Here is a 144,179-nt window from a genome sequence, read left to right as displayed (position 1 = left end):
AGTCCTACACGTGAATTGGCAGTGTGGGTCCTCCCAGGTGTTCCCTCTACACCCTCCACGGCCCCTGCAGGCAGACCACACAACAGGGGACTACCCTGCACCCCTGGTCATGTCCCGCAGGCAGCCCATCCACCATGGGCATGCCCCCCCAGCCAAGCCACATGTCACCTTGCACTAGTGATCACCAACACATTACCCCCTTGCACCCCCAGCAGTGCAGGGCACCTGCCAGCAGGCCCCCACTCATGTCCCCCAGCACCCCCACCCCCCAAACATTGCAGGGCACCTGCCAGCAGGCCCCCACTCATGTCCCCTTTCATCCCAACCCCCCATGCAGTGCAGGGCACCTGCCAGCAGGCCCCCACTCATGTCCCCCAGCGCCCCCACACCCCAGCAGTGCAGGGCACCTGCCAGCAGGCCCACACTCATGTCCCCTTGCACACCCACCCCCCAGCAGTGTGGGGCACCTGCCAGCAGGCCCACACTCATGTCCCACTCATGTCCCCTTGCACCCCCACCCCCCAGCAATGCGGGGCACCTGCCAGCAGACCCCCACTCATGTCCCACTCATGTCCCCTTGCACACCCACCCCCCAGCAGTGTGGGGCACCTGCCAGCAGGCCCCCACTCATGTCCCCTTGCACACCCACCCCCCAGCAGTGTGGGGCACCTGCCAGCAGGCCCCCACTCATGTCCCATTATACACCCACCCCCAGCAGTGTGGGGCACCTGCCAGCAGGCCCCCACTCATGTCCCCTTGCACCCCCACCCCCCCCAAGCAGTGCAGGGCACCTGCCAGCAGGCCCCCACTCATGTCCCCCAGCACCCCCACCCCGCAGCAGTGCAGGGCACCTGCCAGCAGGCCCCCACTCATGTCCCACTCATGTCCCCTTGCACCCCCACCCCCCAGCAGTACAGGGCACCTGCCAGCAGGCTCCCACTCATGTCCCCTTGCACACCCACCCCCAAGCAGTGCAGGGCACCTGCCAGCAGGCCCGACACATGTCCCCCAGCCAACACGTCATCACAATCTAGATCCCTGGCCCTTATGGCCAGCCTCCACATGCCAAAGACCCACCCAAGTATTGCATCCACCCATAGAAATGCCAATTACATGATATAACCCCAATGGCAAGTATGTAAATGAACACATGTCCGTCCCACACACACAATGGGTGCAAGTGAATGTCAAAACCCATATCATGACATGCATGAAACCAATGAGATGATACCACAAATGGAAGTATAAAAAATATATATTAAAGATAACATGAACGTTAATCAAATTAAACACACAACAATGAGAATAACAAAAGAAATGGTCCATGTCCGATAAATTATGAAAATCAAGAAAACATAAGCAAATGAAATCCAAAAAGAAATGTTGTCCAAAGTCACAGTTCAAAAAATCAAATCCAAGGGAAAATAAAAACCATTTCTCCATGGTGAACACAAAATAAATATTTAAAAAGATGAATCCAATGTAAAACTATGTACAATTGAAGAATCCAGGGTCCATGAGCCCAACTTAAGAAATGAAACCTACCAAAAACTACTACCTAATAAAAAAAACTATATACAAAAATGTGGTCCATTGTCCAAGCGGTCCAAAATAAAGAAAAAACCAAAGGAAACCTAACACTAACTAACTAACTATTTACAAGGGCAGCGGGCAAGTCCAACGGCTCACATGTTGATGTCGAACTCCTGCTCGATGTCCCAGAGGCGGTCCTCTTCCATGGCCCCGAGGGTTCGCACTCAAGGCCCTGCGCATGGTGTTCTCTGCCCTGACCATCGTGAGCCGTGCCTCTTCCGCCCGCTGCCGCTCGGTATCTATCGCATGGCCCAACCGCTGCCACATGGAAGACACTTCCCATCCAGGGTCCTCCTGCCATCTGGCCGATGCCTGCTCCTCTGATGTTGATGGCCCCGAGCCATCATCGCTCCCACCTACAGCCTGCTCCTGCTGCTGCTGCTGCTGTCCATGTGCCCTGTCCGAAGGTGCCTGCACATCCTCCATCTGCTGGTCTCCGGTTGTGGTGCCCACCCCTGCTGTACCGCCAACTCCCGACTGTGGCAGGGATGGGATCACCACCAAGCTGGCTGTGTTGATCAGGCCAGGTCCACAGGGGGCCCTGGTGGAATCTGGGCCGGAAGACGATGTGGAGAACAACTGGCGCATAGCCTCCACAGAGGAGGAGAGGTCCGCCAGAGTGCGCGTCACATGTAGGAACCCACCGACCAGGGCCCCTCCCAGCAGTGCCACGTCACGACGCTGCTCTTCGTGATGGCGTGCGTTCTCTGCCCAGGAAGAACCCACGTCATCACGAATGACACGCGTGCGCAACGTGACACCCACCAGGACGGATCCCATACAGTCGCGGGACCCCTCGCCCGCAGGTAGTGGAGAGGCAGGTGTTATGGCACTCTCCCCTACCTGCGGACGGGCTTGGGACGGGGCCTCCCTGCTGGTGCATGATGGTGCAGTCACAGGGTCAAGGACAGCGACATGCACAGGCCCCTCCGCGGTGACCTGTGCTGCCTCCTGACCCTGGCCCTGGACTGCACCACTTGCACCAGTGGTACTACCCCCACCAGGCCCCATGTGCGGCTCAGTAGCGGGCTCCTCCTCCTCTGTGGAGACCACCAACCTGGATGTCTCCACACCGTCTTCCGCCATTGGAAGCCCATGTGGGGGCTCACCCGGCCCTTCCGCCACAGCCGTTGTGGCAGACGCAGCACCAGCCCCCTTGCTCCCGGATGATGGTAATTCCTGGGAGGGTCGCTGGGCCTTGCGTCGCCGCCCAGTGGAGGCATCCCTGCCGCTTGGCTCCACAGCGCCGTCTCCGCCCTCTTCTTCACTTGACGCTGCGTAGAGGGAGACATAGAACACAAGCAACAGGGTACAGTACAAAATACCCTAGACAGGAAGCAATAACACATGAGTGGCACTGTCAAATGTCACTTCCATCCTGTCATTCCACAACACATGGGTGAATGCACACAACACACATGCAGAAACAGTCCTGGCGCCTGCAATCAACATCAACATCCATGTAGAAGGGCCCCTTTAAACCAAGATGTTGCCTTCAAAGTCACATGCATCCATGGCGTTCCAAAGTCACACACAGACCTCTCAGGCACACACACACATGTGCACCATACATGTACATGACATCAGCACCCATTCCTCACCCCCCTCCATGTCCAGGAACAGAGACAGCCATGCTTTCATGTGTGCATTCCACATAGAGCTCCCCATGTTGCATTAAAACACATGCACCAACCATGTGGTTTACACATAACTGGTCTCACATGCATGACCATGATGTCCCTGCACACACACATCCATACATGGCCTATGTCACACATACAGGCAAGCATCAGACTACCAGAACACTGTAACATGCCCTGTCTCACACAGCAATGCTTGGCCACTTACCGTTCAACTCCAGACAGGTCTGCCTCCGGAGGATCTGGGTGTGGAGCGCTGGGCCTATGCATTCCAGGACCCTCATCTGGATGTTATTCATGCGTGTCCGGCCCCCCTCTGCGAGGCGCCGGGCCTTGTGGAGGGTCCTGGACCTGAAGTCCTCCCAGCGCTTCTTGACATGCTTGATGTCGCGGGTTGCCACCCCCTCCACGTTGATGGCAACCACTATGTCGTCCCAGATCCTCTCCTGTCCTTCCTTGTTGGCGTGTGAGGTTCCAAAGAGGGCATCATCATGCCCCAGGACATGCTCCACCAGGACACCAACTTCAGTGGCAGTGAAGCTGGTGGCCCTCTGCCTCTCTGGCTGGGGGTTGCCAGTGGTGCCAGATAGAGATGTGCCCGACATGGCAACCCCAGAGGCAGGAGTGTGTGGGCAACTGGGTCCTGGGGCTGGGCTGTGGAGCGATGGAATCCCAGTCGGGAGTCTTCTGTTCCAGCAGGGGTGGACACAGCAACTGGACCCCTGCAGATGGCTGACGTGCAGGCACCAAATAGCAGGGCACGTGGGCAGCAGGCAGACAGGCAGCAGCAGATGGCTGGTGGGAGCGTGCTCGGGGCTCTGGGGGGCAGGAAAATGGCCTTCTGGGCAGGAGCGTGGTCTTCCGTGTGTATATGCGTGGCCAGCTTGATACGGAGTGATTTGGCACGTGAATATCTTGCACGTCAGCGTGTAATTCGAGGAAAGGCCCTTAGCACGTAAGCGCGTCAGCACACGTACGCGATATCATTGGACCAAAGGCCCTTAGCGCGTAAGCGCATCTGTGACGTATTGTGCACGGGCGTTGCCCTTTAGCGTGTAAAACTTGCCGCGCACCCCTGAAATTCACGTACTCCCTCGACCAGGACCCTTTTGCGTGTGAAACTTCACGCGAACCCCGTAATACACGTACCCTGCTGAAATAGGGGGTGAAACTTCACGCGAACCCCAGGAATACACGTACCCTGCTGAAATCATGGGTGAAACTGCACGCGAACCCCAGGAATACACGTACCCTGCTGAAATCTTGGGTGAAACTGCACACAGGAATACACGTACCCTGCTCACCCAAGGCCAATCGCGTGTGAAACTTCACGCGAACCCCTGAAATACACGTACCCTGCTTTCCCAAGGCCTATTGCGTTTGAAACTTCATGCGAACCCCTGAAATACACGTACCCTGCTCGCCCAAGGCCTATCGCGTGTGAAACTTCCCACGCACCCCCGAAATACACACACACGATATTTTTCACACAGCGGGTGTCAGTGTTTGTCGCGTACCCCTTTGCACGTCATTTGTCCTAGAAGGCCACAGTATTGGGACATTCATCATGGCTGTATATACGTCCTTTTTGTAAGCGCACATTTTGGCGCACATTTCTTTCATGCACAGGGACGCTACCGCCTGCCTTTGTGTGGCGGACGTGTTTAGGCCTGTGCGCGTCTTTGCCTGTGCGCTGGTTTGCCCTATTCGATTCCATGAATACGTGTTGTAGGCGAGCGTGTGGGCATTCCGCGCACTTGCCTCCTGTACTTCCCCGTGACGCCCTCATTTTCACGCGTTGCTCCCCATTCCGCGTGTCACGCCCCGTGTTACGCCTACTTTTGTTGTGTGCGCCGCGCTATGTGCGCTTTCGCTGTGCGCTTAATGCACGCGGCTTGAAGACGTGTGCGCCAGCGTGCGCCACGCAATATTTTGGCGCACATCCTGGAATTTCCTCACGCACGGACTTCCATGAATCGCTGTGCGCGGGTTTCGCTGCAATTTTCACACTGGCACTGCGATTCACACGCTTTCGCACGCTTGTGCCGAAAATTTCAGCGCACATTATTTCCATGAATCGAGCTGTTAATCTATGTCTGTTATAGAAACTCTGACAACAATTGCCTCTGTTTACACTTGTTCAAAACTTTACACCAGAATTACAAGGATACCATTTAGGGCATTTGGTTTTTCTTTTCACAAGACCTGGAGATGTAAAGGAGAAGGTATTTTATGTGTTCATGACACAATGAATCATTCTAAATAAAAGAAAAGAAATTGATGCTAACAAGATGCAAATTAACTGAAGTTGTGAATAATACAGGCACTGGATTGCCCAGCATAGTGTCCTCACACAAGATCATCTGTGCAAACGCAAATATAGGCGAGAAAGTGGCATAGCACTGGTGCACAAAGGCTCCTTTGAAGTCTCAACATCCCCCCATTGACACCATCCCAAACTGCAAATGTTTCGCCCCAACCTGCTCTGTCTCACCCACAGCTACACTACGCTTATTTTAATCTCACTACTAATTATACTTAGCGATTTCAACTTCTGGCTCGAGATGATGCTATTACAAAGTCACTTGGAGCAAGCCTTGCTGTGTTACACCTCTAACAGATAGTCAAGGGTCATATCCACATAGCTGAACACAATTTGGATGGCATTTTGTGTAATGGAAACATAGGGCCTCATTATAAACGTGCCAGTCCAGACTGGCACATTACGGGTTTGCCTGCCTGAGCCACTGTGCCCGACAGGTCTGACCCTCTGAGGCAAAGCAGTCATGGTAGGAAAAGCCGTCACGAAAGCACCGGCACCGTTAATAATGGTGCCAGTGTTTCTGTGGTCCCCATTCCCATAGAGTCCCACAGGAATGGGGACTTAGAATTTGCCAGCGCCCGACTTCCCGGACCGCCAGGGTTGTAATCCCCCAGTGTTACCTGGAAGTCAGGTGCCAGTAAATAGTTATGGTCTGGCAGCAACCTGCTGGTAGCACCAGCACTGTTACCGCCAAACCTGTAATGAGGACCATAATCACTGTCTGCTCCCTAGTGTACCTCCCCCTGCGGAGATCACCTATCTATCCCTTCACAATAGTCACAGAGACACGATGGCCAGGCTGTGAAAAAAAAAAGCATATCAACTCCCTATTTGAAAGATTAGAAGCATCCAGATCTAATCTGCCCGCAGATGAAACAACAACCACATTGGATGCAAAACTCCACCACATTCACAACTGGATTACTTCCAAATTGGAATGCATTGCCCCCAAAAACCCTTTCAAAAACTCTCCTAATAAGAAACTAGCAAAATGGTACACCCCAAGACTAAATCACTTAAAAAAGGAAAACTGGAAACCAGAGAAAATCTGGGGAAAGAACAATCTTGACAATTTCCTTACAATCAACAGATATGCCTTTACAAGGCTGAAGTACTTAAAGCCAAGAAAGCACAACGCTCAAAACACATTTATTTGGCACATCAAAGCAAAGGGAACATGTACAAGATCATCAGAGAATTCAAAAACCTGACAGCCTGTAACACAATCCCTACTCCTACGTAGAGCTGTGTGACTGAATTGCTGCATATTTCAACCAAAATATCCAAGACATCCAGGATCACCATGACAATAAAGGACGCTCCCACCTACATGCCACTGATATCCCATCAACACCTCCCACTACCTCTTCTCTATTGTCTTTCTACCGTCCCTCTGCAGAGGGCCAACAAGCTACCATTGACTCATGCAACATATCTGTATCTTCTGAGGATCCATGTCCACCAAAAGCTTTACAAATCAATCATGACACCTCCAGACATAGCACCCATCTTCCAATCCCTCCGCAATGACTCCATCAGCACAGGAAGAATCCCAGCTCAGTTCAAATCTGCAGACAACAGACCTTTTCCCAAAAAAGCCCTGAGCAGACCTGTATGACCCAGACAGCTGCTCAAGCACGCCGTTCAGCGGGAAACGTTTGGAGAAATGTATATATCATCAACTTTGGGACTTTATCCAAACAAACCAATATCTGAATGAGGCACAGCATGGTTTTAGATCTTCTAGGAGTACCGAATCAGTTCTGTGTTCCATCTGGTATACACTTTAAAGCAATGCAGTTGAAAATTCAGAGAGTGCACTCATCCTGCTAGTCACCTCAGCCATTTTTGACAGCATCAGTCATGAGATCCCCCTGAAAAGACTGGAAGATATTGGAATCAGCTCCTTCCTCACGGGTAGAATGAAAACCACATTCTTGGAACCTGCAATTTCCACCTTCGCCCACTTACCTGAAGAGTACCCCAAGGATCCACACTCACACCTCTGATTTTCAACATATACATGACACCCCTACTTGACAACATCAATACATTTGGTATCTACTGCTACAACTATGCAGATGAAACACAAATAATCTACACATTTTTGAACCTCCTATCACCAAATGCCCCGACCTTAAAGCATGAATGACAGTAAAAAGACTTTAAGTAAACCCTAGCGAACCAGAGCTTATGCTCTGTAATCCTACAGGCGCTAACTCCACCACATTCTCTTGTCCTGATGAGATAGGACCTTCCCAATCCCGTCAACCACGGTAAGAAATCTTGGAATGAAAATGTGCAACACCCTCACTCTTGATCCACAGTTCAAAGCCATTGTAACAAGCTGTTTCTCTCAGCTGCACATACTATGCCATAGTTTACCTTACTTAGCATTCACCCACAGGGCCATCAGCATCATTTCTCTACTACTATCCAAACTAGACCATGCAAACAGCCTCTACCTCAGACTCTCAGATTACCTAATGAGGAAACTTTAAAAAGGCCAAAATGCAGCGGTGAGAATACTTCTCAGAATGAACCGATATGCAATTGCACTAGGAGAAATGGTCCAGTCGCTAGTTACGTTTTTGTTAGATCATTCGGAAACTTCAAGGAGCAAACATTACTATTGTATACCCTTGCTACCTTCCTTCCTTGAAGCACTTTGAAGCATTTCTCTTGTGTATAAGCGCTGTCCAATTAAACAATTACAATTACAATGGACTTATCACACCAGCATTACGTACTGGCTACTCGCTGCACAATGCTGCACTAGTGCTAATGGGAACATACCATTACTACACTGATTTAGCTGCACCAGCCAAAATTATTGACTTTTTTTTTACCACCTTTTCATTGCATATATATGTGAGGGGATGGGTACAGTAACTAACAAATGTTGGGGAGATTAAGGGGGGCTGTGGGTGTCTCCCCCACATTGTAATGCAGAGAAGGCACAGTAAAACTTGCATAGCAATCACATAGATCCGTGCAAATCCTTAACTTCAACAAGAAATGGCAAGGAAGATCCTCTTTTTGTAGTCCTAGCTGCACAACTGTGGAACACCCTCCCCAAACCTCCTGACTTTCAGGAAACAGCTCAAGACTTGGCTATTTAACCAACCACTCTGAAAGAAATGAAAAAGAATATCAACTGAACAAAAACTGTGAACCCAAAACGTTTGTGCTAATTTAAGACACACATTTTTTAAAACTCTCTGCACTACAATTTGTGGCAAACCAAGCTTACTCAGAGACCCTCTCCTGTGTGGCATTGGTCCGCACCTTTTATCTCAGTGAAATCTACCACCAAGACCAAGTAATTGAGCACACCCTCTCCTCCACTTCCAGTCCACTCTTCCCTCAACTAACTTGTCACTATTAAAATTGTGCATCCTTACACCTCCCACACTACTACAGGCGACCTCTTAGGTCTAGTGTATTTAACAGATTCAGACCCTATGCATCTTCTATCAACAACCATACCGTCAATGTTTTCACTCCATAATCTGGGAAATGCCCACATGGCTAACCTGACCATTCAGTACTAACCACAAACAACAGACTAGGGTACCAATAGCAATAACCCTTTTGCTGGGGGGGGGCATTACCTGACTCAGCAATGTCCCCCGGCACAGGGATTACTGCTTAAGTGCCTTTTACTAGAACAGTATTTCTACTTTATTTTCAAATTTACAGGGCAAAGTGGATGAAAGTAGAAATTATTAGGCAAAGTAATTTACACAGGAAGAAATGTGAGAATATGGGCCTCATTACAACTATTGTGGAATGCGTTTAATGGCGCCGGTAATGGTGCCAGTGCCGTTAAACGCATTCTGCAATATTACAAGGTTCCAGAGCGGGTCCCGCGAGGGGACCAGGCAGCTAACAACGGGCAGTTCGTAATCGGCCCGTTGTTATCTCCCGCACCCATTCCCATTGAGCCCTATGGGTGCTCAAATGGGGAAGGTCCGGGTCCGGGTTCCCTGAAGGAGGAATTACCGGGCCCTCCAAACTCGGAATGGCCCGGTAATTCCAGATTCAGGGAACCCGGACCCGGACACGGTTTTGGAGGCAGCCCTGCCCTTGCTAAGGGCAGGGCTGCCTCCAAAGTCATAATGAGGCCCTATGTGTGCTTCTTTGACAGAGAAAAACAAAATTAAATATTTCAGTGACATTTTTCATGTGAATCACAATAAAGCAATAGAACCCGAGGAGGGGGTCAATACCGGTCTGGTAATAGCCCAGTGGACATTACCAGACCAGTAATGTCCCCCCTCCAATGGTTCTATTGCTATTAGTACCCCGGCACAGCGTTGAAACCATTTCTCAACTCGAGAAAAAAAATGCAAACAAAATGGCCACAAGGGATCTGGGAGAATGGACTACATGTAGTCCATAGTGGCCATTAAGCAAACAAAAGGGCCACCATGAAAGGGGAAAAGAGACTACACATAGTCCCTTCTCCCTTTCCATGGTGGTCAGGTGCGTTCTGAACAAAGAACTTCAGGTGAGTCTTTCCTGACCAGGTAATGACCCGGGGATGGCCAATCAGATTGTTTGTAACAATTTGATTGTCCCTCACCGGGTACTAAATACAAATAAGCAATGTCTGCTTTACTGATTCTGACTCACTCATATTTCCAGTTGTTAATGGAAGACGTACTGAATACCTTTCTCCATCCTGATGAAAACACGAAAAAACAGCAGCAACAATAATCCCTCTGTGTGTACCACCACTTTGGCAATTGCTCATTTTAGAATGTCAATAATAATGAGACATCTTCCATGACGTTTTATGAATGCAGCAAACGTATGGTTTACAGCTTTCACCTTCATGCTGTTTTACAATCAGAGGGTGCCTTTATTTCTCTGGCATGATAATTGAGAAGCATCCAATCAAGTGATTTTTATCAATATGGTTATTGACTGCTGTGCCCCAGTGTCCAGATACCTCAATCAGCTGATCTGTGCCTCTATATCTGGTTTCCACCTGTTTAATGGTAACGGGCCCCTTGGAATCATCAGATCATGTTAAAGATAGAAAATCTCTTCCCTCCTGCCATGTGCTCATAAGCTACTGACCAATCCATGTCCGCACTCAGAGAGGTGTACCTGTTGCTTTCAGACGTAGGCACGGTTTTTAGCATTCTAAGGCGATGCATTCAATTGGTTTGCAGATGGCACCTCCATTAGACCAATGCGTCGGCAGGGGCTGGGGGGTGGCTTATTCAGCTCCATCTGTGCTTACTTATTTGGTAATTGTATTCCCTAATTCTAGCATAAAATTGGATGTTTTTCTACTCAGAGCTTGATGATTGGTTAAGAAATGGGGGGGGGGGGGAATTGAACTCCTGACCATTTAAATGTATCATGCTGTGGTCCCTTAAGTCATCAATTTTGAAAAGCAGATTTGGCACACAAAGGTTTGATTTCTGTTTGCAGTCTCCCATTCTCTCGAGTCTCGCTGTAACCACCCATTCACATACTTACAGAGTCACATCTCACTATAGCTAGACGCCAAAGTTCTTGGCTGCCCAACAGTTTCAGTTTGGTTTTGGAATGTGAACCATTATCAGTATAAACCAGCTGCTTAAAACCCACATATTGAGCCATACAAGTAACCAGTCACACCTAACAAGGGATTTAAAAGAAGTGCAAAGACCTGTCAATAAACTCATGCTTAGTAATTATTGGCACTAGAATACCTTATCACTTCCTCAAACGTGCACTATAGAGTTCACACGTGTTCATGGCAAAAACAAGCACCACCTCCCACCTTTTTCCGAACCACATCCAATACTCCAGTACCCTTACTCTGTCCCTTACATTCCTCACCCTTTCCCTGTTTACCCTTCACTAAAACAGAATCAGGTCTTGCATCACAAATGTAGGTCAAATATGTATCTGAGACAAGTCTCTGTGCCAAGAGACCACTGCTGTGGTAGCTGGTGCAGTATAATTGCCAATTTGTTGTTATTACCTAATGGAACTAAAGCAGTGCTGCACATCTCTCAATCCATTTTCTTCTCTTAGACACCCATGTCTCCATGGAAAATAATGCACTTTTAATAGATATTACAGTGTTACTGCAAGTTATTCTCTCAACGTGTGTTTCATTAGATGTCCCTCAGCAGTTTTGTCGATACCAAAACATTTCAAAAGGTCAACACTGATGGGGAAAGGTCTTTTTTGTGTCAAAAAGAGCAATAATTGCACTAATCTCCTCACACTGGCATCCAGCAATAGCCAGAATAGTATTTCTCATCAATAAATACCTTCATGGAATGGACCACATGCATCCCCAGCACAAATGTATACACTCCGGAAGGTCCTCACCCGGTAAATGAAATGGCCGAGTAGGCAAATGCCTACCTTTCAGTGGCACCATCGCTCTGGGTTGCTCCGACATTGAAATACACTGTGCCACCAGCAACAGTCATAACGAATATGAACTTCTGAGGCGGCATTCTTGGCAGCTTAAGCAAGTCAATAGGATGTGGCTATCACCTGGTAATAAACCCAAGCTGGTTTGGAAATCCTTATGAAGTTGTGTTATGTTTTCAAAACATTTATTTAAGATTAAAATCAATGGGGGTTAACAAACCCTTTATAAATGGGCTTCCTTTTGGATACTATCATTTTTCTGGCAAATGCCTCTATATTTATTTGAACAATAGAACAAGATTGGTGTTGCAAATTTGTCTTCAAATTGAGTTTCAAAAACCAAATCTGCAACTCTTGAAAATGCCTCTCTCGGTTTTAGCCTCCAAGTAAGTTAGTGTTCTTATCCACTCTGAGGTGTCTGTTCCCTCATGCAACCATGGCTGTGTTATTGTGATCTTGCACGCTCTATTAAATGTCACCATTAAATATGTTCATTGCTCTCAGTAGAATAAAAAAGGACTGCACTTCCTTGAAACAACTGTGTCTAGGAGGGGCAAAGCTGAGAAGTCCTAAAGGGGGCTGCTCGTTTTAGGAGCTTCACGATGTTACAAATGCCCCAATCAGGATGCAGCAGGTGCCGCAGGAAGAGGCTCTGGGGCAACAGGCACTGGAAGCGGAACAATGTCTCTTCGCATGAAGGGACATTTGTAATAGCAAAGTGTTCTCAGCAATGCAATGGCAGATGGATTGATCCCAGAATCATCCAAAGCAACTCTGTAGAAGTGTGGTCCACCTACTCCTCTGAGTGCCACAGCAGAACTGTTATAGAGGAACAGACCTTCAATTTACTGTAGAACAGTAGTGAATAAGGGGATAGGGAGACCCAGTAAGATGGTGGATGGAGACATTCAATTTGAATGTAGGATGACTTCATGGTGAACACACAGTGATGAAGTGACAAGGCACAGGTGAATGGCATCACAAAGCATAGAAGACGAGGTGTGATGTTCTATCATCATATTGTAATTGCAGTGGGAAGACCACATGCACACATTAAAAGATACAGGAGATTGCATGTGATTTGGCCAACTCTCTCTGACAAGTATATAAGGAAGAACAACCATTTGTCATTGAATACCTGCAAAGGAGGACAGCTGAGTCACATTGCATGTGTTATAGTGGCAGATATGTCCAACCTTAGTAAGACGAGAGAAACCATATGGCCTCTATTTATGCATAAGATAGGGAATCTGGTGATCTGGATGCTAAGATGTCAACATTGGAAGGCAAGCTTAAAGTCGTAGGCTTGAGGGCTTCCTCAAATGCACCTCCAAAGGCCAGAACATTTCGAGGAGAATTTTGGGTAGGTAAAATATGTCAAATGCACATTTCCCAGCACGATATTTATGTTTTAGCTCCTCTTGGGACTTAGTAAACATAAGTAAACACAAACAAACAAACGTTATGGTATGTAGCTTGGTCCTGGAATTGGCTATTTTAAGGAGGTTTCGGATCTAGAAAACATGGTGTGCATGTTATCTGAGCCATCTGGGCTATTTATTAATGTTTTTATTGTTTATTGGATAAATAAACAAATTCAACCATAACAATACATATCATCAACATGAACACATTTAAAAATCCATACAAAGGACAAGTCAAAAATGCACAGCTTCCTGTTACCAATCTCAAATCTAAATGGAGTCAAGATAAATAAGATACACACAGATACAATGCATACGTTTAGACTAATAAACTGTCCTACTTTCCACCAAAACCGTTTCTATTTCCATAGAAACAATAGTGCAAATCGCCAAGTTTAAGATCCATTTTAACATTGCTTATTATTTCATACCATCTAGGCAAAAATTCCTCATCTCCCAAGTGCAAACCATTTACAAAATGTGAAACTGCAATAGTGATTGAAGTAGGCTGTTCACTGAGACATTTAGTCCAAAATGTTTCACAGGTTATTGGGTCACCTTCTAACACCAGTTTTTTTAAAGTGCAATAATCGAAGGTGAATCAATGAAGGACAGATCACAAGAAGGTGCTCCAAAGTCTATAAAACGTCATTGTTACAAAATGTACACTTCACCTCCTCCTCTTTAATCATTTTGCATTTTAGCATAATCTCCCCTGTTAGGCATGGACATTATTGGGGGGTCGCTGTTGTGACCCCTGAGGTCTGTCTTGCTACCCCTGTGGTCTCCCTTGCTACCCCTAACATTTTTTTTTATAAAAAACAAGATTTTTCTTTTTTTTTAATGGCTGCGGCTAGTGCCTTGTGGTTTCTGGAGTAGCTGGTTTTCTTGTAAAAGCTTCTTAAAAAAACAGGGGGTTCCACAAGCGTAACACTTTGAGCAGTGACCCTAAATAAGAAAGAATAGGAATAGCAAATAATTTGTCTTTCTGGAATTCTGTACAATAATTGCTAGACTCATTAAAGGTTTATTTAAGGCACACTTCAGGGGTGAGTCACTGATGTAGTCTGTTCTTAAACCCCTCAACTCAGTCGTTCATCCTTCTGAGGTCAATAAATGAGTACCAACACAGGTTGGGTGATATTGTAGGTATATTTGTTCTGTATAAAGCGATTAAGCATAAGTGCTATATACTAACACTAACACATCATTATTGTTTGTCCTTGGACGTCTGTCTTGTAAGCTTATCTCTGGTGGTGATGTCAGAGAGAGAGAGAGAGTGTTCGGGCCTGTGTGCGTGGAGGATGACGTGCAGGAGTTCCGAGGAGTGGCGGTTATTTGCTGCTGGTTGAAGTGATGGATGGCCGATTCCCTACCAGTGCTTTTGTGACATATATGTGGTACTGAGAGACAATAAACACGTATGAACTTACCTGCTGTACTTGTTCCTTGTGTACCATTACACTTCTCTTTAGAGTCTGCTTGCATTCACATTAATTTTAAAATAAGGGCCTATACACGCTGACATTAATGATACTTATGGTGATCCATTCTTGTATCAAATGTATATAACATTATAGTGATATCGTAACCATATTTTTCATGGTGTAGTTAGGAACAATGCTATGTGATGCCACTTCCTGTTTTGTCAAGGGGTGAAAGGTCATGTTCCATTTCTTCCTGTGTTGTCACTTTGGGATGGGGTCAAATGACATTACTTCCTGTGATGTCATCAGAGGTCAAGGGTTGTGTGAAGTCACTTCCGCTACCCCAGGCATTTTGGTGAAATGACGTCCCTGCTGTTAGGTACAGATTCCATCTAAATCTAACAAAGTCGTGCCTAACATTAGGACAGGGGAAGATCTTAAAGATGACGCTTCACTCAGGGGCTTGTGTTCTAGTACCAAGTGTCTCAAGCTCACATATCCATGAAATGTATTTATCATATTGCACCAATCGCTATCTAAGAACCTTTTTCTGACCATAGCAGGATCACTTATCAAGTAATTCTTAGTCAAATTACAATTTTATAAAAAAGTTTCCAGTTAATAATTTTCCATACTGTTCTCCAAAAGTTCTGAAACATTCTGCATGTTTAGGTAGATGGACAATTGATTTATATCTGGGCACATTTTGACATATTAAACAGGATCAGGTGTTCTTACACTGCAAAATGTTCAGGTTGGGCCAACAAAAACCATGGAACATTCTAGTTACAATGTGCAGGAATTATGGATAAAAGGTTTGTGTTTTGGCACAATCTGACCCATTGTGGAAGACTATGTGCATTAAGAAAATTGATTAACATGAATAATTTGCTGTTTGGTCCAACATTAACAATGACAATGTGAAGTTATAGTTAGGATATAGATAATATGTAATGTGCAAAGTTAGTAGCTACATGATTTATGCTTTGCCTCAATTTGGCACAACAAGCAACCTTATAAGTTCTAAGAAAAGTGCTTAATGTAAATAATGTGCAGGTTGGGCCAACCCAAACTATGGAAAACCGAAGTGCCATTGTTCTGCTTCTAGTTATTTTTAGGATGTAGGAAACATGTAATGTCAGGGGTCAGAATTAAGATTCGAAATGCAGGAGCTAAAAGCAGCTCCAGGGTATCCAGCATTATCCAGTGACCAGGAGCTTCTACTGTGGAACAGCAAGTTCAGTACGTGGCGTTCCCCAAATCTAACATCCACCTAAGATGCAAACATGTCATGTTTGTCCATCATGCTTTAAATGTCATATAGAGTGTCCTAATGTGTATTTGTTGCTTTTCCTAAACACAAAGAGTTAAATTCACATAGACATATTTGCTCTGCATCATTTGACCTGTGGAGCCAAAAGTAGTTCTTGGGACATTTTGATGTCAAGCTAGCCAGGCCTTTCTATTCTAGATAGCTCCCAGGTCCCCTCAATGTTGAACCTTGTAAACTGCAAAGTTTCTATGTAAATGATTTATGTTTCATTGCACAGCGTAGATCTTCTCTCTGTTTTGTGACCACCTCTGTTTCAGCCCTTCTGGTCTGGAAAATGCAGGGGAACAAATGGAAGGCTTAAAGCTTAATGCCCCACCATAACAACCAACATTTAACACGCAGCATCATTTAAAATGAGGCTGACTGTCTGTGCTCTAAAAAACGTTCTTAACCTGAAAAATGTTGAGGGTGGGCCATCAAAAACCAATGAGCTTTCCAGTTAAGTTTGGGACGGAGGACACATGTAATGTGCACACTGTCTCTGTAAAGGATTTATGTTTTGCCTTAGTTTGGCACATTAACCAACATTAATGCTCTCAGTTTGCAGGCTGGGGTGCCAAAAGCCATGGAACTTTCCAGTTATGTTTAGGAAGTGGGAAATCTGTAATATGCAGTTATTCTCTGTAAATGATTTATATTTTCGCTAAATGTAGTACAGTAAGCAATTTTAAGTTCTATAAGAGTTCATAACGTGATTCCTTTGAATGTTGTGCCTCCAGAAATCATGGAGCATGCCAGTTTTGTTTATGAAGTAGAAAACAATGTATGTGCTGAGTTGCCCGGTACAGGAATTATGTTTTGGCACTATTTGAAGCAGTAAAAAACATTAAGTGCTCTAGAAAAAGTGCTGAACGCGAATAATTTGCAGAATGAGCAACCATAAACGTAGGAACTTTCTAGTTATGTTTATGAAGTAAGAAATATGTCATGTGCAACGATTTTAGATACATTATTTATGTTCAGATGAAATTCGATACATTAACTAACATTATGTACTCTAGGAAAAGTGCATAATGCGAATAACTTTCAGGCTGTGCCACCAAAAATCAAGGAACTTTCCATTTGTATTTGGGAAGTAAGAAACATTTAAGGTGCAGAATTCCAGGGTTTGTGATTCATGCATTGACCCAATTTGGGACGTTACTCAAAAATCAGTACTCTAAGAAACGTGATTAATGTGAATAACTTTCAGGTTGGGCGACCAAAAACCAAGGGTCTTTCCATGTATATCTGTGATTTAAGAAACATGTAATTTGCAGAGTCTCAGGGTTTATGATTCATGTATTGACTGAATTTGGCACATTAAACAAAAATCAGTGCTCTAAAAAAAGTGTTAAATGTGAATAATTTGGAGGTTGGGCATCTCCCTTCCTGGGCAAGCTCTTGGAGAAAGTGGCCATCTCCCAGCTTAATCTCCACACTGAATCTGTTGGTTGTCTTCATGACCATCATTCTAGATTCAGAGATGCCAGATGCACAGAAACTGCTCTCCTGAACATCCATGAAGACCTGCTCTCCAACCTTGACTCTAACACCCCCTGTGTCCTCATCTTGCTTGATCCCTCTTCTGTCTTTGACACTGTCAGCCATGCCATCCTGCTAAAGTGTCTCTGTGATAACCTAGGTATCAACGGTCAGGCCCTGGCATTGCTGACTTCCTTCCTCTCTGACCGACCCTCCAAGGTCCAACTTGGGTCCTTCCTCTCTGCTATCTTTTTCTCTACCTGTGGTGTCCCCAAGGGGTCTAACCTCTCTCCCTGGCTGTTCAACCAATACCTGGCACTCCGTGCCCACCGCATTGCCACTCTCGGCCCCAACTTTCAGTGCTATGCCGATGACACTAAGCTTCCCCCTCCCTCATCTCAGACTGTCTGTCTGCTATCCAGGAGTAGTGTGCCGCCAATGACCTCTGCCATAATGTCAGTAAGACTGAGATTCTTCTCATTGGCACACCCACTCCCACCTTTCCTGTAGCTCTCTGGCCGGCCTGCTTGGCCCTCTTCCTGCGCCCATATGCAAATCTAAAAACCTGGGGGTCATCTTCGAATCCACTCTCTCTTTCTCCCCTGACATCTCTAAGAAGTCACACTACCAGCTGCACCTCCTCAGAGGTATTCTTCCTTTCCTCTCCTTCCCCCAGAAGCACACTTTCTCCAGAGCTCTGGTTCTCTCCAGGCTGGACTACTGCAACAGCCTCTTTCTAAATCTGCGTGTTTCTACTCCACGCCCTCTGCAACTCATCCGGAACAGGACTCCAAGAGTTGTCCTTGGCCTCAAGCCCAGGGATCGTATCTCTCCAGAAATTAAATCTCTGCACTGGCTCCCTGTGGCTGCGAGGATTAAGTTCAAACCCTCTGCATCGTCCACAAGGCCCTCTGGGGTTTGGGGCCTGAAGACCTTCAACTCTCTCTTCCTAAATATCTTCCCTCTCAAGCTCTTCGCTCATCCGCCTCCAACTCCCTCGGGGTCAGTCGCTTCTCCAAGCAAGGAGTTGGTGGTAGATCTCACTCTTCGGTTGGGGCCTCCCTCTGGAAAAGCCTCCCCGCCCCCTGAAACTTGAGGAGAACCATCTTCGGTTCCGGAAGCATCTAAAAACGTTCCTCTTTGCTTCTGCTTTCTGCCCCCATCCCCTGCTGAAGTCCTGGCTGACAATGAGACTGCACGGATTACCTGGCCACCCATCTGAACTTGGGCCCTAGCCCTGCCAGCTGCACGCTTGCGCTGCCTCCCTGGCAACCCCTTCACCTGGGCACTGTTTTCTGTATCCCTACAGTCCCCAAACCAGCACTTATGTCTGCACTCACCCTGCACTTGCCACCAGCTAGCTGTTCTTTATTTATTTTATGTGATTATTTAATATCCCATGTACTGCACTTTCCCCTCGCCCCCACACTTTTCTTTTCCCCCTTCCCTTACACTTGCGCGATCTGAATGACACCTCGCCTAGTAAGATCGTTGTCTGTCTTCCCTCTGTTCCCCCTCCCTTGCCTTGTCACGCCTTGAAACACTTGTGTATAGGCGCATTATAAATATCATATCATATCATATCATAACTGAAACCATAGAACTTTCCATTTATGTTTAGCAAGTTAAAATCCTTGCATGAGCAGAGTTTCTGGGTAAATGATTTATGTTTTGGAATAATTAGCACATTAAGCAACATTTTGAATAATTTGCAGACAGTGCTGCCAAAATCCATGACATTTTCCAGTTATGTTTAGGAAATAGAGAACATGTATTGGCAGGCTTTCTAGGTAAGTGATGTGTTTTTGGAACAATTATTAAAAAAAGTGTTCACATTAGATATTGTATGATTTGCCGTTCAAAAGAAAAGATCTCTTTAGGAGATGTGGTGTGGGATGCCGACTGGAGACATATGCATCCTAAGCTGCAATGACATAGGAGGTGTGCACACTGAACTCGGAACAAGGAGTTAAAGTCCTAGAAAGAAAATATTGCCCTGTGATGCAGTCCCCTGTCAGAGTCTGGATGATGGAATTGGTGACCCTGTGTCCTGGTGGAACCCACCTATCTGTGACGTGGCTATTGGAACAGGTAAACAGCCGATCGCTCAACCTCTTCAACCAATCATCAGCCTTGAGTCATCACTCCCTCCCTAGATACTGACAGTCCCTGGCCCACCCAGGATAGTTTACCTAAAAGGGCAAAAAATGTGTATGTCAAAATGTTGCACTCAGGGACTATCTGTCAAACATAATAGAATCCCACACCCCGGGTATTCATTGCTGATATAATACAAAAGGTCAACATTTTCACTTGACTGCTGCATGGTAGAATCATATGCTAAGGCTTCACCTTTCCCAGAAACACCTACTGCTACTTAAGGAAGATGACGTTTGGAAAGATTATTGAAGAGACAAAGTTACCCTTAGATCTGAGACGCCTGCAAAGTACAGGAGAGAGCATGGGAGCAGTTTCCAAGAAGTGACATGCAACATTGTTTGTATACAGGTCAGCCACTGTTTTACTTTACAAAGGTGGCATGCCATGGCCTCAGAAAACCAGTGACCTCATCACGCCGGCATCTGAAGATGTCACCTGTTGCCAATATCGCTGGCGATTAGAAGGCATTCTTCGTGCAACCGTTTCGCTTACGAGTCCCTGCACACCAAGCGTGTGAAGCACAGTGCAGACTACAGCAAGTTCACTTATCAGATTTGGAACAGTAACCACAAAGAGTTGGAAGAAACAGAGGAAAGAGGCATAGCTTGATGGAGAGTCGAGGAGGAAAGTGATAGAGAGGAGGAAAAGGAAGTGAAGGAGAAGGAGAGGAGCAAAGGGAGATGTAGCAGGGAAGTATTAGAGAAACATGATGAAGTGGAGGAGCAGTTGTGAGAAGTAAGCAGTGACAACACCAGTAGAGTGGGAAGGAAAGAGCATGATAGACCTCAGAATGAGTGGTCAGGAAGAGGAGGTGGAAAGAACATAAATAGAGGAGATGAGTGCAAGAGGCAAAAGAGCAAGTGGATGAGCAGCCAGGAAGTGAAAGAGGGGAACTGCAAACCACTAACCATCAGGAGAGATTAGGAGAATGAGAGAGAAGAGTGGGGGAAGAAGCTAGTGCATTGCCACATTTCAGGAAAGCGAGTAAGGTAAGGGGGCCTGCTCAAGACCCAAGGATCTGTGGTGGCCACTAGCTTGCTGGGGAAGTAGAACCCAAGGAGGTGTTTGGCACCTTACAAAAGACGTACACTCAATAACCCTAGGAACACCATGATTCTGCAAACGATTTGAAGAGACTAGTGCCCGGACCACATGTAGTCTACCCAAGACACAAGAGGTGAAGATTGACATCCTGAGAACATCTGTCAAAGACAAGGACGCATGTACCATGACCATGAAGGTACTTGAACACCCAAAGAAATTAAATGGCTCTTTGTTTCCTAGCAGGAAGGTGGAGCCTAAAGAAGAGATGAAAAGACAAAGGACACTAAACCTATAGATATCCCCAAACCCTTACTTTACCATTGTTTCCTAAATAACCTTGAATCTTACAATTTGGTTTTGTTCGTATGTCAACCCGTTGGCCTGTGAGAGTCCCGGGAGACTAGAATGATGATAAACCAAGAACAAAATAAGGAGCAGCATCAGGATATTAACACTGATGGGACATGCCTTGTTGGCAAGTATTTCTTTGGGAGTCCTAGACCACTGGGGCCGCTGCAGCTAAACAGATGAAAAGCCGATACACAGCAGTACAGGAATCGATATCAGTACAAGAAGTAATGCAGGATAGAAAGGGTCATGTACTTCGTTGGAGGTAGATTGTGTAGAGAGCATTAGGTGCATTTCTGAACATGGAGATTGACAGCTGGAAGCTGAAAACAACCACCTGGCAAGAAGAAATGAGTATGCCCTGGCCTTATGCAAACTCCGGGAAGGTACACTGATGGGGGCTGGCAGTAGACAATGTAGAATAGGAAGAATGGCCAACCATAGAACAAGTAAGTGGGGTCAAGTCTGGTGACATGAACTCCACAGTGCTATGATCTACCTGGGATGAGTTATGGGTGAGAAGTAATAAGAGTTTCAATATGCAGATAAACCTAGCCACATGAGGGTCTTTTATGCAATCAGCAAACTTACTCCGTGCGCCAGGGTGGAGGCAATGCTCCCCAGACTGAAGGTTCAACGGATGCGCTGTACTTCTCATTCAATTTTTCTTTTGATTGGTTTCGTGTTATGTTTAGGCTTCGATTCAGCATGAATATATAGGTTAAAAGAGGGCTGTAAGATCCACATAGCAAGGTTGATACATTCTGGATTAACACAGATATGCATGTACATATTCATATGCATCTAATCAATCACTTTGTTTGGTAATACATTGTCCTTCACCTCAGTTCATTTTACTGATTAATCAACCCTTTACGGCTCCCTTCTAACCTCTTAAAATCTTACCTTTTCTGATCGATTTTAAGAGACATCGAAACAAGGTTAAGGCATTCTAAGTTCTGTTTTACTAAATACAAAGTAACTTGTTGAATAATTAGTATGTAACATGAAATTCACCATCTTGCGTGACCTGCAGCGGAATTCACCATCTGCGTGACCTGCAACATGAATTCACCATCCTGCGTGACCTGCAACATGAATTCACCATCCTGCGTGACCTGCAACATGAATTCACCATCCTGCGTAACCTGCAACATGAATTCACCATCCTGCATGGCCTGCAACATGAATTCACCACCCTGGGTGTCCTGCAACATGAATTCACCATCCTGCATGACCTGCAACATGAATTCATCATCCGGTGTGACCTGCAACATGAATTCACCGTCTTGCGTGACCTGCAACCTTGAATTCACCCTCCTGCATGACCTGCAGCATGGATTCATCATCCTGCATGACCTGCAACATGAATTCATCATCCGGTGTGACCTGCAACATGAATTCACCATCTTGCGTGACCTGCAACCTTGAATTCACCCTACTGCATGACCTGCAGCATGGATTCACCATCCTGCATGACCTGCAACATGAATTCATCATCCGGTGTGACCTGCAACATGAATTCACCATCTTGCGTGACCTGCAACCTTGAATTCACCCTACTGCATGACCTGCAGCATGGATTCACCATCCTGCGTAGCCTGCACATGAATTCACCCTCCTGCATGACCTGCAACATGAATTCAACCTCCTGCGTGACCTGCAACATGGATTCACCATCCTGCATGACCTGCAACATGAATTCCCCATCCTGCGTGACCTGCAACATGAAATCACCATCCTGCGTGGCCTGGAATATGAATTCACCATCCTGCGTGATTTTCCACATGAATGTATCACCCTGCATGACCGGCAAAATGGATTCACCATCCTGCATGACCTGCAACATGGATTCACAATCCTGCGCGGCCTGCAACATGAATTCACCATCATGCATGACCTACAGCATGGATTCACCATCCTGTGTGACCTGCAACATGAATTCACCATCCTGCATGGCCTTCAGCAAGAATTCACCATCATGCGTGACCTACAGCAAGAATTCACCATCCTGAGTGACTTGAAGCATGGATTCTCCATCCTGCGTGGCCTATAACATGAATTCACTATCCTGCGTGACCTGAAGCATGGATTCACTATCCTGCATGACCTGCCACATTAATTCATCATGCTGCGTGACCTGCAACATGAATTCACCATCATGCGTGACCTACAGCATGGATTCACCATCCTGCGTGGCTTGCAATATTAATTCACCCTCCTGCGTGACCTGCAACATGAATTCACCATCCTGTGTGACCTGCAACATGAATTCACCATCCTGCATGGCCTTCAGCAAGAATTCACCATCCTGAGTGACTTGAAGCATGGATTCTCCATCCTGCGTGACCTATAACATGAATTCACTATCCTGCGTGACCTGAAGCATGGATTCACTATCCTGCGTGGCCTGCAACATGAATTCACCATCCTGCGTGACCTGCAACATGAATTCACCATCCTGCTTGGCCCGGAACATAAAGGGTCTAAACAATGGGGATAATAGGAAGAACTGCTTGCCTTGCTATGAACATGCCACTCCTGATGCAGTGACCCTGCAATATAAACATATGCAAAGCAAACTACAGTGTAAATATTTAGGATGAGAATACCATATCTGCTTCTCATCAGCGAGAATCCTGAGTACACTGATCAGCCAGAAATGCAAAGCGAAGATACAAAACGAGACTTTGAACAGTTAGGGATGGTATATGGTCCTATAAGAAAATCTAGACGAGAATGACCTTCTACATTAAGGAATATGTAGCGAACATTAACTCGAACCTGCTAGTGCCTGGCATTCTGAACATTGTGTCTTCCTGCATCACAACACGTGATTGTGAGAGGAGCCTTTAATCTCATACTTGCCCTTATCCTAGAAAGAGGTGCTTGTTCGAGGACATGCGACAAGAGGAATTAAGCAAAATAATGTCAGATATGGAGGTGGTTGATATTTGGAGGCTAATCAATTGAACAGAACATGACTATCCATGAGGTGATTCAATATATGGTTGGTAACAGGCATTTTACGCATCATGCCCCTGTGAAAACGAGCATGAATGCAAGTGCAGTAGACATTCATGGAAACTGAATAGCTTTCATCTTTAAGATGGGCCCTTTGTTCAAACAATGAAGAAAGACATCACACAGTAAGATGATAAAAACAGAAGTTCGGTTGCAAAATGTGTTATTGTATTACAAGCAATTAAAGCCTGCATCAATGCAAAATGAATGTCCTGCTACGAGAAGAAAAAAAACATATTGCAGTGACAGTAGAAGCTGGAACAATATGCTGCGGCAAATCAAAGGGTGCATTAATTTAAAGATCAAGAGTAAGGTTCAAAGATGTTAAAGTGAGGTCAGGATGGACTACACTGTGATGCAGAATGTGAGTTTAAGACAAAAGTACTCTTAGCGAGGAAGGAAATGTTGATGCAGCTTGCCTACAGCACTAATCAAAAAATGAATGCTGCATATGTTACAATCTGTAAGCAGTAATGTTTCTATAATAGTCCTGAAAGACTGAGTTAAATGTGGTAGTCATACACTTTTACGAGGAGTTCTACAAATGAAGAGAATGGAGCAATGGTGATATACGTTCCAGTTCTTAAGCTTTACTGACGTACCATAGCTTGACACCAGGTGGTCATCACTAATGGAAGAGGAATTCCCACCAGTGCAAATAATGCAGTGACACAGTGTATGAGACCTGGGAAATCACCAGGGAGCTCTAAACTCTTCACCTTGGAGAGAAGGTGACCTGCCCCTGAATGGTGGAATGCAAATGACCCAATATTCGGCCGCAGGACCTGCTTACGTGAATGCGTGCATGCAACAGGTTCTCAAAGTGCTGGCAGTGGAGGGGCACCCACTTCTGGATCAGCCAATGCAGGCACAGTAGATACTTCAGAGAGACGAGGCCTTCGAACAGGAGCAATCTAGCTGTAACCACTGGATCAGGGTAATGGAGCACTGAAATTGATTCGTTCTCACCTTCTGGAGAGGCTGAGCATTGGCATCTTAATCGGCGGAGTAGCAAAGGACACTGGTGAAGAGATTTTGTCCATTCTCAAACAGCATGCAAGGAAATGCAGGTAGAGAGTTCCAGTAGTAGCTACGTGACTAAGGGGGTCTGCTTTTGTTCCCCTTGGGGGCAATCTTGTAAGGGCCCATACAATTGCAAAGAACTGTTACTCAATTGTTGCCCTTCTAAGCTATATACCAACAAACATTTTTCGGATTAAGATAATGGGGTGTACATGCACTTTTCAACATACAGTACTGAACCTATTCCTGCTTCAGAAGCATCAGTTTGTACAATGAAGATCTGACTGTAACCCGGAGCTTTCAGAACAGATGCCTTATGTAAGGCCTCCTTCAAGCCATTCAATGATAGGATATGATATGATATGATAGGTTATTTATAACGCGCTTAATACCCGGCCCTATTACATGAATCTGTCCAATGCACATTTTTGTGCATGTAGTGTAAGTGATAGGAATTGTAGGACGGGCTCCTATAGTTCAGTAGTCAGCCATGACGTTTATATAGTAGCCAGTGAGGTCTCAGAAGGCTCTCACTTGAGTCTAATTAGTTGTTGGGGTTTTCCAGTCATGGATGTTTTGGCTAAACTTCTGGAAAAGCTGGCCATCTCCCAGCTTAACCTTCATTCTGATTCCGTTGGTTCTCTCCATGATCACCAATCTGACTTCAGAGCTGCCAGAAGCACGCTGCTCTCCTGAACATCCGTGAAGACCTGCTCTCCAACTTCTCTGATCGACCCTCTCAGGTACAACTCGGGTCCTTCCTATCTTCTATCTCCTTCTCTAGCTGTAGTCTTCCCCGGGAGTCTAACCTTTCGCCCTGGCTTTTCAACCAAAACCTGGCAACTCTCACCTAATGAATTTCCATGTTCTGCTCTAATTGCCAGTGCTATGCTGATGACACCCAACTCATTTTCAGGCTTCCTTCAACCACCTCCTTGCCTTGACTCATCTCTGATTGCCTAATCACCATTCAAAATTGGTGTGACGCAAACAATCTTTGTCTAAATGCCAACAAGACTGAGATCCTCTGCATTGGTACACCTTCACCATCCTTTCCCCTCACCCTCTGGCCAGCCTCCCTTGGCCCTCCTCCTACCCCTACCAGTGCGGCCAAGAACCTTGGAGTCATCTTTGATTCCACACTTTCTTTGTCTGCATACATCTCTGCCATCTCTAAAAAGTCAAACTTCTTACTGCACCTCCTCAGAGGCACTCTGCCTTTCCTCTCCTTCCCTCAGAAACTCGCTGTCTCCCAAGCATTGGTTGTTTCTAGGTTGGACTACTGTAACAGCCTTTTTCTAAATCTACCTGCCTCCACTCTCTGCCCTTTACAACTAATCCAGAACAGGACTGCAAGACTTGTTCTTGGCCTCAAGCCCTGGGATCGTATCTCTCCAGCTCTGAAAATCCCTTCACTGGCTCCCAGTGGATGCAAGGATTACATTTAAAACCCTCTGCATTGTCCACAAGGCTTTCTGGGGCATGGGTCCAAAATACCTTCAACTATCCCTCTGTAAATACCTCCCCTCTCTAGCCCTCCGGTCCTCTACTTCTAACTCCCTCAAGGTCAGTCGTTTTTCAAAGAAACGAGCTGGGCGTAGATCTCTGTCTTCGGCTGGTTCTTCCCTTTGGAACAGCCTCCCTGCCACCTTGAAACTTGAGGAGAATCATCTTCAGTTATGGGAGCACCTCAAGACTTTCCTCTTTACTTCTGCCTTTGCCCCTCTTCTCCCCTGCTTACATGTTCTCTCTCTCTTGGAAAACCGTGCACCTGGCCACCCTTGGTCCTTCGGGCCCAGGTACCTGCTCCCCTGCCACTCCCCTACACTGCTTCTGGGCCACCCCCTGCACTGGGGTCTGTATATGTACCCATACAGTGCCCTACCCACTTTTCTTCCACACTTATCTGATATACTGTATCTGCTTAACCTAGCACTTGCCACTTGATGGTTGCACTACCACTGTTTTATCACCTTTATTTATTTATTTATTTGTACTTTTTATTTATTCTGTTCTCTTCTCTGTTCTGCTCTTTCCACCTCTCCCCTTCTATGCACTTTCCCCCTTTTTCCCTCTCCGATGCACTTGTGCGTTCTCAATGTCACTGGGCCTGTAAGATCGTTGTTTTTTTTGTTCTTCTCTGTTCCCCTCCTTTTGCTTGGTCGCACACTGAAACACTTGTATATGAGCGCGATATAAATAAAATATCATATCATATCATGGACAACTTGAACCTTACTGGGAAGAGGCTGGACCTTGCCCCCATCAACCTTAAGACCCAGGTGTTACAGTGTACTCCGATCCATCTGGAACTTTAAAGCCTTGATAGTTAGATCAGTTGGGCCTCTGTCAAAGCCTGCAACTACTGATGGAGGGGGCTCATATGCTCCTTCCAGGAGTTACTGTAGACAGCTATGACATTCAGGCATGCAGCACAGACATTCCCATGATCACTTAGGGAAACATGCACCAGCCTCTGAAAATGCATGTGCATTATTTAGTCAAAAATACATGTCCCAGAACTGGTACAGCCATACTGGGGTGGAGAATGCAATTTTCCCCTTGGCAAAGTCTATTATGTTGATTTACCAGAAGCCTGATTTGTGGTCAAAGTTACTTACAAATTTGGGAACACCTAGTCTGTCTACCAGCTCATCAGCTGTTGGCAGAGGGTATGCATAAGTGTTTGCGACTGTACTGAGATCACTTTAGTCCACAATGAACCTCAATTCTTGAGTTCCTGTTTTAGGTATCAGCACAACAGGACAAGAATGCTCTATTATACCTAGGTCCAGCACCTTGGCAACCTCTGGCCTGGTGGTGTCTTTGACTTTGTCAGACATCATGTAGCTCCACTTTTTGACAAGTACACAATTCTCCAGTGTTTATATAATGTTGGAAAACTGATGTTTGACCTGGCTCCAGTGGTAACATGGAGGATAATTGTCTGAGCAAAGCCCTACAATCTTCCTGCTGCTGAGGAGTCAATTGTGGAGAGGCATTCACTCCTTCCACTGAGCCATCTTTGGGCTTGCTGTGGAAAAGGTCTCAGATAGGGTCACTGTTTCTCTCCTCCTGGTCTGATGCCTAAAGCAAGCCATCCATTTCGTTTCTACAGAAGAACGGGCTTTAATCTGTTTATGTTGAAACCTCTGGCAGCCACCATGGAAATCAATAAATCATTCAGCTAGTTGACTTTTTCCATTTTGTGAACAACTTTGTAGGGGCGAGTCATTTGTCATCCAAAGCCCCATGCTTGGCAATAGCCCCATGCCTTACCACATTCAAGGCTTATCAAGGTGAACAGGGTTCTAACATTCCTTAACTAAGGCTAAGAGGAATCTCACAAACTGGGCAAAGAGCAACTCAAAGGCAATGAAACCAACTCCCTCCTGAGGTTCTGTAAGCAAAACAAGGGATTGCAAGAACAGATCCCACTTCTTCTTTAGGGACTCTTCCTTTTTACTCTTCAAACTTTTTTGGAATCACTCAACTAAATCACTGGTCTGAGGATGTTATGCCAAGGACAATGTGTAAGACGTACCACATTCCTGTCACATAGCTTGCAGCAACATGACATGAGGTTGGTTCCTCTGTCAGAGACAACCTTCATGAGAAATCCTACCATGGTAAAAAATGCCTAGAAGAGCCCTGGACGCTGCTCTGGCAGTGAGAGTTTTCATTGGTACCACCTCAGGAGACATGCTGGCATAGTACATCATAGACAGAATACATTTTCTGCATAAAGAGGGTTTATGGGGCCAACTTTGTCAATACCCACATACCCCAAATAAAGGAGTAGGCTATGGGGTTCTTGGAAGTGGCCACCCACCATGCCTGAAGTTAGGCAGGTGTGACAAGATTAACAGTAGACCTCCATCTTGACCTCCACCGTAGGCCATTAGAAGTGAAGAGTCAATCTCTCCTTTCTTTTCATCACTCGAACATGCCCAGCTAGAGGGAACTTGTATGCTAACTTGAATATTAAGGGCCTATGGGACTTGGACACCACCAACCTACTGTGGGCACTGGGTTCTGGCTCAACAGACTCACTATAAAGATCACATCTTCTCAGAAGGTTTTCTGTTTCCCAGATGCAAACCCTTCAGACTGTAAAACAGACTGTTTTCTCAGGCCTTTTACATCAGGACACATTTGATGGCCCTGAATGGCCTCTTGCCTCCAGGCAAGCCCCTGTAGCTTTAAGGGAGTAACGAACCCAACAGGCTCATGCTCCTATTGAAAAATGATCATTGACACAGTTAATTCAAGTGTTAGTCACCTTTAATTAAATACAGTTTGGTCAAATTGATGAGTTGAAACTGATTTATGAAAGAAAAAAAAAACTGTTGAATTCACAAGGGTTCCTGTCAAATGATACAATGATGTTTTTTTCTGATTACATCAAATTAATATGATTTTGCGATTGTTACTAAGGTGACATCCTTAATATCACAAACAAAGAAACTATCAAATTAATACTCAAACTTATGCATACAATATGCCAGTCCTGCCTCCTAAAAGTTAAAGAGAGAATGCTACAAACGTAAATAATCCCAAGCATTTAGTATGCAGCTTGGTGTGGTTTCCAATGTCAAGTGTTCCTGTCACTACGGGGTCTTAAGGTGACATCCTTAATATCACAAACAAAGAAACTATCAAATTAATACTCAAACTTATGCATACAATATGCAGTACTGCCTCCTAGAAATTAAAGATAGAATGTAACAAACGTAGCTAATCCCAAGCATCTAATAGGTAGCTTGGTGTGGTTTCCAAGGTGAAGTGGTCCTGCCAGTACAGAGTCTTAAGGATCCAGCTGTAGTGGCAAACATACAGGAAATTCAATTTCCTTATTTCGCCTGGTGTCTTTAGGTTTTCCCCCTAGTATTATTTGACACCTTAACGTATTGATTCTTCTTAGGTATGGGGACTGCCTTGTTAGGTTTTCCTTGTTGCACTTGTAATCTAGTGACCACAACAGCAGCACTGGGGGGAATTGGACCCACCATGCCAAGTGTTTCTAGCTAATTCCTCAACAGGACATTTGTATGGACTATTTCCTGGACAGTCCATGCAATATATTCAGATAATTCACCAACCTTTACAGTTACTTGGGCAATAGGAAACATTCTAGGAGGACCACCAGATGGTCTGTTGATCTGGTGATCATTGGGTACACATTCTTCAGGCTCGATCAAAGTTCTGCCCGCTACTGTCCCTCTATCCCCAGAGTTTCTTACTGTAGGCCCCATTTGACTGCAGCTCATACGGGAAAGTGAGGATTTTGATATGGCTCCCCTTTGGTGCTCCCTTAGGGCTAGGGTGCTCTTATCTCAGGTTAGAAGACCCACAATGTCCACAGTTAATTGGAGTCCCTGCTTGTTTGCAGGCACCCAACAATCCTTTGTATGACCCCTATTGATCTTACTGCCTTCTATTTCTTGGGCCTGTTTGGAAGGAAGTTTATGAGAGGTATGCTTGCCCCCCTCAAACTTCTGAGGAGACCCTTTTTTAGACATTCTGTGAGGAACACCCAGATGCCAGCGACAATTGCCAGCTTCAATGGGTTGATTTCCTTCAAGTCAAAAGGTGGTAATATGGTTCTGAGAAACAAGCATTCATGCTGTTCTCATGCATCACCAAATGTCTCAATTCACCAAATGTGTACTCATTGTAACCTCCTATACAACCTTTAAGGGAAACAGTCACAATATAATGTGTCTTGGGCTCCCTACATTTCTCAAGGTATTGAGAAGAAGTTTTACAAAATGTAGCAATCCATCTGTTTTTCGTCCATTCATTATTCTCTTGCTCAGTTTGATCCAGTTTCAATAGTGCTTCTAAAGTTCTTTGTGGTAATTTACCCAGACGGAGTCGGTGCAGAGTCACTGGAGTGAGTAGAAGCGTGGACTCTTTTTTCCTTGGACCTGTGTTTGCTCACCCTGACCACTGGGAGTATCTTTTCTCTGTCTACTGGAAGAAGGCAGTGCCAGGACTCTTAAGCCGCCTAGACCCGCGGAGCGGAGTCGGTGCAGAGTTACTAGAGTGAGTAGAAGCGTGGACCCTTTTTTCCTTGGACCTGTGTTTGCTCACCCTGACCACTGGGAGTATCTCTTCTCTGTCTACTGGAAGGAGGCGGTTCCAGGACTCTTAATCCACCTAGACCCGCGGAGCGGAGCGGAGTCGGTGCAGAGTCACTGGAGTCCCTGGAAGTCCACAGAAGTCAGATGAGCCCTACTAACACCTGCCCCAACAGTCAAGAGGGTAACGTTCTTAATACACCCTTCAGGTAAACCTGTGCCTTCTGGCATTTCTATTAAACTCATTACAGTCAAAAGGCAAAGCCGCGTGGGGACTGCAGAGAAACCTTTGACCCACGTGGCTGTATATCACATTGACTTAAACAGAGTGCTGGATAACGCGGCACAACATCTAACGTGCCGAGGTTTGGGATAGGCATAAAGATATTCGACCTCTCCTAGCATTCCAGGAGCCCATTTTGCCACTCAGAACTATGTCAAATATACCTCCATACTAACTTAAGTGACCGCGAGGGGACTGCGGGAAAATTTCCTTTGACCCTCGCGGACTTGACTAACATCAATCCATCTCTAAACTGAATTCCTTGGAACTTTCGGCATCACCTCATACAAAAGATTACCTCATGAGGCTCACTGCCATATGAGACCACTATTGCAAACACTTGCATCTTTCCACGTATACGTGGACATAAGTAAGCTTGACTCCCCCACCTGATTCTGGGTGTCTCGCCTCGGCAGTCCGAGCCTTCTGCCTTTTCGTTGTCCTCTGGATGCTGTGCCCACGGGGGCGGAGGGTGTCTGCTGGCGCTGTGTGCCTTCTCGGGCTGTTGGAGCCCTCCTGCATGTGAGAAGGATCGGGCGTTTGATCCGGCGGCTCTGTCTACGGGTGCCCCCGTGTTGGACAGGAGGTGCTTGCCAGGGCTCACGCCTTCCCGGGCCGTCTGGGCATTCCTGCTGGTGAGGAGAATCGGGAGTCCACGGTGGCTTCCCAGCCCTGACTAAGCCCCGCCCTCGAGCCGACGATAGAGCCCGTAATGCCAGACAGGCAGGGAACTCTGGCTAACAGCCCCCCTAGTGACCAACAAGGGGCATTGCGGATGCAAACAAGGCAGCAATCTGGAAAACTGAACACAACACAACTTTCAAAACACACCCACCAACACATTCCAACTTGCCCAAACGACAACCTCTCCTACATTGAAAAAACAACAGTCAGCAAAACTACTACAATAATTAAGCCTATAGAAAGCTTTCAATAAACCTGCACCTCAGATAGCATGCTTAAATTAGCAACTATCGACAACACCTCCTCTGTGGTGTGCAGCACTTTTCAGATAAAGCCTACACAGCTATCGATGTCAAATACACAAATAGAAACACTTCAAGTCTTTGCCCACCCCTCAGGCATGTATAATCTTGAAATCCAACAGACCTGGACAAATGACTTGGAGAAGATGGACGATCTTGCTACAGATTTAAACGGTGGTCCACTACATCAGAATATTAGTTTTGTGGGCTTTGAAAATTCCATCCCTTCCAATCTGCAAAATGCCATTTCTCACCAACCAAAAATAGCTCTAACCTCGAGCCACCAAACTGATTCACAATTTACCACAGTTTTTTCGCAAGCTCAGGAATACCAAAAAGACAGAGCAAAGCTGGCCAAAGCTAGATGGAAATCCCTCCACAAAGCAACGACTACAGCGACTATCATTGGACCTAACTGAAATCGAAGCGCTAATGGAGCTTCAAGAAAACAAAAGGAAGACAACAAAAACACCTGGGACCAACTACAAACTTCACAAAATGAAAGCTGCGGACCACACATTAGTGCCAAAACACACCAAACAACAAGCAGGCCGCTGCCAGACTTGAACGCAAGTCCAGGGCATTCACTCCGGCCCAACTGTAAGGAAAAGTCTTTCCCATGTGATCCCTATCAAAACTACCCCATGCCTCACCCACCTCTCCAGCAAGAGTATATTCCTACGACGATGGTGGACCTCCAAAACATGTTGGTAACAGTCTGCATTCAAGCACTGATTCCATATATGAAACTGCAAGAAGCACAGGCTGATACAGCACGGGACCAAGCCTCAATTTTAGCTACAATCTACTCGAAGCAAAAAATCCAGGAAGTGCTAATGATTAAAATAGAAGGCCGGATTCAAGCGGAGGCTGAAACCAGTGCATCCTTGCAACAAAGGCTAGCTGATATAGCACAAAAGGAGAGGATAGAAAAAGCACACATCACTGATGCACTGATACAACTAATGCATACTAACATAGCCAACTCTGCACACAATCAAGAGACTCAGGGAGACACGATATATACTTAAAAAACATGGCAGCACAGATGGACTATTTGGATCCAGGTCCGCATGAGACAGCGACCAGAACCCCCTGAGATACAAACAATAGAGGAAACATCGTAGACTGCTTAATCGACTAAACCACTGTCCCTCAAGTTGCAACAAGAGACCTGGATAACCGTCCACAAGCAATCTCTCAGACTCTCCCAAAAACCAAGGACTCCTATAGTATATTCGACCCAACACGTCCACATATCAACCCCAATCCTGTCCACCAGAAAACAAAGAGACAATATAAACAACAACAAAAAGGCTCTAGAGCATTCCTACGCAATCTTAATTTACCAGTGAATCACGCTGCTAAAGCATCAAGAATTATGCCACAACAGTTTACGATCCAAAGTAATCCAGATCCTAATCTCATAGAAAGACCCTTACAGCAACAGAAAGTGCCGCCACAACCAATAAGCATCACTCAGGAAGTACAATCAACCGATATAGAGAAGGCTGATACAGAACTCTTATTAAACTTATCCACATACTCAAGTAATCAAAATGGAGTCAGTGACCAAGAAGAGATTCAGTTAAATGAATCTGCTCAAATTACCATTGATCATTACGAACGGACCCATTCAGACCAACAATCCATGATAGATCGTGTCGATGAAGAGAACCTGGATGCGTCCCATCAAATCCCTACTATCGATCTAGATGGTTCTGCCATCTCACAAACCTCGTTAGATACTTCAATCCACAATGAATCAGTCTCCGTAGCCTTGAAACTACCTCATTTCATTGACCCGCAGGAGAAATCCTCAAGGAACAGACTCCAACTTAAAAGAATTGACACCCAATATGACAACTTAATCCTTAATAGGACAAATCCTCTACACCTACTTCATGCCATGCCAGCGCTGAGAACAGTGACAACTAAAGATATACATTTAATTGAATTTATTGACCCCAAAAAACTTGACATGATTGCGATTGAATGTGCCATTATAAAGACTCTACGCTTGACTGAAGCTCACACCGAAGATCTCCGAAAGTTGGGATTTTATCTCAACGTCACAGACACGAAAGTTGACTCAAAGTTTGAAGAAGAGAAACATGAAATGATTAACACAACAATATACTCACCTCTAAGCTCAAGTGAAAGCCAATATTCAGAAAACCGTTTTGCCTTTAAAAAGTGATCAACAAAATCTGTAACAGAGTCCACCCATTATGATAGATACCAGTCGGCAAAGGACAGGCAACCAATATGTATAGACATGAGTTACCCACCACATCCACCAACTCGAGTGTCAAAGAAGCCACTTAGCAACGATCGCATCAACACCACCATTCCTTGATAATTTGCTCATGGAACACTCGAGGCAACCTTCATCTCTACCAATCGACGAGACCTGAATTAAAACATTCCGAGATTATATGCCTCCAAGAGACATGGTTACACCAAAAACCAGTATGCGATGGATGCACTGCACATGAACCCGGCGATCTGCCGGCAGAAAGGACGCCCCTCCGGCGGTCTCTTAACATTTATCAAAATGGGCACTCACTTCAATGTATTAGAAGCACAAAACATCAACCCCTGGATCCAAAGACTCATTGTACAGCAAGATCGGATTCCTGGGAAGAACTCCAGACAAGATCTCCTGACAACCGGCCACACTCAATACAAGAGTCTTTTCAATCTATATTGGAATCCCAATAAAATAACTGACTATCTCTTCTTAGACTCCCTTTTTACAGCAATGGACGAAGACACTGTGAAATATCCTGGTATCACATTTATCACATGCAGTGACCTGAACATACATCTCTTTTCCTCCAATGGTGACGAGCTCGCAGAACATCTGCTCGAATACCATGCCCAGCGATGGTCTAAAGAAATGACATACAGAAACATGAAGCGGCTTGACGCCCTTAATGAATCCTCCAACTCCCTGATACCAACATGGTCACGTGGAACTAGTACTGGGATCATCGGCTATATAAATCGATCAGAGAATGCTAAACATCCCCTACGCCGGATGGAAAATATTGCCACAAAGGATAGCGACCACTATATCTTGATTAGATCGTGGTCCAACAGCAGAGAACCACCACTGCGTCTACACCTTCCAGAGTTGGAAGCAAATTCTAGGGCAACAAGATTGAAACTAACACAACCCGAAAGAAAGTCCCTTCCGGATATATTCAAGAACACAACGATGACAGACGAGCGCAAACTAAACTATGAATGGATATTGCAACATTTCCACCAAGGTCCAGCGTCCATACACACTCAGAGAAGTGAAGACCACCACGCATACAGCCGCATGATCGTCCTATGGAAAAAAGCCTTAAGAACTCAGATCAAGCAATTAATGAAACAACCTAATACAGCTAAGTATAATAAGATCAAACAGATTAAACAAAGACACAAGAACTGGCTGAAAAATGTGAAGATGACCCTTGAACAGAATGACTCAGAGACCATGTTAAAAGCTATGGGTACGAGGAATTCACAAGACCTCTGGAAACTGCTGAATGACACAGCAAATAAGCCTGACACTATGATTTCCGAGGTTTCCGAGACAAGCTGGATAAATCATTACCACCACCTGTATCAAAAACGTTCACCAGTCGGCAACGGCAAACCAACAAGCCCACAAGCTAACTGGACGTTTGAATGGGACCCTGCGGATATAAATGATGCAATACGCCATCTAAATGTATCTCGGGCCCCTGGACCAGATGGTCTATCAAATGCCATTATAATAAATAACCCTGACACATGGGCAGCCTTCTGTAGCCACTTATTTGTCTTGGTAAATCGTACAAAACACATCCCTGCCTCATGGCAAAGAGCGATAATAATCCCTATCTACAAGCAAGGGCCAAATGAAAATCCATCTAATTACAGGCCCATTGCGCTATAGGATCCTTTGGGTAAAGTCTTTGCAAACATCCTTCTCCTTCAACTTAACAAATGGGCCACCACAGCAAACAGACTTGCCACCCGTCAAACCGGCTTTGTAAAAAACGTTGGGACCAACATCAACTTACTCATCCTAAACCTGCTTAACATGAAACCATAAGATCCAGCACTCCTACATATGCGGCCTGCATTGACCTGCATCTCGCCTTTGATAAAATCAACAGAAACATCCTATGGGAGAAATTGTCAAAATGGGGCTGCCTAAAAAACATACTTGAACCAATAAGGTTGCTATATTCAAATACACAAGTGCAGATACGACTAAGCAAGAGTAGCCTTGTAACGGAACTGATAAAAACATGGCATGGGCTCAAACAAGACTGCCCATTGGCTGCAGCCCTGTACAACTTGTTTACCTCAGATTTTGAAGCGACAATAGCTACTCCACAAATGAATCCATCAAAATTAAACTCGACAGCAATCCCGATGATACTCTGTGCTGATGATATTGCAATCTTTTCTAAAACACCAAGAGGCCTACAGACAGCCCTGAATAATATTCAAGAATACATGGACAAAAATCAGCTGGAAATAAACACCAAAAAGACTAAGATCATGACATTATCTAGACTATTAGGCCCCACTCAGAAAATACCATCATTCTTTCTACATAAGGAAAACATTGAGCAAGTACAAACAATCAAATACTTAGGGGTCTGGCTCAATAAATCTACTGTCGAACAACCATGGATTGACCATCTGAAAGGCAAAGCACACTCTCTAGCGTGCCAGGGTCTAGTACTTAATAAACATTTGGGAAATATTCCATGAAACCAATCGTAACTTTTTACAAACAAAATGTTGCAGCCATCCTGACATACGGCGGAGAGTCAATGATAAATTTACAAACAACTGTATGGGAACAACTTGAGCGAATCTTTTGGACAAAGTTCCTAGCCATTCCAAAATCCATTCCATCATCACAAATTCAATTCGAACGTAGCCTGCAATCACTGCTATCAATCATCCGTAGGAAACAACTTGACCTTCTCAGAAAAATAAAGTAATAACGAGAAGATTCCAGCCCTGAACATTCTTCGCCTAATTACTGGAAACATCAATGCAATGGCACTGAATAAATGGAAAGAATTCCTCAATTATGAAAGGATAAGAAACGATATATCAATCAAAACTCTACTTTGTAGACCACAAAGGGCCAAAATCCAAATTGCAAGACTCGACTGGATATCAATGATAAGAGTAAAAGGTGAATACAATCTTCCGTTGAACTGCACTAGCGAAGTCAGAGCCCTAAATGTGATGCCTCATTACCTTAATCTGTTTCCTGATCGCCTCATCCGGGACACTTTTATGCGGCTTCGCCTCAATGCTCTCCCAACAAACCAAACTCTTGCGATACGAGCCCAAAAAACTCTTCGAGATGAGACATGCAGGCACTGCAGGGAAGAAGATACTATTGAAAGTCTCCATCATCTAATAATGCAATGTCCGGCCCTAGCAGATGAAAGTATGGCAGTTGGCAGGCTCTACATGAAATCCAACAAACCTTTGGACCCTGAGGAACGATATGCACTTATATTATCTGGGAATAATAACTCAATGACGACTGTGGGTATCCGCTTCTGGCAAGCAATCCAGACACAATTAACGTCTGGACATGGACAATTATCTTTCCATGGATAATTAATGTAAAAATGTTAAAATGTTACTGTACGAAATTATGTAATGAGATTAAGACAAATGTAAGGTTTAAAGATATAAACCATATGCATTTTTAAATAAAAAAATAAAAAATGTACCCATGAAGCATTAGGCCTGTTCAGACTCAGACAGGCCAGCAATATAAAAAGCTCTCTTAAAGGACTTCAAAACCAACAAGACACCATGCCCTTTCTTGTATTTACTCATCAAGCCCTTCGATATTTTGAGGGATTGCTATGACTTCTTCCCTTCTTCCCTTCACCTGTTATCTTGAGAAGGGCTCTCTTGGCCTCGTTATCTACAAACTCTAACTCCTTGCATTTCAGTTCTAGGTCCAGCTCTCTGGCTCTGTCAGCTCATGCCTTTTACTGTTGCATTCTGTCTATTCCCTTCTCTTTGGCCTCTTTGAGCTTCAGGTGCTCCAATTACTATTTTGTTCTCTCATTTTCCGTGTAATTCTCCTGCTGGGTCATTTGGCCGTGTTAGTAATCCAATTCTGTTTAATGCAGGGACTGCTCCATGGCAGGGTTTGGGAACAGAGATTTGGGAGCAAAGGAAGAACTAGATTTAGAGGATTTCTCTACTAGTATAGGTAACCTCTACAAGCCAGCCTTTGTGCCAGATGAACTAAGTTCATTTTCTAATCATAATTCATCTTTCAATGTCTCACCTTTGTATTTCTTCAGGGTATCAACAGTGAATACACAATTTTGTATAGTTATAATTTCAAGATAGGTATTCACTACTTTAGGCATGACTTACAAAAATATTTTTAACATTGGAAAGTCCCATTGAAAACATTTTTGTAAATCAGACCCTTTTTGTTCACTGATTCCTACAACCAGCATCCACACCACTGAGCATCACTCATTAGGGAGTTTTTCCGTAACCACTGTGATCAGCTCTTTAGGTATGTCTTCATAACTAATAGGTTCAGTTGATTTTCTGAAGCTCACCAACCTCTTTTAGGGGCAGTGTAGCAGAGAATCCCCGTCTTAGCTATCAGGTGACAGAGGTGGGTAGAGTGGTTCTCAGGTACGGTATGCAATTTTCACGAATATCAGAATGATGGAATTTCCACACACAACAAGTGAATCTTTATTCATCTCCTCCAGCTGATCCCTACATGCTTATATACTGAAGCTTACCTTTTCCCCAGAACCTATCCTTTTGAAAGTTGGGCCGTTCTGTCTCCTCAGTGTTCCATACCCCGATTCTTCAGCCATCTTCCCTTCCCACATGACTTGACTTCGTCTCTTGCACCTCCACCATCCCCTATACTTCTCTTCTTAGCAAACCACCTCCCAACCCCCACCACATTCCACTCCTGCTTCTCAATGGCAGGTTTCACCACCCTATACTCATCTTCTTAGCTCATGCACTGCAGCCCACCCGACAGATCCAAGCAACCACTGCCCTACCTCCAACTTCCCTACAGTCTCCTTTCACTGCATGGGGTTCCAGACATCTGCTCCTCAGCCGGAGGTTCACCCATGACACTGTCAAATCAGGGGATGAGTAGCATTTCGCTGAGCACCACTGTTGGCACTCCTACATTCATTGGTCTATGATTGACCAGCCCAGATTTGATTCATGAAGACTCAGTCCACATGGATAAATCCCTATATATTTATTTAAAAAAAAAACATCTTTATACAGGAAAAAGCAGGAGATGAATCACTGCATTTACAGGTAAGTAAACCACTTAAACTAAAAGTTGCCACAAGGTAACAGGTGAGTAGGACAGTTTCTAGAGAAGTTCAGTAAAGAGTTTTCCTTGATGGGAAAATGCAGTAACAGGTAAGCAACTCAATTTTCCTACATAGGGTAGGATGTTAAGAAGAGACCAAAAGGAATCCTTGTATGTATTTGAGCAGCCTTTAGCTGTAAACAATTACAGTTTGTATGGTTTTTTTCAAATGAGAAGTTTCTGGAGCTCTGGTGGATACCTATAGTGATGAGGAGGGGGGGACAATGATGAAAAATCAAATAGAGAAATGACTCGCCAGTGCACCGGAGAGGCAGGAGAACAATATCCTTGGTCTCAAAAGTAGTTACGCGGCAGAAGATTGGAATTTTCCAGTGGTGGCTGGTGTGCACATTGTTTTACGACTACCAGGGATCACTTCCAGTGATGTCAGGCTTGTGCAGGAGGGACCCCAAGGTCTTTGGGAGGAGTGATTATTGATGATTAAGTGGTTCAAATGTTGAGGGTCGAACCAGAGGGCTGAAAGGTAGAGACGCTGCAGTTTACAATAGTTTGTAAAGCAGGCTCCCCTCATCCTCTTTGGGCTCAGATTCAGCTGCTGAGGCTGGGGCCCGCTCGAGAAGACCCCAAATGAAGACGAATGTACAGAAGAATGACCTAGAGGTGAGTTTGACTATGCAGTTGCAGGCCATGGAGCAGCTATGGCCTCTGGTGGAGCTTCCCCAAAAAGTGCAATATAACCAGAGAGGGTATCCAGTGATTGCATCGAATACAAACCATTGAATGCCAAAAGATCGAAAAGAAAATGCATCGGAAAAAAGGCATTGAATGCATTTTTTTCATTGGTAAAGGTTTTATTTTAATTATAATGGGTTTAAAGGGGTAACAAAAACGGGGTTTGGCGGGATCCCCCATTAAAAGAAATGCATTCAATGCTTTTTTTTCATTGCTTTTCTTTAGATGCTAAGGCATTCGATGATTTGGCATTCGATGGTATCACTATAAACCAACCACAGTGCCTGCCTAATGGACAATAAATAGGATCAAAGTACTGTGAAAAGACTCACAAACAGAGGGCAGAAAAATCTGACATGGGGGCAGAGAAACAGCCAGCTAAAATTACAATGTTTTCAATTTATTATGAAAAACCGATAGACAGGAAATACTACGAATGTCAAAATGAAGGTCATTCCAAAGTGTGGCCGCTTGAACTTTAAAAGAACAGCCCATAAACGCTTTGCATTTGTAGCATGACACAGAAAGTATAAAAAAGTATATTTTGAACAAATGGCTCTGCCACCTTACCAGATTCTTCAAATAAATGTATGCAGGACCATGCAGAGCTTCTTGAGTTATGATCAATGCTTTAAACTTCACCCGGGCCAACACATGTTGTCAGTGAAGTTTTCTTAGGTCCTAAGAAATAAGAACACATCAAGGAGCATTCATAATAATCCAGGCGGCCATCTTTTGCTAAACATGAAGCATGATAACCACCTCCTTATTTGCCTCAAGAAGAGCATATTGCAGTAGTCCAACATGGTGCTAATTATGGCATGAGCAAAAGTCGCACAGTTAGCCATATTAGCTAAGGGACACATTTCACAAAACAGCAGGACCTAATGATAGCTTAGAATTTTGGTACCATGGAAAGGGATGTGCAAAAGGCAACACCCGCAGACTTGACCCTGTCTGATATATCAATCTCAGAAGGAGATAAAGGAATCCTGGCATATGTAGATACAACTTGGGACTTTACAAAGGCTGAAGCAAGTAAAAGAATCTCAACCTTAAAGAGATTTAGTACAAGCCAAACATTCCTCATGTAAACCTCAGTCAACTCAAATATATTTTAGATGCACATGATGTTATAAGCAGGGGTCCTAGGAAGGCTCATCAAATTCTGGGTGTTAATCGCATAGGTATGGAATGACACATTTTCCTGGAGTAGAAATTCATGGAGTGGATTCATGTGGATGTTAAAGAGTGTGGAAGGCATGCACGAACTCTGTGGAACACTGCAATCCTGTAGCTTCACACAGAATTTGCACCGTCTAAATTTATTATAGAGAATCAGCCAGAACCCAGTCTGATCACATCATCAAGTTTATTGAACAATAGTCTTGAATGCAGCCGGAAGGTCAAACAGCATCAAGGCCGCCTCCACAGCATGAATTAGGCCCCAACATATTCCAAGAGACTGCTGATCACCAAAGAGATTACATTTATCAAGACATTCTTGCCATTCCTGAAAGGCAACTTTATTCAGGATTTGAGTAGAACTGGAATGTTAGAAATCAGTATGTAATTAGAGCAGAGCAACGTATCAAGCAACTACATTTTAAGGAAACCCAGAGTAAATTGCTTCTCAAAAGATGTATTAACTATGGATGCAATAAGAGGTGCTAAAACAGTTGCATCGGCTTTGCCACCACTAAATGACAGATATCGCCAGGGCCATTTCTCGTTTTGAGGGAATTGATGGCTTGAATAATGTCACTGGAAGTGACTGGATGGTAGTAAGACTCTAAGCCTACATGTCAACATGGAGAGCACCCAGTAAGAGGCAATGAGGAATTAGCACCAACATCAGGGCTAGTATGACATGTATTGAGGGCACCACCAATGTTAGCAATCTTTTCAGACAACAATGTCTGTCGTTTTTTAAACCATGGGACGAAAGCCTCCAGGCTTAGTGTCTATAAGAAGTTTGAGCCAACTAAGTAAGAGTACTGAATAAAGTTCTAGTAGAGTTTTCATCACAAGTGATCTGAGAATGATACTAGTCTTTTTCTTCTCATGATAATAGTGGATGTATACTCTTTGCAAATAGATATTAGAAATGGGTGTTAGAAAGAGGAGGATCCTTCCAACGTCTCCATAACGCTGCGAGGACTTGGTTTAGGCTGACTACTGCCCTGAGTCCTGGGATACGGACATCCAGTGCCCAAAGGATGGCCACCTCGTTCCACATCCACAAAGAGGGACAAGGGATAGTCAGTCATGTGACCCCTTCCGTTCTTTGAGGCCAACAAAGACAACTGCCATTTTGTGAAATGGAGAAGGGGGTCAAAAAGGGTTTAGCCAGGTAAAGGGTTTTCTAGAAGGGGAGAAACTTTACACAGGTGAAAGTCCACCACCAGCTTATCATATGACAATAGAGAGGGGGCACCCTCTATGGAATACTATGGGACACCTTTGGGGTAGCCCTACCTTGGGAGTCACAAGGGCACTTACGGCAGAGCACACAAAAAAGAGCCACACTCTCACGCTTTGGATTAAGCCTGGCTGCAAGGAAACGTAAAGTTCAAATGCTAGAAAAGCAAGTAAAAACGTGTAAAGGCTAGCCCGATCAGGAGAAAAAGTGGGCTTTTTACCTAACAATCGGCATAGGTAAACAAACGAAAAACAAAGGCAGTACTAAGAGTAGCAAGAGTCTGAATATAAAGATTTATCATGAGAGAAGAAAGTGATGAGTCACAGGGTTAGGGAATAATATGCCAAGGAAAAAGTGGCATAAAAGTGAAAATGATCAGAAAGGAAAGAAGACAATGCAGAGCCAGAAATACTACAGCAATAAAGATGGTTGAGATGAATACCATGGTTGGCGTTGTGTCAGAGACCTCTGATGGAGTGAGTAAGACAATGCCACCACCATAATTCACCAACCTACTGACATCCATGACAGCCAGGAGGGCAGATTCAGTGTCAAAACCAGCGAGATGATGAAGTATTCCGGCCTGCTCAGTATGGCCCTGAATTTGGGAGCTGAGGATTCCGTTATGAATCTTTGCAGGAGCAGTGAGAAAGGAAATATGAAGGTAGTTATAGAGAACAAGAGTGTCCAAATAGGCTTAAGCACTGTGATAGTAACAGAGTGAAGAGTTTGAGGAAAAATGGCCTCAGAAAAAGAAGAGTTCTGAATTGGTAGGAGTGTCTAAAAAACAGTGGAAAAATGGGTTTGAAGTATTCTCAACGGATAGAGATCCAAAAGGGAACCAGCTTTCAAATTAGCAAGACAGACAGATGAATCTTCCAAAGAAAGAGGAGCAAGCAAATCAACAAATGTTAATGAAGGGGCCAGGAATCAAGGTTAGAAAGGAAACCATCGAGTCTTGTGCAGTGTTCCTTTAGGAATAGTGGCCCAAAGGGTCTACACCGTGTCACTAAAGAAATCAGAGAGTTGTTTTAAAAGTCAATAGGTGAAGAGGAGGCAGGAGAAGACGCAGCAGGTTGGGAATTCTTGAATAGTACTGCATTATTCTACGGTGTCATACCTCCTCCGAACGCCTCCGAACGTTTGAGTATTCACCAAGCTCCCTGAACCACAATCATCTTGGACATTTTGACAATCCAGAGTCTGCTTCGATCAGTTTTCTGTGGCAAAATCTGTTGTATGATCTAGAACAGGGTGACATGCACAGTATTTGAACTATGTAGACTGACAGAGCACATGGCTGATTCTTATCTTGATAGGGATGGTGAAAGGGCATGGTGACTGGGGTACTCGGCTATCCAAGGGAGTTGTCAGTTACGGAAAATGATGTATTTTCAATCTCTGACTAACAAGTCTGCCATTAGTGAAGAACACGTGACTTGCAGTACAAATTAAAGTGGGGGTCTTTTTTTAAATATGATAAGATGATATTCTTCAGAAACGGGATGATTTTTAAGAAATAATGCCTTCAGAAATATGCAATAAAATCAAAACAGCAGGATGATCAGCACTGCACTTATCAAGGAATGTGCCCTCAATAACTATGTCTATTCTCAACAGGACCAGCGAAGGGGGGGGATTCCCACATTGGTGTGGTCTTTTGATGGTCTCTGTCAGTGTCATGCGCAACAAATGCTGTGCACAATCAATTTGCTGTGCAACGTGCTTCTTTTCAAACAACCCCCCACAAGTTCATCCCTTTATGGTAATATCCAACTGAAATGCTGTTCATGCATCATTTATCTATAGTTTCTTGCAGAGATGGTCTCAACTAAATACATACTGATGCATCTGGATGATTTCATGGTTCAGATGAAATGTTAATAAAATGTCATCCTCTTAGGAGGTACATTATGCAATTTGCTAATTGCTTATTCTGTATGTATTGATGAAGGACAAGGTGTTTCAGTTTATTCGAAGAAACAACATGTTTGTAAATTAATGTTTTCAATTCTATATTCTATTTGCAAAGACATATGTTTATTTTTAAATCACAATGCTGCATTAAATATGAGTAGTCGTGGTTAAGAAAAGAGCATCGTTTTTGCTGGGAAATAATACAAATCAAAATGAAAAAGAATGTATTTCGATTTATTTTTGCCATGCGCTGGAATAAAGGACAAGGGATAAAAACAGGAAATTGTACATCCTATTCTGTATGAAGGAAAAGCAATTTAGAAAATACTAATATACTAATCAGAGTTTAATATTTTATATTTTTTTTAACAGCTAAAGAAAAAAATAACACTTCACAAAAAAGAGTTCCCTCCACTTACGTGTGCGCATGGAACAGACAGGTGCAGGAGAAACCTCTACCATCACCAACATGCAAAGGTGGTGGAGGTTCCCATTTGTCCATCGGAGAAAGCATGGAATGTGGCGGTTGGTTGGTTTGCCTTCGATCAACATGTAACCCAAACCATCAAGTTGTGCGCTTCGATCTGCGTCTTGTATGCTTTGCGGCAGGGATGGAGAAAGCACCTTCTCTCCAACGTTGATGAGGACCCCAGGCAGTATTGGTTTGGACAGACTAGAAATGCGCATGCTTTTGATCACCGTTCTTATTTATTTTACATTTCAACTTTCCAAACAGAGGTGGGCATTTAAAAAAACGAATTTGCAGCAGCATGTCGTTTAAGGTCTTTCACTGCAAATTGGTTTGTTGACTTCCACACTGGAGTGGAGTTGATGGCATCCACCTCCCACAGGATGTCAGCGAGCCAATGTAGATTCATGTGGCAGAGACACTCCAATGCTACAGTTTGTAGACAGGGTCTGGCTTGCAGTCCCTTGCTCCTGCAGCAGTGCGGTAACTGTGGGTGCAGAGGTGTGAGGGCACTTCACCTTCTCTTTGCCAACACATTTTTATGACTTGACTTCGTGGAGTTTGATAGATTTGCCTATATCTTTTACTGTGTTTACCTAGAGAATAATGTGCATATTTTGATGATTGCAGCATTTGCCCTACTATAATTTCAAAGTAATGATCTGCCAAGCAGATGTTGTGGAGATGGGCGTTGTTTATCTGGTCCGATATCACTCGTGAGTATCTGATCAGCTGAGGCCTTACCCACCACAATCTAAAAAGCGAGCATCCAGAAGAGTGGTTCCATTTGGTGGGACTGAATACGTAAGGAAAGGATGGTGGAGTCACCCGCAAACTGATTGGAGGGGAAACATACTTCAGGTTTGGAGGTCTAGTGGAGGCTGTACCTCCAGCGTTCTGCTGGAGGTTCATTCTCCACCTTCTTACGAAACTCTGTAGATTTTCCTTGCAGTATTACTGCTTATGGGAACTCCTTTCAACATCCCCATAGAGTCAGATAGACTCCAGAAACAGGGATGTACACCACTCATGATCCTGTGGTATTGCCACGTGATCGAGTTGCAAACACTGTGACCAAGTTTGACAGTAATTCCACAGATTTACTGCTGGATTACCACCAAACTCGTGATGAGTCTCATTGTGCCTCAACACCCAGAAACTGCTTTATTTAAAACTGCTATCTCCCACCGTGACAATGTGTCAGTATTGTTGAGAGTTATACAGTCTGAATATCTGATAGCAAGACTTTGAAACTATACTTTATATGAATCTCACTTATTGTAGGGTTGGTCCTTTTCCTTCTAATTGTTCAAATTGTTCAAATGCTATATAAACATAATAAATACAAATACAAATTCACTGCAGTTTGTATCTATTAAAAGCTCAATAAACATGTTCAATATTTAACACTTCCTTTGAACAATTGCACATGGTATTGGTCAATGCATCAAATGAAATAGAATTGAATGCCATACCAGAGAAAAATAAAACATCGAAAAAAAAAGCATTGAATGCTTTTTTTTTAAGGTAAAGGGTTTAGTTTAATTAAAATGGGTTTTAAAGGTTAAAAAATGGGGGTTTGGGGAGACCCCCCCACATTAAAAAAAAACATGAAAACAATGCATTTGATGCTTTTTTTCTATGCTTTTTTTTCTCTGGTATGGCATTCGATGCTATTGCATTCGATGCAATGGCTATACACCATTGTACATCTTTATTGTAATGAAACACTCACAGTGCAATATTGACATCTGTAGTTCCACTAATTAATATGCTCTATTCACTTGTTCAACTTTGTAAAACAAATTGTAAGAATATATCACCTGAAAACATAAAACCTTTTTGAGACTTACAATCCGGATGCCGTTGTGGCTTGTGCATCAAGCCAGACCTTCCAAGATTCCAAACGTCTAAAGATTAATTAAAGTCCAATCCTTTTTTTCTTCAAACATACCCACTCTCCATAGGAGGTTAAACCCAACAGGTCTTCATAGGAAGCAATCACACAGAGGTTAAATCACACCTTTGCGTCCACCTAAATCACAAATCACAGACATATATTGCTCAATGATTTAGACGAAGCTGTTGATTTGGATGCCTCAAAATCCTATTTGGTTCTGTTTGCTGTACAGCTTTTGAGAGTATGTGCCTATAAACCTAAACTAGGACATTTGGGAATTAGGTGTAAGGTATATATGTGTATTCCTGGATACCCCCAATGTAGGTTTAACATACATGGGTGAGAACATAGGGTAGTCTGAAAATGAATTCAGACACTGCATGAATTCGTTTTCCGTTAATCAAAGGCAATTGGTTGTGTTTCCGTCACATTGAGCTGAAGGTGATATTGCATGTAATGTTCCTCTCTTGCAGGAGTTGTTTCATAATTGTGTACATCATTGGGCATCCGTAATGGCGCCTGATAATACATCAAAATGTGATCTCATGAACAGGGAGTGGATGCTAATAGGTGAATTATAGGAGCAAGTCGGCATTTTGGAACCCTGGCTGTTATACTTCCTCCTTATTTTAATGTGGCTCTGTCCATAGAAAGGGTGACAATTGGTTTGTTGTGCAGTCGAGCTGCTCTGCCACTGAGCCATCCCCGGTCATTGTGGAAAAGGATCAGGCATTCAATGCATGAATGCTTGGATTTCACGGAACGCCTATGAATCTTACCACACACATGCCGTGACGCCGGGTGAACTAGTTTTATTTAATTATTTTTTTAACTCTTTATTGATCTTTTTGCAAGGAAAATTATACAGCAATATAAATCAGGTCAGGTTAAATTGTCAGTTCTCATATAAAATATTATCTTCTTAAACTCTTGAATATTAATGTTGGCCACATGCAACAACAGAGTAATTAGGATGTACTTTAGGATGTTAACAGACAAATTATAAACTGCCCACCATCAACATCTACATATCCCTTACGAGTTGCCCACCTAAGGGTTAGAGAGACCAAATCATTGCGGGTAATTTTGTAAGTACCAGAGATCAGGGAAAAATGTGGAAAGACTGGCTTTACAGATAAACACTGGTCTTTACACCATTTTTAGGATCCAGGGTTTTTTCGTTTTACTTTAGGGTGAAGTGGGTGCACAGAACAGACTGAGCGTGTCTGTCATGCATCCCCATTCTAATGTAAACTATCAAAGGTTTAACGCCAGCATACATATTCATGGGTTCTAGGTCATTTGGTCGAAAATAAATGGTCAACAGGACAAATGGTCGACACCAATAGGTCGACAGGTCAAATGGTCGAATTTTGTTTTGTTTGTTTTTTCACATTTTTATTTTTTGGGGGGGGTCCTCCCCCCAGCCCCCTTTTTTTTTGGCTAAAAACCCCTTTTTTTCCCTAAACAAAAACCTAAAAAATATATATAGAAATAAAAAAAATGAGACCATTTGACCTGTCGACCAAATTGTGTCGACCATTTGTCTGTCGACCATTTGTATGTCGACCATTTGACTGGACACCATATTCATGCTGACATTAAAGCAAGGAATTCCTAGGGAATGCACCTGCTTTTAACATCCGGTAAAAGCAGACACATTTCATAGGAATCCATTGGGGAAGTCATTTGCAGTGCTTTAATTACATAGTGCAAAACTAAGACATTAAGGTGATTTCTCCTCAGCTACACCTTTTTTACCACTATGTGTTAGAAATTAGCTAAATTCCACGGATGGAACGGAACCCTTCGGGGGCACTTTAAATCAGTAACACATCATACTCAGGATGGGATGCAGAATAACTCTTACACCAAATAATAAGTCTGACTCAGGAAACTGTCAAAAAGATCATTGCAACTGTTTTATTTTCAATTGTCTAAAACAGGGAGTTACAACGGACATCAGCAGACGTTGCACAGCATTATCTCTCTCGAGACAACTCAATGTATTTCATAAAAAACAACATTTATATAGCAAAAATTCATCATACGTGAAGTCATACTACGTGGCAAACTAAGAAAACCTATGGGGGATGTGATTGTCTTAAGTGGAACATTTAAGTATACTTTCTTTAAGGGATCGGGTTGTGATTGGAACTCCACAGTCGGGTGGACAACTTATGCCCAACCCTAGTTCAAGTCATATTCATCAGTTACTAGATACACAGTACACCATTGGCTATTAAGTATAAGGCCCTTTGTTATATGGCCCTCTACTATTGGTTGGCACGCTTGTACCCTTCTGGAACATTCAGCTCACTAGCAACACAAAAGCTGGTACCCCAGGTGCCATTGGGTAGACTTGACCGTGTCTCCCCACCCAATTAGCCCAACACCTCTCATGCCGTCTGCCACTCAGACTGTCTTTTAAGTTGTCCTTGCAAAGTATCATTGCTCCTGAGAATAAAAGGAAGTATACGCTCACTCTTATCACTGTTCAGGTCTGTACACCTAACTCCTATTTCCATCTTGGACTCACGTGAAAGGAAACCATATTTGAGCCTGTTTTGCAGCATTTAATTGTCTTGAATTAATAAACTTGGCACTCATGGTGTTCTTTCCTGCAGAGGCATTCAGCTGCTCCTCTGCACCCCCCCTCTGGATGATGCATCGACCATTACTTCTTCAGTCTTCACATCTTGGTATCCTCTCTTGAAGAAGTTCTTCTTTGGAGTCCAGATCTTTACTACTTCCTTCAGGGATCCTGCTGATTTCAAGTTATATAGCTGCAATGTCTATTCATATCACAACAGATCCACTGTCCCACATACTTTTATGGTTCCTTAGATACAGGAACTTCGTTCCCTCAGGTGCTACAATGCTAGCCTCTATATATTTTCTGATCTCTTCATCTGTCAATTCCTTGGGTCCAATCCTTGTCTCGACATCGATCATGATCTTCCTTCCTACTGCTTTGTTTGCTGTCTTGCACTGTGGGATAAATATCCTGATCACACAGAAGCCAAACATTCTCATTACCAATACTGCTCCCAGGAACTTGAACATATTTGCCATCCATTGTGAAACCCATGAGAAGATAGCTGCAAACAAACTGTCATCTGCAATATCTTCAGTCTCATCTTCCATTTTGTTATGAAGATTCGTCAGCAAAGTTATGGCCTCTGTCAAGGTCCCATTCTCGTCATTATGAGAAGGTATGACCGTGCAACATGATTCTCCAATTTAGGTGCAAACTCCTCCATTCATTGCTGTGATCATATCAAGGGCATATCTGTTCTGGAGGGTCATCAATCTAATGGCCCTCAGTTATTCCCTGATAGTATTTAATCCCTTTATGGTAGTGTTGGTCGTCTGCAGGAGCTCCCAGCGAGTGATCTGTAATCACTTTGCATTCGCCATCGTCTGGATCACAGGCATAAAGATAGTTGTGAATATCGCTGAATTCTGTCTGAACAACCTGTGCTCATATGGAATAGCAGAAGAACGATGGTCTGGAGGGTTGCCCCGAGCAATGCCAGTGGTTAAGATTCAGTCTAAACCTTCCAGCCATCACCTCTTTGTTTTTGCTTTGTCACCCCGAGTGGGACGGGTATGCCCAGACGTGGGTCCCGTGCCTGCTGGGCCTAGAGACCCAAGCTACTCCTCACTGATGAGCCCCAACAAGGGCGAAACATGTTTGGGGATGCTTGTGGTCTTGTGCAGAAGGGATGTGACCTAGCAGTTCGGGCTGGACTGCCCCTTTTGGGGTGGGGCCAAGTCTGATTTGCATATGGTCTTTCCCCTTCTGTAATGGCTTGGCAGGCGAAGAACGATGGTCTGGAGGGTTGCCCCGAGCAATGCCAGTGGTTAAGATTCAGTCTAAACCTTCCAGCCATCACCTCTTTGTTTTTGCTCATATGGAATAGCACCAGAGGCTTCTATCAATTTAGTAGAGAAATATTTCTCTCTTCTTGTTTGGTTGAGGAATTTGAGAGATCTTCTCCTCCAAAAATGGACATCTGCTTTTGGAAACTCTCCAATGTTCAGATCACTCTTCGGAATAACTAATGCTGGAACATGAAAAAGCACTATAGAACACATTCCTCCCCAGTCTTTGGGCAGCTTCACGTAGGCTCTGGACCCACAAGTCCAATAGTGGTCGATCAGAACTACAGAACTACTGTACCATCCTTCATGCCTGGTACATCAAAAATTCAGCCACACTGGTGATTTTCTCAAACATTCATTGTGCCATTATTTCTGAAACACAAGAATGCACTTGCTGGAGGTATTATCTGCAATGGTCCTCCTTGATAGTCGACCCATGTCAACAACTTTGCAATCTTCGACCAGTGATACTTGCATTCGTTCTCTGTAGTATCTGTAACTGGTTCATAATATCCAGTCAATGCTGCTGTTTTACACACAATCAGGCCTTCAGCCCATCCTTCTGGAGTCAGCACTGTTCCTTTGATTTGCAATTGACCTAGCATCTCCATATGTCTTCTTTATTCTTGCCATGACAATAAAACATCCTGTTTTCTTCCATCCCAATTCCTGCTACACTCATTCCAGGCTGTTCTTAACTGATCACTAAAGTCCTTCTTTCTGGCTTCCCTCTTGTCTTCAAATCGTGCACATAGTTATCATCTCTTTGAGACGTCTCTTTAGTTATCCATAGCAAGGATGCTGTTCTGCCTTGGAACTGTCCTCCTGTCTGACAGATTGCGAGATGCATCAGGCAATGAGCTCTTTGCACTGGTACTTCTGTAGCCATGAATATCTTAGGGGTTCCCATGGCATATGGTAACAGGGAACACACATAGCAGCTCTCCTTAGATGTCCTTTCTCCTACTCTTCTCATGTGCTGGTACCACATGTTGTTACCCAAATGTACTTAACTATCTAGATATGTGTGTATCCCATCATTGCCATCCTCTGCACTTTTTGCGTTTGCAGCCCATGGAAACAACTCTGAAGCAGCTCTATGCTGGGGTGACAACACATGGGGCTTTCGCTCATTAGTAATGGGCAAATCTACAAGAGTTCCTGGATTGGGGAGAATCAAAGGGACTTCTGCCTTTTTTGGATCAAAAGTATAAAAAAGGTGAATCATGAGAAGAAAAAAAAAGACACAAAGCATAACTGTGCTTATCTATATCACAAACCAACATAATAATCCCCACCACTTATGCCACTCTAGAATTTCTTGAGCTTGCTCATTCTCTGAAATCATGTTAACTTCAACATTTCTCATCTTTGCTGCAATTTAAGGAAGGAAACACACCTTACTCTGGTAACTGTAATAGATTTGATAGCTGCATTAGTTCCTCTACTATTGCTATGAGCAGCCGTCTGATTACAGGGCCATTCTTAGGAACCTGTGAAAAAGTGTGGATGTCCACATCTCTTCTAACAAGGGCCAGATAAGCTTGAAAAATAAACACAAAAATAGTAAGCACAATACGATACACATCACTTTCTGGGAGAACCATAAAGTCAGCCAAACAATTATTCAGTAAGAAACTAATTGGGGTACTGTTTACATTTCCAATTCTTAACCAAATGTCATTTCGGCATAATCGTGATATATCAGCATTTCTCTAAAGTTCATTTGCAAAGATCCCTGTGGCTCATGCAAAAGAGTTGCACGCCTGCTATAATATCTATAAGGAGTGTCCAAGGGGAGCCACAGTCCAAATGCAAAATTGCATTCATCAATCAGTTTACAGCCTTATTGTCCTTCTTCTTTGTCATCGATCGAGTCTGCACACACTGAAATTGTTCTTCTTGTCCTGCTTCTGGTTCGATGGCTGGGGGTACTGCTGCCTCGCCAGTGTATAACTTGACATCGTTCTGGTGAATCCACGCTCATCTGCCTTGAGCTGTTACCGTTGAGGAAGTAATGTTCTATATAACGAATGAGCATGCCACTTCCTAGTGAAGTTTTTAATCAACACGGTATTACCAGCAGAGTCTTGGTACTGATAGAAGTTCAGAAGATCCAGTTGATGAATGGTTTTCATCTGTGTTCTGAGATCGACACCCCTGCTTTTTCAGTTGATCTGAAATGAGAGAGATACTAGCGGTCATACATGTCAAATAATCAGGTAACTCATTTCCTAACAGTTTTGCTGTACTCTGGGCATCACTTTTAACCCCAAGATGGAGGAGTTAAAGGTGTTCTCATTCATCTTCCTGTCACTAGTTTGTGGAGTGTGAGGTGATGGTCCGAACCAGGCTGATTTCGTAGGGCATATAATGCTAAGGGCAGGCAATATAGCCATTCCTTTTTCAGTGTCAGCTTGAGCTTTCCAATCCATTCTTTAAGGAGGCCATCAAGTCTCTCACAGAACATGTTCAATTGCGGGGGATAAGCAGAAGAAAACTTGTGCTTAATACTCAGCAATATTTCTATCTGTTCAAACACTTCATTGGCAAAATGTGGCCCATTATCGGATCTTAGCACTTCACACACTCCTCATCTTGGAAGGACTTCATGTACTAAAAACTTTGCTGCATGTGGGTGTGTGTACATGGACCTGCTTCAACCCATCTAGAGAAGGGACACACCACCATTATCAGATACCTGTATCCACTACGCACTTGCAGCATATCTTGCAGGCCAAGGAATTACTCCTCTAATCATTCGCAGTGTATGCCCAGCGGTAAACTTTTGACATACGATGCAGTTTACTGCATAATATGCAACGTGTTCCAACAAATTTGGAACAAACCATTCTTCTGCAATTGTTGCAGCAAGACTTTGCCTAGTTATATGTGCACGGTAGTGCAGCTGTTCAAGCGCTACCCTTAACAAGGCTACTGGCATCACCGGTTTCCAGTGCTCTCCTGTTGCCATAATGCTTCAGTGGGGGATAAAAAACTCCCCCTTTGCTTTCACAATTCCTGCTCTTCCTGTGGTGCAATTACTTGAATCTTTAATAATTGCATTCTCAGTAAATTATTAAATCCTTCTTTCACCACCACAATCGTGACTACTTTCTCTTTAATGTGTGGAGTATCAAAACTTGGAATATATGCTGAATACGCAACCATTTTGGCATCTGCGAATTCATTCCTGCAAGAAATAAAGTCAGTTTGCTTGGCATGCACTGTGCATTTACCTATCGCTATGGCTACTGGGAGTTGTAGTGCATTAATAAGCCTGTCCAATAAGGAAGTGTGCTGCACTGGAGTGCTTTCCACTCTGAGGTAACCCCTCCTTTTCCAACATGCTAGCCCTGTGTGTACGATTGATGTCACATAGCAGAGTCACTGTACACCGTCACTTCATGATTTTCAAGCGCATATTCTGCTGTTTAAGTTGAAAAGTGAGTCGGTAGTCTTGCACTTGCTACAACTTCGAACATTTGCTCTGTGCCTCACTACAGTTGTGCCAGGATGCATTTTTCCACTCGTTTGATAAACCTTTGAAGAACCATCAATAATGAGAATTTCCCCACCTGACAATGCATTTTCCTTTACGCGCGGTATATCATCATAAAACTGCATAATTCGCACAGTCATGCACATGCTCGCCCTCTGCCATTGGCTCAGCTACAAAGGTGGCATGGGTCACTATTTTACATCTGAAAATTGTAATTGCTGGGTATGAACTTATGACTTTGTAAACAGAAGCTCTCTGGGATGTCAATGTACCTTTGGGTTTCTCTAACATGGCAAACAAAGCATCTTCCCCAAAAAGCGTCATAGAGCAGCTCATTACAACAATGCTTGTAGACTTCTCAATTGGGAACGTGGCAGCTGCCAATGACTGTTCGCAAGGAAAGTGTCCCTTCATAACTGGGTCCAGAATCCCACTATAATACGCTAGCGGTGTATACCCTAATGTGGTCCTCTGTGTAAGCACCACAGTCATAACTGTCCCATTTGTGTGCAAAAATAACAAAAACTCCTCAGCAGAATTGGGAATTCCTAAAACAGGAGCTGCTTTCTTCAACTCTTCAAAACCTCCCTTCCATTTCCTCAGCCCATTCTATTTTCTCCTTGTTTGCCTGTGCTTTCTTTAAAGCCTGCAAAAAATTACATAGTCCCAAGAACTGTTGTATCTGCTTTACCATGTGCCGTTTTGCAGTTTTCATAAGCCCCTCAGCTCTTTCAGATGTCACCTTCTTTCCCTCATGTGAAATGAACTGCCGTATGTATAATACCGCTTCTTGGCAGTACTGCTATTTATCTTTGTCTACCTTGTACCCCTTGTCTGCTAGGATAGTTATCAACTGAAACGAGTCCTGCCTGCCCTCATCGTCTGTGGTGCTACAAATTAAAATTTCAATCTTGTACTGTATCACAGCACTCTTCAAATAAATATTGCCTAAATCCATCTGAAGGACTCTGTTAAAGATTGATGGAGACTCACAGTAACTTTGGGGCAGCCTAGTGTTTTTTAGACGAGTTTGATGAAACGCAAATGTAGTCAAGTCTTGTGTGTCCTTGTGCAATGGGATTGAGAAAAACACATTTTTCAAATCTATCACTGTGAAATATCGAGCTTCTACTGGGTTACTACATAGTATCCTAGCCGAGTTAGGAACTAAAGAAAACTCTGCATCTACAATCTGGTTAATTGGTATCATGTTCTGTATGAATCTCCATGACCCTCCCTTCGATTTTTTCACAGGGTACACTGCAGTGTTGCACAATGATTCTTATGGAACCAGAATACCTTATTCCATCAGTGCTGAAATAGTTTTAAAAATACCCTCATCCGCCTCTCGAGACATTGGTTACTGTCTTGCTTGAGGTAAAATTTCTCGTGGTTTCAGCTTTATTTTAACTTCCCATAGCCCCTTCAATAGGCCTACGTCATAAGGGCCTGTAGTCCAAAAGGCGCTTGGCACTTTCTCCAAGTCTTCGTCAAAAAATGCTGGGCGCTGCCACATTATTGCCATTAGCTGTGGGATTTCCCTTTTCTCTATTCTAATCCAATATGTGATGCTCATAAAAAACACTACTTCATCATCTGTTGGGTCATCTCTAAACATGTCAACATCAATGACATCAGTCAACCTACACTCTTCTTCAATATCTATAACTGTTCTCCATGGTTTAACATCGTCGTCCGTTCCTCAAGCATTGCCAATTCCCCTCGTACTATAGCTGCATCTAATTCTATTGGGATGGTCTATCCCCCCTCTTTGTCCATGGGTATCTGTGGGCTAAACAAAAATTATTCAGGTATTCTCATAGTTCTTACTACTAAGCCAAGTGGCCATATCAACAGAATGCTCACCCCATAAAGAAAAACCTCTGGCTCTATTGGAATACCTCACAGAGCCTTTTGCCCTGTGAATGCCAACATAAATTTGCGGACATTCATGTAATGTATTCCAGGAGTGGAACACACTATATTTTCGTCAGTAAAAGAAATCGTCATGTTGAGTTTTGTCATCAGATCTCTTTCCAAAATGTTAACTGGCATCTGTCGGGAATAAAACAATGGAACGGACATGTCACAATCTCCTATAGAGACTAGTAATTCATCAGTAAAAGGAACTTGACTCATAGCTCCAGAGAACCCTGGAGCATTCATGGCATTTCTCAACATTAGATATTTTCCCTCTCGTACACATGAACGAGTAGCCCCATTGTCTACTAAAAATGAAAAAGATTTGCCTCCTATAGTCACATCGACCCTAGGTTCCTCTTGGGGGTCTGGGTTCAGTGATAGTACTGAACACATCAAGTAGCCCTGTGAGCTGTCCTATTATGAATACATGTCATGTACCCGTGAAAGGGTTTCCTCCCACCACAGTGACACCCCCTATTCTAGGTGTCAATAATTGTCCTGTGTTTACATTCTGCTGTATTTGCATAGGGGCCTGCTGCAACTGCCTTTGTGGTGGATTCATTGGTGCTTGCTGTGGTTGCTGTGCCTGTTGCATTTGCGGCATCTGTGTCTGATACATTGTCTGAACTTGGGCAAACCCTTCCCTAGCTTGTGAGCTATATTCTGGAGGATAAGCTGAGATGAGCTCCTCTTGAGAATTGACCATTCTGTACATACCCTTGGCTCCCACATGTGCATGCAATGTGCCCTGTCATCCCACAAGTCCAACATACAGGAGGAGCACTTCTAACTAGTCCCCCCTGGTGGAACCCTCCTTGCGCATTCTGATTCTCATTCTGTATGCTTTGAAACCCACCTTGGTTGCTTTGGAATCCACCCCTTCCTCTGTATCCCATGCTTCTACCTCGCGGTACAAGCCCATTACCTCCTTGGTCCATCGGGCACTGACGATTCGCCTGCGATGTACCCACTGCTTGCTGTACTCTTAGTCCTTCTCTGCTTGTCAATACCGCCCTTCTATGGCATATTTTGACAATTTCTTCTGAACTAATTTAGCTTCCTCAAGTTTTCTAGCCTCTTCCCTCTTCTTGTATTTCTCCTGCAACAGCCGACAGTTATGCACTATTGTCAACTGTATTTCTGCCCATGGCTCTGCTTCCATTTCCACTTGCTTTTTCATTTTCCTCTGCACCTGCTCTGGCAACCCTTGACAAAGAATGTGGTAAAATAATGGCACCATTTTTCACACGGTTCCCTTGCTTCAAGATGCCAGCGCTCTTCATCTTCTTTCATTTTACGTGTCATGATTGCACCCATGTCTGACGTGTCAGGATACTGTATCCTGAGAGCCCTCCAGATATCTGCTCGTAAATTATTAAGCAGCACTCCATCATGCACTGTGTTCTGTGCTGTCACACTCGAATAGCCTGCCCTCTTCCATATGTCATCAGCTCTTTCCCCAAGAATGGTTACTAAGAGACCCTTAATGTCCCTTATGAATAGCGTGTTTCCTCCTGTCATTTTTTACAATTTGTAAATCTATTTTCCCGTACCCAATGTCAAACTCGGGAGCTTGCATCTTAAATTATCCTTATCCATCTGCAAGCATGGAATATACTGTGTTCTTGCTACCCCTTTTTCCAATAAGGGAAACTGCAAAAACCCAGACCCGAAATAGGCTCCCAACATCTGTCTATCCATAGTAGGGACAATGGTTCCTGACCACCTCTGCCCTGGCAATGATCTTAACCTGCTCACATATGGCCATGATTCCCCCTTCTCACTATACAATTGTCATTTGGGAGGCTCTGGATATGCTATTGCATCTGGCATTCTATCCTTTGGTTGCTCTAGATCAGACCATCTTAATTCCGTGTCTGTCTGCAGGCTTTCCTCGGGGTCACATGAACCTCCTCCCTCCTCCCCATCGAAGGATTCTCTTTCTTCATCTGACATATCTAGTCAACAACTAGTGTGACTGCCGTCCCCTTCACTCTTATCTAAGGTCAGTCTGCTTAAGAATAATGCTTGATTCTCGAGGCTGAATGGATTTTCTTCTTTGCTTGGTGGTTGGAAGACCAGGGTTTGATCTCCCTTCCCTAGCCTTCCTGATTTAGCACCTTCCCTTCATTCTTGATAGGCTTTATCGATCCTGTCGCTGATGTTTCCTGTATCAAAGTTCTCTTCTAAGGCTATTCTAGATGGCCCTGATGTTGCTCCCTGTAATGGGAGGAACTCCTCTATACCACCCCATTGTATTGCTGGACTTGGTTCCATCAGCTCCCTTTGAATGAGGTAAATATCATGCGCCCACTGTATTCTCTTTCGTTCTAGTTCTTCATCAAATTCTCTTTGCTTCCTCGCTTCCCATTTAACTCTATCTTCTTCCTGTCTTATCTCCTCTCTCCTGCTCTCCTTTCTTCCTCTTCTCTTCGTCTTTGTATGTTTTATCCTCTAATCTCTGTGCTTCCTCCTCTTCTCTTTTCCTTTCTTGTCCATCCTGTTCTTCTATTGCTCTCTGCCTGTTGTCATGCTTCCTTTGCTCCTCTGCCCTTTATTCTTTCTTTTGTTGCTCCTCCTGATACATCTGTTCTCACCGCTGGCTGCTCCTTCTTTTATGCTCATCTTCCTTTAATCTCCTTTCTCATTCACTGTCTTTTCTATCCTGTTCATCCTGATCTTCCTTTTGCCTTACTTCCTCAATGCTTTTGCCATTTAGCTTGAGCAATAGCTGTCCTCCCATCCATTCATTCTGTGTAAGAGTTACCTCGTCAGCTTTATCCTTCTGTCCTTTCCATCTCTTAATTTCTCGTTCTATCTCTGTTGATATTCTATCGCTCACTTTTCTCTCCTCTGTCCTGCAAGATCTTAAAGATCTACTCTTTTCTCTTACTCTCTTCTGGACTGTCATCACGGTAAGAAGCAGGTGGTTCATATATCTGATTGATATACCCCATAGCCGCTCTCAGTTCCTTTGAAGGATACAATCCCATTTCTTCTGTACTTTCGCTGTTTACTTCTGGCTAGGTAAGGGGAGCTGAGGGCTCAACACCTTCCTCCTTACAGTGATTAAGCATACACTCCTCAGGTGGCAAATGTTCTCTCTCTTCCTGGTACATCTTCCAGAGCTCTAAAATAGCAAACGTTTTCTCTAATTTCTTTCCCGTGTATGCAGCGTGCAAGTATGTAGTCATGTGTTGTAATACTGCTTTTGACAGTGACCCCCTTTGTGGCCATGGCATGAACATTTTATCTGCCATGCCTTTCACCCATTCCACACTATACTGTTTGAGCTTGGGCATGTGCTTTGGCAATGTCTTACACAAATGCATCAGAGGAGTAATGCCTCCCATTGTGACAAGTCTCAATTGACTGTCAATACTTACCAGTGTTTCCAAAATACCTTTATAAAAACAACAAATATGTGTGTGCTCCAACAATTGCTGCTCAAAACCTTTCTCTCTTCAATTTTCTATGTCTACCGCTGGATTGGTACCAACCACTTTCCTAGATAGATATTATAACTTTTGAACCTCCTCTCAGTTCTCATACAACTGTGTGTGTCGCTCCTCAACACCTTAATTCAACACAAAGACATAAACAGACAGACAAGTTGACTCTTTAAATAAAAGCCTCAGTGATCACTCTTACTCTCTGCCCCTATTAATACCCTGCTTTACAGAGTTTAGATTATCACCTTTCAGACTTGTGCTGCGCGTAGCCTAATTTTCTCCGATTGGAGTGTGAGACAACCTCTTCTTAAACCCCTTGGGTTAGGACTCTCCAGCCTTCTTAGTTCTTTATCTCTCTTTTAACAGCAAAAAAATCTACTGTTACTCCCGTTACTTTTTGTTACTTATCGTTACTTCTTGTTACTTTTTAAATTACCACAACCCCATCACCTTAGTTTGCCATTCTCCTTAGTCTACTCACTGTTCACTCGTTCGGCTCAAACTCCTCTGTGTCGTATGCTTCTCCAATGGGCCACTTTCACCTTCCGTCCGCAAGGCGCCTGTGGAAACCAGTTAGGGATTTCATCAAAGAGGGACCCTGCTCACCATCTCGATTTTACTTGCAAGTTTTCAATTTGACCACTCTCCACAGGAAACCCTGAAATTTGCCTGATAGATGGGGGAGAATGTCCAATTGTCCGAAGGTCTAGAGTCAACAAGTCGATGCGTTTTACGTACAACCATCTGACAATGTTACCACATGAACCCTTAGGGTGTCCTTTAAATTAGTAACACGTCATACTCAGGATGGGATGCAGAATAACTCTTGCACCAAATAATAAGACGACTCAGGAAGTTGGCAAAAAATCTCTCCACACTGTTTTATTTTCAATTGTCTAAAACAGGGAGCTACAAGTGACATCAAAAGATGTCACACAGCATTATCTCTCTACAGAACTCAATGTATTTAATAAAAAACAACATTTACATAGCAAAAATTTGTCTTAAATGATGTCATACTACGTGTCAAACTATGAAAACCTACTGGGGTTGTGATTGGTTTAAGGGGAACATCTCAGTATACTTTCTTTAAGGGATCGGGTTGTGATTGGATCTCTACAGTCAGGTGGACAATTTATGCCCACCCCTAGTGAAAATCATCTTCATTAGTTACTAGATACACGGTACACCATTGGCTATCAAACTATAAGGCCCTTCGTTATATGGCCCTCTACTATTGGTTGGCACGGTTGTCCCCTTCTGCAACATTCGGCTCACTAGCAGCACATAAGCTGGTACCCCAGATGCCAGTGGGTGGACTTTACTGTGTCTCCCCTCACAATTAGCACAACATCTCTCATCGCTCATGCAGTCTCCCATTCAGATTGTCTTTTAACTTGTCCTTGTAAAGTATCTTTGCACCTGAGAATAAAAGGGAGTATAGGCACATTCTTATCACTGTTCAGGTCTGTACATCCAACTCCTATTTTAATCCTGGACTCACGTGACTGGAGACCGTATTTCGGCCTCTTTTGCAGCATTTAATTCTCTTGAATGAATAAACTTGGCACTCATGGTTTTCTTTCTTGCACCTTAACAAAGGGTGATTCAACTTCTCACGTTCACTGTTCTTCAAGGATAGATAACCGGTTCTTGGCTGCTCCATCCTTTGACACCAGGCCAGACAGCTATTTCAGGCCTTTCCTCGATCTTCAGCTGCTTTCTTACTGCGACACAGCTTCCCGATCCATCTTTCTTCACGTGTCTAAGCTTACTAAATATGTGACACCGATGTCCAGATTCTGTATAATGGCGGTACCGCCTGCAGTCTATTCATTACGTATAGTCAGCCTTTATGATGACTTAATCCACTTTTGTTGCTGCATCTGCACATTTTTAAAACAACTTGCATTTTCTGCAGTGCTCTTCACACGTGCAATCTTCATTCTGCATTTGAAAGTTTACTCGATTCTTTACTTCAGCATCAGATTCTATATGGTCTATGCATCTTCTTCTTGGACCATTCTTCTAAGTGCGTCACACTAATTTCTTGTGACATCACCAAGCCTCCTTTGCTCTCATCTTCATATTCCTTCGGAGCTCTCCACCAAGATATTGTCATCTCTGCGGGTTACATCATATAGGGTCTTCTCAATGGATACCTTTTCTCGAAGACTCTCAGTGGAATTGGCATAATCACTGGTGTCGTGCATGTCGCGATTTCTGGTTTCCAACATAGAGGAAGAATGAGGGTGGGACTTCCTACAGAGGCATTCTCTCGATCTTGTAGACCACGACATCCTCTGCCTCACCTGCACAGCCAACTTCTCCCAAGAAGCTACCACTTGGATCACCTCCTTCTTCCAAGGTAGGACCATGCAGGTCTTTTCTGACCTAGCCACGGCGTCACCCACCATCATGCTATGTGGTGTGCCCCAAGGCTCCTGCCTCTCCCCTACCTTATACAACATCTTCACCCGCCCCCTCTTCCTTATCCTTGACGCCATGGGCATCTCCTACACTAACTACGCTGACGACACTCAGATCCTTCTCACACTAACAGGCGACTATGACACTGACTGCGCTACTCTCAATAACATATACAACACAATCCAAATGTGGATGGCTATTAACGGCCTTTGTCTTAACCCTGACAAAACTGAGCTCCTTCTCGTAGGATCCCCTGACACCCTCAAGAAACTTGACTCCCAGTTCAGCCACTTTACCATTGACTCAATCAGAATCCCTGTACTTGACACGGTAAAAACACTAGGCGTCTACCTAGACTCTAACCTATCTATAACCAGACAAGTGAACGCAATCGCCTCCTCTGCTTCCTACCATGCAAAACTCCTCAATGTAATCAGGCCTTTTCTATCCAAAGACACCTGCACCAATATAGCCAGAGCCATAACTGGCTCCCGGCTAGACCATTGTAACGTTCTCTTCCTAGGGACCTCCAACAAAAACCTCGAGAAGTTGCAAGTAATTCAGAACAGCGCCCTGCGTGCTGCACAAGACATTACCAAGAGAGAACACATCTCCACTGCTTCCACAAGACCCACCAGGACACCCTATGCCAACTTGCTCTCAGTACCCAGGGTAAAAAGAGCTAGAGCAGGAGGCGCCAGCTTCCCTTACCTCGCTGCTCTACACTGGAACACCCTTCCCACCTCACTGCGAGCTGAACCTTCACTGACTGCTTTCCGCAAAGCCATGAAAACGACCTTGTTCACCTAACCAACTTCACATGCTCATACTTTAATGACTAACATGTATGATGTACCATGGTGTTTGATGTACCTTGCTTGATGATTCTCCCTATTGCTTAACTCAGGGACCGGCCTCACTGTAACCCAAGGCACAGCATGTACCTGTACCTGTAACTAAGTTCCCTTACAAGTAACAGCGCCACAATGCCCCTGGGCTGCCTGCGCGCTATATAAATGTAATAAATAAATAATAAATAAATAAACTCAGCTGCTCCTCTACAGGACGTTTTGCAGGGAATGTCAAAAGTAAGTGACCACTATGACATTTGTCGTGTGAGCATGCACACAGGAACCTTCGGAATGGGGAGGACCATTGGCACAGTAATTTGACATGGATTGTGATAGATTCCAACAGAAAACAAATCACAATGTTGAATAAATGAATCCATTCCACAGCGATTCAGGCAGCGATACAATGTGTCATCAAAAACCGTTTCTGTGGTTAGTTTTGATGCAAGAAAATGCAAAAAGAAATTGCACACCCTATATTATGAATAAATTGTTAGTCTAAGTTAGAGAAATCAAAGCTCCAATGGCTTGTTCAGTCGTTAAATGCTCTTTAGGGGCGCGGGGGAGAAAACCAACAACCTCGGTATCAAAGGTCAGTAATATCATGAAAAAACATAGAATTCCTATTAATAATAGGAACTCCCGTCCCCTGCACACCCCTTGATATTGGAAAAAAGATTCAACCAAAATTTAAATAAATGTCACAATTTTGACTAGTTCATGTTTTTAGAACAACTAAATTCGTAAGTCATTTTGTTTTGTAATTCTTAATTAGAAAGCAAATTTCAATATACACAATGTTGTACAAAGATTATTTATCCAGATGATATTTTTAGTACTTATTTTAAACCAAAATCAGAGTTCAATTCACTCAAGGTTACATGAAATACAAAATATTCTTGATATGGAGCTCTACGCGTTTCGAGAGTGTGCCTCGCAAGTTCAGGAGCAATAACTATTTCATTAAACACGGTGTTTCCTAATAATGTTGATAATTCAATAATACTCTAAATTTAAGTTTCAACAAATAATTTCTCTTCCAAACACAAAACAAGTGTTTTTCTTTTCTTTAGGACTTCAAATGTCCATTTCGATGTGGAATGATGGAAACGTCATCTTATGAGACAGTTTTCATATGTTCTGAAAATAATAATAATGATATGTGTATTAGATAATGGTTAGATCAAATCGTCACTATGGTGTTAGAAGGGTAAGTATCCTTGTTCCTAACTGTGTATTGTTGTCAAGGCCTGTGTGTTTACAGATTCTGTAATACACTGTGTGTCGTCGTGTTTATCCACCGTAATGCCTAGTCAGCTTACATTCTACATAAAGTATAATAATATGTGTCAGGCTATAATAATAGGCTTTTCCAATTCTACAAGTTAAGATTCAAAAGTCAGTGTGTTACCTGTGTGTTGCTGCAGTATCGGAAAATAACAATGTTAACAGTCCCAGCACAGAAGTCGATTCCCGTTAGTTCTTGAAAAATCTACACAAATAATAACGAGTGTAAGTGTTTTGAATGATCAACTTAGTATCAGTTATTATTAGATACTGGTCCATCCACCTTCTTACCTATGTCAGTGATTTCCTCACCTTAAAAGATATGACAGTGATTTCCTCGCCTCAAAGGATATGTCCTACAGCCTTCTCGCGGGTAACAAACACGGTTCACTCACTACCTTTGGTTATTTAAAGTCATTTGACGTGAGATTTAATGTCATGTGACATATGATCTCCGTCACGTGATGTCCTAGACTTCTGGGGGTTGTATTGCCCACGGACCTACAAAGACTTAAATAGTTAATCTCTCACTTTTTCCCACACTTTGTCCCACACTAAAGCTTGCGTGGTTTAATTAACGCGGGTGGTATAAAACATCTAATTGTTGGGAATAATAATGTTTAACGAGTGGATATGTCTACAAGCACTTGCGGACATGAGTTCTATATCTGATAGTGTATATAGTGGTATTCTATCTGATGGTGTGGAATTCTGGGAATTGTGGTCTTTCATACTGAATGGTGTCATATTAATTGTTCATACTGTTTTGTTGCAGCGATGTGCATAATATATGTAGATTATTAAGCTCCAGCTTTCAATTTCATTTTCCTTATTAGTTTAAATAAGTTCACTTCTTCATTAAACAAATTTGTTTGATTTGTTGGTACAAAGGATAAACCTAAACTGAGCAGGTCCAGTTGTTGTTTATTGAAAACTTTGGTCGAAATATTATTGATCAGGTTGGGGTTTTCTTTTTGCTCCTTATCTTTCTTCCTTCCTCTTCACGCTCGCCATCTTCTAAAAAATTAGGAGCGTCTAGTTGGATTTCTTCAATCTGGGGTGTTGGAGTTGTTCCTGTCGGGGTAACTCCTGATTTTGATGGTAATGATTGTGTGATATTGGTTCTCTTCCCTCACTTGATACGTCACTTGATGGATATGTGCTTTTACTTCCTCTTCTTGGTGTTTTGTGTGGAGGTGTTCTTTGTTTTGAATTTTGAAATAGCTGATTCTGCTGATGGTAATATTCTTGTCACGTGTATACTATGTCTCTTGAATAATCCAATGTATCTCTGCGGTATTTTCATATCTTCCTCTGTTCTTTGTCTTTCTTATATGAATCCAATTTCTCATTCGTAAAGGCCAAAACATTCTTCAATTCATATTGTTGTATAAGTAATAATCAAGGTGAAATGATGTGGAATAGTGGAAAGACAGTCTGGAGCTTAATAATCTACATATATCATGCACATCGCTGCAACGAAACAGTATGAACAATTAATATGTGTCGAGACACCATTCAGTATAAAAGACCACAATTCCCAGAATTCCACACCATCAGATGGAATACCTCTATATACACTATCAGACATAGAACTCATGTCTGCAAGTGCTTGTAGACATATGCACTTGTTGAACATTTTTATTCCCAACAGTTAGATGTTTTATACCACCCACGTTAATTAAACCACGCAAGCTTTAGTGTGGGACAAAGTGTGGGACAAAGTGAGAGATTAAATGTCTTTTAACTATTTAAGTCTTTGTAGGTCCGTGGGCACTACAACCCCCAGAAGTCTAGGACATCACGTGACGGAGATCATATGTCACATGACATTAAATCTCACGTCAAATGACTTTAAATAACCAAAGGTAGTGAGTGAACCGTGTTACCTGCGAGAAGGCTGTAGGACATATCCTTTGAGGCGAGGAAATCACTGACATATCTTTTGAGGTGAGGAAATCACTGACATAGGTAAGAAGGTGGATGGACCAGTAACTAAAAATGACTGATACTTAGTTGATCATGGAAAACACTTACCCTCGTTATTATTCGTGTAGATCGACTTCTGTGCTGGGACTGTTAATATCGTTATTTTCCGATACTGCAGCAAAACACAGGTAACACACAAACTTTTGAATCTAAACTTGTAGAATTGTAAAAGTGTATTATTATAGCCTGACACATATTATTATACTTTATGTAGAATGTACGCTGACTAGGCATTACGGTGGATAAACACGATGACACACAGTGTATTACAGAATCTGGAAAACACACAGGCCTTGACAACAATACACAGGTAGGAACAAGGATACTTACCCTTCTAACACCATAGTGACGATTTGATCTAACCATTATCTAATACACATATATTATTATTATTTTCAGAACATATGAAAACTGTCTCATAAGATGACGTTTTCATCATTCCACATCGAAATGGACATTTGAAGTACTAAATAAAAGAAAAACACAGTTGTTTTGTGTTTGGAAGAGAAATTATTTGTTGAAACTTATATTTAGAGTATTATTGAATTATCAACATTATTAGGAAACACTGTGTTTAATGAAATAGTTATTGCTCCTGAACTTCTAAAAACATAAACTAGTGAAAATTGTGACATTTATTTAAATTTTGGTTGAATCTTTTTTCCAATATCAAGAGGTGTGCAGGGGACGGGAGTTCCTATTATTAATAGGAATTCTATGTTTTTTTCATGATATTACTGACCTTTGATACCAAGGTTGTTGGTTTTCTCCCCCGCACCCCTAAAGAGCACTTAACGACTGAACAAGCCATTGGAGCTTTGAATTTCTGTAACTTAGACTAACAATGTATTCATAATATAGGGTGTGCAATTTCTTTTTGCATTTTCTTGCATCAAAACTAACCACAGAAACGGTTTTTGATGACACATTGTATCGCTGCCTGAATCGCTGTGGAATGGATTCATTTATTCAACATTGTGATTTGTTTTCTGTTGGAATCTGTCACAATCCATGTCAAATTACTGTGCCAATGGTCCTCCCCATTCCGAAGGTTCCTGTGTGCATGCTCACACGACAAATGTCATAGTGGTCACTTACTTTTGACATTCCCTGCAAAACGTCCTGTAGAGGAGCAGCTGAGTTTATTTATTTATTATTTATTTATTACATTTATATAGCGTGCAGGCAGCCCAGGGGCATTGTGGCGCTGTTACTTGTAAGGGAACTTAGTTACAGGTACAGGTACATGCTGTGCCTTGGGTTACAGTGAGGCCGGTCCCTGAGTTAAACACTGTGTTTAATGAAATAGTTATTGCTCCTGAAGAAGAGAGGCACACTCTCGAAACGCGTAGAGCTCCATATCAAGAATGTTTTGTATTTTATGTAACCTTGAGTGAATTGAACTCTGATTTTGGTTTAAAATAAGTACTAAAAATATCATCTGGATAAATAATCTTTGTACAACATTGTGTATATTGAAATTTGCTTTCTAATTAAGAATTACAAAACAAAATGACTTACGAATTTAGCTGTTCTAAAAACATAAACTAGTGAAAATTGTGACATTTATTTAAATTTTGGTTGAATCTTTTTTCCAATATCAAGAGGTGTGCAATGGACGGGAGTTCCTATTATTAATAGGAATTCTATGTTTTTTCATGATATTACTGACCTTTGATACCGAGGTTGTTGGTTTTCTCCCCCGCACCCCTAAAGAGCATTTAACGACTGAACAAGCCATTGGAGCTTTGAATTTCTCTAACTTAGACTAACAATTTATTCATAATATAGGGTGTGCAATTTCTTTTTGCATTTTCTTGCATCAAAACTAACCACAGAAACGGTTTTTGATGACACATTGTATCGCTGCCTGAATCGCTGTGGAATGGATTCATTTATTCAACATTGTGATTTGTTTTCTGTTGGAATCTGTCACAATCCATGTCAAATTACTGTGCAAATGGTCCTCCCCATTCTGAAGGTTCCTGTGTGCATGCTCACACGACAAATGTCATAGTGGTCACTTACTTTTGACATTCCCTGCAAAACGTCCTGTAGAGGAGCAGCTGAGTTTATTTATTTATTATTTATTTATTACATTTATATAGCGCGCAGGCAGCCCAGGGGCATTGTGGCGCTGTTACTTGTAAGGGAACTTAGTTACAGGTACAGGTACATGCTATGCCTTGGGTTACAGTGAGGCCGGTCCCTGAGTTAAACACTGTGTTTAATGAAATAGTTATTGCTCCTGAAGAAGAGAGGCACACTCTCGAAACGCGTAGAGCTCCATATCAAGAATGTTTTGTATTTTATGTAACCTTGAGTGAATTGAACTCTGATTTTGGTTTAAAATAAGTACTAAAAATATCATCTGGATAAATAATCTTTGTACAACATTGTGTATATTGAAATTTGCTTTCTAATTAAGAATTACAAAACAAAATGACATATGAATTTAGCTGTTCTAAAAACATAAACTAGTGAAAATTGTGACATTTATTTAAATATTGGTTGGATCTTTTTTCCAATATCAAGAGGTGTGCAGGGGACGGGAGTTCATATTATTAATAAGAATTCTATGTTTTTTCATGTTAGTTTTGATGCAGCCGTGGAACGTGCAGGGACGGGTAAACATCATGATAGTGACATTTCCACAATTCATCCCTGCATCCATCAGAATTAGGGGAGTTTGTCTGAAACATGTCCAGTCAACAGCTTAGCATTAACAGCTCTCAAGGAAAATAACTAGTGTCTATATTTTCCCTCCTGTTAATGGACATAGGTCACCTCCCCAGCTGAGGGAAGTGTATAGCCATAGGCAGGGTGGTACCAATTTTAATCTGATCTTTCTGTGCAATAGATTCCAACATTTAGTGAGTCTCAAGGAAACATATAAAGTCTGTGCCGAGGCCACAGGACTATATGGCACAGGGATCAGGACTTTGAAGAACCTTGTAAAATACAAGCCTCTGAGAATCAATTTTGCCATATTCAGTCTGGGTTCAACAATGCACACCTGCTTTTAAATTATATTTTGGAACTTATATCCCCTAGATTTTGGAACTATGGAATAGTGCCCCGCTTAAATCATGTTCATCAGAATGATGTAATGCCAAAGCTGTGCTGAACAATACTATTCTAGAACAAATCCTGTCTCATCCTAGAGTGAAGACTATGGGCCTTGTTGCAAGTGTGCTGGTCCAGACAAAATGCAGGTTATTCCGGCTGCAGCATTTTTTCCAGACCGTCTGGTGGGGGCCATGGATCTCCCAGCAGACATGACCTATCGGGAGTTCAGGCCCCTACTGGCAAACAAATGCCTGAATACTGGCACTGTTACCGTTAAATTCAGGAAATCCCATCCTATGGAGTCCTCTGGGACTCCATGGGAACTTACCGGCACTCCACTACCCGAAATATACCGACAACAATACTAAGATATCGGGCAGCAGAGACGATAAGGGAAGTTTGCCGGTATACCGCCGGTTACGCTAGTGGGATAGCGGCAAACTTAGAATGAGGGCCCATGTCATAAAATGTTCTCTTGAAATTCGACAGAGGATCTCAAAGCTAAGTGCTCTAATGAGGGAAAAAGCAAGGGATGGCAATGTTTCAAAGAGGAAATACCAGGCAGTTACATCTATTTCTACTATATGCATGCAACCATATTTAAGTATTATTTTAGCATGAACGCTAAGCAGTGACTAGGTTTTGTTTTATTCTCCTGCTAATAAACTCCTCGCTTTCCTGGTGGAATAAACAAGAGGAACGCCAAAACTCTGCTGTCCATTTTGCCCAAATAATGAAAAGTCGAGCTTATATTTGTTTACTTTTATTTCAGAAATATGTAGATTTGCATGTCCAATATTTAATACCTGTGTTTAAACTTGTGATAATTGTTGCCAATATCATTTACTGAAAGTGGTGGCTGGCTATAGATGGCTCTTCCATATGTAGAGTGTAAAATCGTGGGTTACATGTGATTTCAAAAAATACAAAACAACTAATAGCAAAATAACACATTTCTTTTACGTTGTTGTGGGGGGTTCCCCCTCAAAATCCCCCTTTTTTGTTTTACTAATACTTGTCCCACGCCAAAACCACTATTCCCACTTCCGATCACATTTCTAGTTTTTTCCCCCTAATTAGATATTTTCACTTTCATTGTTTTTGTATTTGTTGTAATTTCATTAATTATTTTATATTCGATACAATCACTGCATACCAAAATCGTATGGTTGATTCTACTTGTTTTTTTTTTTTTTTGCGTAATTCTATTGGTGTGCTGTGATATAATGATATTGTTTGAATAGTATCAGTTTTTGTGTGTATGATGTCTTTGTCTCCATATGAATTTGATCAATTTTTGATATACAATTTGAAAAGATATATACATATATACATGCATGTGTACATACAAAACTAGAATAAGAGCTGTCCATGGGTAGAACAGTGATTTTGAAACTGATATAACATGAACTGAATACAGAAAAGTAAGTGAAATGCAATAAAAAAATACATAGCAGTGAAGCATACACTTTTAGTGGTACCTGACAGACTATGCTATTAATATCTATGACCTTTAACGGGAAAGCATCGGCTATTTATCTAGGTTGCTAAAAGAAATGGCACATACTTTAAAATGATGAAAAATGGCCTGACGTGGGGCATAATACAGGCCAGACCAGCATGCAATTATACTTTACTCAAGAGACCTCACGAACTCTCCAGATCCCAGTTCTATCAGCTATATGTCTGCATGTACGATTATGGAAATTAGCAGCATCTCTACGGCTCCTATTGTGATGCCAAGCGACAGAAAAGTGTCACGCAAGGTCAGCCAGCATGCGTCTGCTTTCTTCAGCGCGACTACGCTGACACTCTAACAGGATGGAGCTGAGTTTATTGCGTTTCACTGTGATCATGATTTTGCAGAGGGGACAGGACTAGATCGGGCAATTTCCCTTTCTCCACCCCTGCCCACATAATGTGTCATTGTATTATGAGTCATGACATTTATTTTCCCTTTTAGGAATCAGAAAAGGCATGTAGCAATGTTGCTGAGTTGCTTGCCACCATCGTGACTGCAGGGTAATTACTGCAGGGCTTCTCTTTGCCACCACTCACATTCAAATTCAAATAGACTGCAGTTCATAAAAATCACTACAACTCATAAAGTCAGATCATGGAAATCAAAAATCATACATTCACTATTACGCTTCAAATGCAGAATACATAAATATGATACAAAAACAATTCTAAAACATAATTAATAAACTGCGTTCTAATTCTAACTGCATTCGTTAAGAAACACAGCAGGGCCAAGGCTGTTGCTACGTCTGGAATACATTTAAGAAAAACCCAAATCTTGGTGTCAGTGAAAATCCTAGGTCACCTTTCCCCTTAGTATGACTTGACAACCCTTAGACCCATCACTTTTGCAATTCTCAAGTCTTGGAAACTTCCGGATAAGCTTTACAAACCACTTGATATCGAAGCCCTGCATTTCAAATCTAATTGCAGTCTGCCATCTCAAATAAAACCAACACTTTATATGCATTAATTTATTTATTTGTCATTCAATTGTATGGTGCCCGTTGCAGCTTCTCTCGCTTAGTGGTGCCCTTTCAGTTCTTATTTTGATCATCAATCGGAAAACAGTTGAAAAACTAGAACAATAACAAGTGACTCAGTTGATTCTTTGACTTACACTCAGTGATGCTTTTGTACTTGAAATTGGCATTTGAACACATCACTCATGTTTTCTCAACTGAAGCAGCCATTTCATTAATACATATTGCTACAGTATGTATTTAGAAATTTATGTATGTATGCATGCTCAATGTATGTACATATCATATCATATCATATAAGGCCATTCCTGAGGTGTAGCATGGATGGGGCCAATCTAATCTTCTTGGGTACATTGATCCAGAGATAGGGAGCACAGCAGGTAAACTCTATTTCCTGTTTGTCCCTCTTGCAGTTCTTTGCTTCAGCCGGGTGAAATTGTCACTTCTCTTGGTGTGCTGACTTGCAGAGATGGTGCGTGTCTCAGCCACGCAGAGTGGCGTTATGTTTGTGACTGCTTTGTGGGTGATGTAGGCAATCCTGAACATGATGCAAACTTGAAGGGGTGGCCAGTGCAGCTCCTTTGGTATAGGTGTGAAGTGTTTGAAATGTTTTAGTCCTCTGATGAGACATGCTGCATCATGCTGGACGGCTTTCAGAGGGGGTTGTATGGCATCTGGGACTCCTGCAAGTATGGTGATTCTACTGACCAGGTGGGATATGACCATGCGTTGGACAACTGCTCTGAAATTCGAGGAAGAGATTAAAGGCTTGATATTGCAGACAAACACAAGCTAGTACCATCATGCTTGGGTCTTCTTAGTGATGTGTGCATTGAATGAAAGATCATAGTCAATAGCAGAGTTTTTGCACTGGGAAATAGTAGAGGCCTTAACGTGTTCAGTATGAAGTCAGTCAGCCAATTCTGGACTTGGTCCTGCTTCGTGGGAGAATTAATTTGATCTTTGTAGGGTTAAGTTTCATCAAGCGCTTGACATTCAGGCTTGGATGAGGGACAGACAGAGATTGAACTAATGTATGCTTTGTATCATCTGCACATTGGTGTATCTTGATGCCGGTACAGGTGAGGAGTTATTCCATAGTTTGCATGTGCAGCTTGAAGATGACAGAGGACAGGGTGGAGTGTTGTGGAACTCTACAGGTAACTGGTCAGCACTGGAGAGGTATAAGGCTAACCACTGCAGGACTGTTCCATTGATGCTCATGCGCATGGCAAACATGTTGGGGTTAGCTTCATGTCCAATGGTTTCAAAGTGATCAGAGAGGTTGAAGATTACAAGTAAACAGGGATACCCTTTGTCCAGGATGTGTAGAGGGTCATTGATCACTTAAATGGTTGTGGTGGTTTGTGTACTGTATCATGGTAGGAAACTTGATTGTTTGATCTGCAGAAGATGGTGCTGAGTTTTGCTTTTGTGGAACTGGATGGGGATGGTCTTTGCACAGGAAGAGTCAATATGCCTAATGTCTAAACAGTTGGCCAGGCATTCTGGATCAACTGTGGGTTTATACAGCAGGGGGAGGATGTGTCCTCTTTTCAGTTGATGTGGGAAAGCACCCTTTGCCAAACATGATATGATTGGTTATTTATAACGTGCTTATTACCCAGAGGTTTCTAAGCGCGGACCCGGAATCAAACCTTTGTTGCTCCGTGTCATCTTACTTCCAAGGCGAGCACGTCTCCCCTGAGCTATACTCCCGAACCAATATTGTTGACTTTGAGAATTGATGTGAGTACTTCATCTTTCATGGCATTCATAATGGAGGTGGAGGAGGGAGTGCAATCTTTGTAGTGGGTTCATTTGAAGACTGCAAGACTGTTGGATATATCTTCCGGAATAATAGTCCTGAGTTCAGTCAATCTTGATATGTTGTGGGTTTGTATGGGTGGCTTGGATGGGTGGGGTGTTTGTACTGTGCTTTGAGCTGTCAATTAGATTCCTTATAAAGTATACGTTATCTGTAAAGATGCTGTTGCATTTATGAAGCGATTGTGGTATTGTAGGGTCTTGCAGTGCTCAACGGCTTGGATGGCTTGGAACAGTGCTTTGCTCTTGTTGTATTCTTCCCTAATGGTGGTTGTGTAGTAGTTTGCTTTGGCTGTGATGATGATTGTCTTGCATGCTGATCAGAGGGTTCTCCTTTGTTGAAGTCTTCTAGCTGGTGGGATTTTCTTCAGAGCTTTTCTTTTCTGTGAATGGCATGCTGACTGTCGATGAGTTCCTAAGGGTATAAATGTGTGGGGGTGTATGTTTGTTGAGTCGAAGTTTCAGTGCTGCATGGGTGTCGGTGGTCTTATTCACGGTCTGGTTTATTGCAATGAGCTGGACTTTTAGATTCTGATGGGGTCAGAATTGGAGGCCAAGCTAATGCGATTCATTCCAATGATCCATGGGGACATTTTCAAAAGACTGGAGCAGTGCCTTAGTTGGTTTGTATTGGCCTTGATGGGGAGAGATATGTGGGGGAGCAGGATGGGGATGGCTACATTGTCTGTTCAGTTCAGAGGTATGGGAAGACATACAATGACTGTAGAGGTGGCAGATATGATATGATATGGCATTTATAACAAGCCTGTACACAGGTGTTTCTAGGCACCACAAGACAGGAAGGGAAGACAAGAGGCTTTGTTTCATTCGGATAGTGCAAGTGTATCATCACGAGTTGCGGGGGGAAGGGAGCGGGGAGGTGCAGGGGAGAGGGAATGGCAAATTCAACTAGGGCAGCTCGGCTCTGGGTAAGTGCAGAAGGCAGGGGTGCAGTAAGGGTTACAGTTACAGCCCCTAAGCATGCAGTAGGCCTAGAGGCAGTGCAGGGAAGACTGGTCTTGGTACTAGTGAACTTTAGGTGTACCAAGCAATCAGTCGGCGTAGCAGAACAGTTAAGTTAGCAAGGAAGCAAGAGAGAGAAATCACAGGAGAAAAGGAAGGTTGTCAGCTGTTTCTGGAACTTTAGGTGTTCTGGGGCAGGGAGGCAATTCCAGAGGGAGGCACCTGCAGAGGAGAGAGATCTACACTCCACTCTCTGCTTGGAGAAGCGCCTGACGCTCAGAGAGTTGGAGGTAGCTGAGCGATGGGCTCTAGAAGGAATGTATTTTGAAAGAGAAAGTTGGATGTAGTGTGGATCTCGGCCCCAGAAAGCCTTGTGGACGATGCAGAGGGTCTTGAACTTGATCTTTGCAGCCACTGGGAGCCAGTGGAGAGATTTCAGGGCTGGAGAGATACAGTCGTTGGGCTTGAGGCCAAAGATACGTCACGCAGTCCTGTTCTGGATTATTTGCAGAAGGCGAATAGTAGAGGTAGGCAGATTGAGAAATCGGCTGTTGTGGTAGCCCAGTCTGGAGAGAACCAGGGCTCTGGAAATGGTGAGCTTCTGGGGGAAAGTGAGAAAATGTAGAATACCTCTGAGGAGATACAGCTGGAAGTGGGCCTTCTTGACAAGGTCTGTGATGTGAGGAGAGAAGGAGAGAGTATGGTCGAAGATGACACCAAGGTTTTTTGCATCCCAGGAAGTAGAAGGTGGCTGGCCCAATGAGGGTGGAAAGATTGAGAGATGGAGAGGGGAGCAGGGTCCCAATGAGAAGGATCTCTGTCTTCCTGGCATTAAGGCAGGGGTTGTTGGAGGCTCACCAGTCCTGAATCACGGATAGACAGAGTAGAGTAGGCTGAGGGGAGCCTGAAAGAGAGCTGAGTGTCATCAGCATAACATTGAAAGTTAGAGGAGAAGGTGGAGATCAAGTGTGCCAAAGGGGTCATATAGACATTGAAGAACCATGGTGAGAGAATAGAGCCCTGGTGGACACCACAAGCAGAGAGAGTGGTGGTGGAGACCCAAGGTGGACCTGGGAGGAACGGTCCAAGAGGAAGGAGGTCAGCCATGCCAGGATCTGATCCATGATGCCCAGGTTCTCACAGAGTAGATTGATCAGGGTGGTGTGATTGACCATGTCGAAGGCAGAGGAAAGGTCAAGGAGGATGAGGACAGAGGGAGAGCTGGAGTCAAGATTAGAGAGCAGAAATTCACAGGTGTTCAGGAGAGCAGTTTCCATGCCTCTGGCTGCTCTGAAGCCAGACTGATTGTCATGCAGATACAGTGTGGAGCGTAGGATGAGAGATGGACAGCTTTTCCAGAAGTTTGCCCATGAAAGGAGTGATAGTAGGAGTGATATAAATCAGGCAATGGTTTTCCAGGCAGATAGGATCAATAGAAGGCTTTTTTAGGAGGGGTTGCATAAGGGAGTACTTGAGGAGAGAGGGGAAAGATCCAGTGGTGAAAGAGTAATTGCAGAAAATGGCCAGGGCTGGAGCAAAAGTGGATATGTGGTCCTTGATGGTTCTGGAAGAGCAGGGGAGCACCTGTTTAGACAACACTTATATAGACTGGACTTGTCTTGAAAGTTTATCACGTGTTGTTGGTGAGAAGGAGGAAAACGGAGGAGGAGCGGGAGGGGCAGCCAAAGGTGGCCTGAGTGAGGTAGAGGGAGAGGGAGAGGCAGTTGCAAGGGAGACCAGGATGTCCTGAGTTTTAATGGTGAAATGAGAAGCCAGAGCCATACAGAGGCCCTGTCAGGTAACAGGAGCAGTGGAGTCTGCAGTAGGATTGGCCAGCTCCTTGCAGAGTTTGGCCATGTTGTTAAAGGCCACAGAGATGCAGGCTTGGACACTCTTTCTAGGAGATGACAGAGAATCTGTATTGCCTTTGGAACAGACAGAATTCCAGTTTATTTGAGGATGCACCTGAAGCCCTCCACTTCCTCTCATCCACCCTGCACTTGCATTTAGGGCAGCAAGGTCAGAGTCATAACAAGAGTTTCATGTAGAGGTAGGCTTCAAACAGATTCTCATGACAGCGGAAACGATGTGCAGAGTGTTAGAGATGGACAGATGCAGGTTGGAGAGGTCTGTGTCAGAGTGAGAGTCAGCTGAAGGAGTATGAGGAACAGAGAAGGTGGAGGAAAAGGCATCCACTGATACTCGCTTCATGGGCCGAATGGCCGAGAAGGAAGGTGGCAGTGCTGTGGTAGCCTTTACCTGAGGGACAAGAAGTTTCGGGTGAGAGGAGAGCAGAGAGTGGTCAGTCCAAGAGAGAGGAGTGGTGAGAGGGTTAGAGTGGGGGATGTCTGAGAAGATAAGAACATCCAGGGTGTGTCCGGCAGAGTGAGTCAGACAAGAGGGAAGATTGGAAAGGTAGAGAGAGTCGCAGAGGTTTGCAGAAGAGCCCAGAGGAGGGATTAGAGGCATCCAAGTGTATGTTCAGTTCTCTGAGCAAAGAAGAAGTTGAGAGGTGAGGCAAGGAGAGAGGAGCAGAGTTCAGCCCACTCTGAGAGAAAGAGGGGCACCTGGCCAGGTAGCCTGTAGATGGTGGCCAAAGTCAAATAGAGGGCAGGAGAGACAGAGAGCCTGCAGACAAGGCATTTAAAGGAGGAGTAGGCCTGCGTGGGAATGACAGATGCAGGGACGCACTCCAGAAAAATCAGGTGCACTCCACATCCAGGTCGGTTGGTTCTGAGCTCAGAGCAGATCTTGTAGCGAGGAGAGTGTCAAAAGTTGTGATAGAGCTGGCTGTGAACCATGTCTCGGTAAGAGCAAGGACATGAAGGTCAAGGTGGCTCAGTGGACTAATGCATTCACTACAAGGGCCTGTGTTTGACCTCATGGTCACTAGATTCAGTACTGACAGGTCAACTCAGCCTTTCGTCCTTCCGAGATCAATAAAATGAGTACCATTAAGTTGGGTAACAATAAACATCTGTTATCAGTGCCAAGACACACCTTTGGTGGTGAACATGAACTTTACAAATACAGCTGTTCTATTAAGGTATTATAGGAGGTTACAGATTTCAGAGGCGTGTTTGACAGTAGGGCGAGAATTGAGTGTAGTGATGTGGAGCAGGTTGCCACACTTGAAAGACTTCTGGGGTGGGGTACAGGATTGAGGTATAACCAGCAGAAGCGGTGGAGGGGCCAAAGAGAGTTGCCAGAGGTGGTAGCCGGTGGTGGCATAGGGGCCACTGAAGAGGAGCTGGGTATCAGGGAGGCAGTGGAGGAGGAAGGAGGCGGCTGAGGAGCCAGAGCGGCATTAGGAGGAGAAGCAGGAGAAGGGAGGAAGTTGATAAGACATGGGAGATGCCTATCAAGAAGGAGGAGGTTGAGGTGAGAGCCCAGAACCATGACAGTGTCATTCAAATAGATATTGATGATGGACTTGTAGGCATGGAAGAGGGCCACGAGGACCTCTCACTGGGTGCCATCATTAAGGGGAAATGAGGAAAAAGGAGAGAGAACAGAGACCATATGAGGAATCCTTAGGTCAGGAGAGTGAACAACAAAAAGGGATGTCAGTGAGAGTCTGTCTGGAGGAAGTGTTGATGTGGGTATCAGCGATAGGGAGGTCTGTGTTGAAGATCAGGATGTCCCTCTTGAACTTTTTCCTTCCGGTCTTAGTGAGAGTGGTAGGATAGGAGATAGAACAGCAGTTAGAAAAGATGGGAGAAATGGAGATCACCATAGAGGGTGCAAGGAGGAGTGTTGGAGGAGGTGAGAGTGAGGAGAGAGGAGAGGAGCACAGCCAGCGCCGGCCAATGCAGGGTGCACAGGAGGGGACAGGGGTCACACAATAGTGACACAACAGGAGAAGTACAAGAAATAGTACACAGCGAGGGGAACACAAGACAACACAGTAGGGATACAACAGGAGAAGCACAAGCAAGAACACACAACAAGGGGAAAAAAAGACCACAGTGAGGACTAGGGACAAATAAGGGGTGCGGGGGCAGAGATCAAACTAGAGGGGGGACCAAGTGGCCACAGCAGTAACGAACAATAATCAGTAGTAGAAATGAGAACCTAGACAGTGGGAGTGAGCCTAGTGGAACAGCAGAAACACAGTAACCAATAATAACCAACAATAGTAGGAGGGACCTAGAAAGGGAAAACAGATTTAGAGAGCACAGCAGCAACCAGCAGTGACCTAGACAGGGAAAAACAGACCTAGAGAGCACAGCACCAACCAGCTGAAACCAGCAGTAGAGTGGGATACCAGTAGAGTTGCCTTTGTTGTGGGTTGGTTCTTTGACAAGTTTCTTGATGTCTATGTTGTCAGGCAGTTCCCATTGGGACTTTCTGTTTTATTGATAGCTTGAGTCCTGGGCAGGCTTAGGTATGTATGGAATGTATTAGTTGTGTTGCTAATAGATGCTTCTGTGAGGTATGTGATATCATGGAGAAAGGCCATGTTTATTTGGGGTGTGCAGTAGATCCTGTGTATTGTAGTTAAGCATGGGTGAGTGGGAAGTGACAAATAGTGAGTCCCATGGATGCATATGTGTTGTGATTCACAAGGGTGCATATTTGTGAGGTCTTGTTGATAATATTGAGCCCTCCACCAGTCTTCTCATTGCAGTCCTTGTGTTGGATGCTGCAACCTGTGTGTATGAGGTCATCCAATTTGTGGGTGGAGGTGGTGAACCATGTCTCTGTGATAAATGATGCATCCAGGTTAAGAGTGGTAATATGGTCAGCAATGTATGCTGCATCTATGTTATTTTATAACATCTTATGAAGAGCAACAGCAGTGCAAAGCCATCCTGGCACTAAGCAGAGGGCCCTCGACCCAGGGGAGATCCAACAACCGGCCGAAAGACAGAGAGGAAAAAAAGGGATGCCCTACAAGTTACTGATAAAACAAAAATATTTTGAAGGCCTTTTGGAAGTGTTGTTGGTCCTCAGTCTTCTGAAGGGGTGTGGGGAGGGAATTTCAAAACACAGGAGATGTCACTGAGAAGGCTCTCCACCCAGCTGTAGTTTTGCAGAAACACACAACCTAGAGCAAAACCTGGCCAGCTGAGCCAAGATTCCAAGAGCGGAAATAATGCTTGATTTTCTGGTATAGAAAGCCAGCTCCAAAGCCATGCAGAGCCCGATGAACCAGACAATTGATTTTAAATGTATTCATGCTGGCAATCGGGAGCCAGTGCAACTTCTGAAGCATCTTTGCGGTTCTAGCACATTCAGGCTATCCTATCACCAGATGGCCGGCCAATTCTGCACAACCTGCAAACGTTGGAGCAGGGTTTTGGGCTGAGCAAAAATGGCTGCATTGCAATAGTCCAGGTGCCCCATAACAAAAATGGAAACCACCGGGCCGTGGAGATCAGCGGGCAGAAAAGGTTTGAGCTTCGTCAGGAGCTTAAGCTTAAAATGGGCAGCACTACATCTCGCCTTGATCTGAGGGGTGGCGTAGAGTAAGGCAGTAATGGTAATGCCCAAATTCTCTACCGTAGCCATAGGGGTAAAATGTGGGCCCAAGGCAGCCGGACAAAAGGCTGTGGACCAGACAGAACCCTCCAGAGGATCAGCTTGCAGTACCATCACTTCTGTCTTGTCTGCATTGACCTAGAGCCAATTTCTATGCATCCAAACTGCAATGTCCCTTCAGATGCCTAGTTGAGAGACGTCATGTGATATAAGATTTAAGAAGGGGAAGAAAGAACGTTGGTGGGGCAGAGGACACATGACTTAGATCCACTTGCATCAGCTGACCAACTGCAAAATAAATGAGGCTAGATGGCAGTGTAAGGAGGGAAAGAAAGAGTCGAAGCAAAGAAAAAGAACACATAAAAGGCACCAAATGATTAGCAGTGATTGGCAGGTGGGTGGGGCAGAGGACAAATGACCTAGACTCCCTTGCACCAGCTGACCAACTTTAAAAGAAAAGAGGCTGAAGGAAGCTTATTTGGGAAAGGAAATGAGTCAGGCTAAGAAAAATAGCACCAAAAAGGGCATCAAGAGTGGGCAGTAATTTGGGTGGGACACAGTACAAGTGACCTAGATCCAGTACCACCAGCTGACCAACCGTTATTTGATCCTCAATATGCACCTGATACAGCACCGCAATGCACTATTGGTTTTCTGCTGTGTTCTCCATGTCATTTAGTTTCATAGTTTCATTCAACAGCTTCATTGAAGGCATGCACTACCTATAATACGAACATGCATATGTGGTCTGGGATGTGTCAATGTCGGAGGATTAATGAACTAGTTGTTCACAGGCTCTCCTGGGAAGTGAGAAGCTGTAGGAGCTCAAGGTTCAATCATCCCAACCAATGATCTCACACATTTAAATCTTCTCCCCCATTGTTAACTATTAATCATAATTGGTTGCACAACATAAGTAGCCTTTTCATTTGTCAATACGCCGCAGCTATCTTTGAGGCGACGAATGGCTGAAATCATTCTTTGCATTCTGGAACATGTAGTCTTGCATGTATACTTGGGGCCTCAGGAATACTAAACTATTTGTAACTGGACAAGCAATCAATGGATTTCTGGCATGTGCGGTATGCCACTGTAAATTGTGAGGTAAAGGGAGGTCACTTAGACTGACTAACTACTGTACAGAAAGTCCACACAACTATTCATTTATTTTTGTCTTTGCACAATCTACTTGCCCTCCAATGCTGCTGGCAGTACCTTGCCAAGAGGGTGATCTTCTGCCTCTTCCCCAGAGCAACCGTCAAGGGTACTTTGTCCTTGTAATGCATCCCAAATAAATAGGAATGCCCCCACTGAAAAGTACTAATCAATGCTTTCAAGAAGAACGTTCCACAGCATGCAATTGCTACAAAAAAGCATAGAATAAAAAAAAATGACGCTTTGATTCTTCAGCAGTTGAGCCATTTAGTGAGATAATGAACACCAACTACATTACAATGATATGCTACATGTTAAATGCCCCTCTTTTTACTATTCAAAACACTATGCAATGGGTATTTTTGAAATACATCACTTATAATGTGGCACATAGATTTGGACAGATTTGGTGCTTGCTGGGAGTATGGGGGCACAGGCTAAGGCTGTAGATTGTCATCAGCCTAAACATTTTCATTTACCCAGATTGATTCCCTATGTGACCTTTCCTCAAGGGGTACTGGCAAAGGTGCTTGGAAATATTCTAGCATGAGGTGCAATTGACCAAGTTCGTCCCCTCCAGACGATCAATGTTCTTTATTTTATTTTGTATGTAAAAATACATATTATTGCTGTGCATATATGATTGCACATTGTTAAACGATCTCCTTTTATTTTGTTCTGAAAGTCAGCCAATGGATGGAAGTCGAGCAAACCTATATGGCCAAACTCTGAATCTCTGAATCACCTACATTTGGAGTATTCAGTCAGGAATAACTATTCAAAACATTTCTTAACTTCCTTCAGTGTTAGATATAAGTGGTTCAGGTAACATCAATCTCAAACTTTATAAATAAGTAATGTTTAGTTGATGAAGCAGTTCAATATGATTTTAGTGGTAGGAATGGAAGACAATTGAAATATGAAATTATGAGTCAGGAGTAAAAGGAAGCTAGGATTTAGTTCAGGGTGAGATTGAACACTGAAATAAGATAGGCCATATGTGTGTGTGACTCCTGTAGTAGAGCAGAATCCCATTTACCACTTTTGCATGACAATGATGCACGTAGCATTTCTTGTGAGTGACAACTGGTAGGGGCTGGGAAGAAATTCCCAGAATAGTTTTGAGGCCTCCAGGAGATTACATTTAATTGCTGTGAAAGACTCTGCCTTCCTTTTTGTGATGGCATGAGAGAGAATACAATTAGCGAAGAGAAGGTTCTAGAATTGTTTGGTGAGGATTTTACATTCAGTTAATGTAACTCAGCATGCCATTGTTTTGTGATGAATAGGCAGAATACTAGTAGTGAACAGAAAATCATACTGATGTTTAGAAACAGGGAGTTAGATTCAGTATCTGTAACTGGGCTTGCCATTTGTTTGTGATGAAACAGACTACTAGTGGTGATGAGAGTATTATAGAATTGTTCGGAGGCATAATTGAATGTGTCATATTTTTGTGATGACTCGAGACACAAAAGTAGTGATGTGAAGACTTGTGATTTCGTTTTGTGGGTGCATATGAGGGCCTTTTTTTGTAATAACACAGAATACTAGTAGTTAAGAGAAAATCATACAATTTATGGAGGCAGATGATTACACTTAGTACATCTAAATGAGTGTGCTATCTTTTTGTGATGGTGAGGCAGGATTCAAATAGTGAAGAACGATTATACAATTAGTTGCATATGGGAGATTACACTCACTGTCTGCAACTAAGTGTGCCATTTTGCATTATCCTGATTACAACTTTGAAACATAACCAACAGAGAAATGATCTGGGCCTTTTATATGGACACAGAACATCCATAGAGAGTGTGGGAGAAAGACGGGCCCGCCAAATCTCTCTGTGAGTCTCACACATTGTATGCATCAGTCTCCCGCCTCCACTGATAACTCTTCCTGGCATCTCCCTTTGTGTCTGTGGGATCACAGGCCCTGCATTCGAACACTGTTACGCAGTAGCACATTGTGGCTGCGTAGGCAGTGTCCTCAGAAGCAGAGAGGGAAGGGAAGAGCGGTATCGCTGCACACATGCACATGAGGTCCTTGTTATCCTTCAAAACATCTGTGCATATCACTTCCAAGTGTGACCTTTTCAGGAGAGTGACATGTGTGTTTCATGTCTGCGCTGATCTTGTTTTGGCTGTCCTGACCCTGCTTCTGTCTAAAAACCCATCTCTGCATGCCCACTTAAAGATGGCTACATCTGCTCATTATTTATCTTTCTGATTTTCTGTTGTATTGTTTTAATTAATTGGAATGCCCTTCATTTCATGTGTGTTCTGCCCTGGTTTCCGACCCTTCCCCTGTGTTATGGTGGACAGGCCCCTGCAGATCATTTCCCTTTTCTGTATCGTCTTTTTGTTGGACAAGTTCCTCCTGGCCTATAGACTTTCTCTGGGGTGGACATTACTCGGAATCACTCATTTTGAACGAGTCTCTTCAGGGCATGTTAGCTATCTAGGGAGGGAGGTGGAAACAAGAAGTGGGCCTTACCTTTACGTGTAAGTATGTTGCTATTATACATTCCACCGCCTGGGGGAAGAGTTTGTAAAGTTCCTCCTGCTTTGTACACAATTTCCATCAATGTGCTATTGTAAGGGTACGGTATATTGGAGGGAAAGATTTGTTGTGCCCTCAGACAACACCGTTTGACCTAGGGTTATGACAGAGAGGTCCAGTTATTCCGATAGCCCCCTAAACTTGTGATTAGTGATCATCAGCACCTTCAGGAAATGTTGCCATTCTCTTTGTGTTTACCTCTATTACACACCCTCTGAGCACAGTTACAGTGCTTTAGCCATCAGGGTTACTATCTGGTTCCACTGCATTCCAAGTAGATATGAATGGTTTCCCTCTAGAGCAATAGCCCACTCCCTCAATCTGAACCCATGTTGCACGCCTAGACTGCAGAAAGGGGCATAAGGTGCATGATAGAAATTGTACTGACATTTAAATGTAACTTTTTTTCGTTAAACAGTGAGAGAGACTCTAACTGCTGCCATTGCTGTAGGTAAACACAGTATTTGTCTCGACCCAATCTGTAGATGACACTGAGCTCCAAATAGAGGCCAGAAGGTTTTAGAGTAGGTGGGCTATGCCATGTTCAAAGCTAATGTTCACTATTTTTCTAGGGTTGGGGCCCAAGGTGCCTACTGTGCAGGAAACACCTGAGACACATGTTGAGACAAATGTTCCAACAAATCAAACAAAAAAGCTTAATGGCTTCATGATAATCTTGATCAGTGACTGTACTGCACAATGTGAACAGGCCCTGTCTCTTAACTTACTATGAACAGTATATTTTCTTTGGGTCTTGGAAGAGTCTGACATGGGGCTGCAGTACTTTATGCACGCATGTCTTTATCCAGTAAACAGGAACAACACAGAGCCAAACATATTTCTTTAGATTGTTATAGGCATTGTTTCTTTTGCTTATCAGACAAGCACCCTAATTTGAAAGTCATCCTCATTTTTAATGGTATGACATGTTTTGGTGTCATGTACTTTCTCCCAGCAAGCCCCATGATTTGCAGTAAAATGTTCCACTCCCCTCCCAACCTGGGACTAGAGATCTGCTTTCCTCCCTATTTCCTGCCCTACTTGCTTGTAGATCCCATGGCCCATAATTGCCCTCCCAGCCCCAACTGATGTGTTAGCTCCCTTCTCCCTTGCATCTCTGCCTGTCTCCCTGTGTCCTTCTCCTATGACTTGTGAAGCACTCCGTTGCTTCCCTATTCACTCAATAAATACCCTAATTATAAAGATAACAATAATAATAATTAAGAAAGTAATGACCTCTACTGGAAAAACATAAACCATCCAAACCAAATGTTTTGCCCTCATCTCTTGCTGTTTTCCCATCGGCAACATCAACATTCTGCATACTTGTTTTCTTTAGAGCCAACTCCTCTGGACTGTACCTCTTACCAGAAATGACTTGGAGGAGGCATTGTAATCAAAGCTACTGCAATAAACAATCAAGTGGGTGAAAGAGGAGGACCAGATCGACCTGCCCCCAAACCCAATGGAACAGAGGTGCAGAGGGTACAGGAGGGGCGGAAAGTGCAGGAAGCAACAGATGTTGAGTGAAGGGGGTTTAACATGCATCACAGGCACTTTTAGGGACCTGCAAAAGAATCTGTATCCTGTATGTCTCCCCCAACCTCAAGCAGCCCTAAATGCACAATGAGCTGAGCCACAAACATTAGCATGTACACCTCTTATGGACCACTGCTTATCTCTTTAAATAGATTGTAGAAAATGGGCAAGGGAAACAGACTACATAGATCTAGAAGCAGTAAAAATGCATGCGGGCTGGTAGGAGCCATGTCTTAGGAGGAACATCTCATGCATTTTAGTGCAAGCTACAATATCCTCCACTCCTTCACCCCTGCACCTCATCAGCATCAACAATCCCTTTCAACACTGCTCAGCCTGCTTTCTAATTCAAGCCTTTGCTAGATTCCCTACTGTGCCCCCCCAACGCACTCTCTCCTCTTCTCAATACATTTGCCACGTTCCAAATGGATTTCAAATTGCTGGCACCAACATGACATCCTTATGACATCACTCCACTTCACAGAATAGCCCATGATAACATCTCCAAAATCATCACTCGCATTTGTACCAGGAAAATGCCCACTGGTAAGACTTGCTCCACGAATACCCGTGTCAGAGCTACTGACTATGGTGCCACATGTCCCTCTCCAATCCTATGGTTCCAAGCAAGAAGAACACAGACATCCCACTGTCTGACTGCCCATTGAAAACAATTTTTTGTGGAAGAGAAGCAGGTCATTTTTAGCAGCTTAAATCATCCTACAGGTGAGATAGTCCTCATTCTGTGCAAATATTTGTTGGGGTTTGAGCAGTATCAGCAATATTTGAAAACATTACCTTGAAAGGGTCAGACATAAAGCCATATTGTATCTTAATCTGAGAACCACAATTCTGTCCATGTTTGTAGGTGATCATACACATAACGTAAACATATATTCTCTGTTTTAAGCTTGGACTTTCAGTGCTCTCTCCTCTTTAAGTATCACTCCTTACGTCTACACTTGGTTAACATATCTGCTCCTAGTACCCTTGTACTAGTGTAAAGTATAACACAACTTATAGGCCTCCATATAACATAACTTATAGGCCTCCAAAAAACAATCAAAATAAAAGTAAAATGTACACATTGATAGAAGCAGTTAGCAGGGAGTTAAAAACAGTCGGGGAAGGGGGTGAGCGGGTGTTTTAGCAATAAGGGATCTGCAAGCAACGAAGGAAGGAAACGGGGAGCAGATTTACCCAGTCTCAGGAAACATATTTGTGTATCAAGGGATAACACTCTGTATCATCAAGGCAACTGATGATGGACGCAAATAGCTGGGTTTTTGAAGAGTGACTTTTCAGATGTGTTTACTGAAAAGAATGGCATTTTGTCTTTACATGTTGTTTTCCTAATAAAAAGCACATAACAGAATAGTACTTATTATTGACATTTTAATAATGCTAATTATGCGGATGATTATTATTATTATTATTATTATTATTATTATTATTATTATTATTATTATTATATGCACAAAATCAATAAATATGAGCTATGAGTTGCTGGGGTTGCACGTAAAAGCATTTGGCAATTTGATAAACACGTTTCTATATATTGTCATTTAGACACCCTATCGATGTAATTAAACTAATGCAACTATTACCTATTTGTGAAAAAACTGGAAATAAAACGATGCTCCTATTAGCAGAAGCAATTCATTTGAATGGCCAATTATTCTATTTGCTTAAGTAGTCATTATGAAGTCTCAATGTCAGAATGTCTTGTTTTCTATTTCAAAATAGATCATCTCTTACATACTCAATAAATCTTGAATGTGTCTACTTTCAGCAATTCAATAAAAATAAAGTACTGTGTTAGCACCCATGCCCGCCCCAGAAAGGAAAAGCTGCTTGTCGCTCCCATGACTGCTTCTTGCCATATTACAGCATACTGCAGTACTGTCTCTCTGATATAGAATCACCCTTGCCTCTGAAAATCTGCTTTGTTACATCTTCATCTTCCTCTCTATGCTTGTCATTTTGTGCATACTTCACATAAGCAAAAAGTCAACCGGTTTGTCTGATTTTTCTGTGATTTAATTAATCAGGTGTCCTGCAAACTCCAAAGAAATATACTGTTAGCTGTAATCTTTAATTTTGCAAAAATAGCACATTTTAAGGACTGGCTCAGGCTACAGTCCACTTTTCTATTCTTAACTGCAATTTAAAAGGTTGATAATGGCTTTTATATGGCAAAGCAAAGCAAGTAAAGTGCTTCCAAACTGCATTCTAAGATTTAATATAAGGTATGAAAATTGGTGTAGGCTGTAATTTGCTCAATAATCTTATGCAGCTACTGTTTGGACTCCTTTTACCATTTTGAATGCAGAGATAATTTCCCTCTAATTATTACGACGTTTGAGACTGAGTCATGATAGCATAGTATTCTTATGTTTCAATAGTACTGGTCATATCTTGATGTTTGGCCATGTTACCTTCTTCAAATCCCTGCCCTCCAAGAGGTATAAACATCATGGGCCTGATACAAAAATAATTTTGCAATACGGAAATCCCATTGAAAAATGTTTTGAGAATCAGACCCTATGGTTTGGTTTCTGAAACAAATACCAGCCTTTCCTCAATAAATTCATTACACATTTACAGATGTGTGGGAGCCCCTCTAAGGAGGACAAACATGGTTCAAATAACCTGTTATTTAGGGTGTCCCCCACTAATGAGGGTCTATATCCACATATTAGCTCACTTCACCCTTCAGAGAGGAGAAATATCCATTTTCATGTCAGTCTGCTCCCTCCTACAAGAGCAGTCCATAACCGAAATGCTATGCAATTCTCCCCTGAACGAGATGCAGAGGAGCAGCCGCATGCCTCTGCAGGAAGTCCCGCCCCCCTACTACCTACATGCTGGGGAGCCTGAAATAGTGCCATGCTTGACACCAGCAGTTGTGACCATTCCGCAGTGAATATTCGAGAAAAGGTACCCATTGAGAAAGCTGTATCAAATGTATTCCTGAAGAGAAGACAATCTAATGGAGGAGCTCCTCAAGAGAATATGAAAATGAGAGAAATGGGAGCTGGTGATGTCACAAGAGATGAGTGTGGCACACTGAGAAGAAAGGCTAAAAAAGATATATGAACCTTATAGAACCTGATGACAAAATAAAGAATTGAGTGAACATTCATAGGAAAAAAGAAGATTTCACGTGTGAAGAGCACTGCAGAAAATGTAAGACATTTAATAACTGTAAAGATGCAGCAACGCAAGTAGACTAAGTGATCATAGAATATACCTATACGTAGTTAATAGACTGCAGGCAGAGACGCCATTGATTAGAAGCTGGACATCAGTGACACATATATAGTAAGTTCAAACCCATGGAGAAGAAGGACCAAAAGCTCTTTGGCAGCAAAGAATTAGCTGGGATCTTGGAAGAAGCGAGAAGGGCTCTCTGGCCTGATGTCAAGGATGAAGCAGCCAAGACTGGTTATCTATTCTTGAAGGCAATAACCGTGAGATGCTGAATCATCCTTTGTTAAGGTGCAAAGAAAGAACACCATGAGTGCCACTTTTTACTAATTCAAGACAATTAAATGCTGCAAAATGGGTCGAATTGTGGTCTCCTGTCTCATGATCCAAGGAGGGAAATTGAGTTGGGCATACGACTCCAGAAATTTGATAGTGTGCGCTCATACTCCCTTCTATTACCAGAGACAAGAATACACACCCAGGGCAAGTTCAAAGACAATCTTCATGGCAGAAGGCATGGATGATGAGAGACGTTGGGTTTATTGGGTGTGGAGGTAACCTCAAGCCAACCCCCTGACACCTGGGGTATGAGCTTATGTGCTTCTAGTGAACCGAATGTTCCAGACTTTCACAAGCGTGCCAACCAATTGTAGAGGACCGTATAACGAAGGGCCTTATAGTTTGAGAGCCAATTGTATACCATGTACTTAATAATGATGAAGAATGACTTGCACTAGAGGTGGGCATAAGTGGTCCACCTGACAGTAGATGGCCAATCACAACCCAAACCCTTATAGAAAGTATACTTATATGTTCCCCTTTAGCATATCACAACCCATCTTAGGTTTTTCTTAGTTTTACACATAGTTTGACATCACATAGGATGAATTTTTGCTATGAAAGTGTAATTTTTCGTGAAATGCTTCGAGAACGCTTCGAGAACGCTTGTGCGACGTCCGTTGATGTCAGTTGTAACTTCCTGCTTTAGACAATGAATATTAAACAGAAAAACACTTTGCAATCTTCCTGAGTTGGTTCGATTATTTGGTGTCAAAGTTATTCTGCATCCCATCCAATGCATGTGTGCTACCAAAAGGGCTCTAACGCTCAGATCAGCAACCCCAGAAAGATGTTGGGCCGCCCCAGTAAGGTGAAGCTGAGCCCCTCTAAGGATCAATGTCTGGAGTGCCTTTGGTTACTTAAGTGTGTGAGCCCCTTTACCGAGGATTAACATCATGTGTGCTACCAAAAGGGCTCTAACGCTCAGATCAGCAACACTAGAAAGATGCTTCATCCTTGTTGGGCCGCCCCAGTAAGGTGAAGCTGAGCCTCTCTGAGGCTCAATGTCTGGAGTGCCTTTGGTTACTTAGGTGTGTGAGCCCCTTTACTGAGGATTAACATGTGGGTGGGCCCAGCCTGAATTGCGAATGGATATTTCTCCTCTGTGAAGGGTGCAATGAGTAAAGGCATGTCTGTAGACCTACTGGAGTAGAAGAAATTCCATAGACCAGGTTATTTTAACCATTTTCGTTCTCAGTAGAGGCGCTTGATATGTTATGATATGATATGGCATTTATAACGCGCCTATACGCAAGTGTTTCAAGGCTTTTAAACACTCTTGTTAAATTTGCATCATTACAACATGCTGGCAAACTGGAGCAATACTTGAATACCTGTTTATGAATTAGATAAGGGAAAAATAGTGCCTAATTTTTGGATCAGTCTCTCTCTGGGGTGTTAAAAATTATCTGCAGATTTCACAATTCAATGTATCCATCACAGGCTCTGGAGATGATGTGGTGATATGCAGCCCTTAATGTGATTGTGTGCCTGATGTTGTTCCATCATCAGAGTCGGCTGGTGTTTTTGTTATGGCTAGGTGACTTAAGGTAAAACACACTTCATTCATCTAAATGAATGCCAGTTGTTCAATATGTGGCATAGTAAGGCTTCGTCTGTGATCAAATACAGTAGGCCAGATAGCATAACACACTTGCTCAATCTGTATACTGGCAGGGTGGATGCTAATGGATTCAATGGCTAGTCTCAAAGGTGCTGCTGGTGAGTCAGAAAGCATACTAAACCAGTTCTGTGGTGGAACATCATCCATACTTGTGTGAGATGTGCAAGTAGAGAAACATCCATTAGCTCAGCTGCTAGAAATCCACTGTATGCTCTCGTAGACCCGCCCCCATGCATATCAAAGTAGCCTTTATCGGTTACATGTGATTCTAACGAATTAAATAACTAATGAAAAAATAACAAATACAAAAATGCAAAATAACAAATTCATTTTTTGTGGTTTTGGGAGTGGGGTGGGTTCCTTTCCCAAAACCACCCTTTTTTAATGATAGCTTTTCCCCACCCCCAAAACCACTGTTCCCTCTCACAACCCCATTATTATTTTTTTTCAAAATCTGTTATTTTGGTATTAGTTGTTTTTTCTTTTTTTTTTTCATTAGTTGTTTTTTATTCGATATAATCAGAAAATTAAGAAAACTGTCAAGCTAGTATTTTTAGAACATGAATTAGCATTACATTGCAGAAATCAAGCACTGTTACTAAATAGCTTGCATTAGATATCAATAATGTAGGTGATGCGTCCACAGAGGTAAAAATCTGAGAAACATTATCTGCCAACCTTTTTCCAGTGTGCAAGGTGGGTGAAGTCAGTTTCTATTGGCGGGTAGCCGCTTTCAAAGCAATTATGTTGTGGATTTTCTGAGATCTTTTGAAGTCTTAAGAAATAAATAGTCCTTAATTTAGTGGTAAGAAAGAACACTATGCGGGTAGCATATGAAATGAGGAAGGTATGCTTCTTCATTTATTTGATGTTATGCCGGTGTAACAGCAAACGTGAGATATTTGCAAAACAGCAGCACAATACAACACTTAGATAACTGTTTCTCTGAAATCAGTGACAGCAGGGTTGGATGCATTTTACCGTTTTTTCTTTGAATGTTTGGCAAGTGTTCATCTGTATGTCACAGAACGATGTGTAGTGTAAAGATGAAAATCAAAAGCACAACACGTGTACACACCTGCGTTTGAGGGGCGAATGTCATACAAATCAGGATTGGCCATTAGGAAAGACTGTTATCACTGGGTCGTGAAACAACCCAACATTGGTAAAGTCACTCAGTGGCAGAGGTATGTTTGCAGGCAGTGCCTGTGAAAGAGAATCACATTTTTTAAAATGTATTGCATGTCCGATACCCTACGCACATATGACATCATGAAGGAAGAAATGTAAACAGGAAAGTGCAAAGCCCTAAAGAAATGGGTAAAGGCCAGAAAAGACGACTTAATACAAATAGCCTGCACAGAAAAAGATCTACTGAAAACCCAGATCAAATCAAACAAAAAATGGAAGACTGGGACTGGATCACCACAATTGAAAAAGCAGTGGAGAATAAACTTCTATCCCATTTGCCTCCGAATTTTAATAAGTTGAAAAAACCGCAAAACTACTGTCTGAAAATTCCCAGACAAAAGACTGCGTGTTTATGAAAGCCAGATTAAATCTGTTACTAACGCAGAGATTATATCCATTCGAGGATCCAAGAGCGACAAGACTTGTCGCCTGTGTGAAAAGGAATCAGTGGCAGAAACACTAAAGCATCTAGTGATAGACTGTCTGAAAACCAACGAAAATAGAAGCACTTATCTCCTACCGTTGATTGCAAATGCATGGATGCTACAACCAGACGATCTGTGGAACAGATTGATCTCATGCGAAACAACTAGATGGACGGTGGCTATGGTGAAACTAATAGAATTAGCCTTTAAAAAGATAAACCAGCCATTGACCACTAGTACTCTTCAGACAAACAACGAGCCAGCCCAGTGAGCAGGACAAAGACGCAATTTTACGTATCTGTTCCCCAAGGTAGAGAGATGCCATAGCAGTGTGTTGGATTTGTGAGAAGAGAAGTTCGTTCATGAAAAGCGGGTTCGAAACTTTGATAAAACTCAGGCTTAACTGAGTAAAAATCAAATAAAAAAAATACAAAAAAATGTATTGCAATATTGAAAACAAACTGAAAAGAAAGCTCAACAATAGCTAATAGGGGTCAACAATAGTGCGACCCTGCATGCATCACAGATGATCTATCAACGCCTAGGAGTGGTGTAAGTCTTTCAGTAGGAGTTCAACAATTTATCATTAAATAAATAAAACTTCATTGATGGGTCCCTCATAATTTGTTGGTCACCATGCTTTCCCCAAAAAATTAAAAGCCTCCCTTTTACATCAGCATCTTCATTCAATTACATTTTTTGCATAAATGTTTTTACATATAGTCCACATTCTACACACCATCTTTCACCTGCTGACAGACCACCACTGCCAACTTATTTTTGCGAAGTAAAAAAACCTGTGATAATGCTATTAAACTCATAATTTGCATTCTTATACAAGGTAAACAGTTGCCATTTTCTGCTGGTCAGATGTCCAACTTTTTTTTAATGAAGCACAATGCATATCTATTTACTTACTCTTGTGAATCGAAATGAACTCATCAAATATGTTATTTCTTGTGAATTATTAAAACTAGAACCCTCACAAGGACCTTGAATTTTTGATGGGTCTGAGGATGAAAAGTCTGGTGTTGTTTCACCAATAGGGGGCGACATTAGAGTGGGGTCCTTTATGTTTGAACTGTTTTAAAAATGTGGTGCTATTTGGCGAATCTGCATACTAGTTTTCAAAAAGATGTTACACCCAACTCTGAATGTTTTTCCAAAGTTTGGTGGGATTTTGTGTAGAGGGGGCAAAATTAGTGGGGTCTCAACCTTTTTTAAATGACTTATAACTTTGGTGCTGTTGGTCAAACCTGCATACACGTTTGCAACATTATAGACCCAAACCTGAATAGTTGTGCAAAGTGTGGATGGATTTTGGCAAGTGGGGGCTAAATTATATCTCTATTGATTGTACCTATATGTTGACACTTTTAAAAAAAATCAAACATGGATGGATTTGCAGCAAACTGGTGCGAGGAGCATTGGCAAGGACCCGAAAGCATGGTTTCGCAAATGTGTCTGTGTTTTATTTTTCTAAAGTGTCCTAATATAGGTACACAAAATAGTTATATACCTTTGGTGACTGAGGTATAGCTGTGGCCAAGGCCATTGGCCATGGCCTCGAGTCATCAGCAATGGGGTTAAAGTGGGCATGGCCATCAGGGACACACACAGACACAACAGACACACACACATTTCCAAGCATTGCAGACCACTTAAAAAAACAATATTAGAAAAATGTATATTTTAAACTGTTTACATTGTCTACAACATGGAACCTACCCACACACCAAATTTCAGATGTGTAGCATGTTGTGAAGTGTGCTGAAAATTTTGAACAGACACACACACATATCCACAAATGATGCGCCAAAAAATAAATTAGACAAAGGTAAATGTCTATTTTATACTTCTTACATTGTCTACACCATGGAACCTACCCACATGCCAAATGTCAGGTGTGTAGCATTTTGGGAAGAATGCTGAACATTTGAACAGACACAAACACATATCCAAGCATAATAAGCATAATCCCCCCCCAAATAAATGAGTCAAAGCCATATTTATATGTTATACTTTTTACAGTGTCTACACCATAACACCTACCCACATGCCTAATTTCAGGTGTGTAGCATGTTGGGAAGTATACTAAATTTTTCAAACAGCCACATACACATATCCAAGCATTGTAGACCGCTAAAATGATTATTTGTTTATTTATTTATTGTCTGCTTGTTAGGCCCCTATACAGCAACTACATTCTGTTTCAAAGCACCCACATGGTAAAATGGAGGGTACATGGAAATGAGACACATTCAAATACATACAAATATTAAATACAGTGGAGAGGAAAACAAGGACAAACCTACTATGCCTTGTGAGTATTCAGAACATGCAAGTGCAGAAGGGAGGAGCCACTGGGGTTAGGTGCTGGAGTGCATGTGCTCCTGGGTGTGCAAAAGATGAAGTGCAAAGTATGGTAAGTGCAAGCCTCCAGGACGGAGGGTATGCCGGGGCAGGTGCTGAGGGTAGACAGAAGCTGGGTGCGATTGGGTGTCAGAGGTCAGGGCCCTGAGGATGTATAAGGGCCCTGGACACAAATCAAAGCAAGTGTGAGAATAAGCAGAGGAGAGAAGGGGCCCAGGAGGAGGTAAAGAGGAAAGTCATGAGGATCTTCCAGAATTTAAGAAAGTCCTGCTCAAGACGCAGAGGGAGTGGGAGACTGTTCAATAGGAGGGACCCAGCTGAGGAAAGCGATTGACCTGCTGCCCTCTGTTTAGCAAAACACTTCACACACAAAGGGTTGATGCCAGAGGAACGCAGAGGTCTAGGGGGAGAATATTTTGCATGAGAGAGTTGTAGATAGTGTGGTCCCTGGACCCAGACAGCCTTGTGGATGATATAGAGCGATTTGAATTTAAATTGTGAAGCAGCAGGGAGCCATTGAAGACGTTTATGGGCAGGATAGATGCTGTCCCTGGGCTTGAGGCCAAGTATAAGTCTTGCTGCCCTATTCTGGATTAACTGGAGGGGTTGCAGAGTGGAAAAAGGTAGATTCAGGAGGAGGCTATTGCAATAGTCAAGCCATGAGAGAACCAGGGCTCGGGTAACATTGAGATTCTGGGGGAAAGTGAGAAAAAGTAGAATTCCTTTAAGAAGGAAGAGCTGAAAGTGGGACTTCTTGGCAATATCCTGAGTTGAAAGGAAAGAGAGGAGTCAAAGATGACTCCAAGAATTCGGGCTTCAGAAGACAGAGCAGGGGGGAAATTAACGTTTGAAAAAGTGTATATGCTATACTTTTTACATTGTCTACATCATGGAACCTACCCATATGACACATTTCAGGTTTCTAACAGTTTGGGAAGTATGCTGAACATTTCAAACGGACACACACACATATACCCAAGCATTGCATACAGCTTAAAAAAACTGCAAAAATAATAACTAGAAAAATGAATATTTTATACTTTTCTCATCGTCTACACCATGGAACCTACCCACATGCAACATTTCAGATTATAGCATGTTGGGACATTGAATGGACACACACATATCCACACATTTCCCTTTTACATATATATAGAGAGATTAAGAACTCTAATCTTACTGTCATTTTATGTTCATGGGTGTTCTTTCCTTCTTACTAGGTTTCCCTGTATGTACCCCCGATTCTTATGCATTTATTCTCTTCCTATGTATTTTTTGTACTTACACATGTTTGTAGTAATTCTTGTATTGTCAGCGATTCATTCTAAATTTAACATTAGTCAAGAGTCTGATAGGCTTGAATTTATGATTCTACTTGCCAATATTACCAGATTAAAAATACTGTACTTCAATGGTCCGTTCTGCAGCCATTGTCCATGTGTGTTTATTAACATTGTGTATTCAATATAACGTTTTCGGATTAAATAAGAACTTGTTTTATACATTGAGTAGTTTGTGAGAGGTCTTCTGATCACCCTATATATGTTGCTAACAACACTCTAAACAGAAACCCTTGTAGGGACTTTTCATCCAAATTTATATGATATGTGATGTCATCATTTATGTCATCAATGATGTCATTTGGGTGTCATTGATGATGTCCTGGGTGTTAGCCTTAGCAGTGCATGGTGGTGGCACAGGTTATGGTTGCATTGCTTACCATAACTGGCAAATTGCTTGGGCTTTTCGATATTACTTGTAACGATAACGTCCCCTTAACAATGTTTTTTTTTCTGAATATGATATGTTTTTATTAGTGCAACTTAAACATGAAATCCCTTTAGCAAAGTTTTTTCACTGAATTCCATAGGTTTTTATTAGTGCAACATAACCATAATGTTGCTTTAACAAACCCTGGAAATTCAGCTAAAGCAACCTTAACATTCCGCCATCTGTTGCGCAGCCCATGACCACCATGATGACATCACAGATTAATTCACTGATTACATCACTGGTTATATCACAAATACCATCATGTATGACTTCACTGATGACATCACTGATGGCATCATGAATAACATCATATATGAGAACAATGATTAAGTAACGGATGGCCTCAGACATAAGATCACTTTAGGTATTTGCACATAATTAGACCACCGTTAAATTTCCATATATGTGATTCTAGCATTTTAGAATAGGTCATAACAATGAGTACATTGTGAAAAATAGTCAACAGCCACACAGACATCATATCACTACTTATGAAGCTTTAATTTCTAATAGTTTGGTAAAATAATATATCTGATTCATAAGTATGAAGGAGTGAGAGATAGAGTAGATCCATTGCCCCCAGGAGTCGTATTCCACCGCTCAGGGCGAGATTAGAGGTAGTAGGAGAGTTAATGGCAATAACGGTTAAAGTGAGTCCCACAGCAGTGGCAGATGCAGGGTGCAGCAGGGTGATGAAGAGAAGCATGGCACACTGATCGTTCCAAGTCCACTACGTGCGACTCTCTGCATCAACGCTTGAATCCGCTGCGATAAAACCTACATGCTGAGCCCTCTGCGGCAAAGCCCGCACAGACTAAGGGCGCAGTACTGTGTGCCACAGGTCCGCAGAGCACGCTGGTCATTCCACATCCACTACGCACTACTTTACGCATCAGCGCTCAACTCCACTGTGACAAAACCTACCTGCCGAACCTTTTGTGGCAAAGCCCGTGCAAGCCAGAGCATGCTGATCATTCCATGTCCACTACACACTACTTTATGCATCGACACTCGACTCCACTGTGATAAAACCTACGTGCCGAACCCTCGGCGGCCAAGCCCACGTAGGCCAAGGGCACAGTGTTATGTGCCGCAGGTCCGTAGCGCATGCTTATCATTCCACATCCACTATGTACTACTCTATGCATCAATGCTTGACTCCACTGCCACAAAACCTACCTGCAGAACCCTCTGTGGCAAAGCCTGTGCAGGCCAAGGGCGTGGTGCTGTGCGCTGCAGGTCCTCAGAGCATCCTGATTGTTCCATGTCCACTACGTACTACTCTACGCATCAATGCTGAACTCTGCTGTGATAAAACCTACCTGCCCAACCCTCTGCAGCAAAGCCCGTGCAGGCCAAGGGATCAGTGTTGTGCGCCACAGTGCTGCAGAGCACACTGATTATTTAACATCCACTATGCACTACTTTACGCATCAACGCTTGACTCCACTGCGATAAAACCTTTGTGCCATACCCTCTGCGGCAAAGCCTGTGCAGGCCAAGGGGGCAGTGCTGTGAGCCACAGGTGTGCAGAGCACGCTGATTGTTTCAAGTCCACTATGTACTACTTTATACATCGACACTCAATTCCACTAGGATAAAATCTATGTGCCAAATCCTCTGTTGCAAAGCCTGCCCAGGCCAAGTGCGCAGTTTTGTGCGCCGCAGGTCCACAGAGCACTCTGATCATTCCACGTCCACTACATACTACTCTAAGCATCGACACTCGACTCCACTGCGAATAAACCTACCTGCTGAACCCTCTGCGGCAAAGCCCGTGCAGGCCAAGGGCACAGCGTTGTCCGCTGCAGGTCCGCAGAGCACCCTGATCATTCCACGTCCACTATGTACTACTCTATGCATCGACGTTCAACTCCATTGAGATAAAACCTTCATGCTGATCCCTCTGTGGCAAAGCCTGTGCAAGCCAAAGGTGCATTGTTGTGCATTGCAGGTCTGCAGAGCACAGTGAACGTTTCAAGTTCACTACCTACTACTTTATGCATCGACGTTCGACTCCACTGTGATAAAACCTATGTGCCAAGGCCTGTGCGGCAAAGCCAGTGTAGGCCAAGCAAAGTACGTGCGCTGCAGTTCAGCAAAGTACGCTGATCATTCCACGTCCACTACGTACTACTCTATGCATCGACACTCAACTCCACTGTGACTAAACCTACCTGCCGAACCCTCTGCAGCAAAGCCCATGCAGGCCAAGGATGCAGTGTTGTGCACCGCAGGTCCGAAGAGCACACTGATTGTTCCATGTCCACTACGTACTACTCTAAGCACCAATGCTCGACTCTGCTGTGATAAAACCTACGTGCCGAAACCTCTGCACCAAAGCCAGCGCAGGCCATGGGTGTGATGTTGTGTGCTGCAGGTGTTAGGCACTGCACAATTGAGCCGCCTGTTACGCCCCTAGCCTCTCAACTTCAGCTGAAGCACATCACTGTGGACCTGTAACTACCCCAAACAGACCTGAGGCCACAGCCGGAAACTCAAGAACCACTACCACATCCTCCATGCCCATCGAAACCAGAAATCCTTGACTCAGCCATTGCCACACACCCGCAGATCGTTACGAGGAACAGCCTCCTCAGGCTACGCACTCGGCTCACAGCATGCGCCCCACACCAAGCTACACATTCAATCGACCCACTGCAAACCCACAGTCCAGGCTGCTCACAACCCCAAACACTTGACTTGCCCATTGTTACCCATCCGCCAATCTTTAAGAGGAACATCTTCCTCAGGCTGTGCACTCGGTTCACTGCATGCACCTTACACCACACATCGCATCCAATCGGCCCACCGCAAACCCACAGTCCTGGTCCCTCATAACATGAAATACTTGACTCTGCCATTGTAATGCACCTGCTGATCTTTACAAGGAACAGCCTCCTCAGGCTGCACACTCAACTCATTGTGTCCCACATCATGCATCACAATCAATCGGCCCACCTCAAATCCACAGACCAGGCCCCACATAACACAAAACCCCCAATTTTCCCATCGTCTTGCCCCCTCTGAATGTCATGAGGAACAGGTTCTTCAGATTTTGCACCAAGTTCATCCCACGCCTCCCTCAACACGCTTCCTAACTAATGCGAATTCCGTAAACACGCATGCCGGCCAGTTCCATTTGCAAAGCCATCAACTGCGCACTAATCAATGCAAGATCAGTCCCAACACACACATCTGAAATCCTTGACCTCATAACCTCCAACAACCTTGACTTGCTTGCCATCACAGAAACTTAGCTCCACCCTGCTGCAGGCCCAGTCCACTCCATTGCCACCCACCCCTGGATTTACCATCCTAAAATGTGACAGATCCTTGAAAATAGGAGGCAACGTCAGCCTCATCTTCAAAAACACCCTCACCATCAGAGTCACACAAACCGATGTCATCCCAAATTGTGAATCTCTACTCACCAAGATCTCCATGTCGCCCACCGATTCCATCACACTCCTCCTTATCTAACGTCCACCTGGCCCCAGCCTCACCTTTGAAGACAACGTAATGCAAAGTATCTTCATTTCCATTCAACCCAAATCCAAAGTCATAATGATAAGATATGATATGATATGATATGATATGATATGATATGATAACATAGGTTATTTATAACATGCTTAATACCCAGAGGTTTCTAAGCGCTAGCCCGAGGATCGAACCTGTGATGCTATGTGTCAAGTTGAGCAGTTGCCCCTGAGCTATCCTCCTGAGACCTCAACCTAGGCCTCAACAATGCAGCTGACTCATCGCCCACCAGTGTAGCCTTGGCACTTAACCATTCCAGCTTCTCACAACACACTCTTGAACCCACCCATGACCAAGGCCACAGCTTAGACTGGCTAAGTGACCTCAATTGTAACATCCCCACCCCGTCACCTCCCCCTGTCCATTGTCGGACCATCACATTATTAAAGGATACTGATATCCCCCACTCAGAACGCGCCAGACCAGCTCACCCTGTCAAACATGAATGTATGGCCCAGTGCACAAAAAACATCAGCCCGACCAACATTGCACCGCTACTTGCCACCCTTTGGTAACAGACCCAGCAGCACTGGTTGACCTCTATATACAATCTATTGCACAAGTAGTCAACATGCTTGCCCCTCTCAAAACTCAGGAAAGCCAAATCCTCACTAAAAAAACACCTGTTTCACTCCTGAACTCTTGGAAAATCCGTGCCAATAAGCATGCTGCCAAGCTAGGTTGTATAAAAGAACCCAGCCCTGCATTCAAAGCCCTCTTTTCCTCACTTGCCAACAACTACAAAAAGGAAATCTACGCTAAAAAAGCCAATAGCTACAATTACAGAATTAGTAACGCATAATCCAACTCCCGGGAACTTTCCACAATTCACCGGGAACTAGAGTCCCCCCACCCCCGAGCCAGACATGACAGTAGACAGCATCTGGTGCGAAGAAATCAAAGATATACTAACTGCAAAGGTTAATTCACTCAAAGGAAAAATCATCGTCAAACAAATTTCTATGCTTACCAAACCACCACCACCCACAGCACCCCATTCAGCTTCCACCCTGTTTCTGACATGGATGTCATCATGATTGTCAGAGCCTCAAACCATCATGCTGCAAAGGTGACACCTGCCCAGCCCCAATAATCAAAGACTGTGTTGAGACTCTCATACCCCTCTTCACATCCTCATCGTCGGATCAACCTCCACAATTCGCAACTTTGATCCAGCATACAAGGAATTCATCATTGATGGTAACAGCATCACCACCTCTACCGCTGCCAAATCTCTTGGCGTCTACCTGGATGCCAACCTCAATCTCTCATGTCAAGTGAACTCAATCTCTTCAGTGGCGGCTTACACAGCCAAACTGCTTCATGCCAGCAGGCCCTTTCGCTCCACTCCCAACCGCCTAACAATAGCAAGAGCTATCACTGGAGCCAAGCTTTACTATTGTAATGCCTTATTTACCGGCAACTCTGAACACGACCTGATCAAACTACAGATGATCCAGAATAATGCCCTCTGAGCAGCCATTGGTCTCTCCAAACCTGACCATATCTCGCAAGCCAGCAGAGTGACACACTGGCTGCCTATCTGGGAAAGGATTACATTCAAAACATTGTTCCTGGCCCACCAATGTCTCTCCAACACTGCCCTGACTTACCTGTCACGATGCGTAGAGAAATACGCCCCAGCCCATCCCATCCCCTGAGTTCATCAAACTCTCACCTCCTGAAGACCCCCAACATCAACCTCCTCTCAGTAGGGGTCAAGAGCTTCCTGGTCATGGCGGCCAAACTTTGGAACAATCTTCCACTAACTCTCGGAAAAGAACAGGCCTACTGCACCTTGTGCAGAAACGTAAAGATATGGCTGTTCAACTGACTGTATTCCTACTAAGACTATTGCATTATTTGTCATGTCATCTTTGATGTCCTCGGTGTTAGTCTTAGCAGTGCACGGTGGTGGCGCGAGTTATGGTTGCTTAGCTTACCATAACTGGCGAATTTCAGTGTTTTTTCGGTTTTATTTGGAACCATAATGTCCATTTAAGAATGTTTTTTTTACTGAATTTCATAGGTTTTTAGTAGCGCAACTTAACCATACCGTCCCTTTAACAAAGTTTTTTTCACTGAATATAGATATAGATAATGTAAATGTTATAAATGTTTACTAAGACTTCCTTAGCTTTCATACCTATAACATATAAAATACTGAACCCCCTGTCCCGCTAGTAATTTTGATGTCCGCGGACCGCGCGCATGTCCGCGGATGGGCACGGTCACCATCAACACTATCCAAAAACTCAGGGGGTATCTTACATTATTGTATCATACAATAAAAACATCAAACATGTTCAAAAAGCACCACATAAATAAGAAGTGGAAACTATACATCTAAGACACCAACCATCCACTGAAATAGTGTTTTCAATATAATGAAATATACCAAAACAAAATAAATATGCCTCTAACAGAAACTGTGCAGCAAAAGGCAAGAGCATACCTACACAGCAGTAACACCAAAAGTTTGTAAGAAACTAGTAACCAATATGTATTTCATATATTTATACATTTTCAGTATTACATATACAAAAACGAATATTTTCTTTTTACACAGAAATGTCCAGTACGTTGGAATGGCTGGAAGAAAATTTCCCATGAGATGAAATGAGTGAAGACAGTGATACTAATGGTACACACAACATTTCTCTATATAAACCAGTTAATAACCATTACTTTATGTGTACTTAACATATATTTTTTTAACAGACCATACAGACAATAAGTGTAATATACCAAGAGAGACATTAGAAGATCCTCTGAAATGAATGGAATTAAAAATGGATATGTTAATGAAAAGTTTCAATCTTCTGAAACAGCTTGTTGAGGACAACATTAAAGAAAAGATTAAATATCACTGTCCCATATGTACCTGTTCCCCCTCTCCATGTCCCAGCCAACTATCCCCAAACCCTCCCCAGCAAGAAAAACATTACGATGAGACTTCCATCCCTCCCTCCCCTTCCATACATCATGTCCAATCCCCTAATTCCCCTGTATTTGTATCAGTTTCTGCTTCCCCCTCCCTTTCGTAATTTTTGTACTGTTAAACAATAATAAAATTTTAAGTGTGTTCCTAGTATATGCCTGTGTCTTATTTATTTTTTAAAAGGCAGTTAGGGTGTCCGCGGACAGCGCAGGTGTCCGTTATGTCCGCAAATAACCAAAATGGGGGTGTCCTAAGGACACTATACCTGTTTGTACTGTTCGTAATTAAAATGGAGGTGTCCTTAGAACACACAAGATGTCCGCCTGTCCGAAATCACCCAAAATGGGGGTGTTCTAAGAACACCCCCCGTTCGTAATGTCCTCAACCACGATGAATATATCCGTAGAACACATATCCCATCCGCCTGTCCGCAAAGTTTTGATGCACATTTATTTTATTCGGGGACTTCAACACTGTTCGTAGAACACCCGCGCACATGTGCACCACGCCCTTGGATCCTACGCCTGTCCGTAACTGTCCGCCGCATGTGTGTTGCACTTTTAATTAGTTCAGGGACCCAAACACTGCCCGTAGAACACCCGCGCGCATGCGCACAACCGTCCCTGCACATTTGGTGTCCTGCGGACAGCGTCCCATTCGTGATCGTGTCCGCAACGTCATCATGTGACCACACCCATGCTGAGCGTGTGTCCTGATTTGCTGACACTATCCGCGCCCCTGAACATTTAAAAAAGTGGTTTTTGGGCACTCCAAAGTATTTTACAGTAAAAGTTCACCATTGCACATGTCCCAGACAATGTCCCTGCCAATCTAAATACTTTTTGGAACTTTTTGAGCCCTTTCTTGGTGTTCAAAGTGTTCAGGGATTGTGCAGGTGTCCGCGAAGCACGCCACAGCACCCCTATAAAAGGCCACACCTCAGACCTGATCCTGATTCTGCTTTTGGATTTCCAAGATTTACAACAGCACAATTGTACAGATGGCATCCTAAATTGCTTCTGCTGCTACTGCCTCAGCATCAGCACCCCGACCCACTCCACCACCACCACGTCTCCAAGGCCTGCAGAAGGGAATAGGCATGAGGATGCAGAGGAGAGTGATGAAGAGGGTGATGAGGATAAGGTAGTGGAAGTCCCTACTACTAGCACTCATTGTGAGTCTTGGGTGTGGCGGTTATTTACCACCATTGATGGAAAGTCAAAAGCTGATGCAAACAAGGTGATCTGCACTCAGTGCCGCATGGTGCTCAGTCGTGGCAAGCCTGGTTCGTATAGCTATGGTACTACATCAATGAAGCGACACCTAAAGTCGTTCCACGATGGGGCTATTCGTGAGGTTGTACCTTGTGATAAGCGTAGTAGGTTGAGTTCCTCGGCAGCATCCTCAGTTTCCGCTCCTGTCACCACAAAAGACACTCCTGTGAGACAGCGCATCCCTCAAGCTGCCTCGCAGGCCATCCATGATGCTGTTGACCCTTACCTTTCGAAGGTAACAATATTGTGCATGTACTGCCATGCAATACTCTGCAGGGGTGAGTGCTTTCGAGACTGCAGTGAAGGAACATCAGAAGGTCTGCGACCTACCTCAATGAGGCCCACCCTACATCTTGATATGATATGATTGGTTATTCATAACACGCTTAATACCCAGAGGTTTCTAAGTGCGGACCCAGGGATCGAACCTTATTGCTCCATGTCATCTTGCTTCCAAGGCGAGCACGTTGCCGCTGAACAATCCTCCCGAGATCTTCCTCTCTCCACCTGTCCTTTCTAATCCCCGTGGTTGGTGTCCCTTCCTTACCCTCCTTTCCCCTCCTTTCCTGTGTGTCACGTTTAAAAAATAAATATATATATATATAAAAAAATTAATTAAAAATAGGGCTCTTTTCAGAGCCGTCTTTCACAGTTTAAAAATAGAAGTGAAAAATAAATACAGCAGGGCCCTGTGCATTTGTAGAAGTCCGCGGACAGTCCGCGGACATGCATTTTTGGGAATTACTGCCCTATCAGAACCATTGCACCTTTCTATAGGGGGAAGTGGTGGCTCTGAAAAGAGCCTTTTTGTGGTGTTTTCTTGTGTTTCAAAAACTTCAAATTGTTAACACCTCCTGCAAAATGGATTGCTGTAATTTTAAAATAGATTGCAATGCAGTTCGTATATTTCGCAGAAAAATCTGATTGCCGGCATAAGTAAGATGTACTCCATCTCTGTGAAAAATGTGTCTGCTACAAAACATAATGTTTTCATTCTGAAAAGAGGACATACCACATCTCTCAAAAAGGCACAAACAGCCTTGTTAACATTGCGCCTTGCTTTCTCCATTTGTGGACCAAATAAAAAAGAATACAACCACATTTGTTTCTGCACAATACAGGAAAAAATGAGTCTGGAGTTTGGATACATGTGCATGACTTTCCCAAGTCCTTTTTTCATTGCAAATTGCAAAGAAATTCCAGAGACATGTCCTAAACTGTTCCCTCCACAATGAATAATAATAATGTCTGTATGACGCTGTGTCACAAAAGAAGCACAGAGAGGTACCAAATCCACCCACTTCATTTCACACACTCTATGCCAGTGCACTTCCACATGAGAGAATCCAAAATGTGCAGCCACTCCAAAGCGAGCTGCATGCACCTCCAACCAATTTATCCAAGAATCTCCCAAAATTCAGACAATCTGCTTTCTGAAACACACAGCCATAGCTACCTGCTTTTCTCTCAGGAAAAAGACCTACTGATAAACTCTCTCCTTACAGAACACACCCAGTAAACCGTCTTAACCAATCCCTTGCTCTGCTCATTCTTATTTGCATACCTCTCAACCCCAAAATCACTGTATGTAATATTCTCTGTCCGTGGACAACCGTGGTGTCCATGGACAAATCAAAAATCAGAACGTGTGGAATGAAAATTTGAATAGTGTGCCCCATTTACCCTTTGAGGTTGGCTCTGAAAATAACCTTTTTTTTGTTTTTATGAAGATGCTTCAAAAACACCTTTTATTTTGTATTTTTTTGTTGGTTTTTTTCTTATTTTCCTCCAAAATTCTTCACATTAGCTTCTCCAAAGCAACCCTTATGTTCCAAAACAGCATGGCATTTCCCATAAAAGATAAATAAATGCCATCTTCTTTAAAATAAACAACATTATCAGAATCAGTGTTCTCATTATTACAAAAGACATGCCAGCTCTAAGCAGGAAAGCAAAAATGCCTCGGTTGATTTCACACCTAGCAATATGTTGCTGAGGACAAAAAACAAAACTATTGTCCCATACTGCCCTAGGTAACAAAGCAGAAAAAATAACTTTGGCATTTGGAAGGACTTTCATGATTGCCTGAACCAAATTTTGCAGATCTTGCAACAAAGTAGAGGCACTGACATAGACCAAATGCACAGCATCACAGTGCAGGACAACTACATCTGTACTATTGAACCTAGCCATATCCTGACAAACTTCCAAAATTGCCTACAAATGAAAACCAGGCACAGTATTCCACACCACCTCCACTTCTTTTACAACAGAATTCTTTACCACATTCCTACATTTAGCATACTGCTCCAAACTATCAACAAACATATCTCTGAGCACCAAAACCCCGACTTTCTCCACCTCTGCCATCTTCACTACACACAGCCTCATTCAACACAAACCACAACCTCAACATCTGATTGGTTGATCCCTACAGTCCCTTGTCCAGGCTGGATTTGCTGAGAAACCCTGGATGTGGCACACCTGGTCCGCAGATAACCAAGGTGACCGCAGAGCGTTTAACACTGGAACAGCCCTTCGACCCTTCCCACTTCACTCTCTGCACCATTCCCTCATTGGCTACTGTTAAGCAGTCACACAGTCATCCACCAATCACATCCAATAACTCTACATCTAACTCTATCATCACCGATCAGCATTTTAGATGTACCATTGATCACTCTCAGTACAATTCGGCTGTGACTGCAAATGATCTACAGAAACAACTACTACAAAACTCCCCAAGACTTATACTTGCAGATTCATGCACATCCACATGCATGAACACAGACTACAGGTATGAATATTTTCTACACAGTACATGTACAGCTCTTCTAGGAATACAATACATCCCGGGAGCATCACTCAGCAGCAACGTACGCGCCTTGGAAGCAAGACAACACGAAGCAACACAGGTTCGGTCCCTGGGTCCTCGCATAGAAACCTCTGGGTGTGTAAGTGTGTTATAAATATGCAAATAAGATAAAATAATTACGCAACTAAAAAACAAACAATTCCTGTAACAGCGCGTCGATGTCCGTGGGCTGTGTGAGCGCTTTAAAAATGTAAAATAAAATAAATAAAAATATAAACAGAGTAACTGCCACTTACTCTGTAAAAACTGTAAAATGAACTTACTGTCATTTCTCCCATCCTCTATGATGAAGTTTCAATTGCAAACCTTTCTGCTCTCCAAATTTGTGTTTGCACACACCCCTATCTAAAAGAATATGATTTCATATTATGAGATGGGAGAAATAACAGTATAATTATGAAAACAAAAAATATCAATGTGTACATTAACAAAAGTGCGATAAACACACATATTCACTAACCTCTTTCTATTCCAACTGCAGTGAAGACCACTCTCCAGAAAAGCAGGAGCGTCTGAAGTACGAACAAGGACTTAGAAGAAACCTACCCTTTCCATACAATACTAACATAATGTTCTAACTGTTACTGAAACACACTAGCATTTTAGTATTGTAGAACAAACAAGTGTATTAACCCGTTACCATTAGATGCAGCATTAGTGCTTCCCCTTACCAGTGCCATACTTTATATTGTCATCTGAACCCAGTATAGTAACACACAAATTCAAGAATAGCCTTCCCAACTTGATGTAGCTGCCCATTGCACAATCACACACCTCCACAATCATCCTTACCATCATACTCAGACACTCATGCACAACGCACGCATACACTGCACAACAACCCACACTCTCTTTTTTTTCTCCAACAGACCCCAACGAATGCCTACCAAAAAGCAACTCTATAGAAAAGAACACAGAAGTAGAGCAAATCAAAATAAATGTGTCTGAAATAAGCATCCATCTTTAGCAGATTCTGAAAAAAGTTCAAACAAAACAGCTAATACAGTCATTAAGCGAAACAAAACAAGCTTCCAGTACAGAAACTTTCCCTCCTCTATCAAAATGTAAAACAAAACAGAAAGTAATTAACAGGACTTCTGCTAACACTGCACCTATAAATCTTGATGTAGTGGGAATTAAGCATACCAAATAAAATATTTCACAAAAAATGTTCCGCCACAGAGTCCTTCAGAATCATGCACAACCCTTAAAACCTACCATAGAAAATGAATGCTAGAAGCTCTCATAGACAGTGCAATCCTTCTCAAAAGGAAGTTATTTATTTTAGTTTTAAACAGAATGAAACCACTAACAAAACTAACTACTAAACTACAAAAAAGACTTCTAAATAAACGGAATATCAACAACAATAGCTTCTTAAACATCTGTGGAGGTGAATGGAGTCACACCACAACCACAGAACCATATTTTAATGAAGAAGCATAAAAACAAAATCAAACCAGCCCAATTGCCATACATAGCAATGAACAAGGGTATGAAAAACTTAATAACACCATTATGGAACAAGAAACTCTGCTCACAAAAATATCCCCAGAAAACTCAGTATCACCTCCCTATTCTACTGAACCAAAACATCCAGGGCCTCATTACGAGTTTGGAGGCAGCCATGCCCTTAATAAGGGCATGGCTGCCTCCAAACTCTGGTTCATGTCCGGGTTCCCTGAATGGGCAAATACCGGGCCATTCCGACTTTGGAGGGCCCGGTATTTCCTCCTTCAGGAAACCCAGACCCGGACCTTCCCCATTCCCATTCCCTGTTGTTACCTCCTTCGTCCCTTCGCTGGAGCCGAAAAGCACACCTGGTTTTACCAGGCGTACGATCCGGGTCCCGCAATGGGAAGCTTGTAATCAGCCCTGTCGGAATGAAGAGGGCCGGTCCCGTACCGGCCCCCTTCATTCCGACACTGCACGGGTACTAATGAGGCCCCATGTGTCTCTACCACATAGCCCAAAACTTCACATACAAAAATAATGTTAAACCAGATGAAAAGGAAGGTAGATACAGAGTTGTAAATTGTGAAGGCAGCTTAGTGAAACTTACCAAACACAGCTTAATTAATCATATCAAATTGTCATCAAAAACTCCTCAACTGTCATGGCCATGGGGCAAGGGCCCAGGCCTTCATCACCCCCAAGGGCAATTTGGACCCAGTCCTGGCACCTTCGGCGCCAGGCTCATAGAAATATGTGCTTGGAATATTATGTGCCTAAGGCATGTGCATTCAGGCCGGGCGTGGCCATAGGATCGCATTGGGAGGCACTTGCTGGAATCCTTGGGTGAGGCAAGGTCGAGCCACAGGTCATGGCTTAAGGGAGGGGCTGAAGCCAGCCTATATAAGGCCAGCCCAGCTGCATGCCCTCGCTTTGCGTTGCTCTGCTTTGCAGCATGACGCTTACTGCCGTACCTTACCTTGAATCCTGTACCTCCATCACTGAAGGCGTGCATACCTGACTCCAGCCGCTCCATCGCTGAAGGTGTGCTTACCTGACTCAGCCGCTCCATCGCTGAAGGCACGCTTACCTGACTCCAGCCACTCCATTGTTGTGTGAGCACCCTACCTGCATTCCACCGGAGTCGGGGCCTCCTCTCTTCCACTTCAGACTCCTACCGACACGGGAGACTCTCTCACCTTCTCCGCTTCACCGCGGAAACTTCTTCTGGAGCCATCAAACTGTCTTCTAGCCTCCAGACTCTGCTCCACTCTGTCGGACCGCTCCTACGAGGGAAAAGAAAACAACAGGTTAGAAATCTCACAATCACGAACTCTGGTCTGCATTTTACGTGAGTCTTGACCTCCATCAGATCAACCAGTACACTTGTTGTCCTTGAGAGCCCATCATCCTCAGGGGAATTCCAAGAGCAGCTCTACGCTTTCGACCCTCATTTTCACACCTATTGGAGAACAAGCAGAGACATAGCAAGTTACCATTATTGCTTATCACTACGTCAATACTCACCGCAAAAGGCATTATTAAAAAACCAAAGACTTACCTTCAAGTGGATTGGTCACAGCTGGTCTGGATCGCCACTTCGCGGGCCAGTGAAGCAACTAGGCACGTTCTACACTCCCCTGCTGAAGAAAGCAGGACGGAGAGCCCAGCATCACAAAAGAATAGGTGAGCTTGCATGGGAAGACTCTTACGCACAACGTTCTGGCACGAAAGGGACGAGGGGACTCAAGACACCTCCACACCATCCTCATTGCCTCTCCTCTTCCCTCAGGTGTGACATCAGTAACCCGAACCCTATTCTCCGAGACAGCTGGGGGAGACAGCTGACACCAGGGAGCCGAGTCGAGGGGCGGCTCCAACGGTGCCCCAACGCCCCTTAGAGACCAGGTGAGCGTAACAGAACGCGAAGCCTCCCCGAATCTCTGCCTGGGCGCAATGCAAACCTCTGAAACAGACCAATTAGCCCAACTTCTGGGGGAGCTTCAGAATGAAGTACATGCCTCTAGACAAGAGACTAATTCCTTGAGAAGAGACCTCATACTAGCCCGTGAGCGGACAGATGATCTGTCAAGACAGATGCTTCAAGCACATGCTGGACAAACTCCGTTACCCAGAATTACGCCGATCCCGGTGCCCCTGCCATCACCTCCAGTGCAGGTGGTACTCCCGTGGGCTGTTCCCCTGGCCTCACCCGAACGCTTCTTCGGCGATCCGAACAAATACGCTGTGTTCATAAACCAGTGTCGTCTCCACTTCTTGTGTCGACCAGGAGCCTTCCCTAACGACAGCGCAAGGGTGGCTTTTGTACTTTCTTATTCGGGAGGTTGTGCAGCCGATTGGTTTATCCCATTAGTTACCAAGGATAATGCAATGCTCTGGAACTTTTGGGAATTTCAACAGGAGTTGGAGAAACTGTTCGCCAGACACACCAAAGGACAAGCCTTAGACAACAAGTTACTATCCCTTAGACAAGGGAATCATGACCTGCTAACTTACATTGCCACCTTCAACCGCCTCATTGCTCAGACAAATTGACCTGAAGAGAAAAGAACCACTCTATTCCATCGAGGGCTATGGAGTTAAAAGATGTGCAGCCCAAGTGGTCAATCCGACCGAGGCTTGTGCGGAGTATATTAATCCAACCGTACAATTGGACCACCGTCATCAAGACCGAAAAATGGATCGCACCCGGTCAGAAGGGAGGTCAGTTTACCTGCGACCACGGGACAGTCAAACCAAGGCTCATGAAGCCACCGAACCAATGCAAATCGGGGGAGTACGAGCTCCTATTTCCAAAGCTGAGAGGGAAAAGAGGAGACAACAGCAGCTTTGCTTATATTGTGGCAAGGCTGGACATTTCTTGCGCGATTGCCCTTTTAAACCCGACAAGAAAGTGGAGGGGGTCATGGATAACGAAACTGAAGTAAAGGAAAAAGAGTCGGAAAACTCAGACGCCCTGCAAGTGTAGGGATCCACTTGTCGAGTGGAATCAAGAAAGCTGAAGAGACCTCCTAGTCATCCCAGTGCTTCTATCCCACCACCAACAGCCATCAAGAGTCCATGCCTTGGAAGCTTACATTGATAGTGGTGCAGTGGGGAACTATATCGATCAAGATTGGGCCATTCAGATAGGCCTTCCACTTCAGCAAAAACCACACTCGAAAAATGTCACTGCCGTGGATGGCTCACAGCTGTCTTCAGGGCCAGTAATTCAACACACCGACAAGGTAATGCTGACATGTCAGGGTGGTCATCAGGAGAGCATCTCGTTTGACCTTACAGGGGCCCCCCAGTTCAAAATGATCCTTGGGATGCCGTGGTTTGAAAGCCATAACCCACGGATTGACTGGCATACCAGGAAGTTGACCTTCCCTCAGGAATGTGCAAAACGCTGTTACCCAAAGGATGGGAGGAAAGTGCAGCTTGAAGGAAAGTCCATTCTGGGTATTGTTGCTTCACTATCTTCCAAATATCAAGACTTCTTGGACGTGTTTCAAAAGGAACAAGCTAATACCTTACCACCCCACAAAACTTATGATTGTCAAATCAATCTAGTCCCCAGAGCACAAGTTCCCTGAAGCAGAATTTACGCTCTGACGGAGCAAGAAAACCAACAGCTAAGAACGTACCTAGACCAGTATTTAGCTAATGGATTCATTCGGCCTTCCAAGTCCCCAGCCTCTTCGTGCTCTTCTTCGTACCAAAGAAGGAAGGGCACCTTCCTTCTTTGGTTATTCCCGAACTGCTTGATCAGGTAAAGAATGCACAAATCTATACAAAACTAGATCTACGGGTAGCTTATCATTTGGTAAGAGTGAAAAAATGTGACAAATGGAAACCGCATTCAGGACCAAGTACAGACTTTTCGAGTACCAGGTTTTGCCCTTTGGGCTATGCAACGCACCAGCAGCATTTCAGTCTTTATGAACAATGTACTTCACAAATTATTGGATATCTGTGTTTTAGTTTACATCAACGACATCCTCATCTAGTCAAAAACCAAAGAAGACCACGTGGAACATGTGCGAGCCGTTCTCGAGAAACTTCGTCAACATCGACTATTTGTCAAACTGGAAAAATGCTCCTTCCACGTCACGGAGGTTGAGTTCTTGGGCTTCATGTTAACCCTGCGAGGGGTGCACATGGACACTCGTAAGGTAGAAGCTATTCTTCTGTGGCCATCCCCAACATCGGTCAAGGGAGTACAAAGCGTACTCAGTTTTGCCAATTTCTACCGGTGATTCATTCTGTGATTTTCACAAATAGTGCACCCTATTAATTCTTTATTAAAGAAGAACAAGAAGTTCCTTTGGTCTCCCGAGGATGAAAAGGCCTTTCAGGAATTAAAAGCGGCCTTCACATCAGCAACTATCCTTTGGCATCCTCGACCCGATCTACCCTACATCGTTGAGACTGATGTTTCCAGTGTGGCCATGGGGGCAGTTTTATCGCAAAAGGATCCAGACACGGGACAGTTACACCCCATAGCATTTTGGTCTCGCACGTTTACAGCGCCGGAAAATAACTATGCCATAACCAATAAAGAATTTCTGGCAATCAAAGGAGTTCTTAAAACTTGGAGACACTATCTTCTAGGAGCCAGACATACTGTCACCATTATTACAGATAACCGTAATCTGCAATATTTAAAAACTGCCAAAGCCCAATCCTCCCGTCAGCTTTGCTGGGCCCTCTTCTTCGCGGAGTACGATTTTGTTATCACGTATCGGCCAGGAGTGCGTAACGGAAAGGCTGATGCTATGTCACGAATGGGGGAAGAGAAGGACGCCTTTATGCCATCTGATCCAGTATCTATCATTCCGGAAGAACGGATTCAAAGTAAAATTGCTGTAACTGTATGTTTGGAAGATTTAAAAACCGACCTCCAGTCTCAAATGGATGAAACCGCCCAACAAGAATGGTTAAGTAAGGTGGACCAGTACTCCATTAAGGACATCTTGCCCTATTTCCAAGGACGGCTATACATCAAGGACAAAGAAACTCAAAACAAAATCAATGCGAATTACCACAAATCATTTGTGGAAGGACACCCCGAATATTACCAAGACCCAAGCCAAGATCAGGAAGAGTTATTAGTGGCCAAAGTGGAGAAAAGATGTGGCCCAATTTATCAGTACCTGCGGAACCTGTGCACAACAGAAATCCCAAAAATTACACCCTGCAGGATTATTGCATCCACTAGCTATAACACTGGCCCTGTGGCACACTTTATCCATGGACTTAATTACGGAATTACCTCCCTGCAATGGCTTAAACACAATCTTAGTGGTAGAAGATTTGTTCTCCAAAATGTCACACTTTATTCCCCTTAAAGGACTTCTGACCGCAGGAGACTTAGCGACTGTATTCCTGGAACAGATAGTCAGGTTTCATGGTTTTCCCTCAGCATTGGTTTCAGACCGAGGAACGCAATTTGTCTCAGCATTTTGGAGAAGCTGTTGCAAGATAGTGCAGATTGACCTTTGTCTCTCTACTAGTCACCACCCCCAGACCGATGGTCAAACAGATGTAACACTCACCTTGTATCCACAGGGACGCCCCTCGACTGGCCGGAACGCTCTCTGGGACATCGCGCCTTCACTGAAGTTCGTGCTGCCGAGGATCAGTTCTAGAAGACAGGTGAAGTTTAGCTGCTATTCCATCCCTTACGACCCACCTCCCGGGTTCCCCTTGCGGTTCCCCTGGGGACGTCTCTCACCTTGATTTCTATAAAGATGCGCTCTCCATCCTGCTGCGCTGGGCAGGGGCCACCGTTCCACCAAGTTTCTTCACTGGCGTGGGCCGGAGTCCAGACCGGCTGCGACTCCACTTTTCAAGTAAGTCTTTAAGATGAGAGCAATGTCTATATTGGTTAAGGCACCAAATAACCTTCTCCCCTTTTCTTGCAGATGGTGGAGGCTGAGAACGAATGCTGGAGCTGAGTTTGAGGAGGTAGGATGGATGCACCAAGCGGTGCTGCAAGCATCCTTGCAATTGGCTAACCTGTGCTATTGTTTGTCTTGCAGGTCATGAAAGAATTCAGGAAGGATGGGCCCACCAGAACCAACGCCGATGGACTATGTACTGGAGACGATGCCCTTCCAGGTGGACTGGTAAGTAGCTTACTCGATGTCTTGTTCACCCTCTGCTTTCCAAAGATGATGCCGGAGAAAGACAATGGATGTTGGATGACTTCGGTTGATGGAGGATGCCACTGAGCAGGTAAGGATGGCAATGGTTATTGTCTTCTCTCACCCGGGCAGGCCAGGATGCTGAGCAGGACCCGGTGAACGTTACGCTGCAAGAGCAGAATAACGCAAAGCACGTGCCTCAAATTGGGCGTGGTTTAAAAAGCCAGCAGGTATCCCAGGTGCTTTGGGGTGGTCCCTGCCCTGGATGCTAGACCGCTAGTTGCGGTTCCCCATTAGTCCTCAAGGGCCATGCTTGTCCACTGCCCATTGAAACCCAGTACTAGCGTGTGCCTCCGATGCCAACAGCGCCAGGACTGGCTCCAAGGAATCCGAGGGGGGCCAAATAGAGTCTTTATGGACCCGTTGCCATACGGTGGGGATAAGGTTGAGACAGCACTCCCCCTAAAGGCCTCTCTCAAGGTGGTTCTCCGGCCTGGCCCTGGTTTGGAGGGGAATTCTCAATGGAAATGCTGAAGCAAGCGAGGGGCATGGATGTGCTCGCTGGGCTCCCATGTCCTGTCCTGTGGTCTATACCCTTTACAATCCACTAGGTAGAAGAGTTTAGTTCTCACATACTTGGAGTCCAGAATGTCCTTTACCTCATATTCGGGTTCCCCCCGAACGATGACAGGCTCAGGTGGGTTAGTTATTCGGGCACCCGGCTTGACTGGTTTCAAGAGAGATATATGGAATACTGGGTGTATTCGCATGTGGACTGTAGTGTCAGCTTTACAGCCGCTGAATTAATTATGGCTTCCACTGGGTATGGTCCTAGGAACCGTGGGCGAAACGTTTGCGTTCCTTTTATTGGTATATGCTTGGAAGCTAGCCACACCATATCCCCCACCTTGTAGACAGGGGCCTTGGTGCAAAGCTGGTCCGCATACCTTTTCTGGCACGCCTTAGCTTGTTGCAAGTGTTCTTGAGCTCTTGTGAAAGCCTGAGCGATGGTCGTGTGCAGGGTCTGAACGGCCTGCATTTCCAGGGTTGTGGGGACGTCTAATTCGGAAGTGCGTGGGTGTCTTCCATAAACCGTAAAAAACAGTGTTTGCCCAGTACTGCTATGCAGAGAGTTATTATAGGCGTACTCGGCAATCCATAGAAGTTCTTTCCAATCCCCTTCTACCTGGTGAAGCATGCAGCGCAAGTACTGCTCGAGAGTCTGAATTGTTCTCTCCGTTTGACCGTCAGTCTGCGGGTGATGACTAGTGGACAGGCAGATGTCTATCTGGGCCAATGAGCAGCATTTCTTCCAGAGGTTGGATACGAATTGGGTTCCTCGGTCTAATATTAGGACTGAAGGGAATCCATGCAGGCGCACTACGTGTTCTAGGAAGGTTTTGGCGAGGCCAGATGCAGTCGGCAGACCCTTGAACGGGATGAAATGAGCCATTTTAGAAAATAGGTCCACGATTACTAGGATGGTGTTGTATCCTTGACATGGAGGAAGATCAGTAATAAAGTCTAATGATAACGTGTGCCGTGGGGCCGGCGGAATGTCCAAAGGCTGTAGGAGCCCAGCTGGTCTTTGTTTGGAGGACTTATTTTGGGCACAGATTCCACAAGAGGAAATTAATTAAATCACATCCTTACGCCATGTTGGCCACCAGTAGCTTTGTTTTACCTTAGCCAAGGTTTTGGCAATTCCCAGGTGGCCTTCGATGAGGGAGTCATGGTATTCAGAGATAACCTGTTCTTACAGTTCCTTCACCGGCACGAACAGCCGGTTCCTGTAATACAGCAGTTGGTTCTTAATACAGTAGTGCTCCCCTCTGGAACCCCACTCTTGTAGTTGCTCCTGGGTTAAAACCTGCCGGATTTTGTATAAGAGTTCATCCTGGGTCATGGTGGTTGTGATACCTAGAATTCTATTCTCTGGAATGATGGCCACAGGATCCGGAGGTGTGTGTGGCATTTCATCGGTGCCCATGCGGGAGAGTGCATCCACCTTGCCGTTTTTAACTCCGGGTCGATACGTAATTATGATGCCATACTCCGCAAAGAAAAGGGCCCAGCGCAGCTGTCGCGATGATTGAGCCCTTGCCACCTTTAGATACTGGAGGTTTCGGTGGTCTGTTATCACAGTGACGGTGTGCCTGGCCCCCAGCAGGTAGTGTCGCCAGGCCTTGAAGGCAGCTTTAATGGCCAATAACTCGTTGCCTGTGATGACGTAATTGAGTTGCGCTGGTGTGAATTTCTGCGACCAAAAGGCCACTGGATGCTGTTGGCTTGTTTGTGGGTCTCTTTGGGACAGAACCACCCCCATTGCCTGACTGGACGCATCTGTTTCTACAATGTAAGGGAGGTCTGGACGCGGGTGTTGCAAGATAGGAGCGGTGGTAAACCTTGTCTTGAGTTCCTGGAAGGCCTTCTCAGCTTCCTCAGTCCAATTAAATGCCTTGTTGCATTTGCTTAGGAATGAAGTAATCGGGTGCACTATTTGGGACAATCCGGGAATAAACCGGCGGTTGAAATTCGTGAAACCCAACATACTCTGGACCCCTTTGATTAAATTTGGCGCTGGCCAATTGAGGATGGCATCCACTTTGTGAGCGTCCATTCTTATGTCCTTGGGTGAGAGGATAAAACCCAGGAATTCCACCTCCGTAACATGGAACAAACACTTTTCCAGCTTGGCGTAAAGGTGGTGTTCTCAGAGTTTGGTCAGAACCACCCGTACATGCCTAATGTGTTCTTGCTCGGATGTTGAATACACCAGGATGTCATCGATGTATACAATAGCACAGACATCAATGAGTTCTCTAAGGACATCGTTCATGAAATACTGGAATGCAGCGGGGGCATAGCATAGGCCGAACAGCATCACTTGATATTCAAACAGGCCATACTTAGTACGGAATGCTGTCTTCCACTCGTCCCCTTCTTTAATGCGCATGAGATGGTAGGCACCTCTCGGATCCAGCTTGGTATAAATCTGGGCTTCCTTGACCTGGTCCAATAACTCTGGGATCAAAGGCAGCGGATATCGATTTTTGATGGTCACTTGGTTCAATGCACGATAGTCAATACACGTTCTTAAGTCACCTTCTTTTTTCGGTACGAAGAATAATGGCGCCACGGCCGATGACTTGGGCGGGCAGATGAAACCATTGGCCAGGTACTGCTTCAGGTACGTCTTCAGGTGTTGGTTTTCAGGCTCAGTGAGTGCGTAAATGCACCCACATAGAATTCGGGCTCCAGGTAGCAGATCAATTTGGCAATTGTAGGGCCTGTGGGGTGGCAACGTACTTGCTTGCTCCTTTTGGAAAACATCTTGGAAGTCTTGGTAATGAATCGGCAGAGTAGCGACCCCTCCGAGGACATTGGCCATTACCTTCCGAACAGGAGAGCTTGCGTGTTTTGCTTTCCGACCTTTTGGGTAGCAGGTGTGCGTGCAGCTGTGGGCAAAAACCAATTTGCGAGCTCGCCAGTTGATCCGTGGATTATATGCAACCAGCCATGCCGTCCCCAAGATTAGCCGAAATTGCGGCACTTTAATCAGATCGAAGGTGATGATTTTGCGGTGTCCATCTTCGCACAGGAGGGTGAGTTCAGTGGTGCATTCAGACATATGGCCCGATGCAATCTCAGTGCCATCAACTGTGGTCACAGTCTCAGCTGTTGGTTTAGGGCAGAGAGTTAGCCCCATCTTTGCTGCAAGGTCTTGATCTATGTAATTTCCCACTGCTCTGCTGTCGATATAGGCTTCCAAACAGTGCATGTTAGACGGCTGCTGATGGGTGATTAAGATCACAGCTAGCGCAAAATGGGAAGTCTGTAGCTGGATTTCTTTGCTCGACAATTGGACCCCTACAATTGCCGGGCTTGGTCGTTTCCCGACTCCTCATCAGGGGTTTCCTTCTCTGTGGCTTCCACTGCCCTTCTGGGTGGCTTGACCAGACACTCCTTTAGGAAATGACCGGCTCTTCCACAATACAGGCACAACTGCAACTCCCTCCTTTTTTCTCATTCGGCTTTGGTCAGAGGAGGCCTGACTCCTCCTATCTGCATGGGTTCACTGGTTCCGTCGGGTCCCCGTGGGGTTTAATCTTTGGATTGCAGGAATAAACGGCGTGAATCCGACTTACGACAGACGTTCTTTCTATCTTGCAGATGGCGATCCAACTGTACCACCAAACTGATGAACTCGGCGCAGTCCCGGGGTGGGTCCACTACTTGGGCCAAAACATCTTTTAGCTCCCTCGAAGACCCCGATGAAACAAGATAGTCCGTTTGTCCTCTGGCCAATCTGCATCTACCACCAGTCTATTTAAAGTGGCGATGTACGCCAGCAGATCCTGGCTCCCTTGACGAAGGGACAAGAGCTCATTATCTAAAGCCTGTCCATGGTGGCGTCAAGCAAAGAGTTTTTCCAGCTCCTGCTGAAACCCGTCGAAGTTCTGCAACAGAGGATCATTCCAACTGATAAACGGTACTGACCAATCTGCCGCACTTGCACTCAGGTAGGATAGCACGAAGGCCGCACGTGATTGGTCGGTTGGTGGGGAACGCTCCAGGCTTGCACAAAAAATGGAGGCGACACTGGTTCATGAAGGTAGCATATCATCGGGGGTCTCCCGAGAATTGCTCTGGAGGAGCCAGAGGTACTGCCGCAGGGAGATTAATCTGGACCAGATTGCTTGCTGGAGCTGGTGTAGACTGACCGATTCCCGGCAACGTGGCTTGTCCTGCTTGTGACTGAAGGAGCTGCCTCCCGAGGTCATCCGTCCTTTCCTTGGCCCCAATTAGTTCTCTCTGCAAAGCTTTAGTTTCCTGCCGTGCAGAGTGGACCTCAGCGGGCAACTGCCCAAACAACTGGGCCAACTGGTCTGTTTCCAAAGTTTCCATACTAGGAGCCCAGGTGGATTATTTAGTTTAGGGCTTTGCGTTCTGTAACGCTCACCTTGTATCCACAGGAATGCCCCTCGACTGGCCGGAACGCTCTCTGGGACACTGCACCTTCACTAAAGTTCGTGCTGTCGAGGATCAGTTCTAGAAGACAGGAGGTGAAGTTTAGCTGCTATTCCTTTCCTTGCAACCCACCTCCCCGGTTCCCCTTGCGGTTCCCCTGGGGACGTCTCTCACCTTGATTTTTATAAAGATGCGCTCTCCATCCTGCCGTGCTGGGCAGGGGCGCGTTGTCAATGGCACTGTTCTGCCGAGTTTCTTCACTGGTGTGGCCCGGAATCCAGAGCGGCTGCGACTCCACTTTTCAGGTATGTCTTTAAGATGAGAGCAATGTCTATATTGGTTAAGGCACCAAATAACCTTCTCCCCTTTTCGTGCAGATGTTGAAGGCTGAGAACGAATGCTGGAGCTGAGTGTCAGGAGGTAGGATGGATGCACCAAGTGGCGCTGTGAGCATCCTTGCAATTGGCTAACCTGTGCTATTGTTTGCCTTGCAGGTCATGAAAGAATCCAGGAAGGATGGGCCCACCGGAACCAAAGCCGACAGACGATGTACTGGAGACGATGCCCTTCCAGGCGGACTGGTAAGTAGCTAAGTCCATGTCTTGTTCACCCTCTGCTTTTCAAAGATGATGCCGGAGGAAGACAATGGATGTTGGATGACTTCGGTTAATGGAGGATGCTGCTGGGCAGGTAAGGATGGCGGTTGTTCTTGTCTTCTCTCGCCCGTGCAGGCCAGGATGCTGAGCAGGACCCGGTGAACGTCACGCTGCAAGAGCAGAATAAGTCAAAGCACGTGCCTCAAATCGGACATGGTTTAAATAGCCAGCAGGTATCCCAGGTGCCTTTGGGGAGGGCCCTGCCCTGGATGCTAGACCGCTAGTTGCGGTTCCCCATTAGTCCTCAAGGGGGTGGCCATGCTTGTCCATTGCCCATTGAAACCCTGTCCAAGTGTGTGCCTCCAATGCCAACAGCGCCAGGACTGGCTCCAAGGAATCCGAGGGGGGCCAAATAGAGTCTTTAGGGACCCGTTGCCATATGGTGGGGATAACGTTGTGACAACAGAAAGGATTAACCAGACGCTGGAACAATGCCTGAGATGCATGTTGCAACAAACCGAAAAGCCTTGGAAGAACATTCTCTGGTTGATTCAATTTGCACATAATAACTCCACCCACACGAGTACTGGACAAACTCCCTTCTATATCATGAATGGTCGGCACCCCCGGACATCATCCTTTGACCCGCTTGATGAGCTAGAAATGCCAGCAATGACCTATCTACACAAGACAATTACTCAAACTCTGAAGGAAGCTACTAAGAATTTGACCAAAGCCAAGGAACAACAAAAGAAGTTTGCCGACAGCCATAGGAGGGAAGCCACACTATACCATATTGGGGATAGAGTATGGTTGGCTGCCAGGAATGTACCTCTAAATGGACCTCGAGTCTTCCGTCCCAGATATCTCGGACCTTATCTCATCAAGGCTATTATGGACCCGGCTGCAGTTAAAACGGATCTACCCGCCAACATGCGAATTCATCCTGTGTTTCACGTCTCACTCCTAAAGCCTGTGAAGCCCGAAACCAGAATCAAAAAGCCTCCAGAGCCAGAAATTCTTGAAGGGGAGCCTGAGTATGAGGTTAAAGACATCCTGAACTCGAAAGTGGTGCGAGGGAAGCTGTACTATCTAATCAATTGGGAATGCTATGGACCTCAAGATCGCACCTAGGAGCCAGTGGAATTTGTCCATGCACCTCGATTACTCAGGCGATTCCACCGTAACAATCCCACCAAACCTGGACCGGGGAGAAGGGTGCCCATGAGAGGGGCCTTGCGGGGGAGTGCTGTCATGACCATGGGGCAAGGGCCCAGGCCTTCATTATCTCCAAGGGCCACTTGGACCCAGTCCTGGCACGTTTGGCGCCAGGCTCATAGAAATATGTGCTTGGAACATTCTGTGCCTAAGGCACGTGCATTCGGGCCAGGTGTGGACATAGGATCGCATTGGGAGGCACGTGCTGGAATCCTTGGGCGAGGCAAGGTGGAGCCACAGGGCGTGGTTTAAGGGAGGGGCCTGAGCCAGCCTATACAAGGCGAGCCCAGCCGCATGCCCTCGCTTCGCGTTACTCTGCTTTGCATCATGATGCTTACCGCCGTACCTTAGCTTGAATACGGTACCTCCATCGCTGAGGGCATGCTTACTTGACTCCAGCCGCGCCATCACTGAAGGCGTGCTTACCTGACTCCAGCCGCTCCATCGCTGAAGGAGTGCTTACCTGACTCCAGCCGCTCCATTGCTGAAGGTGTGCTTACCTGACTCAGCCGCTCCATCTCTTAAGGCGCACTTACCTGACTCCAGCCACTCCATCCTTGCATGAGCACCCTACTTGCATTCTGCCAGAGTCAGGGCCTCCTCTCTTCCTCTTCAGTCTCCTACCTACGCGGGAGCATCTCTCATCTTCTCCGCTTCACCGCAGAAACTTGTTCCGGAACTATCTTCTAGCCTCCGGACTATGCTTCACTCCGTCGGACCGCTCCTACGAGGGAAAAGAATACAACAGGTTAGAAATCTCACAATCATGAACTCTAGGCTGCATTTTACCTGCGTCTTGACCTCCATCATGTCAACCAGTACACCTGTTTGTTAAACAGTAAATCATATCGCTCTTCCTTCTCATATATATTGGCCTGAGCCTAGTCGCTCTGCAATGAAACCCACATTGCAAAGTTCCGATTTTAGATCAACTTCGCTGCCATTTTAGGATTATCTGCCATTTTGATTTCTGTTCATATGTGATTCTGTGTTCTAAAATGGTGGACTGTGTTTCCAACTTGTAACCGAGCCTTCCCGACCTATGTGCCTAGTTGATGTTTAGAAAGTCCGAGGGCCAAATGTTTAGACTAGGTAATGAGACCTTGTCCCAAGCATGATTTGTGGTCGGAGGATTGTCTGCACTAACAAGTCTCATCCACGAACACACATTGAGGATAATGTAATGCAAATGTTGAGTGTGGACACTGGCCGAACTACATTGTGAAGGGATATGTGCTAAGGCTTACTGCTAAATCCAGGAATACACTTTGCCATTGTAGCTTGTTAGACATGTAAACCGAAGTAATACATGTGCATATTATTGTATGAGCCATAAGTGAACTCGTCACGAACTCTAGACCACGGATTATTAACCTGTAGAGGCGCTGGACATTATTATCGAAATGTAAAAATATGGGAATGCCTAGATGTCCAGCACTCTCTCTCCTCACTCTGATGGGCTGGTACTCATTGTGACGTACTGAGAGCCAGATAGCTATCTGTATTTCTGTTTCTTTGTAAATGTACAGTAGAATAAAGATCTGTGAATCTTTATAGCCCGTGTTTGGTGTATTTCCTTTTATGGTACTGAGCCTCCAGATTTCTTTGCTTTTACAGATGGCGCCCGAATAGGGACCCTCAAGATTTATGCCACCTCGTTGAAGTGTTGACGCGGCTAACGGACCGGGATCGGACAGTGAAAAAAGGGGGCCCCTTTCTTGGATGAGATGCGATACCTCAATAGTACTGCACGGTCCGATCCCTGGATAGTGAGCCTGCGGTCCGATACGGCATCTTGACGAGGGTCGATATATCGAGGCAGGCAGTTTTGCTGAAATCACGAACCATGAGGGTGCTTAGTTGTCCTTAGTTATACGATCGGACCTCCTTTGTCCTTTGATCAGGTGAGTCGTGACCCGATTCTTAATTATCCTGATAATTTGTTTTGGCGCATTGTTCTCGCGAGTACAATTATTGACCAGGTAACACCAGGAATCTGATATGCCTGAGAAATTGTCTGCCTGCTTCAGGGCATTATTCCGCAAGGACAGACAATCTTTGGAATTTGGCCATCCGGCGCCACAGGAGGGGTCGCCGGCATGTACTATGTACTGTAAGCATGGCATTGGTAGTATAGTGTTTAATGATATTTGGCACAGACAAACTAGACATGCTAACGAACTTCAGTGGCCAACCAATGGTAGCTTTGAGATTCCTCGTATAGAATATTTAGAGTCTAAATTGTTGAAGAAAAAAGCGAGACCTGCAGCATTTGATCTATTACAAAATTGGAAGATAGAAGCTATGCAGCAACTTAAAAGTAGAGAGAAACATGCGATCCATCATATGTCCAATGCCGAGAAAGCGTTGTTGTATGATAAAAATAAACAATCAAAGTCAGTTAGAAGTATGGATAGGGCTTTTCAACTTGGTATTCAGAAAATATATCTGTCTAAAGATTTTCATGTGTCTGATGAATTAATTGAGAAACTTAAACTAAATAAACGAAGGCCTGGTGCCACTGCGCCACCTCCGTATGGACCCATTCCTGCTGTTTTACCTCTTGCAGCTGTCGTTCCTTCTCCCATAGTAATTCCTGTTCCTCCTATTGCTCCTCTTCCTCCGTTTGTTGTTCCTCCTCCTATCGATGCTCCTCCACCTGTACCTCCGCCTTTGCCTACTTTTAGGGGTCTGGTAGATTTGTCTTCTGCACCAGTGATAGCACCTTTGTTTTCGATTGTACAAGATTTGGCTACTCTCCCTCTTCTGACTGATTCCGTCCCACTTGTAGTTGATAAGGGAGCGGAATCAAAGATTGTAACTCGTATTACTGTGTCTAAAGAGAGAAAGCGCGACTTAACTGCATGGGCTAGACAGTGCATGGAGAGGGGTGAACAATCTGATGTTTTTGCCACACTCTCTAATCTAGAAGGATTTCCTGAGAAAAATGTTTTTATTGAAGGGTTGGGAATTCATTTATCTGTAATGTGGAACAGACTGGGTGATGTTGATCTCCCACAAGGGTTGAGGGATTTGAATGTTTTAGCATATTCAAGAGATACTGCAGAGAAAGTATATGAGCACGTCGAGAGGGTTTTTGAGTATAGAAGGGAGTTGGAAAGGTTACGAATGAAGAAACTGATGATGATAATTTGAGCCTATTTTTGCACAGAAACCGTTCCTTCCACTTTGTAAATGAATGAGTGAAGAAACACGAATTTGCATTAAGGATGCGATTAGATGTATTTCAGACATGTCGATATCTCCCTGGCCCTCATTACGACCCTGGCGGAAAGTGACTGACCGGACCGCCACAGCGTAAATAGCGTTTCCGCCATTGCACGAAGGAGCAAAGTGCGGCCCATTCCGACCCATCGGGCACGAGCACCACGGCATGGCGAAAGTGCAAAGTCCGCGATGGCGGAAATGACCCCAAAACGGCCCACACCGCCGCCGTACGGCGCCCTAGGTGCAATACCGCCACCCATCACAGCGGACACCGCAGTGTGCGCCTACCGGAAAGTACGGTGACCGGAAATATACGGAAACGGAAGTAAAAACATGGGCCCGGAACGGGAAACATCCCGCCGTACACCTATAAAACCACTAAAACCACACAACCACTAAAAACACTACCCTGAGACACACCCCAACCCGTCATCCACCCTAGCGAAACCAAGAAAAATGGGAAAAGTAGCGAAGAAAGCGTGCGACCGCAAGCGGCAGGTCCACTTCTCCCGTGAGGAACTCACCGTGCTAACAGAGACCCTCCAGGAGAATGCTGCCGTCGTCTTCTCCACGCAAATGACCAGGACGGCACTTGCAAACAAGAAGGCCATATGGGCTCTGGTGGCACAGCGGGTAAGTGCGGTGGGGACCGCACCCCGCACCCCACAGCAATGCCGAAAGCGATGGGACGACCTGCGGATACGCGTCCGCAGCATACTCTCTGCCAACCGCAACATTGCCACAGCCACCGGGGGAGGTCCTGAATCACCCATCAAGTTGACCCCCTGGGAAGAAATCTGTGCCTCCACCATCGGAATGGAGAGCATAGAGGGAGTCGGAGGGATGGAGAAAGGAGTGCAGACATCCGAAGATTCAGGTAGGTGGGCCAGATAAAACAATGCCAAATCCACAAAGTCCATCCATGTGAAGTACCATGTGTCCACATAGTGCAACAGAAACACATGTCCAGGAGAACGTCCACACACATCGGCCTGATAGCGCACGTTAAAACCCACAATAAATACATAAATAATTAAAAACCCCTAAAACACGTACTACACGTGCAGCAGGCACACCCTAACTGCAGGCTGCCAAACAACTGCACCCTCACTCCACACACAAATGAAAGCACCTCCAAGGCCCCGACCCAAATCACCCTCAGGTACCACCCCAATGCATGTGATACAATGCCATTCCAATTCCCACAGACCCATCAATAACCCTCGCCCTCCTTTACTCCACCACAGGGTCCGATCCAAACGACGAGCATCAGGACACCCCTACCAGCACACCTGCAAAGAGGGCCAAGACCAACGGCCAAAGACCCTCCACCTCAGCTGCACGCATCAAGACACGGCAGCAGCACAAATCAGGTGGCAGCACAGAGGAGGGAACATCAACAGGCACCCCAGCAGCCAGCATGCCCACACCACCACCACCACAGGTCCCCCCAACGGATGCCACAGAAGGCACTGCCTCTGGTGGCAGCAGCACCATAGGTGACACCCCATTGATGGCAGCATGCTCCGACACAGAAGACGGGGATGTCGAAGTCAGATCCATCCATGACCTGTCCCAATCCCCCTGTCTGTCCCATCCCGTACAACATGAGGATACCACGCAGGGGCACCCACAAGACGACGACTGGCCATCCCCCACAAGCCCTGTGGCAAGGCAACATGAGGTCAACAGCCCCTCTGTGACACCCCCGCAAATGGCCATGGCCCAGCAGAGGCAACAGTCCCTCGACCAGTTAATCGTGCAACAGCAGCAACTGGCCACGCTCCTCAAGGACCATGCCGATGAATGTGGGGGCACTAAGGCAGACATAGAAACATCAACTGAGACACTTAGGGCAGAAATGGAGAGAGGTACAGAGACACTAAGGGCACAAATGGAGAGTAGCACCGAGAGCCTGGGAGTCCAAATGGAGAGAAGCACCGAGAGCCTGAGGGGGGAACTGCATGCGACGTCCAAGGACGTATGTGCCGAACTTGCCGCAGTGCGCCGTGTGCTCACTGAGCTCTCGCAAACCCTTAGGGACATGCATGGACGTGAGCAGGCAGAGACATCATCCGTTGCAAGTTCCGTCCAGGGCAGCCCCCAACGTAGATCTGGGAGGAACCTGCGCTCCACAGGCAGGGGTGCCCCTGATACCCGCAGAGGGGGCTTGCAATAGCGACTGCCCACTGACAATGAGCATCTTTGGACACTGGTGTTCGGGGGGGAGGTAGGAGGGTGGAGGGGGTGTGTTGGGCTCACTTGGGTGGCGGGTCGATAGGGTGTACAACATGATATCACATATGCCATAAACAGTGCACGATCAACCAATGAGATGTGTGGACATTGATCTTTGTGTACTAGGCCATCATAGGCGTACAGTCCATATTGTGCATGTCCCAGACACACACAGTGCCACGAGTCCCGTGTCCATGTATCAGCCACCAGGCGTGAGTGCTAGAAGCATACATCAATGAGATGCTGACGAACGTCACGGCCCTCCGGTGCCTCGCAGACTCCTTGAGGTGCTGCCACATCCCCACCCTCATCATGACCATCATCAGGTGCTTGCAGTTCTGCGCCAGGGGGCATGGGCACATTTCTACGTACGCACATGTTGTGGAGCATGACACATGCCATCACCATCTTTGCAACCTTCTCATGGCGGTACAGGAGTGCCCCGCCAGACCTGCTGAGGCAGCGGAAACGACCCTTCAGTAGGCCGAATGCCTGTTCAATGACTACACGGGTACGTGAGTGGGCATGGTTGTAGTCCTCCTCATGCTGGTCCCGTGGGTTCCGGACTGGTGTGAGGAGCCATCTCTTCAGTGGATATCCAGCATCACCTGTATGTGGACGATAAACGTATGATGTGGAATGCCATTGCTACGTACGCACCCCCCCCTTCCTGCCAGGTCATTGCCGAATCACATACCCCACATTATCATGCATGTAATGAGACTCACCGAGTAGCCAGGATCTGTTCCCTGCGTGTCGCTCCATGTAGCGTGGTATTGTAGAGTTCCTCAAGACCATAGAATCATGGGTTGATCCAGGGAATCGGGCACAACAATGTGTAATGATCCTGTTGGAGTCACACACCATTTGTACATTCAGGGAATGAAATTGTTTTCGGTTGCGGTACTGGGCCTCCATGGCATGTGGGACGACCAATTCCACATGGGTGCAGTCGATGGCACCAATGCAACCCGGTATGCCGGCAAGTGCATGGAATCCCACTTTTGTGTTGGTAATTTCCTGCTCCGAGCGTGGTAGAGAGATGTAGTCGTCTGCGTGCTGCAGGAGGGCATCGAGCACTTGCAATAGTGTCCGTGAGAACAGTGGCTGAGAAATGCCATGCAACTGTCCGACTGTGTGCTGGTAGGTGCCTGTGGCCAGGAAGTGGAGTACAGACACCACCTTCAGTAGGGGTGGGATGGCGGTTGGGCTATCTATCATGCTGACAAGGTCAGCCTGTGTCATGTCCACAATGGCGGCTATGGTGTCCCGGTCCAGACGGTAGAGGGTGTGGATCTGCTCATCAGTGAGGTTGAACGGATGTGCTCGGAGGCGTGGGATTGCGGGCTGCCTGCGTGGTGGTAGTGGCTGTGCTGGCGGCCCTTGCTGGCCCTGCCTTGCCCTCCTCCTCCTCCTGCGTCTCCTCCGTGCGGCCGGTTGTAGTTGGTGTTCGTCTTCTTCTTGGAGTTGGAGTACTTGCAGTGCTATCAGGTCCCCCAGGGCCAACATCGCGAGTCCTGCCGGTAGCATTTCGGTGTGGTTGTGGGAGGAGACTGGGTGTGCAATTTATGTGTTTTCAGGCTGTATGGCCTCCACCTGTGGTGATTCATTCCACCTGTGCAAACTGCTCTCCCCTTTGGCCGAGCACGTCCCGCACACAACGCTGCAATTCGGGGAATGGCATCTTGCTATTGCAATCATGTATTTGTACCCGATGGCCGTGTAACATTGGTTGACATGTTCATTCTGCTGTGGTCCCATTGTTTCACATACTATCTGTGCAGTCGCGAACAGACTTGTGAAGGGTCAGTGGAACGTAGTACTCGAGTAACGGTGGGCCCTCAAGCATCACTGTACCGAGTTGCAACGACGGGCGGGGCGTCCCATTTGTGGGTGAAGGCAGTTGCCATTTTCACACACAGCCGCACTCGATGGATTAATTAGTGATTTCAAACGGCCACAGATGCCTCTTCGACGTGATGTTGCAAATGAGGAATTCGAAGGGCGGCGCTTTCGGTTTTCAGCTAGCGGCGAGGAAATGCCCACAGGTCTGACTGCAAATATAACGTACTATTGTTCAATGTCCTTGGGACAGGGGCCATGGCGAGGATGCAATGATTGATATGAATGGTTTGGGATGCGCAATAGTGACGTGGGCGATGAGGCCGGACGTTCCCAAATACATGTTACTTCACTACACTGGAATTACGGGCTGGGGCACTGTGGATTTTGCAGGCTGCATAACGCACAGACTCAATGGATATTTCTAATGTTATGTGAGTAAATATTCAGGCGTTTTAATCCCGGGATGAGGGAATGATGAATGGATGCATGGGCAGGTGATTTGATACAGAGTTTGCCATGTACAGGGCTTCTTGGAATCTATCCGCCTCCCCTACGCTATGTGATGCAGGGCTGCCATAGTGGGACCATCGTCTATCTGGCCTTGTTGAGCCCTCCCTGTCTCGACGCGCCCTCAGACACTTGTGTCCATGCACGTTACCAATCCCATCTGATGGATTCTGTTTTGACAGACGCATGCACAGGTACACTCGTTTGTGATGGTGTTTACACCTCGATATAGATAGTTATGAGTCGCAAGTGGTTTTTGGGTGGTGATGAACCTTTGGAGTGGGCTAGCATGCATATGGCTGTGGATTTAGTGTGATCATTGAAGTGAGTTGTTCGAATGTAGTTCTGATGGCCATTCTGTTCTTTTTCTTTTCTTTTGGTTGACAGGTATCTCCTCCCCTTTTGCCACTGCCATCTGTATGCCACTCCTGCAGATGGCTTTTACTCCCGACACCTGCTGCTTTGTGTTAATCAGTGGAGCTGCATTACGATCTTATGGGACGATCGCCAATGGGCCACATGCCCTTACGCAGTACTGGTGGCTCGGAGCAACATTTCGGCCTTTCAGCTGGACTAGTGCCTCCCCATTGGGACGGCCCTGCGGTTCTGTGCGCTTCCATGTTGCCTTTTCGTACGTGAATGTGGCTCTGTGTACCATGATGGAACAGGGCGTCACACAAGTAGTGGCTGGTCATTTCTTGCGGATGCAGCCCACAATGGTGAAATGTGTTTTGGAGTTCATGGCCTGATGGCTGTATGGGCTTGGTGATTTTGTTGTGCATTAAATTTCTATTCTGATTTGGCCCGTGTAGCGTTCTTCTTTGCAAGTGATGTGGCATATTCCTATTTGGGGAGCGATGTATTGTGAGGAGATCTGCATTGGGTTCCAGCTTCGGAGTTTAGTTGCGTGGTACTGTACTGGGCGCGTTTGCCTACGAAGCCCGTGAGGTCAGGGATGGGGGCTGCCAATATGACTGTTTGAATGTTGTCATGCTCAGGGGCGGGGGATTGGGTTTTGTGTAACAGATGCCGGTCAGCCAGGTGGACTGGTGGAATGATGTGATTTTCGGAATATTGCTGGTCACAGGTGCCTGTGTTTGCGTGCGTTTCTTGGTGGGGGACTGTGGTCATGTCCATTGGGATGGCTTCTGTATTCGTGCCATCTGTGCCCTGCAGCTCCCATTGGCCCCTGTTGTGTTTCTTTTGTTCGTTGGCATGCATGGGTGACTTGTAAATTTCAATGGTTGCATTGTGACTTCATTGCACCTACGGGGAGTTGTACTTTGTGGGCAGGGAGCGGTGTACAGGCACTCAGTGGGGCCGTTTACGGTTGATTCGCGATGCCGTATTTCTCACCATGGCGGAATGGTACATTCCGCCCTGCTTGATGGCGTTAGGTACATGTCCGCTAGGGTCGGAATTAGCGTACCCTTGCGCCATGGTGGTGTTTACGGTTTGGCATGGCGCGCGCGGGCGTGCTTGGTGCAGTTAGCGTTGGCGTTCACTACGGTGTCGCTAATGGCTTCGTACTTTGCGGTGACGGGTCATAGTCGCACCGAGCGCTATTCGATGGCGGTATTGCATTTCCGCCATCGTTTTCCGAATTCCGCCAGGGTCGTAATGAGGGCAAATGACACGTATAGTCAGTATACGCCAGAAATGCAGAGGAAAGTGATAAGGGTTATGGTAGAATACCTGCAGGAAGAATGTATAAAAAGAAAGATTTGTTGTCCCGCAGAATTATTGAATATCTACAAGAGAGCTTTTTCGTCTGACACTCCTTCAGCTGCTTTAGCGCTCAATTTAGCTCTGTTGCTCAGTAAGCGTTCGGTGTTTCCTATCTCTCAGTTGCCTATGACAGAGGTTCCTCCAACATTTGTCCCAAAAGTTGAGGTGCCAGCTAACGCCGCAGCAGGTACTGCTGCTTACGATATTCCTGCACATTACGTATCACAGTTTGTTCATGTTCCATTTTCAAGACGAAGTGAACACCATCAGACAATCCATCCCAGATATTAGAAAGAATCCGACAGGGTGCTATAAAGAGATAGAATCTGTCTTGCAGTCGTCAGTATTTACCCTGAGCGACATAGATTTGTTATTCCCCATGCTCCTACCAATTGATTTGTGGAAACAGATTAGGACTGTAGACGATGCGGCAGGGTTAGGGGACACATCGGATAACATGGTTAGGTAAAATAGAGATAGGCCAGCTGATGAAAGACCGCCAAAGGTAATACTGACTTTGCCTGATAGAAAAGTGACAAAACTAAAAGCCATAATTCCTGAGAGAAGGATTGTTTGAGACACACTTACTGCTTGTTTCCAAGGGGAGTCTGAGGGTGCTACCAAATTCTTTAATCGGTTTGAACAAGTATTTTCAGATTTCAGTGGACAGGATTTGAGCACAGAGGCTGGAAAATGACTATTTGTAGACAAATTTGTACGTGGATTGTTGCCTAACATCCAGTCACAAATTATGTTTTCTCAGAGCGCTTGGCAGGCTAAGTCTCAGTCTGAAGTATTACATATAGCTCAGTATTATGAAAACCAAGTCAATAATGAGAAAGAGAGAATTAAAAAGAGAAAGGGTGACCTGAAAACTAAAGTTGTATTGCAACAGATTGTTAGAGGTCCTAGAGGGGGTAGTACACAGTTTAGGGGACAGTATGCTCCACAGGGAAATGTGATGTTGGGTCCTGTACACGCAAACCAATGTGCTTATTGCAGACAAGAGGGTCATTGGTGAGCACAATGCCCGATCCTCCAGCAGAGGTAGAATAATACATTTGGTACCATGGGTAGATGATCCATAGGCCGCCCTGGGGCAGGCGGTCCTGGTAGAAGCCAGTTTTCCCAGAATTCGCAATCTTTTTCACAGGACAATCAATCACCAAGTGTGGATAATAGAAAAATGTTTGATCATCCTTCTGCTGCATATCTCTCTGAAGACCTTCCTTTTGATGACATTTTGTTTTGCTAGGATTGCCTGAAGCAGGGTTTGGAAACAACGCCTATTCCCGTTAATCAGAAAGGTCCCTACGTTGAAATGATAGTGGGAACTAGGAAACAACTATTCTTTATAGATCAAGGAGCACAGAAGTGTTCCATTGACCATTCACAGGTTCCAAACATTCCACTGTCAGGGCAAACCAATGTTTCTGTAGGGTTTTCTGGCATGCCAGTAGTTTGTCCGGTTTCTTCGCTGGTACCGATTACACTAGGTCCATTCACGGATCACTGTCAGTTTCTTTTAACAACGAACTGTGGAGAGAATTTGTTGGGGTTGAATCTGTTGAAAGAATTAAATGCGGTAATTCATTGTTCTTCGGATGGAGTGCGTTTGACGATTTCACCACAGCAACTTTCTGTCTCTCAGTTCCTGTATAGACCTTTTTGGCCGGAATTTAGTGATGTTCCGGAGTGTTTATGGGCGATTGATGACAATGATGTCGTTGTTCTACAAATTGAGCCTGTTAAGATCATTTTGAAACAAGGAGTAAAGTTGCCAAGTATTCCTCAGTATAAGATTTCGGTTGATGGTGAGCAAGCTTTGAAGTGAATAGTCTCTGATTTTGTACATTGCGGGGTAAATGAAGAAATTGCAGGTAGTTTGTGCAATAGTCCGATTTTGCATGTGTACAAGAAAGGTGATAATGTAATTCCTTTTCGTTTCATCATTGACTTACGCGCTATCAATAAGATTGTTGCTCCACAATTTCCTATCGTACCTGATGTAACGACAATACTAACTATGATCCCAGACTCTGCTACTCACTTTAGTGTTTTAGATCTTAAGAATGTTTTCTTTAGCATTCCTATACACAAGGATAGCAGATACCTGTGTGAGTTCACCCTAGGGGGACGCTCGTTTACATTCAGCTGTGTGCCACAGGGGTACGTGGAAAGTCCGAGCATTTATAGTAGGGCTTTGAAAGAGCAGCTTGATACACTCGAGTTGCCTACCACTTGTACATTGCTTCAATACAAAGATGATCTTCTTTTAGCTGCTGATTCAGAAAGTGCCTGTGAGGAGGGCACCGTGTTGTTGCTTATTTACCTAGCAAAACATGGACATAAAGCTTCACTCAAAAAGTTTCAATATTGTCGACAGGAGGTCCCCTATTTAGGCTATCTCCTGTCAAAGGAGGGAAGAAGGTTGACACCTGAATGGATTAAAATCATTTCTAGCATATCTGTCCCAAAAACACAGAAGGAAGTCAGAGCCTTGATAGGAATGGCTTCTTACTTTAGGCATTGGATCCCAAACTTTTCGTTAACGATTAAGCAAATGTTGGCTTTGACAAAGAAGGGCATTTCTTTGCCATATCCATGGAACTTGGAACACCAGAAAGCATTTGATCTACTCAAGACTGCACTGTGTTCAGCACCAGTTTTGGGCACACCAAATTATGAAAAGGCCTTCGTGTTGTATGTGCATGAACGTGATGGATTTGCTTTGGCTGTATTAACGCAGGTACACTGAGGGAAGAATAGGCTGTGTGGTTACTTTTCTTCCACCCTTGATCCTGTTGCATGCGCTTTGCCAAGATGTTTGAGAGCTGTCGCTGCTGCTGCTGCGTCTGTAAAACAGAGCGAGGGTATGGTCCTAGGCCATGCTTTAACCTTGTTGGTACCTCACTCTGTAGATGTTCTATTAAACAGAACACAAATGCAACACCTCACCTCTGCACGATTAACGAGAAACTAATTGATCCTGTTTGCACCGCACATTAAAATTTAGAGGTGTTGTGTATTGAATCCAGCTGAACTATTACCTTTCCCGCAAGATACTGCTTGCAGTGACAAAGTGTCACATAACTGCCTCTACACAACAGAGCAAGAGACTAAAGGCAGGATCGATCTGAAAGATACTCCTTTAAACGACCCACAAGGGGAGCTATTTTGTGATGGCTCCTGTTTCAAACTTTCGGATGGTACATCCACGGCTGCTTATGCCATCACCACACTAAGCACGATTGTGGAAACCAAAAGAATCACGCATAACTCCGTGCAGGCCACAGAGATTATTACTTTGACTCAAGCTTGTGAACATTTTCCGAAGGGCTTAGAGTAAACATATATACTGATAGCCAGTATGCCTTTGGGGGCAACCAGACGTGGACTCCCTGCTCACTGTGCTTAGAGAGGCTCAGCTTCACCTCACTGATGATGCCCAACAAGGCTGAAACACGTGTATGGGGTTGCTGATGGTACTCTTGTTCAGAGAGGAATTGCCATAGCATTTCGGTGCTGGACTGCCCTTGTGGGCGGGACAAAGACTGATATGCAAATGGAAATTTTCCATCTGTGAAGGTATAGTGAGCAAAAAGCAATGGCTGCGAACTCTCAATGTGGTTAATAACCACTGAACAGGTTATCATGCCTTGTTCTTTGGAGAGGGGCGCCTGCTACCTTTTTTGTATTTTTGAAAGAAACTTGGGGTTGGTCATCCTAGGTTACCTGGGGGCAACCAGACGTGGACTCCCTGCTCACTGTGCTTAGAGAGGCTCAGCTTCACCTCACTGATGATGCCCAACAAGGCAGAAACATGTGTATGGGGTTGCTGATGGTACTCTTGTTCAGAGAGGAATTGCCATAGCATTTCAGTGCTGGACTGCCCTTGTGGGCGGGACAAAGACTGATATGCAAATGGATATTTCCCATCTGTGAAGGTACAGTGAGCAAAAAGCAATGGCTGCGAACTCTCAATGTGGTTAATAACCACTGAACAGGTTATCATTCCTTGTTCTTTCGAGAGGGGCGCCTGCTACCTTTTTTGTATTTTTGAAAGGAACTTGGGGTTGGTCACCCTAGGTTACCTGGGGCAACCAGACGTGGACTCCCTGCTCACTGTGCTTAGAGAGGCTCAGCTTCACCTCACTGATGATGCCGAACAAGGCTGAAACATGTGTATGGGGGTTGCTGATGGTACTCTTGTTCAGAGAGAATTGCCATAGCATTTCAGTGCTGGACTGCCCTTGTGGGCGGGACAAAGACTGATATGCAAATGGATATTTCCCATCTGTGAAGGTACAGTGAGCAAAAATCAATGGCTGTGAACTCTCAATGTGGTTAATAACCACTGAACAGGTTATCATGCCTTGTTCTTTCGAGAGAGCGGCGCCTGCTACCTTTTTTGTATTTTTGAAAGGAACTTGGGGTTGGTCACCCTAGGTTACCTGGGGGCAACCAGACGTGGACTACCTGCTCACTGTGCTTAGAGAGGCTCACCTTCACCTCACTGATAATGCCTAACAAGGCTGAAACACGTGTATGGGGTTGCTGATGGTACTCTTGTTCAGAGAGGAATTGCCATAGCATTTCGGTGCTGGACTGCCCTTGTGGGTGGAACAAAGACTGATATGCAAATGGATATTTCCCATCTGTGAAGGTACAGTGAGCAAACAGCAATGGCTGCGAACTCTCAATGTGGTTAATAACCACTGAACAGGTTATCATGCCTTGTTCTTTCGAGAGAGGGGCGCCTGCTACCTATTTTGTATTTTTGAAAGGAACTAGGGGTTGGTCACCCTAGGTTACCTGGGGCAACCAGACGTGGACTCCCTGCTCACTGTGCTTAGAGAGGCTCAGCTTCACCTCACTGATGATGCCCAACAAGGCTGAAATACGTGTATGGGGTTGCTGATGGTACTCTTGTTCAGAGAGGAATTGCCATAGCATTTCGGTGCTGGACTGCCCTTATGGGCGGGACAAAGACTGATATGCAAATGGATATTTCCCATCTGTGAAGGTACAGTGAGCAAAAAGCAATGGCTGTGAACTCTCAATGTGGTTAATAACCACTGAACAGGTTATCATGCCTTGTTCTTTCGAGAGAGGGGCGCCTGCTACCTATTTTGTATTTTTGAAAGGAACTTGGGGTTGGTCACCCTAGGTTACCTGGGGGCAACCAGACATGGACTCCCTGCTCACTGTGCTTAGATGCTTAGAGAGGCTCAGTTTCACCTCACTGATGATGCCCAACAAGGCTGAAACACGTGTATGGGGTTGCTGATGGTACTCTTGTTCAGAGAGGAATTGCCATAGCATTTCGGTGCTGGACTGCCCTTGTGGGCGGGACAAAGACTGATATGCAAATGGATATTTCCCATCTGTGAAGGTACAGTGAGCAAAAAGCAATGGCTGCGAACTCTCAATGTGGTTAATAACCACTGAACAGGTTATCATGCCTTGTTCTTTTGAGAGAGCGGCGCCTGCTACCTTTTTTGTATTTTAGAAAGGAACTTGGGGTTGGTCACCCTAGGTTACCTGGGGGCAACCAGACGTGGACTCCCTGCTCACTGTGCTTAGAGAGGCTCAGCTTCACCTCACTGATGATGCCCAACAAGGCTGAAACACGTGTATGGGGTTGCTGATGGTACTCTTGTTCAGAGAGGAATTGCCATAGCATTTCGATGCTGGACTGCCTTTGTGGGCGGGACAAAGACTGATATGCAAATGGATATTTCCCATCTGTGAAGGTACAGTGAGCAAAAAGAAACGGCTGCGAACTCTCAATGTGGTTAATAACCACTGAACAGGTTATCATGCCTTGTTCTTTCGAGAGAGGGGCGCCTGCTACCTTTTTTGTATTTTTGAAAGGAACTTGGGGTTGGTCACCCTAGGTTACCTGGGGGCAACCAGACGTGGACTCCCTGCTCACTGTGCTTAGAGAGGCTCAGCTTCACCTCACTGATGATGCCCAACAAGGGTGAAACACGTGTATGGGGTTGCTGATGGTACTCTTTTGTTCAGAGAGGAATTGCCATAGCATTTCGGTGCTGGACTGCCCTTATGGGCGGGACAAAGACTGATATGCAAATGGATATTTCCCATCTGTGAAGGTACAGTGAGCAAAAAGAAATGGCTGCGAACTCTCAATGTGGTTAATAACCACTGAACAGGTTATCATGCCTTGTTCTTTCGAGAGAGGGGCGCCTGCTACCTTTTTTGTATTTTTGAAAGGAACTTGGGGTTGGTCACCGTAGGTTACCTGGGGGCAACCAGACGTGGACTCCCTGCTCACTGTGCTTAGAGAGGCTTAGCTTTACCTCACTGATGATGCCCAACAAGGCTGAAACACGTGTATGGGGTTGCTGATGGTACTCTTGTTCAGAGAGGAATTGCCATAACATTTTGGTGCTGGACTGCCCTTGTGGGCGGGACAATGACTGATATGCAAATGGATATTTCCCATCTGTGAAGGTACAGTGAGCAAAAAGCAATGGCTGCGAACTCTCAATGTGGTTAATAACCACTGAACAGGTTATCATGCCTTGTTCTTTCGATAGAGGGGCGCCTGCTACCTTTTTTGCCTTTGGGGTAGTTCACAACTTCGGTAGACTTTGGCCAGAACAAGGTTTCTTGACCTCACATGGAACAAAGATACAATATTGCTCCTTGATAGTACGGTTACTTTTAGCGCTTGCACGTCCCACTCAGTTAGCAATCATGAAATGCGCAGCCCATCAGAAAATCATAAATGACCAGATAGCCAAACAAACTGCCACCGATCTCTATTTAGAAATGTACACTGCAAGGGAAGCCACAAATGCTTGTACCATAGACGCGGGTATTGAATCTGTAAAGAATATCCAAGCCGATGCCACGTTAAAAGAAACTAAGCAATGGGCTGAGGGTTTGGCACAATTGGATGATGACGGGTGTTGGGTGGATAAGTTAGAGGGAAAATGGATGCTTCCAGATGCATACATTACAAAGATGGTCGCAAAGGCCCATGGGCCCACCCACATCTGTGCAAGGAAAGTGTGTAAAATGTTAAAAAATGTCTGGGTGAACGATAAAATCTTGAAAACAGCTGAACGTTTTGTCCAGAGTTGCATGATCTTTCTACAGCATAATATGGCAAAGGGCACATCGACACAAAGGGGTAGTTTTGGTCCACCTTCTGTCCCCTTCGAAGTTATACACTTTGATTTCATTGAAATGGAGTGCTGTAATAATTTAAAGTACGTCTTGGTTGTTATTTGCGCCTTTAGTAAATGGGTTGAAGCCTTTCCTGTGAAAGACGCCACAGCAATGAAAACGGCAAAAACCATGCTTAAGGAATATTTTCCTTGGTTTGGTTTGCCAAGGGTCATCTGGTCGGACAATGGTCCACATTTTATCGCTGCTGTAATTCTACAGATATTTACGGGATTACAGATCGATAAACGGTTCCATTCGTCTAGACATGCTCAGAGTGCTGGATTGGTAGAGAGACATAATGGAATTTTGAAAAACACGCTCGCTAAGACGTGTGCCGGCACCAAATTGAAATGGCCGGACGCCTTACCGATAGTGTTACTATCTATGCGCACCAACCCACAGACTAAGACTGGGCTCTTCCCATACGAGGTGGTTATGGGTAGGCCATCTAACATTTGGAATGTCCCCAAGCCCCGGGCCCTGAAGTATATTGAACATGTACTTCTTTCTGATTACTGTGACCGGCTAACTAAAAATCTGTATTTAATTGGTGTGTGTGAGAAGCCCTTCCAGTAAAATGCGAGGGGCCAGGTCACAGCAACCGACCTGTGCAGTGGGTGCCCGTGAAAGCATTTGAACGAGCATCCTGTCTTGCACCCCGCTGGAGCGGCCCGTACCAGGTTCTCTTGGCCACATAGACTCCTATCACTGGATTCATGCGTCGCATGTCAAGAGGATTCTCTTCCCTTTGCCACACAATGCAGAAGATACGGAAAATCTTACCTGTTTTGCTCCCAACGATCACTCAGCATTGAGCAGTATTGAGAGTGCTTTGGAAACACTCTCTGAGCCCGTGGGGCCTGGGGAAAGAGCCGCTTCATCTCCACACTCTCCTACAGATCCTTTTTCACCATTGTTAGATTTTGTTGCGAATCCACCACTTCCATCAGGAAGCAACAACACATTGTCCGCAGATCACACTGTACCAGGAGCCACAGAGCTAGACTTACTGCACGGTTCGGCTGTGCCACCAGGAAAACCACCATAGGGCTTGTCTTTTGGCCCTATCTTTTGCATACATAGGAAATTTGTTGGCTAGGGATAGGGAAGGACTAAGAAAACACGCGATCAGGAGATCGCCAGCAAAAGAACTCTGTAGCTTTTTGTTTTGAAGAAACAAGGCCTGCAACCGCCTCCACCCGTAGGGAACAAACAAGTGATAGTGTGGCCAGTATAGACAATGGACAATCGAATGCATGGTCTTTTAAAACGTATTGTTTCCTTGTAATCATGTTAACCGGTTTCACAATAGTAATTGCTTTAGGATTTTGGTACATGGAAGAAGTACGTCCTCTTGAAACTCTTTTGCCCACTGAAAATGTACCCACTGTATCTACACCTTTTGTGCATCTGCACACTCTATCTCCTAGAGACTCTCAACACAGACAGAGTTATTACAATAACACACTACTGCTTATTATGAATGTGACACATGCCATTTTGAACAAATCTAATTGCTGGGTCTGCTCTCATTTACCTCAACATGGAGACAAGGGGTTGGGCTGGTATATTCATCCTTTGCCTTTGACTACTGCATGTTATGCTTCTTTAAGGGCACTATTCTTTGGCCGATGGAATGACAGCATCTCGGGGAACTTTGATGGAACAAAATTGAATGAATTTGAAAACCGAGTTTTAACGCCCCTGGGATGCTCACTTTTTGCAAATAGGAGCAAGCTTAATGTTGCTTCTATTAGGCCTTCTGATAGATTGTCTCGATCTTTTCAATCTCTGATCTCTTTCAAGATGGCTCCCAGGGACGTCATTTGGGGGTCGCCAGAGGTCGCAACTGCGACCTCTGAGGTCTCCCTTGCGACCTCTGTGGTCTCCCTTGCGACCTCTGTTAAAAAAAAAGAAATAAAAAAAAAAACATTTCGTTTTTTTTTTTTTTTTTTTCGTTTTTTGTAATGCAAGGTCCTGGAGTGGCTGGCTCTCATGTTCAGGCCCTTTAAAAAAAAATAATAATAAGACAAATAAGAACAGGAGTGCCACAAGTCTAACACTTTCAGCACTGACCCTAAATAAGAAAGAATAGGAATAGGAATACCAAATAATGTGTCTTTCTGGAATTCTGTACAATAATTGCTAAACTCATTAAAGGTTTATTTCAGGCACACTTCAGGGGCTGAGTCACTGATTTAGTCTGTTCTTAACCACCTAAACTCAGCATTTCATCCTTCTGAGGGCGATAAATGAGTACCAACACAGGTTGGGTGATATTGGGTGTATATTTGTTCTATATAAAGCGCTTCAGCGTAAGTGCTATATAATAACACATCATTATCATTTGGTCATGGACGTCTGCTTGCATTCACAGTAATTTGGTAATATGGGCCTATACACACTGACCTTAACGCTACATATGGCAATCCATTCTTGCATGAAATGTACATCACATTATAGTGATATCGTAACCATATTTTTCGTACTGTACAATGCTGTGATGTCACTTCCTGTTTTGGCAACGGGTGAAAGGTTCGTGTTCCATCGCTTCCTGCGATATCACTTCGGGGTGGGGTCAAATGATATCAGTTCCTGTGATGTCATCAGGGGTCAAGGGTCGTGTGATGTCACTTCCACTACCCCTGGCATTTTGGTGAAATGACGTCCCTGATGGCTCCTATAGGCAATAGGGATGCCACACCGCCTTCCTACACTGTTAACCACAGCCCCAAATCAGTTTCTTTCTGCATACAGAGGAATGGTACTCAGTCAATGGGTGATTTCAAGGTTTGCACCAACGTTGCGAACTTGACCAGTGAGGACAGACCTTTGTATGTAGGCGAACGTGTCTACTTCGTTTGCAGTAATGAAGCTTTCCCATGGCTACATAGGGATTGGCAGGGAACCTGTTATTTAGGGATTCTGTTACCAGGGGTATTCATAGCAAGTACTATAGAAGTCTCTAAGGCTCGTCCAAGGCGGGATGAGAATGGCGATACTTCATCACTATTATTATTATTATTATTATTATTATTATTATTATTATTATTATTATTATTATTATTATCACAAGTTCTGGGTGACGTAGCAAAATCTTTTGTACCTTTTTGGGGACAAATACTGAACTCTGAGGATATCAGAAGACTAGCGAGATTACTGGAGAGAACTATCAACCGGACCACTGACATACTCTATAACATGACTTTAGAACAGAAAGCGATAAGGTTAGTGGCACTACAGAACCGGATGGCATTAGACGTCATCCTGGCTTAGCGTGGAAGAGTATGTAAATTAGTGGGGTCTGCTTGTTGCGTTTTCGTACCAGATTCCTCCCCAACCATCTTTAAGGCTATACCGAATTTGCACGTCCTTAGTTCAGAAGTGCATGTTCCCAAGGAAATTAGGATCTTAGCGTTTGGTTATGGGACTTCTTACGATCTTGGGGATGGAAGCTACTTTCACTCTTATTGATTATTCTGGGTATTCTGTTGTTCTGCTGTTGCTGTATACAATGTCTATATGTCATATGTTCAGTGTTAGGAGGATGTTGTGCACAGACGATGGGAACATTGGGACAAAAGGTATGCGCACCGGAAGGAATGACCAATGATTTTGTGTTGAAAGAAATTTCTGTCACAGACCTAATGGCGATCAATATCTCCGATGATTGTGATTCAGGGTGTATAGACATTGAGACGTGGAGTTACTCGTAAAGTGACTAAAAGTGACTAAAAGTAGTTTAGGGCTTGGCTTAGGCCAAAAGGAGGGTTTGTTAAACGGGAAATCATATTGCGCCTCCTTCTGATATATATTGACCTAAGCCTAGTCGCTCTGCAATGAAAACCGCGTTGCACAGTTCCGATTTTAGATGAACTTCAATATTTTAGGATTATCCGCCATTTTGATTTCTGTTCATATGTGATTCTGTGTTCTAAAATGGTGGACTGTGTTTCCAACTTGTAACCAAACCTTCCCGACCTTTGTGCCTAGTTGATGTTTAGACAGTCCGAGGGCCGAATGTTTAGACTAGGTAATGAGACCTTGTCCCAAGCATGATTTGTGGTTGGAGGATTGTCTGCACTAACAAGTCTCATCCAGGAACACACATTGAGGACAATGTAATGCAAATGTTGAGCGTGGACACTGGCCGAACTTCATTGTGAAGGGATATGTGCTAAGGCTTACTGCTAAATCCAGGAATACACTTTGCCATTGTTGCTTGTTAGAAATTTAAACCGAAGTAATCCATGTGTATGTTATTGTATGAGCCATAAGTGAACTCGGCACAAACTCTAGACCACGGATTATTAACCTGTAGAGGGGCTGGCCATTATTATTGAAATGTATAAATATGCAAATGTCTAGATGTCCAGCACTCTCTCTCCTCACTCTGACGGGCTGGTACTCATTGTGACGTATTGAAAGCCAGATAGCTATCTGTATTTCTGTTTCTTTGTAACTGTACAGTAGAATAAAGATGTTTGAATCTTTATAGCCCATGTTTGGTTTATTTCCTTTTATGGTACTCAGCCTTGATATTTCCTTGCTTTTACATGTTGTTCTTGAGAGCACATCATCCTCAGGGGAATTCCAAGAGCAGCTCTACGCTTCCGACCCTCATTTTCACACCTATTGGGGAAAAAGCAGAGACATAGCAAGTTACCATTATTGCTTATCACTACGTCAATACTCATCGCAAAAGACATAATTAAAAAACCAAAGACTTACCTTCAAGTGGATTGGTCACAGCCGGTCTGGATTGCCACTTCCCAGGCCAGTGCAGCAACTAGGCCCGTTCTACGTACCCCTACTGAAGAAAGCAGGAGGGAGGGCCCAGCATCACAAAAGAATAGGTGAGCTCGCATGGCAAGACTCTTACACACACTGTTCTGGCACGAAAGGGATGAGGGGATTCAACACACCTCCACACCATCCTCATTGCCTCTCCTCTTCCCTCAGGTGCAACTTCAGTATCCCGAACCCTATACTCCGAGACAGCTGGGGAAGACAGTCGACACCTGGGAGCCCAGTCGAAGGAGGGTTCCAACCGTGACCCAACGCCCCGCAGAGACCAGTTGAGCGTAACATCAACATAAAGAACTGTATTACATGTCCCTGCTACAACTTTTTAAACCATGGAGAAAAAAAGAAGAGTTACTGGATACATATGACTCCTAGGAAGACGCTTTCAAAGCAAATGAAAGCACTATAACAGACGTAAACTTTACACAGTACCAACCAATGTTGCACAATGAACAGCAACACGAAGAAGAACTCCATTCCCAACTACAAGTGGACACTCCCGACCATAGCTAACCTTCTGTAACAGGAAGCCAAGAACCACTTGGGCAGCCACTAATAGCAAATGAGGCAGAATTAGCCATGAAAGAAGTAGAAAACACCATGTCAGTATGAACAAGCTACATAAGACTTTGCTGTACTGAAATCACAAGTGAACAAGGAGCAGCGTAGCATTTTCCAAGAAATAACAAAACAAATTGAACACGGTGTGTAACATGAAAATAAAAACTGTACCTGTCAAGACTACATACCTATACTGCTATATATGAGTGGTGAAGCTGGTTAAGGCAAAACATTCTCAATCAAAATCATCAGCAAGTTCCTTCAGCAATTGACAAACAACAAACTGTCAGCTGTTATAACTGCCCCCACAGGTTTAGCTTCCTACAACAT

Source organism: Ambystoma mexicanum, chromosome 6q, assembly GCF_040938575.1.
Source record: "Ambystoma mexicanum isolate Mex_15411 chromosome 6q, UKY_AmexF1_1, whole genome shotgun sequence".
Lineage (NCBI taxonomy): Eukaryota > Metazoa > Chordata > Amphibia > Caudata > Ambystomatidae > Ambystoma > Ambystoma mexicanum.
This window is presented reverse-complemented; position numbering follows the sequence as displayed.